At 38.5% G+C, this 121896-nt stretch overlaps 1 protein-coding gene and 1 long non-coding RNA gene across 5 annotated transcripts; one reads left to right on the forward strand and one right to left on the reverse strand.

Annotated features, from left to right (window-relative positions):
* The first annotated feature begins 36846 nt into the window (after positions 1 to 36846).
* On the forward strand, positions 36847 to 120371 carry ZFR (zinc finger RNA binding protein). Of its 4 annotated transcripts, XM_061393789.1 has the most exons (21): positions 36855 to 37003; positions 37295 to 37394; positions 60101 to 60124; positions 61583 to 61865; positions 63493 to 63637; positions 66645 to 66863; positions 75404 to 75651; positions 79100 to 79291; positions 79806 to 80097; positions 83765 to 83958; positions 85634 to 85753; positions 86838 to 86983; positions 90605 to 90767; positions 91848 to 92053; positions 92744 to 92894; positions 95481 to 95622; positions 100206 to 100303; positions 101172 to 101267; positions 113363 to 113474; positions 113589 to 113686; positions 118838 to 120371. In XM_061393789.1, exons 1-21 carry the CDS (start codon positions 36967 to 36969, stop codon positions 119015 to 119017), a joined length of 3246 nt encoding a protein of 1081 aa, XP_061249773.1. In that variant the 5' UTR covers positions 36855 to 36966; the 3' UTR covers positions 119018 to 120371. The 4 variants fall into 4 exon arrangements, with proteins under 4 accessions (XP_061249775.1, XP_061249777.1, XP_061249773.1 ...); XM_061393791.1 differs by lacking the exon at positions 60101 to 60124 and having other exon boundaries at positions 36847 to 37003; XM_061393792.1 differs by lacking the exons at positions 37295 to 37394; positions 60101 to 60124 and having other exon boundaries at positions 36876 to 37003.
* On the reverse strand, positions 46779 to 48127 carry LOC133233708 (uncharacterized). The gene is made up of 3 exons (XR_009731809.1): positions 48050 to 48127; positions 47074 to 47143; positions 46779 to 46874 (listed from the first exon to the last, which is right to left on the reverse strand). It is a non-coding gene; the product is annotated as an uncharacterized LOC133233708 (long non-coding RNA).
* Positions 120372 to 121896: the final 1525 nt, after the last annotated feature.

The raw sequence follows: 121896 nt of genomic DNA on the forward strand, positions 1-121896 counted from the left end.
TACCCAAAGCAGTCTATAGATGCAATGCAATCCCTATCAAGCTACCAACGGTATTTTTCACAGAACTAGAACAAATAATTTCACAATTTGTATGGAAATACAAAAAATTTCAAATAGCCAAAGCAATCTTAAGAAAGAAGAATGGAACTGAAGGAATCAACCTGCCTGACTTCAGGCTCTACTACAAAGCCACAGTCATCAAGACAGTATGGTACTGGCACAAAGACAGAAATATAGATCAATGGAATAAAATAGAAAGCCCAGAGATAAATCCACGCACCTATGAACACCTTATCTTTGACAAAGGAGGCAAGAATATACAGAAAAAAGACAATCTTTTTAACAAGTGGTGCTGGGAAAACTGGTCAACGACTTGTAAAAGAAATGAAACTAGAACACTTTCTAACACCATTCACAAAAATAAACTCAAAATGGATTAAAGATCTAAACGTAAGACCAGAACTATTAAACTCTTAGAGGGAAACATAAGCAAAACACTCTCCGACATAAATCACAGCAGAATCCTCTATGACCCACCTCCCAGAATATTGGAAATAAAAGCAAAAATAAACAAATGGGACCTAATTAAAATTAAAAAGCTTTTGCACAACAAAGGAAACTATAAGCAAGGTGAAAGGACAGCCTTCAGAATGGGAGAAAATAATAGCAAATGAAGCAACCGACAAACAACTAATCTCAAAAATATACAAGCAACTCTTGCAGCTCAATTCCAGAAAAATAAAATGACCCAATCAAAAAATGGGCCAAAGAACTAAATAGACATTTCTCCAAAGAAGACATACAGATGGCTAACAAACACATGAAAAGATGCTCAACATCACTCATTATCAGAGAAATGCAAATCAAAACCACAATGAGGTACCATTTCACGCCAGTCAGAATGGCTGGGATCCAAAAGTCTACAAGCAATAAATGCTGGAGAGGGTGTGGAGAAAAGGGAACCCTCTTACACTGTTGGTGGGAATGCAAACTAGTACAGCCACTATGGAGAACAGTGTGGAGATTCCTTAAAAAACTGGAAATAGAACTGCCTTATGACCCAGCAATCCCACTGCTGTGCATACACACCGAGGAAACCAGAACTGAGAGAGACACGTGTACCCCAATGTTCATCGCAGCACTGTTTATAATAGCCAGGACATGGAAGCAACCTAAATGTCCATCAGCAGATGAATGGATAAGAAAGCTGTGGTACATATACACAATGGAGTATTACTCAGCCATTAAAAAGAATACATTTGAATCAGTTCTAATGAGGTGGATGAAACTGGAGCCTATTATACAGAGTGAAGTAAGCCAGAAAGAAAAACACCAATACAGTATACTAACGCATATATATGGAATTTAGAAAGATGGTAACAATAACCCTGTATGCGAGACAGCAAAAGAGACATAGATGTATAGAACAGTCTTTTGGACTCTGTGAGAGAAGGTGAGGGTGGGATGATTTGGGAGAATGGTATTGAAACATGTATATTATCATACGTGAAATGGATCGCCAGTCCAGGTTCAATGCATGATACAGGATGCTCGGGCTGGTGCACTGGGATGACCCAGAGGGATGGGATGGGGAGGGATGTGGGAGGGGGATTCAGGATGGGGGACACACGTATACCCATGGTGGATTCATGTCAATGTATGACTAATAGAATATGACTAATACAATAAAGTAATTAACCTCCAAAAAAAATAAATAAAGTGGGGGAAAAAAAACTTATAATGATGAATACAATTTAAATCCTATGTAAATAGCTGTGTGTGTGCAGTAAATTGAAGTTTTGCTTTGGGAATCTTTTTTCTCATATTAGATCAAATGTTTAATAAAATGGTTCTGTTGATCAGTTTTTAATCAGATTGTTTTCTGATATGGAACTATCTGAATATCTTCTACCCATAGTTAATTGAATCTGTGGACTTGAAACTGGCAGCTACAGAGGGCTGGCTGTACACAAACAAAAGGTAATAATAGAAAAGAACCAAAAAGAAAGTACAATTTATTCAAAGTTTACCACTTTTAAGCCTCTTTTTTTTTTTGGCCACACCCCTCAGTGTGTGGGGTCTTAGTTCCCCAACCAGGGATTGAACTTATGCCCGCTACATTGGAAGGCAGAGTCTTAACTACTGGATCATCGGGGAAGTCCCTAAACTTCTTTTTCAATAGTAAAGAGTAAAAATGAAAGTTCTCCCTTCCCATCCTAGAATCCCATCCCTCAAGAGTAATCCCAGGTAACAATGTGGGGCTTGAAGGGCATCAGATCAGATCAGATCAGATCAGATCAGTCGCTCAGTCGTGTCCGACTCTTTGCGACTCCATGAATCGCAGTGCACCAGGCCTCCCTGTCCATCACCACCTCCCGGAGTTCACTCAGACTCACGTCCATCGAGTCAGTGATGCCATCCAGCCATCTCATCCTCTGTCGTCCCCTTCTCCTCCTGCCCCCAATCCCTCCCAACATCAGTCTTTTCCAATGAGTCAACTCTTCGCATGAGGTGGCCAAAGGACTGGAGTTTCAGCTTTAGCATCATTCCTTCCAAAGAAATCCCAGGGCTGATCTCCTTCAGAATGGACTGGTTGGATCTCCTTGCAGTCCAAGGGACTCCCAAGAGTCTTCTCCAACACCACAGTTCAAAAGCATCAATTCTTCGGTGCTCAGACTTCTTGACAGTCCGACTCTCACATCCATACATGACCACAGGAAAAACCATAGCCTTGACTAGACAAACCTTTGTTGGCAAAGTAATGTCTCTGCTTTTGAATATGCTGTCTAGGTTGGTCAAAACTTTCCTTCCAAGGAGTAAGCGTCTTTTAATTTCATGGCTGCAGTCACCATCTGCAGTGATTTTGGAGCCCCCAAAAATAAAGTCTGACACTGTTTCCACTGTTTCCCCATCTATTTCTCATAAAGTGATGGGACCAGATGCCATGATCTTCATTTTCTGAATGTTGAGCTTTAAGCCAACTTTTTCACTCTCCACTTTCACTTTCATCAAGAGGCTTTTTAGTTCCTCTTCACTTTCTGCCATAAGGGTGGTGTCATCTGCATATCTGAGGTTATTGATATTTCTCCTGGCAATCTTGATTCCAGCTTGTGTTTCTTCCAGCCCAGCATTTCTCATGATGTACTCTGCATATAAGTTAAATAAACAGGGTGACAATATACAGCCTTGATGTACTCCTTTTCCTATTTGGAACCAGTCTGTTGTTCCATGTCCAGTTCTAACTGTTGCTTCCTGACCTGCATACAGGTTTCTCAAGAGGCAGGTTAGGTGATCTGGTATTCCCATCACTTGAAGAATTTTCCACAGTTGATTGTGATCCACACAGTCAAAGGCTTTGGCATAGTCAATAAAGCAGAAATACATGTTTTTCTGGAACTCTCTTGCTTTTTCCATGATCCAGTGGATGTTGGCAATTTCATCTCTGGTTCCTCTGCATTTTCTAAAACCAGCTTGCACATCAGGAAGTTCACGGTTCACATATTGCTGAAGCCTGGCTTGGAGAATTTTCAGCATTACTTTACTAGTGTGTGAGATGAGTGCAATTGTGCAGTAGTTTGAGCATTCTTTGGCATTGCCTTTCTTTGGGATTGGAATGAAAACTGACCTTTTCCAGTCCTGTGGCCACTGCTGAGTTTTCCAAATTTGCTGGCATATTGAGTGCAGCACTTTCACAGCATCATCTTTCAGGATTTGGAATAGCTCAGCTGGAATTCTATCACCTCCACTAGCTTTGTTTGTAGTAATGTTTTCTAAGGCCCACTTGACTTCACATTCCAGGATGTCTGGCTCTAGGTCAGTGATCACACCATCGTGATTATCTGGGTCGTGAAGATCTTTTTGTACAGTTCTTCTGTGTATTCTTGCCATCTCTTCTTAATATCTTTTGCTTCTGTTAGGTCCATACCATTTCTGTCCTTTATTGAGCCCATCTTTGCATGAAATGTTCCTTTGGTATCTCTGATTTTCTTGAAGAGATCTCTAGTCTTTCCCATTCTGTTGTTTTCCTCTATTTCATTGCATTGATCACTGAAGAAGGCTTTCTTATCTCTTGCTGTTCTTTGGAACTCTGCATTCAGATGTTTATATCTTTCCTTTTCTCCTTTGCTTTTCACTTCTCTTCTTTTCACAGCTATTTGTAAGGCCTCCCCAGACAGCCATTTTGCTTTCTTGCATTTCTTTTCCATGGAGATGGTCTTGATCCCTGTCTCCTGTACAATGTCACGAACCTCATTCCATAGTGCATCAGGCACTCTATCAGATCTAGGCCCTTAAATCTATTTCTCACTTCCACTGTATACTCATAAGGGATTTGATTTAGGTCATACCTGAATGGTCTAGTGGTTTTCCCTACTTTCTTCAATTTCAGTCTGACTTTTGCAATAAGGAGTTCATGATCTGAGCCACAGTCAGCTCCTGCTCTTGTTTTTGCTGACTGTATAGAGCTTCTCCATCTTTGGCTGCAAAGAATATAATCAATCTGATTTCAGTGTTGACCATCTGGTGATGTCCATGTGTAGAGTCTTCTCTTGTGTTGTTGGAAGAGGGTGTTTGTTATGACCAGTGCATTTTCTTGGCAAAACTCTATTAGTCTTTGCCCTGCTTCATTCCATATTCCAAGGCCAAATTTGCCTGTTACTCCAGGTGTTTCTTGACTTCCTACTTTTGCATTCCAGTCCCCTATAATGAAAAGGATATCTTTTTTGGGTGTTAGTTCTAAAAGGTCTTGTAGGTCTTCATAGAACCATTCAACTTCAGCTTCTTCAGCGTTACTGGTTGGGGCATAGACTTGGATTACTGTGATATTGAATGGTTTGCCTTGGAAACGAACAGAGATCATTCTGTCATTTTTGAGATTGCATCCAAGTACTGCATTTCGGACTCTTTTGTTGACCATGATGGCTACTCCATTTCTTCTGAGGGATTCCTGCCTGCAGTAGTAGATATAATGGTCATCTGAGTTAAATTTACCCATTCCAGTCCATTTCAGTTCGCTGATTCCTAGAATGTCGACATTCATTCTTGCCATCTCTTGTTTGACCACTTCCAATTTGCCTTGATTCGTGGACTTGACATTCCAGGTTCCTATGTAATATTGCTCTTTACAGCATTGGACCTTTCAAATTAAAAAATGAAAATTTTTAAAATGTGTTGGTTAATGTATGGGTCAACTTGACTGGGCCATTGGGTGCCCAGATATTTGGTCAAAAGTTTTTCTGTGGACTTCCCTGGTGGTCCAATGGCCAAGACTCCACAATCCCAATGAAAGGGGCCTAGATTTCATTCCTAGTCAGGGAACTAGATCCCACTTGCCACAGCTAAGAATTCGCATGCCACAACTAAAAATCTTGCATGCCGCAATAAAAAAGGAAGATCCTGAATACTGTAACTAAAACCCGGAGCAGCCAAATAAGTTTTTAAAAATAAAAATAAAAATTTTTTTTAATTGTTCTGGGTCTGTCTGCAATGGTGTTTTTGGATGAGATTAACAATTCAGTCTATGGACTGAGTGAAGTAGCTTGCCTTCCATAATGTGGGTGGGGCTCATCCTATCAGTCTTGAATAGAACAAAAAGATTGGCCCACTCTGGAGTGAAAGGTTACTCCTCTTGCCTGATGGCTTGCTGGGTCATTAGTCTTTCCAACCTTTGGACCCAAATGAAACATTGGCCCCCTCCTGGGTCCTAAACTTGCCAACTTTTGGACTAGAACTTACACCATCAGCTCTCCTGGTTCCCAAGCTTTTGGACCTGGCCAGGAGCTACACGTCAGCTCTTCTAGGCCCCTAGGTTGTTGACTACAGGTCTTGGGACTTCTTACCTTCCCAACTGCATAAGTCAATTCCTCATACATATATAATATATAGAATATTAATATATAATGTATACCTATTATATGAGCTTCCCTGGTAGCTCAGCTGATAAAGAATCTGCCTGCAATGCAGGAGACCCTGGTTCAATTCCTGGGTCAGGAAGATCTGCTGGATAAGGGATAGGCTACCCACTCCAGTATTCTTGGGCTTCCCTTGTGGCTCAGACAGTGAAGAATCAGCCTGAAATGAAGGAGACCTGGGTTCAATCCCTGGGTTGGGAAGATTCCCTGGAGGAGGAAACAGCTACCCACTCCAGTATTCTGGCATGGAGAATTTCATGGACAGAGAAGCATGGCAGGCTACAGTCCATGGGGTCACAAAGAGTCAGACATGACTGAGTGACTTTCACTCACATATTATATACATGTATTCTGTTTTTATATTCTAGTTCTAGCTCTCTGGAGCCCTAACACAGAAGGCTAAGTGGAGGTGATAGAATGTGAGTTAGGCCATGAAGGGTAGCTGACATTTAAATGCTTAAAGACAAGGGGAAGGGATAACAAAGTGGAAACATCTAGAATGTGTATCTGTTAAATGGGTCTTGGTGGGGAGATAGGACAGACTGCAGCTGAGACTTGGGGTTGTTGAGTTATGCAGAGTTTTGGAGGCCAGGGTAAGAAATAAGTACACAGTCCTACAGGCAAGCAAGAACTGTACTCCAAGATATGAGGCAAGTGTTGAAGAAATTTGATGTGTACAAAAAACAGTTGAAAGCAGCAGGAGTTGCTGGACAAGCTCCATTGTGGAATTCTGAAAGAACTCAAGATTCTCTTTATCAACCTCGTGTCAAAACTTGGTGCTGAAACCATTTACCTCAGATTGGGACTCAAACCCATGTGTTGGGACCGAACCCAGCCAAAACCCTGCTTGGGACTTGAACCCACATGGCTGGGACTCAAACCCAGCCAAAACCCACAGTACCTGGCTTCAGGATCTAATGAAGCTCAGGTTCTTGATGTCTTATCGCAGAAAGAATTCAGTAAGAGACAAAGTGAGAGGTAAGAAGTGCATTTATTCAGATACAGAGAGAAGCACACACCACAGAAAGAGTGTGGGCCACTGCAGAGGGTGAATGCACAGTGAAATTTGTGGTTATAGGCTGGGTAATGTCATATGTTAATGAGAGGGAGGATTATTCCAACTATTTTGAGGAAGGGGCAGAGATTTCCAGGATTCGGCCACTGCCCACTCCTTGGTCTTTTAACAGGCCTTGGAACCTTCATGGTACCTCTGTGTGTCATTTCACTTGCTGATTGAGGATCAAGGTCTAGTCTTGTCTCCTCTCTTGGTCCCATTTGATTTCAATCAATTCATGTTGCGTCCTTGGGCTATGTCATTCTTTCAAATGTTGTGCCCTGCCCCTTTCCCTCCTGTTACAATACCTTTGAAAACCGAACTGGGGAGCCCTCCAAAAGAGAGGTGCAGAGTGTACAACGTTTACCTCAACACAGTCACACCCTGACTTTCTCACACTCTCCTGCTCACCATCCCGTTTGGCTCTCTGGTTCTCATCCTTGAAATGTACCTGTGTGCATGTCTCCTTGACTACTAATGCATTTTCATTGCTGCCCTTGCTCAAAGAGTTGGCTTCAGGTCTATATTTATCTGCCTGGCTTATGTAAGAGGCAATATGAGGTGTAGAATGTATTTCTGTGTCCAATTCTTTGTGACCCCGTGACTGTCCTTCACTGCCTCCCAAAATTTGCTCAAATTCATGTCCACTGAGTTGGTGATGGTACCCAATCATCTCATCTTCTGCTGCCCTTCTTCTACCCTCAATCTTTCCCAGCATTAGGGTCTTTCCCAATGAGTTGGCTCTTCGCATCAGGTAGCCAAAGTACTGGAACTTCAGCTTCAGCATCAGTCCTTCCAATGAATATTCAGGATTGATTTTCTTTAGGACTGACTGGAGCCATATTGGCAACACTTAAAACCCAGATTTGCCTCTTTAAATAGCTGGGTGACCTGGGTCAAGGGCCTTAAATTTCCTGAGCCTGGTTTCTTATCTGTAAAATGAATGATAGCAATTGAGGATTGAATACGATTGCACACATAAAGTGCTTAGATCTGACACAATAGTCATAGTTGGGGTTTTTTTAATTAAATTTTATTGGAGTATAGTTGATTTACAATGCTGTGTTAGCCTCTGCTGTATAGCAATGTGAGTCAGTTACACATATACATACAATATCTTTTTTAAGATTCTAACGCCATATATGTCATTACAGAGTATCGAGTAGAGTTCCCTGTGCTAAGCAGTTGTTTTTCATTAAAACATAAAACACAAGGTCTCTGTTTACATTGCTCTATCCCCTGTTGAGGTCACCAGTAGTGCCAAATTTCAGCCTCTGGACTTCAGAGCTGTGTACTGCACTCTCTTTCTGAGAATTCCCCAGGAACACTGGATTTCCATACTGCTAAACCTCTAAACTGGCTCCTCAGACTTTGTGCCCGCTAGTTAAGCTGGTTTACTGGGATAAGAGATGCATAAGCCCATACCTGTTCATGCTGCACTGTGGCCCAGGAGGGTTTCCCAGCAAACTGAGCTGGCCCTGGTCAAGAAAGGAGATGCAGTGAAAAACCTGAGCCATAAGAGAAGGGATGTGGAATCCCGCCATGGCTGCCACAGGCCTATATTTGCTCTGCTTCTCAAACCCACTGCCCACAGGGAGGCCCCATCCTCCAAGCCTCTGGGCTCTGCCTCCATTTCCCACTCCTTGTCTAGACCAAGGAATGGTCTAGAAAAGGCAAAAAGATAGGACACTGAAAGATGAACTCCCCAGGTTGATAGGTGTCCAATATGCTACTGGAGATCAGTGGAGAAATAACTCCAGAAAGAATGAAGAGATGGAGCCAAAGCAAAAGCAACACCCAGTTGTGGATATGACTGTTGATAGGAACAAGTTCCAATGCTATAAAGAGCAATATTGCATAGGAACCTGGAATGTTAGGTCCATGAATCCAGGCAAATTGAAAGTGGTCAAACAGGAGATGGCAAAAGTGAACACTGACATTTTCAGAATTAGAACTAAAATGGACTGGATGGGTGAATTAACCTCAGATGATGATTACATCTACTACTGTCAGCAAGAACCCTTAGAAGAAATGGAGTAGCCATCACAGTCAAAAATGAGTCCAAAATGCAATACTTGGAAGCAATCTCAAAAACAACAGAATGATCTCTGTTCGTTTCTGAGGCAAACCTTTCAATCCCAGTTTATGTCCCAACCAGTAACGCTGAAGAAGTTGAAGTTGAATGGTTCTATGAAGACCTACAAGACCTTTTAGAACTAACACTCAAAAAAGATGTCCTTTTCATTATGGGACTGGAGTGCAAAAGTAGGAAGTCAAGAAACACCTGGAGTAACAGGCAAACTTGGCCTTGGACTATGGAATGAAGCAGGACAAAAGCTAATAGAGTTTTGCCAAGAAAATGCACAGGTCATAGCAAACAGCCTCTCCCAACAACACAAGAGAAGACTCTACACATGGACATCACCAGATGGTCAACACTGAAATCAGATTGATTATATTCTTTGCAGCCAACAATGGAGTAGCCCTATACAGTCAGCAAAAACAAGAGCAGGAGCTGACTGTGGCTCAGATCATGAACTCCTTCTTGCCAAATTCAGACTGAAATTGAAGAAAGAAGGGAAAACCACAAGACCATTCAGGTATGACCTCAATCAAATCCCTTATGAGTATACAGTGGAAGTGACAAATAGATTCAAGGGACTAGACAGAGTGCCTGAAAAACTATGGATGGATGTTCATGACACTGTACAAGAGGCAGTGATCAAGACCATCCCCAAGAAAAAGAAATGCAAAAAGGCAAAACGGTTGTCTGAAGAGGCCTTACAAATAGCTGTGAAAAGAAGAGAAGCAAAAGGCAAAGGAGAAAAGAAAAGATATACCCATTTGAATGCAGAGTTCGGAAGAATAGCAAGGAGAGATAAGAAAGCCTTCCTCAGTGATCAATGCAAAGAAACAGAGGAAAACAATAGAATGGGAAAGACTAGTGATCTTTTCAAGAAAATTAGAGACACCAAGGGAACGTTTCATGCAAAGACGGGCACAATAAAGGACAGAAATGGTATGGACCTAACAGAAGCAGAAGATATTAAGAAGAGGTGGACAGAATACACAGAAGAACTGTACAAAAAAAGATCTTCATGACCCAGATAATCACAATAGTATGATCACTCACCCAAAGCCAGACTCCTGGAATGTGAAGTCAACTGGGCCTTAGGAAGCATCACTACCAACAAAGCTAGTGATGGAATTCCAGCTGAGCTATTTCAAATCCTGAAAGATGATGCTGTGAAAGTGCTGCACTCAATATGCCAGCAAATTTGGAAAACTCAGCAGTGGCCACAGGACTGGAAAAGGTCAGTTTTCATTCCAATCCCAAAGAAAGGCAATGCCAAAGAATGCTCAAACTATCACACAATTGCACTCATCTCACACCCTAGTAAAGTAATGCTCAAAATTCTCTAAGCCAGGATTCAGCAATACATGAGCCGTGAACTTCCTGATGTTCAAGCTGGTTTTAGAAAAGGCAGAGAAAACAGATCAAATTGCCAACATTCGCTGGATCATGGAAAAAGCAAGAGAGTTCCAGAAAAACATGTATTTCTGCTTTATTGACTATGCCAAAGCCTTTGACTGTGTGGATCACAATAAACTGTGGAAAATTCTTCAAGTGATGGGAATACCAGATCACCTAACCTGCCTCTTGAGAAACCTGTATGCAGGTCAGGAAGTAAGTTAGAACTGGACATGGAACAACAGACTGGTTCCAAATAGGAAAAGGAGTACGTCAGGGCTGTATATTGTCACCCTGCTTATTAAACATACATGCAGAGTACATCATGAGAAATGCTGGGCTGGAAGAAGCACAAGCTGGAATCAAGATTGCGGGAAGAAATATCAATAACCTCAGATATGCAGATGACACCACCTTTATGGCAGAAAGTGAAGAAGAACTAAAGAGCCTCTCGATGAAAGTGAAAGTGGAGAGTGAAAAAGTTGGCTTAAAGCTCAACATTCAGAAAACGAAGATCATGGCATCTGGTCCCATCACTTCATGGGAAATAGATGGGGAAACAGTGGAAACAGTGGCTGACTTTATTTTCTTGGGCCCCAAAATCACTGCAGATGGTGATTGCAGCCATGAAATTAAAAGATGCTTACTCCTTGGAAGGAAAATTATGATCAACCTAGACAGCATATTAAAAAGGAGAGACATTACTTTGCCAACCAAGGTCCGTCTCCTCAAAGCTATGGTTTTTCCAGGAGTCATGTATGGATGTAAGAGTTGGACTATAAAGAAAGCTGAATGCTGAAGAATTGATGCTTTTGAACTGTGGTGTTGGATAAGACTCTTGAGAGTCCCTTGGACTGCAAGGAGATCCAACCAGTCCATCCTAAAGGAGATCAGTCCTGACTGTTCATTAGAAGGACTGATGTTGAAGCTCTGGTCCAAAAGTCTGGCTCTGTTTTCTTCTAAAGCTTTTATTGATTTTTTTTCCCCTTCACATTTAAATTTGAGATCCTTCTGAAACTGATCCTGCCTCCAGTTTGAATCTTCTGCAGAGAATTAAATGGAGAACAGTCGGTTTTCATTCTTTAAGTAGTGGTACCTGCCCAGGCTGTTTCTGTGTATCCTGCTTCTTTACCCTCCAAAGCTGACTTTTTTCCTGCCCAATTCCAAGCCTGACTTTCCCAATACCAAGCCATATACTTTCATTGTAAGTATGTGAGCTTTCTAAAATCTCTTCTAAAAAGTCCCCTATTAATTGAAAGAGCAAGTACTGGTTTCTACTGCTTACAATTAAAGATCCCTAATTTTTACACTCCAGAGAAATGGATAGCTCAGGTATAGCTATCTGAGGTGAATGTGGTAGAAATGAAGACTTTTGAGAGTATCAAAGAATTACTATTGGTGAAGTAGTTCAGTTCAGTTCAGTCGCTCAGTCATGTCCGACTCTTTGTGACCCCATGAACCGCAGCACTCCAGGCCTCCCTGTCCATCACCAACGCCCAGAGTCCACCCAAACCCATGGTCCATTGTGTCGGTGATGCAATTCAACCATTTCAGCTTCTGTCATCCCCTTCTCCTCCTGCCCTCAATCTTTCCCATCATCAAGGTCTTTTCAAATGAGTCAGCTCTCCGAATCAGGTGGTCAAAGTATTGGAGTTTCAGCTTCATCATCAGTCCCTCCAATGAACACCCAGGACTGATCTCCTTTAGGATGGACTAGTTGGATCTCCTTGCAGTCCAAGGGACTCCCAAGAGTCTTCTCTAACACCACAGTTCAAAAGCATCAATTCTTCAGCCCTCAGCTTTCTTCACAGGCCAACTCTCCCATCCATACATAACCACTGGAAAAACCATAGCCTTGACTAGACAGACCTTTGTTGGCAAAGTAATGTCCCTGCTTTTGAATATGCTCTCTAGGTTGGTCATAACTTTCCTTCCAAGGAGCAAGTGTCTTTTAATTTCATGGCTGCAATCACCATCTGCAGTGATTTTGGAGCCCAGAAAAATAAAGTCAGCCACTGTTTCCACTGTTTCCCCATCTATTTCCCATGAAGTGATGGGACCGGATGCCATGATCTTCATTTTGTGAATGTTGAGCTTTAAGCCAACTTTTTCACTCTCCGCTTTCACTTTCATCAAGAGGCTCTTTAGTTCTTCTTCACTTTCTGCCATTAAGATGGTGTCATCTGCATATCTGAAGTTTGATATTTCTTCCGGGAATCTTGATTCCAGCTTGTGCTTCTTCCAGCCCAGCATTTCTCATGATGTACTCTGCATATAAGTTAAATAAACAGGGTGACAATATACAGCCTTGATGTACTCCTTTTCCTATTTGGAACCGGTCTGTTGTTCCATGTACAGTTCTAACTGTTGCTTCCTGACCTGCATACAGGTTTCTCAAGAGGCAGGTTAGGTGATCTGGTATTCCCATCACTTGAAGAATTTTCCACAGTTTATTGTGATCCACACAGTCAAAGGCTTTGGCATAGTCAATAAAGCAGAAATACATGTTTTTCTGGAACTCTCTTACTTTTTCCATGATCCAGCAGATGTTGGCAATTTGATCTCTGGTTCCTCTGCCTGTTCTAAAACCAGCTTGAACATCAAGAAGTTCATGGTTCACGTATTGTTGAATCCTGGCTTAGAGAATTTTGAGCATTACTTTACTAGGGTGTGAGATGAGTGCAATTGTGCGGTAGTTTGAGCATTCTTTGGCATTGCCTTTCTTTGGGATTGGAATGAAAACTGACCTTTTCCAGTCCTGTGGCCACTGCTGAGTTTTCCAAATTTGCTGGCATATTGAGTGCAGCACTTTCACAGCATCATCTTTCAGGATTTGAAATAGCTCAGCTGGAATTCCATCACCTCCACTAGCTTTGTTGGTAGTGATGCTTCCTAAGGCCCAGTTGACTTCACATTCCAGGAGTCTGGCTTTGGGTGAGTGATCATACTATTGTGATTATCTGGGTCATGAAGATCTTTTTTTGTACAGTTCTTCTGTGTATTCTGTCCACCTCTTCTTAATATCTTCTGCTTCTGTTAGGTCCATACCATTTCTGTCCTTTATTGTGCCCGTCTTTGCATGAAATGTTCCCTTGGTATCTATAATTTATGCCCCGACCAGTAACACTGAAGAAGCTGAAGCTGAATGGTTTTATGAAGACCTACAAGACCTTTTAGAACTAACACCCAAAAAAGGAGTCCTTTTCATTATAGGGGGCTGGAATGCAAAAGTAGGACATCAAGAGACACCTGGAGTAAAAGGCAAATTTTGCTTTGGACTACAGAATGAAGCAGGGCAAAGGCTAACAGTGTTTTGCCAAGAGAATGCACAGGTCATAGCAAACCCTCTTCCAACAACACAGGAGAAGACTCTACACATGGACATCACTAGATAGCCAACACGAAAATCAGATTGATTATATTTGCAGCCAAGGATGGAGAAGCTCTATACAGTCAGCAAAAACAAGAGCAGGAGCTGACTGTGGCTCAGATCATGAACTCCTTATTGCCAAAGTCAGACTGAAATTGAAGAAAGTAGGGAAAACCACTAGACCATTCAGGTGTGACCTAAATCAAATCCCTCATGATTATACAGTGGAAGTAACAAATAGATTTAAGGGACTAGATCTGATAGAGTGCCTAAGGAACTATGCAGGGAGGTTCATGACATTGTACAGGAGACAGGGATGAAGACCATCCTCAAGAAAAAGAAATGGAAAAAAGCAAAATGGTTGTCTGAGGAGACCTTACAAATAGCTATGAAAAGTAGAGAAGTGAAAAGCAAAGGAGAAAAGGAAAGATATACCCATTTGAATGTCGAGTTCCAAAGAATAGCAGGGAGAGATAAGAAAGGCTTCCTCAGTGACCAGCGCAAAGAATTAGAAGAAAACAATAGAATGGGAAAGATTAGAGATCTCTTCAAGAAAATTAGAGATACAAGGGAACATTATGCCATTGCCCTTACCATAGTTTGGCCTCAAGCCAAACTACAGGGACAGAACACAGCCCCACCCATCAGCAGCAAATTGGATTAAAGATTTACTGTGTATGGTCCCACCCACTAGAGCAAGACCCAGTTTATCGCACAGCAAGTCATCCCTCCCATCAGGAACCTTCTGCTGCTGCTGCTGCTAAGTTGCTTCAGTTGTCCGACTCTGTGCGACCCCATAGACGGCAGCCCACCAGGCTCCCCCGTCCCTGGGATTTTCCAGGCAAGAACACTGGAGTGGGTTGCCATTTCCTTCTCCAATGCATGAAAGTGAAAAGTGAAAGTGAAGTCACTCAGTTGTGTCTGACTCTTCACGACCCCATGGACTACAGCCCACCAGGCTCCTCCGTCCATGGGATTTTCCAGGCAAGAGTACTGGAGTAGGGTGTCATTGCCTTCCAGTCCCTCCCATCAGGAACCTTCTACAAGCCTCTTATCCTCATCCATCAGAGGGCAGATAGAATGAAAACCACAATCACAGCAGACTATGTACATCTCTATACATTCTGAACTCTTTGCAATAAACAGATCTTATCCTCACAGAAGTGATGCCCCACTCACACTCAACCCACACCTTGATGGCTAAGATGACACCTTCTGTGCATAGAGTTGTTTGACGCTCTAGATGTCTGTGAGGGAGAATGTATGAGAATGTGTCAGTGCTAAATACACATGATTTCACTTCCCTGGTGGTTCAGACGGTTAAGTGTCTGTCTACAATGCAGGAGACCTGGGTTTGATCCCTGGGTCAGGAAGATCCCCCGGAGAAGGAAATGGCAATCCACTCCAGTACTATTGCCTGGAAAATCCCATGGACAGAGGAGCCTGGTAGGCTACAGCCCATGGGGTCGCAAAGAGTCAGACACGACTGAGTGACTTCACTTCACTTCTCTTTTACTGAGAATACCCTAATCACTGAAAGTGAAAGTGAAAGTTGTTCAGTCGTGTCCAGCTCTTTGCGACCCCATGGACTATACAGCCCATAGAATTCTCCAGGCCAGAATACTGGAATGGGTAGCCTTTCCCTTCTCCATGGAATCTTTCCAACCCAGGGATTGAACCCAGGCCTCCTGCATTGCAGGCAGATTCTTTACCAGCTGAGCCACAAGGGAAGAGGGCTTTCCTAGTGTCTCAGATGGTAAACAGTCTGCCAACAATGTGGAAGTCCTGGGTTTGATTCCTGGGTTAGGAAGATCCCCTGGAGCAGGGAGTGGCACCCCACCCTAATATTCTTGCCTGGAAAATCCAAATAACTGAGGAGCTGCAGTCCATGGAGTCACAAAGAGTCAGATATAGCTGAGCGACTATCAGTCACACACTCACCATAATCACAACTTTGGTGTCCCCTGCAACCAGTGTTATCCCCAGTCTGCTACACAAGCTCAGTTCAGTTCAGTTCAGTTCAGTCGCTCAGTCGTGTCCGACTCTTTGCGACCCCATGAATCGCAGCACACCAGGCCTCCCTGTCCATCACCAACTCCCGGAGTTGACTCACATCCATCGAGTCAGTGATGCCATCCAGCCATCTCATTCTCTGTCGTCCCCTTCTCCTCCTGCCCCCAATCCCTCCCAGCATCAGAGTCTTTTCCAATGAGTCAACTCTTCGCGTGAGGTGGCCAAAGTACTGGAGTTTCAGCTTTCCCATCAGTCCTTCCAAAGAAATCCCAGGGTTGATCTCCTTCAGAACGGACTGGTTGGATCTCCTTGCAGTCCAAGGGACTCTCAAGAGTCTTCTCCAACACCACAGTTCAAAAACATCAATTCTTTGGCGCTCAGCTTTCTTGACAGTCCAACTCTCACATCCATACATGACCACAGGAAAAACCATAGCCTTGACTAGACGAACCTTTGTTGGCAAAGTAATGTCTCTGCTTTTCAACATGCAACACAAGCTGGGACCACCTAATTATCTCACAGAGAAGGAATGGCAGATGTTGTTTACTACCTACTTGGCAGCTGTTATGGGCTGAATATATGTTTCCCTTGAAAATTCCTATGTCAGAGCTCTAATCCCCAAATGTGATGGTATTTGGAGCTGAGGTCTTTTAGTAATTAGGGTTAGGTGAGTTCAGAAGGGTGGGACCCTTATGATGGAATTAGTGCCCTTATGAGAAGAGTCTCTCTCTTTCTACCAGCACACACCTCAGGAAAGGCGGCATGAACACACAGAAAGATGGTAGCCATGTCCAAACAGAAAGCAAATTGAACCCTGCTGGGCTGTGATATTGGCCTTATCAGCCTCCAATTTTGTGTTGTTTAAGTCACCCAGACTGTGGAATTTTCTTATGGTAGCCCTAGATGACTACAGCAATTCCCTTTCTTTCCTAACAGAAGCCTTATTTTAATGAGTGGAAACCTCTGGTAACAGAATTCTAGTGGATAAATAATGATTTGTCTAAGGTGATTATTATAATACCATCCCCCTTTTCCAATAATGGGTTTAAGAGTGGGCATGTCAATCAGCCAATGAGAATCAAAAGAAAATTGGGATTAAAAGCCATAAAAAATTGTTTTTATTAGGACATTAGCCATGCAAGTCAGAATCTGCTAAGGAGTGTGTAACAATTCACCTGTCAAATCAACTAGCCCTGAAAATGGATGGTGCTAAAGCATCAGGGCCATACCTGGTCATCGCTGCTAACAAGCACATGAAAAGATGCTCAACATCGCTCATTATTAGAGAAATGCAAATCAAAACTACACACTGAGATATCACCTCACATCGGTCAGAATGGCCATCATCAAAAAGAAACCAAAACAAAACAATAAAGGCTGGAGAGGGTGTGGAGAAAAGGGAACCGTCTTGCACTGTTGGTGGGATGTAAATTGATACAGCCACTATGGAAGACAGGATGGTGAGTCCTTAAAAAAAAAACTAGGAATAAAACCACCATATGACCCAGGAATCTCACTACTAGACATATACCCTGAGGAAACCAAAACTGAAAAAGACTCATGTACCCCAATGTTCATTGCAGCACTGTTTACAGTATCTAGAACATGGAAGAAACCTAGATGGTAATTGACAGATGAGTGGTTAAAGAAGCTGTGGTTCATATATACAATGAAATATTACTCGGCCATTGAAAGGAACACATTTGAGTCAGTTCTAATAAGGTGGATGAACCTAGAGCCTATCATACAGATTGAAGTAAGTCAAAAAGAGAAAAAGAAGTATCATATACTAATACATCTAGGAAAATGGTACTGATGCAATTATCTGCAGGACAACAATGGAGACACAGAGAACAGACTTATGAACACAGTGGGAGTGGAGGACGGAGACGGCTGGATGTACGGAGAGAGTAATATGGAAACTTACATTACCATATGTAAAATAGATAGCCAATGGGAATTTGCTGTGTGACTCAGGGAACTCAAACTGGGGCTCTGTAACAACCTAGAGGGGTGGGATGAGAAGGAAGATGGGAAGGAAGTTCAGGAGAGAGGGGACATATGTATACCTATGGCTGATTCATGTTGATGTTTGGCAGAAACCAACACAATTTTGTAAGGCAATTATCCTTCAATTAAAAAATAAATAAATTTTAAAAAATAATAAAAAATAAACAGGAAAAAAATAAATTTAATTTAAAAAATATCCTTTTCATTCTGCCCCTTCCTTTCTCTAGTGTGGTTGGAGCAGAAGGATCCATCTTGTAACCAGGAGATAAGATACATGAGGAAGAAAAGCTAATACCCTGATGATGGTGAGGCCAAGGGTGCTTGAAGATTTTACTGAGCCATTTAATCAGCCCTGGGACTTCATGTTCAGTAAGGAATAAATGTCCTTATCATTCACACTCATCTGTCAGCTTTCTGTTATTTGAAGCTGAATGGAATAATCTCGTTGATAAAGGAGGAAGTCACCAGACTCCTCCCCAGGCAAGCTGAATTCCAAAAGGCATTTAGCCAATGGAAGCCTGTACCATTTCTAGATACCCAGGGTATGCTTGGCAAAAGTGTATTCTCCCCCTTTGAGGGGAGAATACCAGTAAAGTTAAGAGCTCTAGCTTTAGAATCAGATGCATGTGTTCAAACCCTAGCTTTTAAGCTGATTAACTATGTGACCCTAAGAATGTTCCTCAACTGCTCTATGCCTCAGTTTTATCCCCATCAAAACCTAGGAATAATAATAGTGATTACCTCATAGGGTTGTTGTGAGAATATAATGAGATGATACCTGTGAAGTGCTTAGCACAAGGTATATAGCATGGCATATAATAATCACTCAAATATTTACTATGCTCCATGACAGAAGATGAAGTGTAAGGTTTCAGGATTTAGTGGACAAGAATGTCCAACACGGATTTGTGCAACTCTTGATCATGCAGGCTGACAAATCAAGAAGACCTTTTGATTTGGGATGTCTGAGGGGTTTTAAGTTATAAAGGGACTGAGGCTCTTGGGCAGAGGTAGGGATATAGCTTAAAATATTCCAGCCTAATTTTCATCTGGTTGTTTACGAACGTTAAACTATCTGTGTGCTTGCTCAGTCATGTACGACTCTTCTTGACCCCATGGACTGTAGCCAGTGTCCTCTGTCCAAGGAATTCTCCAGGCAAGAATTCTGGAGGGGGTTGCCCTGCCTTCCTCCAGGGGATCTTCCCCACCTAGGGACTGAACCTGCACCTCCTGCATTGGCAGGCAGATTCTTTACCACTGAGCCACCTGGGAAGTCCTTAGGAACATTACTCATTACTCATCTCCTTATTGGTTCTTAACCTCAGGCATCAACACTCAAACTGTCATTAAGCAAAGACCCTAGGGAGCCTAATTTGGGATGGATCAGCAGTGCAATGAGTAGAGAAGCTTTAAAAAGAGTTTAAATAAACTGAGAGTTTATTTAAATTATTATACCCATCAGATAACTTTGATGCTGGTAGATCTTTGAAGGCTTCATGAATAAGAACATTAATGGCTTATGGCCTACAAGTTGCCCTCTACACAGATGGTTCTCCACCAAAGTGACCCTGTCCTGGGGGGATATTAGAAGTTTGTGGTTGTTGCAATGACACCCCTGGCATTTAATGGTCAGGGGGCACGGATATTAAACATCTTGCTATACACAAGACAGTTCTATAGGGCAATGGATTATCTCAGTATCAAATTGGACATTCCTGTACATGAAAAGTGTGTTTATAAGAAGCCTAAAATCTAAGTTGCCTTTGATATTAAGAACAAAGTATTTTTGCACAGTTTTAACATGCTCTAGATTTGAAAGGAACGTCATTATTGTGGAGATGGAAGGATGGTTGGGCTGTGTTCTATTTAAAATGTTAACACAGATTGTTTACCATTTCAGAAAACTCCATCCCCAGCATCCTAGTAATTAGCTAGTATATTACCTGATGCCGTCGGCACTTGCAGATATTGCACTCATGGAGATTTCCATTCTAGGTGCGAGCACCTTTTGTACTCAGTGTCTTCCAGAGCTGTCCTGACCAAATATCAACACACTGAAATACATATTATCTTATTTAAAAGTTTCTCCCTCTTCTTTTTTCTTTATATCCCTACTAAGGTACTGCTGCTGCTGCTACTGCTGCTAAGTCGCTGCATTCGTGTCCGACTCTGTGCGACCTCATAGACGGCAGCCCACCAGTCTCCCCTGTCCCTGGGATTCTCCAGGCAAGAACACTGGAGTGGATTGCCATTTCCTTCTCCAATGCATGAAAGGGAAAAGTGAAAGGGAAGTCTCTCAGTCATGTCCGACTCAGCGACCCCATGGACTGCAGCCTACCAGGCTCCTCCGTCCATGGGATTTTCCAGGCAAGAGTACTGGAGTGGGGTGACATTGCCTTCTCCACGTTAACTTATTTTTAATTATAAAATTAAAATTTTATCTTAAAAAGAAAAAAAATAATTATACAAGTAGTATATACAATTATCTACAACTTTCATTCCAGGAGAGGACAGAGGATGTCACAAAACATTTGTTATAAAGGAGGGGGATTTGGGTTTGATAAAATGGAGAACCACTACTCTATGGGAACTTTTTTTTTAAGTAACCTGTACATTGAAGTAAACATACATGCAGAAAAATGTAATTTAATTTATAAATTAAATTTTTAAAAGCTACCCATCTCCTCGGATGGATCCTAATATTACCAGTTCCATAGAACTCCGCTTCATTCTCCTCCTGGTCACTTCTCACTCACTATCCTAACTTATCACACCAGAGATTAATACTGCTTATTTTTTGTCTTGGAGGGTTTTTTTTTGCCACACTGCTTGGTCTGTCGGATCTGTTTCCTGATCAGGGGTTGAACCTGCACCACAGCATTGAAAGCCATGAATCCTAACCACTATGCCACCAGGGAACTCCCAATGTTGCCAAGTTTTCATTAAAATTTCATGTAAAGGATTATAACTATGTGAGGCAATGGCTGTGTTAACTAACTTTATTATATCCATAATTTCACAATATATATAATATTCAATAAGTATATAAAGTCATATCATTGTACACCTTAAACTTGCACAGCATATTTCAATTATATCTCAATAAAACTGAAAAAAACTTCATATAAATGACATCACAAACTTCTGTACTTATGCATGTGTGACGTTTTTTGATCAACATCATATTTGTGAGAACCATCTATGCTGCTGCACATATTGGTAATTCATTCTCATTGCTGATACTGTTCTTTTGTACAAATGTAATGGAATTTATTTTACCCATTTGACTGTTGATGAATATCCGGGTAGTTTCCAATTTTGGACTATAAGAATAGTTGCTTCTCGAAGTATTCCTGTAAATATTTTTGTTAAACATATATATATATATATATATATATTTCCATAAGTATACCTAGAAAGTAGTACTGCTGAATCATAAATGTGTGTTTGTTGAGCTTTAATGGATTCTGCCAGTTTTCCAAAGTGGTTGAAATGATTTGCCCTCCCTGTGCAGCTATGAGAGTTCCATTTGCTCTACACTCTCAGGTTTAGACAATTAAATGCATTCTTCCACCCCCACCTGATACCGAATCTTTCCCTCTAGGCTTTTAGAAACTATCAAGGATGGAGGGTGATCCCCTCAGCACAGAATGCTCTCTGAATGTGCTCAAGGCTGAGTGTTGCTGGGGAGTGTAGCTGGTGAGTGCTGTGAGCAAGGCCTTGGCTGAGTGACAGCCACGCGCAGCCATCTCTGGGGCTCTGGAGCTCCCACTGCATCTCAGGAGGAGGATGACTCAACACCAAGGCCCTTCAAGCAGAGAAGGAATTGTTCAAATGTGCCTGGCCTCCAGCCTAGGCTCCAGCCTCCTGCACAGGTGGAGCGTGAAGTAAGAAGAGCGGGCTATCAGCCAGAGAGCAGACTCCAGGTAGGTGGGAGTGGGAAAATCAGGGTGTGTGTGTGTGTGTGTGTGTGTGTGTTAGTTGCTCAGTCATGTCCTACTCTTTGTGACCCCATGAACTATAGCCTGCCAGGCTCTTCTTGTCTGGAATTCTCCAGGCAAGAAAGTCAGAGAAATATAGCCATTTATGTAGCCAAAGTCGGGGTATAAATGGTTATATAGTTCCAATATGTTTGCAAATCTGATATAGAACTGTTGTTTTTTTTAAATTAAGGTTATTATTTCTTTTTTCTTTTTTTTTTTTTAATAATTTTGTTTATTTACTTATTTTGGTTGTACTGGGTCTTCCTTGCTGCATGGGTTTTCTTCTAGTTGTGGAGAGCGGGGTCTACCCCTTATTGCAATGCACGGGCTTCTCATTGTGGAGGCTTCTCTTGTGGAGCACAAGCTCTAGGGCACACAGGCTTCAGAAGTTGTGGTTCCCGAGCTCTAGAGCACAGGCTGAACAGCTGTGGCACACGGGCTTATTTGCTCCCTGGCATGTGGGATCCTTCTGGACCAAGGATCGAACCCGTGTCTCCTGCATTGCCAGGCGGATTCTTTACCTGGGCCACCAGGGAAGCACTAGAACTAGGTTTTTAATCGAAAATTTAATTCATTATACAGGGAAAACTTTTCCCCAACCACCACAAATGTTTCTTCATACCATGAAAAAATAAAACCTCTTTGCCTCTTAGGTTGCCAATCCTCCAGGATCCTTTCCCCAAGAAAGGCTTCAGTTCTCTGTCAAAATTGTCTATTTTGTCATTTAACTTTTGATCAGGTAATTAAAGTTAATTTCCAGTCCATATTTGATAAACTGTATATCTTTCTTACTTATATATTCATTATTTTATTGAATTCTGATGTGATGCATGAAAATTTGTACAAATAATTTAAAATTCTTGATGTTTTCTTTCTCTAGAGATTTACTTTTGTTCCAACAGTACCTCAATCAATTTTAATTGACCTTCTGAAGCCGTGCTTTAGACCTGTGAAAGCTATTTTTTTTTTTTAATTACTTCATGAGTATATAGCCCTTCTTACTATGTTTATCATGGCTGGTTGAAAACTTCAATTTTTGCTTTGCTAACTGAACAAAACTCTAAGACAAAAGCTATGTTCAGTGTTTGGTTCATGGTCCTTCCAGGAGCAGCCTGTGCCTACCCAAGAGCAGACATAGAGCTATGGCTCAGATGGTAAGAATCCACTGTACTGCAGGAGACCTGGGTTCAATGCGGGAGACCTGGGTTTGATCCCTGGGTTCAGAAGATCCCCTGGAGGAGGGCATGGCAACCCATTCCCGTATTATTGCCTGGAGAATCCCCAGAGGACAGCGGAGCCTGGCTGGCTACAGTCCATGGGGTTGCAAAGGGTCAGGCACAACTGAGCAACTAAGCATACATCTTCAATGAATTATTAAGCTTCTCTGGGCTTCATCACTTTATCCTTAAAATGAGGGGACTGGGCATAGTCCAACTTCCTTGTTGATAAGAAGCACCTGAGGAAACTTGTTCAAGGTATGGTTTCCCAGGCCACAGGGTCTAAGATTCCAACTTAGTGGGACTGCAATTGCAGTTAAGAATTTTTATTATTGACAGACTCCTTAGGTGATTCTTGGGTTTCCCTGGTGGCTCAAACAGTAAAGAATCTGCCTGCAATGTGGAAGACCTTGGTTCAGTCCCTGGGTTGGGAAGATTTCCTGGAGAAGGGAATAGCTACCCACTCCAGTATTTTTCAGAGAAGGCAATGGCACCCTACTCCAGTACTCTTGCGTGGAGAATCCCAGGGATGGGGGAGCCTGGTAGGCTGCCGTCTATGGGGTTGCACAGAGTTGGACATGACTGAAGCGACTTAGCAGCAGCAGCAGCAGCCAGTATTTTTGCCTGGAGAATTCCACAGACAGAGGAACCTGGCAGGCTACAGTCCATGAGCCAGTCCATGAGCTACATGACTAAATGACTAAACTAACAAGGTGGTTCTTATTATCAGAAAGTTGAAGGGAATACTGGGATTAAAATAATTTTATTATTATTTTATTTGGTTTTGCCCCAGGCAAACAGGTGGTGGGTATGAGGGGTACAGACCATAAAGTTTGTTGTTGTTTAGACCCTAAGTCGTGTCCGACTCTTCCCAACCCAGGGATCTAACCCAGGTCTGCTGCAAGTCTCCTGCATTGGCAAGTAGATTCTTTACTGCTGAGACACCAAAGAGGCTTACAGACCCTAAAGATCCAGACTCTATTTTTCCTGGTATATCTGACATAAAGCAGAATAAGGGAACTGAAAACATTTATTTTGCAAAGTTGGGTTTTTAGTTTTCATACAAATCATAAATAATAAATTTATATTTATTATTTAATATAAATAAATAATGAGGCTGGCTTTGGGCTGAAAGTCAGATGTGTCTGGCTATGGCACTGCCACTAAGGATCTGTGTGACCTTGGAAAAGTCACTTACCTCTCTAGACCTGTTTCCTTATGCATACAATGGAAGGGTGGAACAGGCAGTACCTTATTTTGATGATTCTATTTGTTTGTTTCACATTGATACATCTCTGAACTTGGAATGCATCTCATAATCAATGTAATCAATATTGTAATCAATATTACAAATATTATAGTTTTTTTCTTTGCTTTTACAATCTATAGCAGATTAGAATCAGTTAAGTACCATACTGAGAAATTTACCTCTAGCCTGGGAGGCTTCTGGGCCCTGGACAAGATGGGACACCAGTTGACTATGAGAACTGTCTATCATAAACTAGGTACTATCTTACCCTCCAAATTATAAAACTAAACCTATACAGTAGCCTTTCAAAGTAGAAGCAATACATATATATGCTGCTGCTGCTGCTGCTAAGTCACTTCAGTTATGTCCGACTCTGTGCGACCCCATAGATGGCAGGCCACCAGGCTCCCCCGTCCCTGGGATTCTCCAAGCAAGAACACTGGAGTGGGTTGCCATTTCCTTCTCCAATGCATGAAAGTGAAAAGTGAAAGTGAAATCTCTCAGTCGTGTCTGACTCTTCGTGACCCCATGGACTGCAGCCTACCAGGCTCCTCCATCCATGGGATTTTCCAGGCAAGGGTACTGGAGTGGGGTGCCATCGCCTTCTCTGACGTATGTGTGGGCTTATATATTTTATATATAAGCCCATATATATATATATATATATATATATATATATATATATATATGGGCTTCCCTGGTAGCTCAGACAGTAAACAATCTGCCTTCAATGAAGGAGACCTGGGTTCAATCCCTGGGTCAGGAAGATCCCCTGAAGAAGGAAATGGCAATCCACTCCAGTATTCTTGCCTGGGGAATCTCATGGACAGAGGAGCCTACCGGGCTATAATCCATGGGGTCACAAAGAGTAGGACACGACTGAGTGACTAACATATTTACATACATAAAATGAGGCTGGAGCAGTCTGAAGGTACAGGTAAACTATCACAAGCTGGTGGCCCAGAATCCCATGGTACCTGCTCCTATTGCCTTGCACTCTCTTCCTCTAGTCATTCTTACAGTCTCATGGGAATTCCCCACGACCAGTTACTGAAGGAGGCAAACAAGGGGAATCAAGCTCCTGAATCACTGATACATCTGCATGGTCTGCCATTCCAGTTGAAATTGGACAGCTACTGCTCTCCCACTCAGGTGACCCTGAAGTACAGTGGAAAAAAAAAAGTCCTCTGAGAGGGCAGGATTTGGGGTGTGTGCACTTTATTCTTTACTTCATATGTAAGTAAAGATAGACTGAGTACAGATCTATACTTATATTTATTTATTTATTTGACTGTGCTGGATCTTAGCTGTGGCATGCAGGAAACAATTCCCCGGCCAGGGATTGAACACAGCCCAGCCCCACCTCCCACCAGCTTTGGATTGGAAGCAGAGTCTTAACCACTGGACCACCAGGGAAGTTCCCAGATCTATGCTTATTAATAAGCCATCACAGCTGATCAGGGACTGGGAAAGAACAAACAAGGCTAGGAAATGTGACATGAACGTCTGGGGGAGAGGTACACGGATAGATCTTCCAGAATGGCCACTGAATGTGAAAATGTTCATATCTCATGAAGAGTGGGCAGAAGAATGACCCTCAAACCTAATATATGTTCTCTTACATGACTTTATTTTGGGGGACTCCAAAATCACTGCAGATGATGACTGCAGCCATGAAATTAAAAGATGCTTACTGCTTGGAAGGAAAGTTATGACCAACCTAGACAGCATATTAAAAAGCAGAGACATTAATTTGCCAACAAAGGTCCATCTAGTCAAAAGTATGGTTTTTCCAGTAGTCATGTATGGATGTGAGAGTTGGACTATAAAGAAAGCTGAGCACCGAAGAATTGATGCTTTTGAACTATGGTGTTGGAGTAGGCTCTTGAGAGTCCCTTGGACTGCAAGGAGATCCAACCAGTCCATCCTGAAGATCAGTCCTGGGTGTTCATTGGAGGGACTGATGTTGAAGCTGAAACTCCAATACTTTGGCCACCTGATGCGGAGAGCTGACTCATTTGAAAAGACCCTGATGCTGGGAAAGATTGAGGGCAGGAGAAGAAGGGGACGACAGAGGATGAGATGGTTGGATGGCATTACTGACTCAATGGACATGAGTTTGAGTAAACCCCAGGAGTTGGTAATGGATGGGGAGGCCTGGTGTGCTGCAGTCCATGGGGTCACAAAGAGTCGGACACAACTGAGCGACTGAACTGAACTAAACATGGCAAAAAGAACTTTGCAGATATGATTAAGTTCAGGATCTTGAGATAGGGAGATTATCCTGGATTTTCTGGGTAGATCTAATGTAACCACAAGGGTTCTTATAAAAGGAGGACAGCAATGTCTGACAGAAGGAGATTTGAAAATGCTTTGTTGGTAGCTGTGAAGAAAGGAAAGGGCCATGACCCAAGGAAAGCAGGCAAACTCTAGAAGCTGGGAAAGGCAAGGATGGATTCTCCTCTAGAACCTGCGGAAGGAATGTGGCCCTGTTAACACTTTGATTTCAGCCCAGTGAGATTTCTGGACTACAGAAAAATAATGTGTAAATGTGTTGTTTTAAACCAGGAAGTCTGTGGCAATTTGCTGTATGATGTGAATGTTCACCACAGGGTGTTCTCAGAGGACAGGGCACTCTGTTAATCAGAGGGCAAGATGACCCATTTATGGATGTGGGTTAACCACTTTCCCCAGCCACCCTAGTACTAACTTGATGGACCCATGTACAAAGCGTATGTTTAGTCATTTTATGCTCACATCTGATTTGTCAGATTAGCACTACTATTATTCTTTCTATTTTTTAAATGAGCAGACCAAGACGTGAATAAATCGGCCAAAGTCATATAGTCAGTGAATAGTGGAGCCAGGATTTGAACCTAGATCATGGGCTTCCCAGGCGGTGCTAGTAGTAAAGAAACTGCCTGCCAATGCAGAAGATGTAAGAGAAGTGAGTTCGATCCCTGGGTCAGGAAGATCCCCTGGAGGAGCGCACGTCAACTCACTCCCGTATTCTTGCCTGGAGAATCCCATGGAGAGAGGAGCCTGGCGGGCTACAGTTCATAGGGTTGGAAAGAGTCAGACATGACTGAAACGACTTAGCATGCATGCGTCTGACTCCAGTACCTTACTATCCAATATGACAGTCACCAGCCATATACAGGTATTTAGATTTAAATTAAGTAAAAAGTTTAGTTTCTGTCACAGTAGCCACATTTCAAGTGCTCAACAGACACATGTGGCTAGTGGCTGCCATTTGGAGAGTACAGATATAGAACATTTCTATCTTTGAAGAAAATTCTGTTGGGCAGTGTTGCTCTAGAGTGTGGGCTCTAAACCAATATAACCTTCAGCATCTCTCATTAACAATTATATCAAGTTCTAAATCAGGTTGCAATATGGATCAGACTCTTCTCCAGTTCCCTAAATAGCTGTTCTCTGTGCCTTGAGTTCTGCAGGTTGCTCAGATTCCAAAGAACGTTATTGACACAAAGAAACCCTTACAGTACTGGTGTTGGGTGTTGAGACTTTGCAGCAGGTTATACATGCTAGAGTGTCAAAGTTGCACAGATGACTAAAATAAGTTGGCATTTGCTTATGTGTCTGGTACTGTGTCAGCTGGAAGTTGGAGGAGGGTGGAGGAAGATACCAAAGATATATATAATAACACCATTGTTCTCAGGAAATAAAGTATACAGGATTAAGCTCATCTATCCCACAAACACTTATTTAGTGCCTACTATGTTCCTTCCAGGATCCTAGGCATTGGGAATTTAGAGGCAAATAAAACAGACATAGGTTCCAACCCTGTGGAACTTCTGTTCTTTGCTTGGGGAAAGAAAGTCACTGAGTAAGAAATAGTAAGTCTGTTGTGTATCAGGAAATGCAAAGTGTGGCATACTTTGGGATAAAATAACTAAAGAGCTGATAATATAAGTGCTCTGGTGGTTTATAAATAAGAAATAGCCATGTAAACTAATAGGACATGTTCTTACTTTAGACCAGTGGGAATCTGTGTAAGATTTTCAGCAGGATAGAACATGTTGCATGGAGGTGTTCTAGGGAGGTGGTATGTCATAGAGGTTTGGAGAAGGCAATGGCACCCCACTCCAGTACTCTTGCCTGGAAAACCCCATGGATGGAGGAGCCTGGTAGGCTGCAGTCCATGGGGTTGCTAAGAGTCGGACACGACTGAGCGACTTCACTTTGACTTTTCACTTTCATGCATTGGAGAAGGTAATGGCAACCCACTCCAGTGTTCTTGCCTGGAGAATCCCATGGACAGAGGAGCCTGGTGGGCTGCAGTCTATGGGGTGGCACAGAGTCGGACACGACTGAAGTGACTTAGCAGCATGTCATAGAGGTTTGGCATCCTGGAGTCATGTTGGTCAAGATACAAATCCTGCCTCTACCACTGATGAACTTCATGAACTGTTTTATTATCTTCAAATGGCATGAGCATAATAGTCCCTACCTCTTAGTTGTTTTTTTTTCTCATAGGTTTTTATAAAAAATAAATGTTTGCAATGTACCTTGATGTTTTTCTTACAATTACTACTATCTTTTCTTTTTTGCTGCTCGAGGTCTTCATTGCAGCACAAGGGCTTTCTCTCATTGCTGTGCAGGTTTCTTTAGTTGTGGCACATGGGCTTAGTTGACCTGAAGCATGTAGGATATTAGCTCCCCAGTGTTAGTGTTAGTCGCTCAGTTGTATTGGACTTTTTGTGACCTGTCAGGCTCCTCTGTCCATGGGGTTTCCCAGGCAAAAATACTGGAGCTGCCATTTCCTTCTCCAGAGGAAGAATCAAACTCCAATCTCCTGCATTGCAAGTGGATTCTTTACCATCTGAGCCACCAGGAAAGCCCCCAACCAAGGATCAAACCCAAGTCCCTGTATTAGAAGGCAAATTCTCAACCACTGGACCATCAGAGAAGTCCCACAATTACTACTATTTAAAAAATTTTATATCCTTTGATAATTATGGGGAAGATGAGTTTGAGAGAGTTAGATCCTTAGGAAGAGAGATCAATTAGTGAGCTGCTGAAATGGTCTTGGTCAAGAGGCTGTGAAGAGGAAGAGAATTTGAGACATTTAGAACTTTTTTTTTTAAGGCAGTTGAGGGGGTGGCTGGTACTTAGCAGCAATCCCACTTAGGAGAAATGATAATATATATCCACACAGAAACTTTTACCAATCAGGCTTCTCCAGAGAAAAGAACTAATAAGATATACAGTGATATGTATAACAGATTACTATAGGAAGTGGCTCATTCTGTCATGCAGGCTGAGAAGCCCCTTGATATGCAAGTTGGAGAACCAGGAAAACAGGTGATGAAATTCAGCCCAAGAGCAAAGGCCTAAGAATCAGAACCAAAAGTGTTAAGTCCCTGTTGGAGCCAAAAGGCTCAAGAACCAGGAACTTCAAGTCCAAGGTTAGGAGAAGATGGATGTCTCAGCTCAGGCAGAAAGTGAATTCGCCCAGCCTCTGCCTTTTTGTTCTATTCAGGGTTTCTGCGTATTGGATGTTGGCCACTCACATTGGTAAGGCCATCTTCTGATTCAAATGCTAATCTCTTCCAGAGATACCCCTCACAGACACACCCAGAAAAAAAAATGTTTAACCAGTTATTTTAGCATCTGTTAGCTCAGTCAAGTTGACACATGTGAACAAATATTCATAGTAGCATTATTCTTAATAGCCAGATAGTGCAAACAACTCAAACATCCATCAACTTATGAATGATAAACAAGATGTGGAATATCCAAACAATGGAATATTGTGTTCAGTCACCCAGTTGTGTCTGACTCTTTGCGACCCCACGGACTGCAGCACACCAGGCCTCTCTGTCCCTCACCATCTCCCGAAGTTTGCCTAAGTTCATGTCCATTGCATTGGTGATGCCATCTGGCCATCTCATCCTCTGACACCTTCTTCTCCTTCTGCCCTCAATCCCTCCCTGCATCGGGGACTTTTCCAATGAGTCAGCTTTAGCATCAGACGACCAAAATACTGGAGTTTCAGCTTCAGCATCAGTCCTTTCAATGAGTATTCAGGGTTGATTTCCTTGAAGATTAACTGGTTTGATCTCCTTGCTCTCGGGAGTCTGCTCCAGGACCACAATTTGAAGGCATCAATTCTTCAGCACTCCACCTTCTTTATAGTCCAGTTCTCACAATCATATGTGACCACTGAGAAGACCATAGCCTTGACTATACAGACCTCGTCGGCAGAGTAATGTCTCTGCTTTTCAACACACTGTCCAGGAATATTATTCACTCATAAAAAGGAAAGAAGTACTGATGCCTGCTACAACATACATGAAACTTAAAAATGTAAGACTAAATGAAAGAAGCCAGATAAAAAAAAGGCACATATTGTATAATTCCTTTTATATTAAATGTCCAGTACAGACAAATCCACAAAGACAGAAAGTAGATTTGTGGTTTCTAGGGACTGAGAGGAGGAGTATGGAAAGTGACTACTAATGGATACAGGATTTATTACTGGTGTGATGAAAATGTTCTGAAATCAGATAGTGTTGAGAGTTGCACAATTTTGTAAATGTGCTAAAAACTACTGAACTGAATATTTTAAAACCATGGATCTTACGGTACATGAATTAAATATCATATGTCAAAAAAATTTTTTAAATAGTATAATAGGGTGACAAATCAGAGAGTGTCTATGCCTAGAGATTCTTTAATATCTATTCTGTCTTGGTGGCAACCAAAAGGATAGAACTGAACACTTCCTGTGTGCCAAGCAATGTTCCAAGGATTTTACAGGACTTAATTCATATAATAACCACAACAATTATATAAACTAGATATCATTAGTTCCTGGAGAAACTGAGATCCAACTTGCCCTAGATCTACACAACTAGTAAGTGGTGTGAGTAGGATAGGAACCCACCAAACCTGGCCCTAGAACAAACTACTATATCATAAACTCTCTTCCTGAGATAAATAACATTATCTTCTGCACTAAATTTCCTTTCACTCCAGCATCTGTCACTGTATTTATCAGATCAGATCAGATCAGATCAGTCGCTCAGTCGTGTCCAACTCTTTGCGACCCCATGAATCAAAGCACGCCAGGCCTCCCTGTCCATCACCAACTCCCGGAGTTCACTCAGACTCACGTCCATCGAGTCAGTGATGCCATCCAGCCATCTCATCCTCTGTCATCCCCTTCTCCTCCTGCCCCCAATCCCTCCCAGCATCAGTCTTTTCCAATGAGTCAACTCTTTGCATGAGGTGGCCAAAGTACTGGAGTTTCAGCTTTAGCATCATTCCTTCCAAAGAAATCCCAGGGCTGATCTCCTTCAGAATGGACTGGTTGGATCTCCTTGCAGTCCAAGGGACTCTCAAGAGTCTTCTCCAACACCACAGTTCAAAAGCATCAATTCTTCGGCGCTCAGCCTTCTTGACAGTCCAACTCTCACATCCATACATGACCACAGGAAAAACCATAGCCTTGACTAGACTAACCTTTGTTGGCAAAGTAATGTCTCTGCTTTTGAATATGCTATCTAGGTTGGTCATAACTTTCCTTCCAAGGAGTAAGCATCTTTTAATTTCATGGCTGCAGTCACCATCTGCAGAGATTTTGGAGCCCAGAAAAATAAAGTCTGACACTGTTTCCACTGTTGCCCTATCTATTTCCCATGGAGCGATGTACCGGATGCCATGATCTTTGTTTTCTGAATGTTGAGCTTTAAGCCAACTTTTTCACTCTCCACTTTCACTTTCATCAAGAGGCTTTTGAGTTCCTCTTCACTTTCTGCCATAAGGGTGGTGTCATCTGCATATCTGAGATTATTGATATTTCTCCCGGCAAAGGATACATTTAATCTCTGTGGATTACCCTATTATCTGATTCTGGATTACAGTTCTCAGGTTGTTCCTTAACTATTTCAAAAGTCCTGACATATCAATCCGTTTATCCGCCATCCACCATCCATTGGCCAAAACTCAAGAAAAAATTTTAACTGGCTTCTAAAGAATATCTTTTCACTCAACATATCTTCTAGACAACAGTTATTCCTCCAAAGGAGGTGAGGAGAGCAGAGGGGAAGGGAGGGCAGAGGAGAGAAGGCGTGGGGAAGTAAGATTTTAGATGGGCCTGCTTCCTGGTCTTTTACCGTCACACTGTCTAGGTACCTCCCATTTTATGCCATGCGTGGCTTGGTCTCCCTCCCCACTTGCCATAAAAATACATTCCCATCCTTTGGCTCATTTTTTATTGTAACAAGAGAGGGTGGTGGTTGGAATAATAGCCAACACTCACAAAGTGCTTGCAGTGGCCAGGCATCTAGGACACCGTGAAACTCTACCAACAACCCCCTGCTGTAGGTAGTACTTTCATCATCTCTATTTACAGAGGAGAAAAACGAGGCACAAAGAGGTTGTGGCTAAGGTGAGTTACGGCAGTGACAGAGCTGAGATCTGAAGCCAGATGGGCCCAGCATCAGAGTCTTATTCATTATGCCATACTCCTCTTGGTATCCCTGTCAGTGTGGTCAGTTGTGTCCGACTCTCTGCAACCCTATGGACTGTAGCCTGCCAGGCTCCTCTGTCCATGGAATTTTCCAGGCAAGAATACTGGGTTGCCATTTCCTCCTCCAGGGGATCTTCCAGACCCAGGGATTGAATCCGTGCCTCTTGCATCTCCTGCATTGGCAGGCAAATTCTTTACCACTGCGCCACCTGGGAAGCCCTGTCTTGTTATAGAGTTATTTGTATATTATCTTTTCTGGCTGACATGTTTGTATTGTAAGAAACCCTTTTAGGATACAGTTCTTGACTGAAAGGTATGAGGAAAGGCAATTAGATATATTTCGGTAGAGTTTAGGGGCAGTCCTCCTAGCTCCACCTTGTCTGCCAATTGACATTTCCTTCTTTGACCTCAGATGCTATTTAAGGTTTCTCATGATGACCCTGAGGTGCTACAGGTTCCTGAACTGCCTTCTGAATCATCCAAGGAAGATTAAGCTCTGCACAGCTGGTTCATTGACTAAATAAGTTCTACCACCAGGCACCCAGTATTGGCACCCCACCTTCAACAAACTGCAGTCTGATGGGAAGAAGTACCTATTAATCAAATAATTCTGTGACAAGGGCAACTAAGTGCTGAAAGCATAAGGGTCTGACCCAGCCGGGGGATCATGGAAGACTGAGGAGGGTTTGGCTGACTGGACACCTTGAAGCATGAGGATTAACTGGGTGAAGCGAGGTGGGGAGAACATTCTAGGCAAGAACATGATAGTCCTGGGGTGGGAATGCTGCTGCTACTGTTGCTAAGTCACTTCAGCCGTGTCCGACTCTGTGCGACCCCATAGACGGCAGCCCACCAGGCTCCCCTGTCTCTGGGATTCTCCAGGCAAGAACACTGGAGTGGGTTGCCATTTCCTTCTTCAATGCAGGAAAGTGAAAAGTGAAAGTGAAAGTCGCTCAGTTGTATCCGACTCTTAGCGACCCCATGGACTGCAGCCCACCAGGCTCTTCCATCCATGGGATTTTCCAGGCAAGAGTACTGGAGTGGGGTGGGACAGAGCATGTGAAATAGCAGGCTAAGGAAGCTGGAATGGAGATAATCAGGAGTAAAATGGGGCGGGGCCCTATAGTCCTTCCAATCCACCCCTCCACCCATGTCCTCTGCCTGCCTTTTGTCTGTGGAAAACTTTAGTCAAAAAATAAGTTTAATCAGAGAAGTGAGACATACTAAAACAAAGTAAGACAGTCAAAGGAGATTAAATAATAATAATGTAGTCATTAAGCATAGCCAAGAAACTTTAACTTTTTCTCAAGGGCTAGAGATAATATTCTCAGCCATATCCTGTGAGCTGTTTTATAGATACCAAAACACCAGGTGGAGAAGTTAACTACATGATGACCAGACTGTCCCCAGGACAAGAGCTTCCACAATACCAAGAACTAGCCACAAAGAAATGGGAACAAATGGACCCTGGAACTGAAGATTAACTGTATACCTAAAACAACCAAGATGATGCTGGTCAGACCACTGATGACCAATTTGTAGAGGACTGTCAGAGAAGACTGTGCTGTTTCTGCATGTAGCACCCTCCGCCCCCGCAATGTGTCTATAAAAGTTCTCACCCCCTGCTCATCAGGGTTGGGGGAGTCAGCCTTTGGACATATGCCCTTGCTCCCCACACCACCCACCAGTTGCCAGCATCTGAAATAAAGCAAACTTTCCTTTCCACCAAGCTGACCTGTTTATTGGCTTTTGAGTAACAAGCAGCCAGACCCACACACTATTTTGGTTAACAGAAAGAAGATGCTGAAGAGGTGGCAAGGTCAGACCACACAGGGCTTGTAAGCCATGTGGAACTTTTGATTTATCCTAAGAGGGAGGTGAAGCACAGAGGGCTTTGATCACATTTGCATTTTGAACCCATCAGTCTGTCTGAAGTGTGAAGGACTGTTGTTTTATAGAAATGCTACTTCATTGAAACCCCACCAGAATCCTGTGAGGGTTATTGTTATTCTAGTCATATAGGTTCAGAAAGGCTTAACAATGTGCTCAGGTCATTCCACTACTAAATGCCCCGGAAAAGAACCTGAGTCTTCTTGATTCCCAGCTGCTTCCAAAACTGCTTCCTTAAATAAACCCAAGTCGGGGACAAGTCGAGGCCTTTCCTGGTGCCACACATACCATGATCTCTAGGAATAGTTACCAAAGAGAAAAGGCATGCCCCTCTCTTTCCAGTTACCTGCCTGCTCATTGGGGTGTGCCCACAGTCCTCTTCTATCCTCAAATGCCTGCCAAGCAACCAAGGACAAAACTGGCCAAAAAAGAACCTTCTTGGTCAGGTGATTAACACCTGTCTTTTCTCTGCCAGTTTTATTCAAGTAGCTTAGCAACTAATAGTGCAAATTTATCAAAGCAGTTACAGTCAGCACCTTGAAGGCTTGATTGCTTCCTGAAGTTCAAGGCAAATTACTTTTAAAACGCAATATCCCTAGTGAAGGAGATTTTCCCCCCCTAGCAACACACTTGGAGCACAAATAACTTTTGCCTGGGGAAACATCTGCATTCTCAAAAACAATGACATTGACTTATCTCACATATACTACATTTCTGTTTTTTGAAAAGAGTAAGAGGATAATGCAGACAGGATTTCAGAACCTGTGCCTTTGTAGGAGGTATGGGGGTGGGGGGGGCAGAAGGATTGGCACAAATAAGAACTGAGGTATTATCTCTGCTCTGGCAGGAGACGGCTTCCCAGGTGGCCTAGTGGTAAAGAATCCGATTGCCAATGCAGGAGACCCAAGAGACGCAGGTACGATCCCTTAGGTCGGGAAGATTCCCCAGCGGCAACCCACTCCAGTAACCTTGCTTGGAAAATCCTGTGGACAGAGGGGCCACAGTCCAGAGTCGGGACGGGACTGAACAGACACCAAGCAGAGGGTCTGGGGGATGGGCGTGAACACCGTGAAGAAGAGGTGAAGTGCAGCACCTAGGCACTGACGGAAGGCAGGAAACGAGATCAGGTGGGAGAAATAGAAACAATCCGACGAGGGATTGCAAGAGGAAAGAGAATGGTTGGAAAAAAAAAAAAAAAAAACAGTGAGAAAGCAGAGGGAACAAAGACACGCCTGCACGGGGGGAAGAGTACCCTCCTGTCCTGACCCTGACAGATTAGGCTCTCTTAGCAGACCGTTATGATCCCGACTCCCTGTCACTCGACTCCAGCCAGACTAACTTCCTTGCTGCTCTTGAGCACTCCTGCCTTAGGGCTCTACAATTGCTGTTCTTCCCGCAACCATCTACACCAGGTTTATCTCCTCACTTCCTGGAGCTCTACTCGACGGCGTCTCTAACCACACCCTCGCTCTCTCCCTCGCTCTCTAACTCCTATCCTGCTTTATTCTTTAAGCTGCAATCAACCAGCCGACAGACTATTTGGCTATTGTCTGAATTTCACCACCACCCCTCTCCCGTTTCCCAGAAGGTAAATTCCGTATGAACGAGGACTTTGTTTTGCTCACTGCTCTATCTCCGGTACCCAGAACGGGACCTGACGCTTTGTGGAGGCTTCATACACGTCCTCGGAATCAAGGGAGTGGGCGCGAGTGGAGAAAGGCGACCGGAAGAGATTACTTCGGAAGGGGTAGCCAACGCAATAGCACACCTGCCATTCTTTTTCTCTTTCTCCCCTCCCCGTCTCTCCCTCTCCACTTCAAAGGCTAAGGACAAGAAGCGGGAATGAGAGAAATACAGAGAAAAAGAATCCAGATTAGTCCAGTTCAAATCCTGAAGAAAAGTGCAAGGGTTGGAGAAGGGCTGAAAGGGAGAAAAACAAATGCACACGCAACTGTAAAAAGAAGTGAAAAGTAAGAAGAAAAGACTGGTAGACGTCACTCTCTCCAGTCACTCTCTCTGACTCCTCCTCTCGACTGGCCCGAGGCAATTCGCCCGGTCACCACCGCGGAGGAAGCCAGACCCGCCTCTCTCGGAGGAAGCCCCTGGCCCGCCTCGGCTGAGGCCCGGCACGCGCCCGCCCGAGCCGCGAAGGCGGCGGGACTACAGCTCCCAGGGTGCCGCGCGCGGGCGCGCCTGCGCAGTGCAGCGGGAGGCGGCGGTCTGTTCTCCGCTGAGGAGGAGCGGGGCTGAGGAGGGAGGCAGCGGGTGAGAGTTCAGAGTTCAGCAGCAGCAGCCCGAGCCCATGATTCCCATATGCCCTGTAGTTTCTTTCACCTATGGTGAGTATAATGTGCCCCTCAGGGGTCCCCGCCCGGCCTCTTCCCCGGCCCGGGGCGGCGGGGAGGCGCGGGGGTTGGGGCAGGCTCCGGGGAGGAGGCGGCGGCCGCCGCCACCCGGGCGTGCGAGTGAGTGAGGGAGTGCGAGGCGGGAGGGGGAGGCGGCGCGGCCGCGGCCCGGCGAGGGCGGCTTCTCACGGCGCCTCTCTCTCTCTCCCCTTCCCTCCCTCGGCGTCTCTGCCCCTCGGCGCCTCTTCTCCCGCCATGGGACCCGACTCTCCTTGCCCGCCGCAGTGCCCAGCCGGCTGGGGGAAGATGCCAAAATGGCGACCGGCAACTACTTTGGATTCACCCACAGCGGGGCGGCGGCGGCGGCGGCTGCGGCCCAGTATAGGTAACGGCTCCCCGCTCTTTTCCTCCTCTCCCCCTGCCCGCCCCTCCGCCGGGATCCCGCCGACGCGACACCCCCGCGCCCGCCCCCACTCCCCACCCCTCGGAGTCCCGGCCCGTGGCAGGCCAGGCCCGCGGCCTCTCCCGGCCCGGGGCGGGAGCGAGGGGACGGCGAGGCTGGGGGCCGCGGAGGGCGGCCCCGCAGCTAAAATGGCCTCCCGCGGCTTCGGAGCCGCGCCGCCGCCCCCGCCCGGCGGGCTGAGGGAGGGAGCGGAGGCCGAGGCCCCTGCGGTCCCCCCGCCCCGCGGGCCGGTCCCCACCTCCGCTCCCCCTCCCACTTGGGGATGGAGAGAGTGGGCGAGGGCTTCTCTGAGGGAGTGGGGGTCGCCCCGGCCCGCGCGCTGCCTCTGCTCGCCGGGTGTTCGGGTCCCCGAGCCCAGATAACGTGTCGTTTTCTCGGCGCCTTCTGCGTCCCGTGATCTCACCTGGCCCTCCACCCGAGCCCCGCAAAACCAACTGCGGGTGTCATCGCATTCATTAGGTTGATTTAGTTTTCCCCGTGAGGAGAGAGGTAAACACACCAACCACCTGTGAATTGTGTAGCTGGTAGACTGGAAAAGATGCGCGAAGTTTCTAGTGCTGACAAATGAGTCCACTGCCTTGTTGCAGCTATTGCGATTAGGCTCCAGGTGGGCCGGTAATTCCCCTGGGCGGATCTTTCTCCTCCGGAGAAATGAAAAGGGCTAGTGAGGTACAGAGTTAGTGAAATGCCCCATATGAAATCTCTACCTTAAGGGAAGCTCTAATTTCTGAAATGTCAGTAGTTCGTTATGTATCTTCTCAAAAGAAAGAAAAAAACTAGATTTTGTTACTTTTGAGTCACTCTGAGAGGCTCTAGATTCAGGCTATAAGCATACAGGGCTCCTAAGTGACCAACTTTTTATATATAGAAAGATTATATTAGATATCTGTGTAGTAGGCAATTTAAAACCTAGATAGTTTTCTCACGTCATTCACTTCAGAAGGTGGGTGCTCTAATGGAAAGGACATCACTGGGAACTGGAAGACCTGAGTTCCAGTCTATTTTGCTCCTGATTTTATGACAGTGGGAGTATCTCTTAATTGAGCTGTCATTTTCCTCATCTGTAAAATAAAGTGTCTTTTGTGGTTAAAACTTGTAATTCTGAAACACAATTGCCATATTTCATGGAATAATAAGATGCTGTGCCTTGCAAGCACTTCTCTGGTGGCTAGGCGGTAAAGAATCCGCCTGCCAATACCGGAGATTCGGTTCGACCCCTGGGTAGGGAAGATCCCCTGGAGAAGGAAATGGCAACCCACTCCAGTATTCTTGTTGGGAAATGCCATGGAGAGAGGAGCCTGGCGGGCTACGGGCTACAGTCCACGGGGTTGTAAATGAGGCAGGCAGGAGTAGCAACTAAACACCACCATATATTGTAAAGGAAAGGGTGTCATTATTTTATGTATCACTTAAAAAAAAACCCACTGCTGATTAAAATCACTCAATGTTTAAGACACCATTGATTTTTAAGAGATGTATAAATATTTTATTGATGAAATTGATATTTTACTAGTTGTTGAATGCCTTGAACGCATGTGGCGTCTTTTACAAGTCCTTTTACCTTGAAGCTTACTTGCAGAAAAAGGATTGAGATGACAGATTATTGGAGGAAAAACGTTAAAAAAAAAAAAAAAGTTTTTGCTTAAAAGTTGTGATCGTTAAACACTGGCGAAGTTTCAGCTACTTTAAACAGCTGATAATATCGTGAAGAGAGAAAAATCAAGCCATTTTTCTTTCTCTGGGAAATAAGAGATAACTAATGAGCATCTGTGTCCTAAATCTACTGGTACCAAGTACTATGTGTTCTAGACAAGACTATTTAACCACTTAAATTTTAATTAACACTATTTTTCTGTTATACTGTTTCCAGAGTGATAGATTTGTTGGATTATTTATTAACTGTTTACTGAAAACGTAGTGAGTTCTTTGTGGCAGTTTGAAGTTTTTTTTCTAATGTAAACCTATAGATAGAAATGAGGGGAGGAAATGCCAATTTAAAGGTACTTAATCACTCTTTGATGAAAATATTTGCATATATGTATTTTATCCCATTATAGGAAGCTATTACAGAATTTCTATATCTAGTTTTTTTTTGTTGTTTTTTACTTTGAATCTTAATAGTTTTAGTGAACTGTTATGTCAATCCAAAATATTAAACTGGTTGTTATATATTTATGTGTGTCTAATATTGAAGACCCAGGTTCCACCCCTGGGTCAGAAAGATCTCCTGGAGAAGGAAATGGCAATCCACTCCATTATTCTTGCCTGGAGAATACCATGGACTGAGGAGCGTGGTAGGCTACAGTCTATGGGGTTGCAAAGAGTCTGACACGCCTGAGCGACTAACACTTTAATGAGAAAAGACTAGTCTTTTGACGTTACTTATTTATGCATATATTGGCAAAACTAATTTTTTTTTTTTTTTGGTTCCTGTTCTTTTTTTTTTTTAACTTACAGTATTGTATTGGTTTTGCCATATATCAACATGAATCTGCCACAGGTATACACATGTTCCCCACCCTGAACCCTCCTCCCTCCTCTCTCCCCATACCATCCCAGGTCTGGGTCTTCCCAGTGCACCAGCCCCAAGCATCCAGTATCGTGCATAGAACCTGGATTTTTAAGATACTTTATCCTTGTACATAACATAGTACATGGAATTGTTTGTTTTTAATGGAAAGAAATCAGATTCAATAATGCTAACACTTGTTCAAGGAGGATCAACAAATAATAGTAAAAGCGTATGCAAAAAATGCAGTGATGATGTTCATCTTTCTTCCTGTCTAGAAATCATTAAAATACAACTTTCAGACATGGAAGACCACGGATTACTTTTCAAAAATATACTTTTTTTTTTTTTAATTTAAAGGATGTAAACTCAAGGAAATCTTAAACATTTACCTGTTGGATTACATGAATAATTGGCTTCACCTGTCGTAGAGTACAGATAACTGAAAGTAACTATTTCTTAAGTCTAGGTTTAATTGTGGTTCTTAGTTTTCTTGGTTACAGCTATGTAAGGTATTTGATTAAATTTATTTTAAGTTTAAGCTTTCTTTTTGCTTGTTAGTATTTGAGATTTATAATGGTATACTAAATAGCAAAGTTCTTTAAGAGATGTTATAAGAATATAAGTCCTGCTACTAATAATTTTTAGGTAAACCAAGTTTTTCTTTTGTATAATGCATATTAGATATTTTGTGATAAGCATTTACTCAGTCTTTATGCTACATGTTCCATCAGCTACTGAATTATTTTTCCTCCTGCTTTCTGTATTTCTTTTTTTTTTCTTTTTGTATTTCTTCTAACGCTACTAAATAAACCTATTGTGCCATTTGGCCACTATTGTAAATGTAATCTTTTCGTTTTCTTACCATTCATGTGCTTTTTTCCCCCTTGGAAATTACAAAATCAAAAAAATTATTAATTATTGTGTTTATATGTATATGTTTCTGGTAGAATGTTTATTTGGGGTGTGCAGGACAAAGCAGATTTCAGGCATGGTGAAAAAAATTGGAATGACTTCATGGCAGAAAGAGAACTTGGTTGGATAGGTACCTACTTCAGTGCAGTACTTGTTTTTGTTTGAGAAGATATACTTTAAAACTTTTAGACATAATTTTATAATAAATTAGGGAGAAAACAATTTTAACAGTTGTAAGGACTTACCGTAGCAAAGAATGTGAGGAAGATAATTCTCAGTGGAAAAAACTTGCTAAAAATTAATGTTTCATAGGATCAAATCAGTTTTTTCCTCTCTTACTGGGAGTTATATAGAAGTTCTCATAGAAGTTCTTCAGTTTTTTAAGGAATTTTGTGGCATAAACAAATACACTATAATACAAACTAACGTAATCTCATTATAGTTTACTATTAATAGGACATAATCTTTTCTTTGAGAGTTTTAAACAGCCAGTTTCTCTTATTCCTTAGAAAAGCCGTGGATGTTTCAGTTCTTGTCACCTTTCTATCTACTCAAGATACTTGTCTGTTTCCTGCATAACCTGCATCTTTAGCTTGTGCTTAAACTTTCTTTGTTCTGTGTATAATTCTTACCTGAATGTTATTCTACCTTCAATAAAGTTAGCTATTTAAAATAATCATTTGGCAACATTTTTTACCCTTTTAATATCTAGAATTTATTGAGTTCAAAAACTTGAGTAATGATTGTATAATGATCCAAGATATTGCCCCCATATCTTAGAATAATAATATTCTTAAATAATAAATGTTTAGGTGGATTTTGACTGTTGTCTGGATATTAGCTTAAATATCTGCTAGTCATCTCATCTAGTGATTCTTGAGATGTCTTTAGGACATCTGTTCCTAAAGGATGAGTATCTCTTCACATCACTAAGGTAACTTGAATAGACTGATTAGCCAGTGAATTTTCTTTTTTTTTTTTCTTCTCTTTTTTCCTTTTTATTGGAATGTAGAGTTAAGAATATTGTATCTTGGAGGAAAGAATAAAAGTAACACCAGTAAGGTCACTAACTGAGACTGTGAAAAAACCAGATGAACAGGTTTTTGAAACCAATGTTAGTGATGGAAATTTACTGGCTCTACCGAAAAAATTTTACTGCAGCTGCTAATTATATTAACTCTTCCATTGTTGAATTAGAGATCTTAGGGTTCATATTGCATGAATGAATTTGAAATAATGAACATTTTCTTTCCAAAAGGATTAGTGCTATTACAGGGATGTGTCCTGTATGTGTTATTAATAGCCTTAAGGGCAGTGTGAGCCAAAATAGCACTCTATAGAATGCTTAAAGTGTATTCTTGACTGTGCTTTTGCTTTTGTAACCTGCTTCACAGTATACTATAAAGAAAAGGGAATCAGCTAGTCACACTTTGGATTTGAATCTCTTGTCTCTTTAGGCACTTGTCCAAGTCCCTTAATTTTTCTACGACTTGGTTTCTTCAGCTGACTTGCCTTGAGGTGAAGATTAAATATAAAACTTCCTGGCCTAGTGCCTGATTTTCAATAGGTACTTTACCCATGCTAGTTTTCAGCAGAGATTTGCATAATAATATTAAAAGGGTTCTAAAAGCTATCCTTAGTTGATATCTATCCTACATTTGATATATGGAGTTTCATCATCTCAATGTAGAAGAAAATGGCAACCCACTCCAGTGTTCTTGCCTGGAGAATCCCAGGGACGGAGGAGCCTAGTAGGCTGCTGTCTATGGGGTCACACAGAATCAGACAGGACTGAAGCAACTCAGCAGCAGCAGGAGCAGCATCTCAATGTTAAAAGTAGATACTTGAGTATCAGTTGGCAGCCTCAGTTTCAGTGTCAGTTTAATAGAGACCTCCAAATTTTTAATTACTTGCAAGTAACATGATTATAATTAACAGACAAATATGAGAAATAATAAGAATTCAGATTTCCTGAATCTAAGATCAGGGAAATATTGGTAACAGTCATGTTTCATCAATGTCAGATTAGGTAATTATATTTCAAATAAGTTCTTTGTACATAGCCATAAAATCTATTAAGTAGATCTAAAACTAATGAGATAATGCAGAACATTTTAAGGAAAAAATAAAATAGGCTATAAAGAACATAAAAGAAGACATACATGAAGATGGGCTGTGTTCATGGAGTGAAAAAAAATCAATACTATCAAGTTAATCAGTTTTCTTCTGAGTAGTCCATATATTTAATGTAACTCCAATAAAAACCAGCAGACTTTTTGGGTTAACTTGATAAAGAAATTCTTATGTTGACAGTGAAGAGAGTATTTGTCCAAAAGTAGTCAAGACAGTCTTGTCATGATATCATGCATATTAGCAGGGACCAAAAGATGTTATTAAACAGGAAAATGTGGTATTGGTAGAGGGACAGACAGATCGTTGGCTTATAGTAGAGATCCCAGAAATAGATGTGTGCTTACAGGCAGTGGATTAGAATATATGGCTGTTGAAGTAGAGATACTTGTCAAAAAAGGCAAATCAACCAAATTGTTATTCAGAAGTAAATAATCAGGATAATCAGAAAACAGTCCTTCAGCTTGTAAATGTAGTAACTGACAAAGTATGTTAGAATTACTAGAAAGAGATGAAAGGTGGGGAGTGTGCCTACGGTACTTATCCATACATTGTCCTTGGCATCACTCTATCATAATTGGGGTCGTCGTTCTAAGAACAACATTGCTTAGTGTTTTCTGAAAGCTGTGTACAGTGCAGCTCTTAATTCACCCTTACACAGGGCAAATTATTGAAATGAACGTTTGACTTTGTTTTTTTAATATTAGTCTCCTCATGTAATAAGTACATTAAAATGCATTTGTAGGGAGTAACTTGCAGTACGCATAGTCCCTGCTCTCAAGGAGTTTACTCTGCTGGAAAATGAGAGTAGGGGCAGGTATACCTACAGGTAACTCTGCCATGGTAACGATCGTACTGATTTTTAATAAAATGCTTAAATGGGGAATTGAAGTATTTCAACTATGGGGTTTGAGGTAGTCTTCACGGTATTCTGAAAATCGAGGCAGGGTAATTTTAGACACAATGTGTTGGCCAAGGCAAGAAGGAATTAAATTCTTTTTTGGTTTGTGTAGGTTTTTTTGGACACACCATGTGGCATGTAGGGACTTAGTTCCCCAGGGATTGAACATGTGCCCTCAGCAATGAAAACACAGAGTCCTAACCACTGGACTGCCAGAAAATTCTTGAATTAAATTCTTAATATGGTTGGTAGTTGGTTGGTTCTGAAGTCCTGGCTCCCTCTACTAGTTTCCATGTGACATTGGGCAAACAGTCCTTTGGTACTTGAGTTTCTTCATCTATAAATTAGATATAATACTAATAATTATCTCATAGGATTGGAATTTTTTGAAAAATTCTCCCTTGAAGTGTGATATATATGAAAAGAACACATATAATAAGAGTATAGCTTGATGAAATGTCAGAAGCTGGGCACCACTGTATAATCAGCACCCAGACCAAGAAACAACATTATCAGCATCCCAGGAGGCCTCTACATTCTCCATTATGGTTTGAGAATTCAAAGAGATAACATTTGTAAGGTGCTCAGAATATTTAGTAGGCATTTGGAAATGGAGCTCAGAGTTGGGATACGGGTCATAGTGTAAATGTGAATATTAGCCATATATGGTGGTGAATCCACCATTGTAGCTGTGAGTATGGATGAACCAGAGGAACTACTTGTCATGCATCAAACATTTAAACATTTAGTAAACTTTTTTTGAATGAGTGGGGGAAAAAAATAGAGTCAGGATTACAAACTTGGGGAACTTCGGTGTTGAAAGTAGAGCCAGAGAAAGAAACAAATAACTGGGCCAGGGTGGTGGTGAACAGAGAGCTAGGAGAATGTAGTGTTCATAAAAACCTAAAGAAGATAAAGTAGTCAGCAATATCAAGGCTTTAGAGAGGCCAAGTAAAGAATTGACAGTTATCAAAAGCATTGCTTTAATTTTCATGGGCAGCCATTATAGAAAAACTAGAATCTGACTTTTTTTGGAGCTACAGAAAGACAAGCATAAAATTTTGCATAAAATAGGTTTTGCAGTTTAACTTAGTACTCAAATAATTTTTTTTAAAAAATTTGTTGAAGTATGGTTGATTTACAATGCTGTATTTCTGCTGTACTGCAAAGTGGCTCAGTTATACAAACATACTTTTTTATGGTCTTTTCCATTATAGTTTATCCCAGGATATTGAACATAGGTCCCTGTGCTATACAGTAGGACTTTGTTGTTTATCCACAAATAAATTCTTGAGGGTCCAAGAGGTTAAATGGGCTTAAAATATTGGGAGGCACTGTGTTTAAAGATAAAAGAAGTGAAAATAAAATTTTGAATTAATTTTTTATTTCTTGAAAAAGATAATGTATAATTGCATTGTACTGGTATAGTAGTCTGCATTAAATGGGCAGAGAACTTGAAATTTGAAGAATAATTCTTTTTGATAGAAAAAACAATGAGCCTTTTAAAAATACATATGTGTGTGAAGTCGCTCAGTCGTGTCTGACTCTTTGCGACCCCATGGACTGTAGCCTACCAGGCTCCTCCGTCCATGGGATTTTCCAGGCAAGAGTCCTGGAGTAGGTTGCCATTTCCTTCTCCAGAGGATCTTCCCCACCCAGGGATCAAACCCGGGTCTCCCGCATTGTAGGCATTTACCCTCTGAGCCACCAGGGAAGTAGGGCAAAGAGTGATACGGTTTATGAAGATGATTTTATTGCTACTCTCACTACCCCAGTTCTACCCATCACAAACCATTTTTTACTATAAGCAGACATAGTTACTATAAATTTAATCAAAATACCCTTATGCTTAAAATCCTTCATTTGCTAACCCTTACTTTCAGAATATCTGGTTATCCTAGCTTCACATTTAGAGGATTTGGGGGTCTTATTGTATAGACTTACAGTTCATTATTCAGATGATACCCAAAAAATTCTGAAAACAATACTAGTTAAAAAAAAAAAAGAAAAACTGACATGAAGAGTAGGGTGTTGCTCATTGTTCAGTTGCTCAGTTGTGTCGGATTCTTTGCCACCCCATGGACTGCAGCACGCCAGGCCTCCCTGACCACCATCTCCTGGAGCTTGCTCAGACTGATGTCCACCGAGTCTGTGATGCCATCCAACCATCTTGTCCTCTGTCGTCCCCCTCTCCTCCTGCCTTCAGTCTTTCCCAGCATCAGGGTCTTTTCTAATGAGCGGCTCTTCGCATCAGGTGGCGAAAGTATTGGAGCTTCAGTATCAGTCCTTCTAACGAATATTCAAGGTTGATTTCCTTTAGAATTGACTGGTTTGATCTCCTTGCAGTCCAAGGGACTCTGAATTCAGAGTCTTCTACAACACCACAGTTCAAAAGCACCAATTCTTCGGCACTCAGCCTTCTTTATTGTCCAACTCTTTACATCTATACATGATAACTGGAAAAACCATAGCTTTGACTAGATGGACTTTTGTTGGCAAAGTAAATGTCTCTGCTTTTTAATTTGCTGTCTATGTTGGTCATAGCTTTTCTTGCAAGGAGCAAGTGTCTTTTAATTTCATGGCTGCAGTCACCATCTGCAGTGATTTTGGAGCCCAAGAAAATAAAGTCTGTCACTGTTTCCATTGTTTCTCCATCTATTTTCCATTAAGTGATGGAACCGGATGCCATGAAATTAGGTTTTTGAATATTGAGTTTTAAGCCAGCTTTTCCACTCTCCTCTTTCACCTTCATCCAGCATTGCATGACTTTCTTTTAGATGTCTTCCAAAGAAAACTGTTCGCTTATTTTCAAAATGGAATAAAATTTATTTTATCTCAATTACTATATGGATCCACTAGATCTTTTTTTATAAGTTTAAGATTTAGAGTATGGAATCTTAGTGATCTTGTTTTTCTGTTTCTTGAAACATTTTGCTATTTCGTGATCCTAAAAAAAAGAGGAAAAAGATTATTCCCTCTTTACTCATCACTCATTTCCAGCTATGCTAAAACAAAAAGTAACGCAATAGCAAAATGGTTTTGGAAGCACCTCGAAGGATGGTACGGTAGTGAAATAAGTGGAAGATATTGCATTGCCCAACATTTTGCATCTTTCAAGATGGTATGAAAGAAGAGAGAGACGCTACCTTTAATTGTTGGCTTTTAGTTTTCCTTCAACACAATTGAGGAATCAGAATTAGTCATTCTCTGTTCATGCTGTCAAAAGATAAGAAAGTTAACACAAGAAAATATTTGACAGTTTTTACATAAATAAGATGAATGCAAGAACAAAAGGACACTACTCAAGACAAATGATAATGGTGAAATTGATTGCATGAGCAAAATCTCAGCATAAGGGTCTTTAGATACCATATCCTCGATCAGGAATCCCCATCCCCCAGGCCACAGACCCTTAGGAATCAGCCACACAGGAGGTGAGTGGCAGGCCAGTAAGGGAAGCTTCTGTCTGTGGGTAACAGAGGCTCCCATCACTCCCTTTAAACCTGAGCCCCACCTGCTGTCAGACCTGCAGAAGTATTAGATTCTCATAGGAGCTGCAAAGCTCCTCCTGTGAGAATCTAATGCCTGATGATCTGAGGAGGGGCTGAGGTGATGCTAGTGCCGGTGAGCCACTGCAAATACACATTATTATTAGTGGAGAGATTTGACTACACAGGGACCACAATCAGTTGCTGGACTGCACAGAGACCACAATCAATTGCGTGCAGACTCCTGTCAGAACCCTGTCAGTGAATGACAATTGTATATGTACATGCTAAGTCACTTCAGTTGTGTCCGACTCTTTGTGACCCTGTGGACTGTAGCCTGCCAGGATCCTCTGTCCATGGGATTCCACAGGCAAGAATACTAGAGTGGGTTGTGTTTCCTCCTCCAGGGGATCTTCCCAACCCAGAAATCGAACCTGCATCTCTTCCATCTCCTGCATTGGCAGGCAAGTTCTTTACCACTAGTGCCACCTGGGAAGCCCAGGTGGCAATTGTATAATTAATTCATTATATATTACAATGTAATAATAATAGAAATAAAGTGCACAATAAATGTAATGCACTTGAATCATCCCAAAACCATTCCCTCCCCCCATTTGTGGAAAAATTGTCTTACATGAAACTGGTCCCTGGTGCCAAAAAGGTTGGGGACCACTGTCTGAGATGAGTTTCTTCACACTGAAGAATCAGTAAATGAACAGTATATTTCTAAGGATAAAGAAAAGAAAGTATTCTCATCTAATTAAGAAGAAGGACTCATTATGTAATATTCTGTGACAATATTAGGAACATCCCATTTTGCTAGAAGTATATGTGGCAGAAATCTTTCTTGTTTTGTGATGTTTGTGAACTAAAATTTACTCGGTATGGTGCATTAGTGAACAAATCTTCAAGGCAGATATGTATACAAAGGTAGTTGGAAGGAAATAGATGGTGTAGAAATTAAAAGATTTATTAGATAATTCCAGAACAAAAAATTGATAATGTTTTGCAGTTATGAATCAAATATCATCATCATCTCTCTCTCTCTCCAGAAAAATATGAGCCATAAAACATATTAAAACTTTTTAAAGCATTGTATGTTGACGATTCAAATGTAGAAAGAACCAGAAGTAATGAAGAGTTGGAACTCATTAGACAAATACTTAAAATGTGGAACTAGCATTTACAGATGGACATGTTTCACGTTCATGCATTAAAATTGATGAGCAGTTATGTTTAGAAAACATGGTCCATTTTATCTATATGTGGATAAGAATTTTAATTCGTATTGAAAGTTTTCTAATAGTTTTCCATTATCCCTTATTCTTATGTAAATGGTCAAATAACCTCAAAAATACTGAAAAGGAGAGAATGAGATTCAGTGGATCCAAATGACATTTCTCCTGGTGGAACCTCAGCTGGTAAAGAGTCCAGTTGTAATGCAAGAGAGACCCTGGTTGATTCCTCGGTCAGGAAGATCATTGGAGAAAGGATAGGCTACCCACTTCAGTATTCTTGGGCTTTCTTGGTGGCTCAGATGGTAAAGAATCCACCTGCAATATGGGAGACCTAGGTTTGATCCCTCAGTTGGAAAGATCCCCTGGAGGAGGGCATGGCAACCCACTCCTGTGTTCTTGTCTGAAGAATCCCCAAGGGTAGAAGAACCTGCAGTCTGTAGTTGATGGGGTTCCTAAGAGTCAGACATGACTGAGCGACTAAACACAGAACACTACAATATTGAGAGTTAAAAGATCTCAAGAAAACTGTTAACAGTTCATATGCTATTTAACCATCCCTCTTGGACCTTGTAGTCTACAAATCTGATGAGTTGGTAGAAATGGTAGAATTGGTTATTTTATTTGTTCTAGTTTTTAAGAAGAAAATAGAGCCTGAATTTATTCAGTATTTAGTTCAGTCGCTCAGTCATGTTTGACTCTTTGTGACCCCATGGACTGCAGCACATCAGGCTTCCCTGTCTGTCACCAACTCCCGGAGCTTACTCTAACTCATGTCCATAGAGTTGGTGATGCCATCCAACCATCTCATCCTCTGTTGTCCCCTTCTCCTCCTGCCTTTGATCTTTCCCAGCCTCAGGGTCTTTTCCAAGGAGTCAGTTCTTCACATCAGGTAGCCAAAGTATTGGAGTTTCAGCTTCAGCGTCAGTCCTTCCAATGAATATTCAGGACTGATTTCCTTTAGGATGAACGGGCTGGATCTCCTTGCAGTCCAAGGGACTCTCAAGAGACTTCTTGAACACCACAGTTCAGATGCATCAATTCTTTGGTGCTCAGCTTTCTTTATAGTCCAACTCTCACATCCATACATGACTCCTGGAAAAACCATAGCTTTGATTAGACTGACCTTTGTTGGCAAAGTAATGTCTCTGCTTTTGAATATGCTATCTAGATTGGTCATAATTTTCCTTCCAAGGAGTAAGCATCTTTTAATTTCATGGCTGCTGTCACCATCTGCAATGATTTTGGAGCCCAGAAAAATAAAGTCTGACACTATTTCCACTGTTTCCCCATCTATTTGCCATGAAGGGATGGGACCAGATGCCATGATCTTAGTTTCCTAAATGTTGAGTTTTAAGCCAAGTTTTTCACTCTCCTCTTTCACTCTCATCAAGAGGCTCTGTAGTTCTTTGCTTTCTGCCATAAGGGTGGTGTCATCTCTCCCAGCAATCTTGATTCCAGCTTGTGCTTCATCCAGCCCAATATTTCTCATGATGTACTCTGCATATAAGTTAAGTAAGCAGGGTGACAATATACAGCCATGACTTACTCCTTTCCCTATTTGGAACCAGTTTGTTGTTCCATGTCCAGTTCTAACTGTTTCTTGACCTGCATACAGATTTCTTAGGAAACAGATCAGGTGGTCTGGTATTCCCATGTTTTTAAGAATTTTCCACAGTTTGTTGTAATCCACACAGTCAAAGGCTTCAGCGTAGTCAGTAAACCAGAAGTAGATGTTTTTCTGGAACTCTCTTCCTTTTTAAGTGATTTAGCGGATATTTGCAATTTGATCTCTGGTTCCTCTGCCTTCTCTAAATCCAGCTTGAACATCTGGAAGTTCACGGTTCACGTACTGTTGAAGCCTGGCTTGGAGAATTTTGAGCATTACCTTTCTAGCATGTGAGATGAGTGCAGTTGTATGGTAGTTTGAACATTCTTTGGCATTGCCTTTCTTTGGGATTGGAATGAAAACTGACCTTTTCCAGTCCTATGGCCACTGTTGAGTTTTCCAAATTTGCTGACATATTGACTGCAGCACTTTCACAGCATCATCTTTTAGGATTTGAAATAGCTCAACTGGAATTCCATCACCTCCACTAGCTTTGTTCGTAGTGTAGCTTCCTAAGGCCCACTTGACTGCGAACTCCAGGATGTCTGGCTCTAGGTGAGTGATCACGCCATCGTGGTTACCTGGGTTATGAAGATTTTTTTTTAATATAGTTTTTCTGTGTATTCTTGCCACAGAATATATTCTATATTCTTCTTAATATCTTCTACTTCTGTTAGGTCTGTAACATTTCTGTCCTTTATTGTGCCTATCTTTGCATGAAATTTCCCTTGGTATCTCCAGTTTTCTTGAAGAGATCTCTAGTCTTTCCCATTCTAGTGTTTTCCTCTATTTCTTTGCATTGATCACCAAGGAAGGCTTTCTTATGTCCCCTTGCTATTCTTTGGAACTCTGCATTCAAAGGGATATATTGTTCCTTTTCTCCTTTGCCTTTAGCTTCTCTTCTTTCCTTAGCTATTTGTAAGGCTTCCTCAGACAACAGTTTTGCCTTTTTGCATTTCTTTTTCTTGCGGATGGTCTTGATTCCTGCCTCCTTTACAATATCCTGAACCTCTGTGCATAGTTCTTCAGGCACTCTGCCTATCAGATCTAATCCCTTCAATCTATTTGTCCCTTCCACTGTATAATCGTAAGGGATTTAATTTAGGTCAAACCTGAATGGTCTAGTAGGGAACTACTTCCTTCAGTTTAAGTCTGAATTTGGCAACAAGGAGTTCATGATCTGAGCCACAGTCATCTGCTCTTGTTTTTGCTGACTGTATAGAGCTTCTCCATCTTTGGCTGCAAAGAATATAATCAGTCTGATTTCTATATTGACCATCTGGTGATGTCCATGTGTAGTCTTCTCTTGTGTTGGAGGGTGTTTGCTGTGACCGGTGCATTCTTTTAGCAATGCTGTTAGCCTTTGACCTGCTTTGTTTTGTACTCCAAGGCCAAATTTGCCTGTTACTCCAGGTATCTCTTGACTTCCTACTTTTGCATTTCAGTCCCCTATAATGAAAAGGACATCTTTTTTGGGTGTGTGTTCTAGAAGGTCTTGTAGGTCTTCATAGAACCATTCAACTTCAGTTTCTTCAGCATTACTGGTCACGGCATAGACTTGGATTACTGTGATACTGAATGGTTTGCCTTAGGAACGAACAGAGATCATTCTGTCATTTTTGAGATTGCAGCCAAGTACTGCATTTCAGACTCTCTTGTTGACTCTGATGGCTACTCCATTTCTTCTAAGGGATTCTTGCCCACAGTGGTAGATACAATGGTCATCTGAGTTAAATTCACGCATTCCAGTCCATTTTAGTTCGCTGATTCCTAAGATGTCGATGTTTGCTCTTGCCATCTCCTGTTTGACCACTTCAAATTTGCCTTGATTCATGAACCTAACCGTCCATCTTCATATTCAGTATTGTTCTTTACAGCATCAGTCACTGACTTCCATCACCAGTCACATCCACAACTGGGATATTTAATCATCCTTCTCCCTTGTAGTCTACAAATCTAATGAGTTGGTAGAAATTGCAGGATTCATTATTTTTTTGGTTCTTGTTTTTAAGAAGAAAATAGAGCCTGAATTTTAAGTTTCTTCCAAAATTCTGCAGTGATGCAGTTATTGTTTTAATAGCATTGTAAAGGTAATAGAGCATGACATAGCAAGTTTAAGGAATACCTAAAGGTAGTATGTCTTTTTTCATCATTCTCAGCATTATAAAATATTAAATATAAAGAAGATAAATTTGACAGTTTTGTAGACATAGAAAATCCTATAATTTGACCTAGAAGAGTCCAACAGTGCTGAACATTAAATTTGGGCTAATGGAAAGGTTGTGTTTTGTGTGCCAAGAGAAGGGGGAAAATGTTTTATCAGTTACTTTACTGTGTTATCCAAAGCTGAAACAGATACACTCAACAGTAGTTTCCAGAGGGAAAAAAAAGCACATTTAATAATATAAGTGACAGAAGCTACCTACATTTTCTTGAGATTATTTTTCTCCTCATTGCCTTTCAAGGTCAGAAATTAAACATTCCGCATCTTTACTATGGTGGTTCCTCTAGAAATTTCACAATTTTTAATTTAAAGTTAATTAATTTCCTGGTGGCTCAGACGGTAAAGCGTCTGCTTACAGTGCAGGAGACCCGGGTTCAATCCCTGGGTTGGGAAGATCTCCTGGAGAAGGGAATGGCAACCCACTCCAGTATTCTTGCCCCCCGCCACCTGCAAAAAAACGTGGGGGCTCAAAGAAATATTACTGGAGAAGGCAATGGCACCCCACTCCAGTACTCTTACCTAGAGAATCCCATGGATGGAGGAGCCTGGTAGGCTGCAGTCCATGGGGTCGCTAAGAGTCAGACACGACTAAGCGACTTCACTTCACTTCAAAGTTAATCCTTACCTTTACCTGTTTAGGAAGGTACCTTAACAGTACCTCCTAAACAGAACAAGGACTTAAAATGCTTTAACTTTGATCAATTGCCTCCTCATTTTGTGCTTCTGTTGTTTTTAGATTTTCTAAACCCTGTGACAATTTTTGGACAAAATTGTCTTATATAGCCAGTGACTATTTAAATTTGCCTTCAAATTTACTTTTTTTTTTTTTAACTTAACGTTCATTCATCCTGAGATCATTTTCTTTCTTCCTAAAGTATATCTTTGAGAATGTCCTTTAATATGGGTTTACTAAGAACAGATTTTTTTGTTTTGTTTTTTTAATCTCAAAATATCTTCATTTCTCCCTTCTCATTCTTGAGAAGGCATCACTTAATCTCTAGGGAATTTTTTTCCCCTCAGATTAGTTGTGCTTTTCGCTCTTTGGTGTTTACAGTTTCACTCAGATGGATTTTGGTGAGAATTCCTTATTTAATCTTACTTTGGAGTAGTTGGGACTCCTGGATATGAGGATTGTTATATCAAACATTCTATTTAGATGTTTCCTCTCTCCCATTCTTTTTCTTCATTTGTAACTCCAGTGAGTTGCAAGTTAACATTTTTTATTCTTTGCTCCTGGTCTTTTAACCTCTTTAATATCTTTCATCTCTGTGTGCATTCTGGGTAAGTTTTATAGATTTATTTATTTTTTTTGCCAGCTATGTCTAATCAGTTATGTGATGCCTTTCTAAGATTCTAATTTTTATGCACTGTATTTCATTTCTGGAAATTGTTTCCATTCATCTGGTTGTTTTTGATTGACCTCTTGGTCTTGGTTTTGACTATCTCTTTAGTGTGCTTATTTTCTGTTTTGTATCCAATAATTCTAATAATTATAGTTTTCTCAGTTTTTTAATTATTTTGCAAGCTCTTGCTCATAGTATCTTATTTCCTTATGGGTTTCATTTTTGATTGAGATCTCCTTCTTGCAGGACTGTAGCATTAGAGAGAAATCTGGATCCTGTGGCACCTGGAAGCATTGTCAGCACAGAGATAAACTAACTACTTGGTTTGGTGTTTTCCCTGGTCAGATAATGTGAATTCGAGAGCCCAAGCTAAGGAGAGTGCTCACTTGTTAAGAATTATCAAAGAGCCTTATCTCCTTTACCTAGAGCCAAGGCTCAGACAAGAACGTTTCCCATACAGTTCTCCCTTAAAGGGGGAAGTGGGCTTTTTCCTAATTTACTTTCTGTTAGTTTCTTGTGGGGGTGCCAAAGTTCTGAGCCTTTACTTCGCAATGCCTTTGATGTCTCTGTTAACACAGAAATTGATATGTATAGCAGTTAACCAAGAGGAGATTTGGAGCCCTAGATAAGACTATTATAGGTTTAGGCAACAGACCTCTGGCCACTCATGCACTCTTTGTTTTAACAGACAACAAATACTGTTTCTCTGTCATAAGATAGAAGGAAGCATTTTGCTTAAAGAGGTTATAAGTAAAGAGCAGGAAAATGAATGATGAATACCATCACAGATCTTAAGTTAATGTTCTGTATCATAAAATGGTGATTCTCAAACTTTCTGGTTCTGGGACCCTTCTAAAGTATTTATAAAATTGTTTTAAAATAATAGTAAAGCCACTACATGTTAACCAAGAATATCTTTATGAAAAGTAACTAACTATTCCAACCACAAAAAAAGTAGTGAGATGAGAAGCATTGTTTTTCATTTTTACAAATCTTTTTAATATCTGCTTGGATAGATAAGATGGTTGGTTCACTAAGATGGTTGGATTCTCATATCTGCTTTTGCATTTAGTGTGTTGCAGTAAGTTGTTTGGATTAAAATATATGAAGGCAATTTGTAATTGAAAAGAGAGAACCAACCTTGTGGACCTTCTGTACTAATCTTAGGGACCCTTAGCTGTCCTTGGATCACATTTTGAGAACAGCTCAGTTTTGAGAACTGAGATATAGGAATGTTTTCCCTGTTACTAGATGCCATTTATGTGGACAAGCCATATGTACACATAACTTACTGTGATTTCAGTAGTGACTGTAAATTTAGTAGTGTAATATAAAGCCAGGTCATATTAATGGAATTTGAAAGATGGGCCCAGAGTCAGGTATAGATTCAGGTTGAGGCCAGAAATGTAGAGTTGTATTGGAATAACTAGAAGGGAGTATTTAAATTTAGGGCTGGTTTGTTAGTCATTAAAGTTGCCTGTCTGAGAATTCTGTTATAATATCTTACGCTTCCCTTTTCCCAGAATAATGCATTAACTAATTAAACATAGATAGAAGAACTTAATGATAACAAGTCCCTTATTTTCCTTCTCCCTTCCTCCTAATTCCACTTCCCAGGGACCCTCACCTTTAATATATCTTGGTTTTATTTCTAACCTCCTTATCACTAAATAGTATGCTGCATTTTTATATCTTAATTTATCAACTATACATTATTTTGACTTCTTAAAATCATGGTTAGGAGTTCATATATACTCTCTCATGCTTCTCATGTTTCTCCTCCCAAATTCAGTGATATGGCTGTCTTCTTCAACAGTACTGTCAGTTCTGTTGTAGTTCCATCACAAGCTGATAGTATCTTGGTACTATTAGGAATCTTTAAATTCTTCTGCTTCACTTTCCCTCTTTTTCCACTCCATCCATCTACTGAGCTGTAGTTTTCCTTGTGATAGCATTTACATTGTGTTCTGTGATAGTTTATCTTCCATGATTCAGGTTTACTCTAAAACTTGAAAGCAAAAACCATTTCATTTTTCTGACTGTAAATAGTATATACTGTGGTGCCAAGTACTGATCTATGATTAGAATTCCTAGTGTATTCCATTATAACCCTGTATCACTTAATAATCTTTCTAGGTTCAAGTTCAAATGGGTTTTCCTTTTTTGACACACTACTAGTTGCTCAGCTATGATCATTTTTCTTGACCAGTTTCATATTTCCTGAAGTCCTTCATTATCCTGTTTTTCACCCAAATCTTCTTGGTGCCTTGATTATATCATGAGATTTCCCCAGGCTCCTGATCTGCTGTCTATTGTCCAGTCATCTGTTTTCCTGAACATCTTTCTCCTGGAGGCTTCTGCCCTTCCTTTGTTTGCAGTCTCATCTGGGCCTTTGTATTATTGCTGACCTGGGCTTTTATCACTCTCGTGGTTTGAATCCACTGTTTGTGGAATTCCATGGTATTTTTCTTGTTTTATTTTTTGCTGAAGTACATTTTCATGTAGCTTCCTAAGAAAAGGCATATAGGAGGTAAACTTCAGACCTTAAATGTCAGAATCTATATTCTGTGTTAATAGTTTAGCTGGGTGCAGAACTCCACATTGATAACCATTTTCCCTTGAATTTTCAAGACATTACCATATTGTCTTCCAGCCACTAGTGTTAAAAATAAGTCTGATTTTCATTTAGTTGTGTGTAGGTAACCTATTTTGTTTGTGTCTGGAGAGTTAAAGGATTTTTCTCTTTGTCTTGAGGTGTTATGAAATGCTAAATGTCAGTGTTGTCCTTTCTTTCTGTTCTGCACTCTGTAGACCTCTGAATTTGAAAATACATTCCTCCCTTCAAGGGTGGGAAATTTTATTTCTTAATTTCTTCCATCTGCTTTTTTTCTTTTCTCTAGAAATTCCTTCTTGTTAGAATTTTAGACCTGCTATATTTATCCTTTCTCTTTAATCATTTTCTTTACCTTGTTCATGTCCTTCATTTTTATCTTCTAACAAGTGTAAAGTTCTTATTTTGTAGATACAAATTGGAGATTTTGAAAATTCTTACCTGTTGCTTTGAGTTATCCATTTCCCATGGAATCATTCTTGTTTCTTTTTCAGTTTGTAGTAATATCTGGTCATTTTGGCTGGCTGTTTATTTTGATAAGGCTTCTGTCTTCACTTTCAGCTTTGTTGTTGTTCAGTTGCCAAGACGTGTCTGATTCTTTGTGACCCTATGGACTGCAGCACACCAGGCCTTCACTATCTCCAGGAGTTTACTCAGACTCATGTCCATTGAGTTGATGATGCCATCCAGCCATCTCATCCTCTGTTGTCCCCTTCTCCTCCTGCCCTCAACCTTTCCCAGCATCAGGGTCTTTTCCAATGAGTCAGCCCTTCACATCAGGTGGCCAAAGTATTGGAGCTTCAGCATCAATCCTTCAATGAATATTCAGAGTTTATTTCCTTTAGGATTGACTGGTTTGATCTTCTTGCTGTTCAAGTAACTCTCGTTGTCTTCTCCAGCACCACAATTTGAAAGCGTAATTTTTTGTCACTTAGCCTTCTTTATGGTCCAACTCTCAACATTTGTACATGACTACTGGAAAAATCATAGCTTTGACTCTACGGACCTTTGTCAGCAAAGTGATGTCTTTGCTTTTTAATATGCTGTCTAGGTTTGTCATAGCTTTCCTTCCAAGGGCAAGCATCTTAATTTCATGGCTGTAGTCACAATCCGGAATGATTTTGGAGCCCAAGAAAATAAAATCTGCCATTGTTTCCACTTTTTCTCCATCTATTTGCTATGAAGTGATAGGGCCAGATGCCATGATCTTAGTTTTCTTGATGAGTTTTAAGCCAGCTTTTTCACTCTCTCTTTTCACCTTCATCAAGAGACTCTTTAGTTACTCTTTGCTTTCTGCCATTAGGGTAGTATAAGCTGTGTTTCTGATGTAGTTGCTGTTTCTCCCAGCAGTCTTGATTACAGCTTCTGCTTCATCAAGCCCAGCATTTTGCATGATGTACTCGGCATAGAAGTTAAATAAGCAGGGTAACAGTATACAAACTTGATGTACTCCTTTCCCAATTTTGAACCAGTCTGTTGTTCCATGTCTGGTTCTAACTGTGGCTTCCTAGTCTGCAGACAGATTTCTCGGGAGACAAGTAAGGTGGTCTGGTATTCCCATTTCTTTAAGAATTTACCACAGTTTATTGTGATCCACACAGTCAAAGACTTTAACATAGTCAATGAAGCAGAAGTAGATACTTTGCTGAAATTCTCTTGCTTTTCCTATGATTCAGTGAATGTTGGCAATTTGATCTCTGGTTTCTCTGCCTTTTCTCAATCCAGCTTATATATCTGCAAATTCTTGGTTCACATGCTATTGAAGTCTAGCTTAAAGAATTTTGAGCATTACCTTGCATGTGAAATGAGTGCAGTTGTGTGGTGGTTTGAACATCTTTAGCTGAAGGTAAACAGTTCAGGAATATGAAATATTTATTTTTTACTTTAATATCAATAATATCCTAAATGCTCCCCCCTCAAGAGAAATACCATTCCTATTTTATGTCTGATTATTTCTTAAGCTTTCTTACCCATGTTGGTTTCCTATGTTTTTTTCATAATTTGTTTTTTAGTTTGTTAAACTTTAAAACTGACCGAAACTGATTAAATTTATTCACAAAGGATATTATCATCTAAATAAAAGCTTCTGCTCTCCTGGTTGTTTGGTAAATGAAAATCTCATTTCACAGATTATTTCTGTGGCATAGGATGTGGGTTTTTATTTTATGTCCTGGTTTATTTAAGATTGGTGGAGGGGAGCACATGACTTGTGGGATTTTAGTTTCCAACCAGGGATTGAACTGGGGCCATTGGCAGTGAGAGTTCAGAGTCCTAACCACTGGACTGCCAGGGAGTTCCCTATTTAAGAAACAACTTAAAGACAGTTGTGCGTGTGTACTCAGTTGTGTCCGATTTTATGCGACCTCATGGACTGTAGCCCACCAGGCTCCTCTGACCTTGGGATTTGCCAGGCAAGAATACTGGAGTGGTTTGCCATTTTCTTCTCCATAAAGATGGTTAAGTCTTAAATTTTATATAGAGGTATAACTTACCTTTTATTCTAACACTCGAGACTAGGCAAAAACCTTGATTTGAACTGTTTCAACTTAAGACTAATTTTACATAAACTAATTTGAACTTGGCCTGAATTCTTAAAAATTGTTTAGACTTAGCTACTTGATACTTCACTGAGTTAGTGTAGTCCAGTGTGGTCATCTGTGTCATGTAAAAGACCGTTTTTCTAAAGGTATTTGAAATTGAAAAAGAATTTCCCAGATGGATCTAAGATAACAGATCAGAGAATATTTATTCTTAACTGCTATCAGCTGCCCTAGCTCTTGACTACCTGGGAACTGAGAGTGGATCATCATCCTTCATGATGCTTTGGTGGAGGCTGTGGTTCCAGTTAGGGACCTGGTTGTACAGAGCAAGTTAGATTAGTTAACCTTAAGAATGTAAATATATGGTAATTGCTAAATGCACTGGCATCTTTTTTATATGGCTGCTGGGAAGGGTGACTATAAAATTTATTGTTCAAATTGGGACACAGGAGAGTGAGAATACTATTAATAAATATGTGCGGCAATAGGCATAAACCAGAACACAAGGTCATCCGTCCCCAAGCTGTGTGGACTTCTAAAGATCAGAGGCAGTATACATCAAATTGCCTTGGAATAGGAATATTTGATATTCCTATTCTACTCCAACTTTTGCTTTTTGTCCTATAGGACACATTTTGGGGAGCACAAAACGTGAACAGATGCTCGATGAAGAGCAGTGAGATGAATGGAAACAGTATAGGAATTCAAGACTCTGGATTTTTATGTAGCCGTATAGCCTGTATGTGCGAAATCTTACCAGTAAATGTTAAATACAAGTTCCACAGAACTGGCGCATTTATATTTTAAACATGATTCTTTTTCTCGGTTCTAGGAATTTTGAAGAAGTATACGTTACTGGAATTTTTCTTAACAATGTGGAATTATCCATAGAAAATGTCAATGCCCATCTAATTTCCCACTATTGGCAGTTTAAACTTCCTTTTTCTTGTCTTATAATTGGCATATATGTAGAAAATGTTAGCTAATTTTTAGTGTCAAAATGTGGAAAACCTCATCCAAATAGAAATTATAAGAGTTTCTTTGGACTCTGTTCTAAGTTTTTGTTTTTTTTTCTTTTTCATATTGGGCTGAAATCTGCCACCCTTCCATCCATTGGTTCTAGTTCTGTTCTCTGGAGCAGCATGGAGTAAGTCTCTTCTATTAGAAGGCAGCTATCATAAATTCCAAGGTCACCTTTTCTAGACTGAATGTCCCCAGGTCCTCTACTTTTTATGTAAAATAATACCCATATTTATAAACTTCATACTGATTCTTTTTGAATACATTCTAATTGTCAGTGTTTTCCATAATACAGTTAAAATATGATGGTCCCAGATTTTAATTCTATGCCATATTTTTTTGGTATTGTGCATACCAGTGAAGAATATCCTGTACTGTAACCCATGAATCAGGCACACTAGTTTATTAGTGCAGCTTCAGCTATGTCAGGTATTTTTTTCTTAGCTGTACTTAACTTTTGACTCGTATTAAAACGTATGGTCAACTAAAACCTGTCAGCTAAACAACTGTTGGGGCTATCCTTTTTTTTTAAGAAGGCATTTCTGCCTTGGTAATAGAGCTTTAGCAGGTGTGATTGTGAATGTATTACTTAACAGAGAACCTAAAACAACAAAAATGTTTTTATATGCTAACATCTGTGGGCCTTGTTTTATGTGACATAGGCTCTCAAATTAAAAATTAAAGTAAATGTTATTTTAAGAACTTTACCTGAAGATTCATTTACTTTAGAGTTTTGGAAAATGGTTTTGTCTCTTTGAGGTCTAAATGGTTATGATTGCAAAGCATCTGACTTAGGTCTCCTTTTGCAGCATGTGCTACATTTTTAAGAGAGAAAGAAATGTGTATAATGATTGCTGCCTATAACCTGGAAAATGTATCTAATATAACAGATACTGCATTGTAAAATCTGTACTCTAGAGAAGGATTTCTCAACCTCAGCACTGTTGGCATTCTTTGGATAATTCTTTGTTGTGGATAGCTGTCCTTTATAGGATATATAATAGCATCACTTACCTCTACCCACTAAATACAAGTAGCACACATCACCACCTTCTCCTCTGCAGTTTGATCATCAAAAATATCTCCAGACATGACCAGGTATCTCCAGGAGGGCATAGTCTCCCCTAGTTGAGAACCACTGCCTTAGAGCATCAGAAGTATTTCTTAAGTCATGTCAGTAACAGTTTCTACCTTAAATGTTTTCCTTAATTGGAGCTAGAATACAGTATTTTAAAACTATAGAACATAATAAAGAACTTTACATACAGCAGATACTTTTTTAAGCTCCTGATTTGATTAGTTTTTCTTCCTAATACTGCTTCTTATCTCAGTTTGTCCTCCCTGCTTTGTGATAATGATCTTTTGATCTGAAACAATAAGTGTGACTGTCTTAATTTATTCAGATTAAGGGATGAAAATTACACAAACAATAACAAATAGGATATTTGATTAGGTGGTTTATTAAGTTCATACCTGTTCTTTTGTAGTCCATGATTAAATTACTGGGAAATGTGCTTTTAAGTTGATTGAATTCCTAGATTTTAAAAATTAAATTGTATTTTGTTTATTCTACTCCACAATATAGCCAGCAGCCAGCTTCGGGTGTAGCCTACTCTCATCCAACCACCGTTGCTAGCTACACTGTCCATCAGGCTCCAGTAGCTGCTCACACAGTTACTGCTGCCTATGCACCAGCAGCCGCCACAGTTGCAGTTGCCAGGCCTGCTCCAGTCGCTGTTGCAGCTGCTGCAACAGCTGCTGCTTATGGAGGTTACCCCACTGCACACACAGCGACTGACTATGGTTATACACAGAGGCAACAAGAAGCACCTCCACCACCACCCCCAGCTACTACACAGAACTACCAGGTAAGAAAGCTTCTGCTTTCATTAACCTTAACATACAGGTTCACTGACATCAGTGTTTAATGTAATGTCTAAGCCAATACTTTTCAAACTTGAGTCTTGCAAAATATACCTCTAATGATAGAGAAAAGTGAGTGTCTATTCCTAGGTAATCTGGGGGCATACTCCAGGGATTAAGCTTCCTTGCAGTGAGTTTTATATTAATAATCTCCCAGTCCATTTCACTTCACTCTATATATATGTTTGCTTTAATTTAAAAAAAATTAATTACTGGCTAAATATTTTAATCTTATAACAAGTTTTTGAGAAAAATTAAGACATATAAGGTCTTCTGCCCCTTGTTGGTACTGTGGAATTATTTATCCACTTGGGACACCCCTATGTCTATTTTGAGAACCATGAGCTTCAGCTATGTGGGACAAACAAATTGCATAGTGTCAGGACTTCCCTGGCAGTGCAGTGGTTACCTGCCAGTCCCTGGCACTTCCACTGCACGGAGCGTGGGTTCAGCCTCTGGTGTGGGAACCCACATGCTGGAATGCCATTAAAGCAAATTACATAATGTCTTCCTGAAACACTGTGGAAAGTCTATTGCCTATGTGTACTTCTTCCCCTCGAGATACTGTTTATCTATAACAGAAATTGATCCTGCCCTTAAGTCATCTAATTGCTTCTCGTTAGGTTTATGGGAACATAAAGCTCTTAATTCTCTTTATAAAAATATGGTCTCTTATGTCTAGTATGGCACTAAATTACTACTTGCTTATTTAATAAATTTGGTCCTAATTCTTTTAACCCATTTTTTGTTTGTTTACTTTTAAGATCTGGTTTTTAAACTTTGGAGCTTCTGATTTTTTAATATTCTTTCTAAAATAGATTTATTTTGTTATCTAAGAAATTGACATATGGATCAGCATTATTAGCATTTGCTATTGATATTTAGCAGATTTCTAAACTCAGAATTACTTTGACGTGTGATTGTTTTCCTTATGTCCAAAGACAATATAATAAATTTTATTATTTTTAATAGGGTGTATGAAGCCCATCATTTTCTGGGTCCTGCCTGCTTCTTCAGTCTTTCTACCTGTGTGCATCCCAAGCCCTCCTCACTATATACAGTGCTAGAATTCACCAGCTCACCTTGATCTTCATTGCTTTGGAGATTTGTAAATAATACTCCTTTCCCTTAGAACCTCTGTTTACCTTCCCTCCACCTGGAAGCTCTTACTCATCATTATGTTAATAAATAGTGGTAAATAAGGACGAACAAAAAGAAAGCTGAAACAAGTCACAAAGCTTAGAACGTCCAGGTGTTCTTTACTCTGGAATCCATCTTTAAGGCAGATCTACCATGCAATTTTTAAATAAAATTAATTTTTAAATAATGTTTATTTTTAAATTTTTTGATGATTTTTTTCAATTGTAAAAGTTAAGCATGCTGCCTAAAATGATTTTGACCTTATTTGATGAAGTCCCAAATGAATCCCCTTTGTATTGAATTTGAATCTGCTGTTTATATTCATACATATTTAGGTTTCTGTTTTCCTTTGTTAGATTTTTAATGTGGCAAAGATGAGGTTTTTTCCCTCTGCCACTTCACTGATAGCAAGATTTCATTCTCTTTCTTTAGGATTCATACTCATATGTAAGATCCACAGCTCCTGCTGTAGCTTATGATAGTAAGCAGTACTACCAACAACCAACAGCAACTGCTGCTGCTGTAGCTGCCGCCGCCCAGCCTCAGCCTTCCGTTGCTGAGACCTACTATCAGACAGGTGAGTTTATTAACATACCACCCTTTCATTGTACACTGTTGAAACATATTATTCAAGGTGTTATTTAATGAAGATAGGCTTTTGAATCCATCTAAACTTCTTGTGTTATATTACCTTGAGAGGCAGGTTCTAGCCATGTCCTCTTTCTGTATAAAAATGCCTTTGAGTCCCAAAGAGAGAAGGCCCTGGAGGTAGTTCATAATCATGTCCTTCTCTCTTGGAAGTGTGTTTCATGTCTGATCTTCAGCTTACAGTTCTTTTTCTGCTGAAATAAGCTGTACAAAAGAAGTTGTGGCAGTAATTTCTGGCTGCCTGCTTTTTGCCCAGAAATGCCCAGACATACCTTCCTTTGTAATTAGTGGAGGCCCTGATGGTGGTTTCTATTTTGTGGACCCATATTTTTAATTCATCTTTCTCTGATCTGTAATGACAGTTGGTATTGTTATCAGCCACTGATAGTACAATATATATTAATGGTTTGAATGCAGGAACTGTTTTGTTTGCAAAGAAGCCTACATATCTGTAGTCTTTAAAAGATGGATTTTTTTCATAGAAATTTAACTGAGCACCTTTAAGGCCAAAGCTCTCCAAGTTCTGAAAAGTTAGTCAGTTCAGTTGCTCAGTGTGTGCAGCTCTTTATGATCCCATGGACTGCAGCATGCCAGGCCTCCCTGTCCATCACCAACTGCCAGAGCCTGCTCAAACTCATGTCCATCGAGTCAGTGATGCCATCCAGACATCTCATGCTCTATCATCCCCTTCTCCTCCCGCCTTCAATCTTTCCCAGCATCAAGGTCTTTTCCAAGGAGTCAGTTCTTCACATCAGGTGGCTAGAGTATTGGAGCTTCAGCATCAGTCCTTCCAATGAATATTCAGGACTGATTTCCTTTAGTATTGACTGGTTTGATCTCCTTGTAGTCCAAGGGACTCTCAAGAGACTTCTCCAACACCAACAGTTCAAAAGCATCAATTCTTCGGCACTCAGCTTTCTTCATAGTCCAACTCTCACATCCATACAAGACGACTGGAAAAACCATAGCTTTGACTAGGTGGACCTTTGCCAGCAAAGTAATGACTGCTTTTTAATATGCTATGTTGGTCATAGCTTTTCATCCAAGGAGCGAGCATTTTTTAATTTCATGGCTGCAGTCACCATCTGCAGTGATTTTGGAGCCCAAGAAAATAAAGTCTGTCACTGTTTCCATTGTTTCCCCATTTATTTGCCATAAAATGATGGGACTGGATGCCATAATCTTAGCTTTTTTAATGTTGAGTTTTAAGCCAGCTTTTTCACTCTCCTTTTTCGCTTTCATCAAGAGGCTCTTTTAGTTCTTCACTTTCTGCCATAAGGGTGGTATCATCTGCATATCTGAGTTTATTGGTTTTTCTCCCGGCAATCTTGATTCCAGCTTCATGCAGCCCATCATCTCACATGACATACTCTGCATATAAGTTAAATAAACAGAGTGACAATACAGCTTGAAAAGTAGGCGACTCTTTTATTTTTAAAGGACCATGAGAGTGTGGGTAGAGCCTTGAATTAGAAAAGAGTAGAATTGGTTTCCAGCCCTGGTGTTACCAGTATCATGGGCAAGTGATTTCTTACCTCATTTCATCTCTTATTTGTGACAGGGTGGTTGACTCAGCTCTTTCTAGGATACTTTTAGATCTAAGATTGATTCTATGAGTCCCTTAGAAAGTGGGTTAAAAGTGTTTTGAATTATAATGATCCTGACTTATTCTTAAGTCTCCTTTCTAATGATTTGTGGGTACAATGAGCTTTAATAAACTTCCTGATTAATTACCAAGGTTTGATGGATTATGCTGAAGAGTACTGAATTAATATTGAGTCACATTACCATGGTATAGTCTAAAATCTGACATGACCATGTGACTTTTGTAAATTATTTAGCTCTTGCACATCAGGGTTTTCTTGTAAAATGTTGTACTCATCTGTATGTCACGTGGATCAGATTTCATACTATGTGTAGAAAAAGTTTTATAAACTGTTAAGTGCTGTTTATTTAAAGTACATTTACTTAACTAAACGTAAATGAGTTTGGCCCCTGATATATTTGGGCCTTTCTCAGAAAATTACATTTGTATGCTTTAATGATCCTTAATAAGGGATTAATTATTAATTTAGTGATGATAAGTTTCATAAGATTCTTAAGATATTCAAGTGTGTGTGTGTGCGCTTAGTCATATCCGACTCTTTGTGACCCCATTGACTGTAGCCCACCCACCAGGTTCCTCTGTCCGTGGGATTTTCCAGGCAAGAATACTGGAGTGGGTTGCCATTTCCTACTCCAGGGGATCTTCCCTACCCACGGATCAAACTTGAGTCTCCTGCATCAATAGGCAGATTCTTTTAACATTGCACCCTGGGTATACATTGGTTTTAATGTGTTCAAAGACAGCAGAAAGTTCAGGCGAGACTTTAATGACAGCCGTTTAAGAACAGCTGCACTCGAGCTATTGACATTTGAAGAATTAAATAAGTAGCTCCTTGTGGGTTGTAATTAGCTTGAAGTTCACTATGGACAAATCAGTAAAATTCTTTTAAATGGTGTTTGAACAAGTTCCATATAATCAAGCATTGAAAATTTTACTGTGACTTAAACTATACTTTGAGGCAATCTCTGTTTTGTTCCCAGTATTAAGCATAACTCTCAAGTATACTGACTAGCCCAAATACACACACAAACATTCTTTCCTTAAAACTTTATTTGTTAATGACATGGTTTAAGTAGTGCTGGTATTTCAATTAGTGGCAAATCTTGACAAAATGTCATTTTGAAAATACACAGAAAGCATCTGGGGAAGAATAGTAATTTATATAGATGTTGTATTTTATGAAGTTGGTAATAAGAATTTTACTCCTTTTATCAAGGAGAAATTGCTAGCATAAAATTTCCAGTTAATGATGTTTATGTTTGTTTTTTCTAGGATATTGAGTAACTAAGGTTCACCTTTCTAATTTTCTTATGTCTCTTTCCCAATTTAGCCCCTAAAGCAGGTTATAGCCAAGGTGCAACTCAGTATACACAAGCCCAGCAAACTCGACAAGTGACAGCCATAAAACCAGCCACACCAAGTCCAGCTACCACTACTTTCTCCATTTATCCTGTATCCTCCACCGTACAGCCAGTAGCAGCTGCAGCTACTGTGGTGCCATCCTATACCCAGAGTGCTACTTATAGTACCACGGCAGTTACCTATTCTGGTAAGACTGATAAAGTGTGTTTAAATGAGTAAGCGAATTAGACTCACTAAGAAACTATCTTGGTTTTCTGTGGGATGATCTTACTCCCAGTAAAGCAAGAATGGAATTAATTGATAGGTGTTAATACAAATATTTGTACATAGTGTGACAGATGAACCATACTCTTAATATTTTTTTTTTTTAATGCCAGGAAATTTTAGCAGAATGTAAAAATGCCCTCTGGGCTTTTAAAACCTTGGGCCTAGCATTACAGTTAGAGAAAATAACATCTAGTATTCTACAGGGTCATTTCCTGTCTGACTTTTCCAAATGAATTTGAAAGTTCAAGGTTAACTTCAGGAAGTACCACTGACAGATTATTTACATTGTTTTTTCAGCTTGCAAGGAGTTATATCTTCATATTTACCATCAGGAATAAGTAATTTGAAAATATTGGGGGCCTTTATAAACATCCATAGATGATGGTTATGTAACACATCTCTTGGAAGAACAGAGTAGATTTATTTTCTTTAGTAATCATATATTTTTCCTGGCCGAGAATAATCACTAAAACCTTGCTGTGCCCACTGTTCTTCCTCATTTTCCACAGAGGTACTTTGTAGTATTGGAGTGCTTAAAGTCACACATGGCTTTTTTGAAGACACTTAGTGTTGTACTAATGTATAGTTTGTTGTTGGTTTTGCATTTTACTTATTCCTTAGTATGCTGTCTTGTTCCATTTAGGATTTAAGGTGGCATAGGTAATTTCATTTTTCATCTCTTGATGTTTTTTGGTAGTTGAGGTGTTAGAAGTAGCTGCTGAATTTTTACACTTTTTTTTTTTCTCAAAGATTATTTTTAATCTCTTACTCTATGTCGAACTCTGTGCATGGTGTTAGGGATACAAATTAGGCATGATATGTTTGGGATCAAGAGTTCATTGTGGCAGAAATACAGGATACACAGGATAACAGGAAATTGAGGCTGGAAATGTCAGTGTGGAAAGCCTTGTATGGTCTGCTGTGTTGTCTTGTCTTTATCTTGTGGGCAGACAGAATGCCAAAGAGAGCTCGAGAAGGGGAGCAATGGGGACATATTTGTAAGTTAATTAAGACAGCTGTGTGGAAATGAACTGACATAAGGAGATATTATTATTCTTTGTTACTCATGATACAACTTTTCTGCCTTTCTCTGGTTAACTGGTTATAACTGTAAATGGAGTTATTTAAGTGAAATCTATTTGGACACTTAAGGAAAAAAACCCACATCAGCTTTAATAAATAAGGAATGTGATAGTATCCTTTCCTATTCCTTGTTTTTCCCTTTCATCTATTCTTCCCTTTTTCTCTCTGCCTCTCTCAGCCTTTGTCTTTCTCAGTTGCTTGAATATACCTTACACAGCATGAAGATAATTATTTCTGTTTACTGCTTTAGTATGTAAGTAATATATCATTTTAAAACTCAAAGCTATGGATTTAAAAAGGAGGAAAAATTAAGTTACTAGGCATCTATCCCTAGACACTAATTACCATTAACTTTTTAGTGCATGTCTTTCTATACTTTTTTCCATGGGATTATGCATATATAAACATCATGGTTTCTTTATAAAAAGTGAATTTTGTCTTATATGTACTACAGTGTAAACTGCTTTCCTTGTTGTGAATGCCCTAAGTATAGAGATACACCATTCCCTGGTTCATGTTTTTTCCCCAATTTTAGAAAATTTTCCTTCTGCAGAAAATTGGAAAAAAAAAAAAAAAAACAGACAACAAATGCCCATACAACATTTACGTAGATTCACCAAATATTATTTTGTTACATTTGCTTAACTCTCTTCTGTTTAAACACATTTTCAAACGATTTAGCAATGTTTCCTTGTTTTCTAAGTTGCCAGTGACATGGTGCCTTGCCTGGAATTCTTCCACATGTATTTCCTAAGAATAGGAGCATTCTTTTATATAACAAAATGCAGATAAGAAATTGGACATGGATATTATCCAATAAATTTTCCTCAGTTGTCCACAAATGTCTTTTATGGCTAGACTTTCTCCATAGTTGATGTATTTGTACTTTGTCTTAAATTCAGGGACCAGTCAAGGATTATAGATTGTATTTGGTTGTTAGTTTCATTTTCTTTTGATGTAGAATTACCCCTGGGGCTTCCCTGGTGGCTTAACAGTAAAGAATCCACCTGCAATGCAAGAGACTCAGGTTCAATCCCTGAGTTGGAAAGATTCCCTGGAGAAGTAAATGGCAACCCACTCCAGTATACATGTCTAGGAGATCCCATGGACAGAGGAGCTGGGGGGTGCTGCAGTTCACAGGATCACAAGAATTGGGCATGACTTAGCGACTACACCACCACCACAGAATAACTTCTATTTTTATATTATCTCTCATGACCTTGATTTTTTTTTTAATTTATATTATTTATTTACTGTTTGGTTGCGTCAGATCTTAGTTGCGGCATACCAGGCCTTCATTGTGGCAAGCAGGTATCTCTCTGCTTGCCACAGACTCGAGAGAGTACAGGCTGAGGCTCAGTACAAGCATGGGCTCCGGAGAGTACAGGCTCAGTAGTTGTGGTGTGCAGGCCCTGTGGCATGTGAGATCTTAGTTCCAACAGGGATTGAACCGTGTCCCCTGCATTGGAGGGTGTATTCTTAACCATTGGACCACCAGGAAGATCCCAGCCTTGATGTTTTTGAAGAGTTCAGACAAGTTGTCTTGTAGACTATCCCACAATCTGGATTTATCTGATTTCTTTATGTTTAGATTCTGGCAGTTTTTTAGTCAGTAAAACTACTTATGTCAGCATTTCATTTCAGCACATCAGGTACATGTAATAAAGTGAAAGTCGCTCTTACATGTCCGACCCTTTACAATCCCATGGACAGTCCATGGAATTCTCCAGGCCAGAATACTGGAGTAGGTAGCCTTTCCCTTTTCCAGGGGATCTTCCCAACCCAGGGATGAACCCAGGTCTCCCCACATTGCAGGCAGATTCTTTAATAGCTGAGCCATAAGGGACGCTCAGGAGTACTGGGGTGGGTACCCTATCCCTTCCCAACCCAGGAATCAAACTGTGGTCTCCTGCATTGCAGGTGGATTCTTCACCAACTGAGCTATCATAGAAGCCAGCCATGTAATAAATAATGTCAGTTTATTCCTTATTAATGGTGTCAGTATAATCACTGATTGAAGTGGTGACTACCAGATCTTTCCTTTTTAAAGATATCTTTTTCCATTTTGTAATGAACCAAGTTATCTATGGGCCTATTAGCCCAGCTATCTTTCTAAGGTGTTACGTCCTTTGAAAATCAGTAACTGAATCAAACTCTCCATTGGTGAATGAAAAATCCTTTTACTAAGAATCAGTGTGAAATGAGTTGGATTCTTAGAAATTCTTCCCTGAAGAAGAGTCCCGTCACCCCTTCTTTTTTTAGTGTTACTATAGGCTTCTTTTTTATTCAGTTTAGTGTAATCCATTGCTTTCATTTTTCTTTTTGAGGCACACAGTGTCCCAAATTTGGATAGTAAAGGATCCTTTTCAAACCAATTCTGAGTCTTTTGAAGTTGGCATCATTAGTCTTTGAGCATTTCTTTCTTTTCTGGCACAGTAAGACGTTACTCTGCCTGATTCACCATTGCGTCCCTAATATCCAGCATAGCACTTGACAAAGGGTAGGAGATAAAATCTCTGAGGAATTAAAAAAAAATATTTTAAAAATTCAGTATCTAGGCTTCCCACACTCAAGCTCTATAACAAAAACATCAAGAGGTAAGAACTGAAATGGCCCTTACCACCTTATAACCTATGCAGAACAAGACAGAGTATTAAGGAATAAATAAAAATGCAAAACAACAATAAACTTTGAGCCTTTCCTGCCATAGACTCACAATTAGCCATTTCACAAAGAAACCTTGGTTTCTTGTATGGCAATGGTATTTAGAAACCAAGATCTACGCTTAGAAAAACATAGTTTTTAATGACTAACACTGTTTTATTGTATGCCTGTGCTACATTTTAAAGTTTTTGTTGGGAACATTTAGTTTAATATTAAGGAAAAGCTTGAAACAGCACTGGGTAAAATAATCATTTTATGTACAGATTTGTGTGTTTGCCAATTGTTTTCCTCATATAAATTCCTGGATTTGTAACTGTTACATCAGAGTATACACATTTTAAAGAACATATGTATGATACACAATGTGAAATTGCCATCCAAAGAGATCATTATTAGGGCTTCTGAATTCTGTGTCTGCAATTTTATATCTGCTACAGCTTAGGTCAGCTATTCTTTTTATCTCTTATTGAAAATGAATTCTAGTGTTGGTACCTACTAAATGATGGGTTGTGATACAATGTATTTACTGCTGAGGTAGTAGTCTTTGTTTCTGATACTGTACCTTTAAAAATTATATTCTGTTATAATTATGCAACTTATTTGATAAGTATTTATAATAAGGTGCTTTTTAGGTGAAATTGTTTTAGCTTTTCAGAATTGAGCTTTTACTTAATTTAGAGGCATAGCATTATATTTATTTTCCCATAATGCTTTATGAGAAATGTATGTGTGTTTGCTAGTAGTTATAGGAAATTTAAAGGACATCCCTTAGCAGAGTTCCAGAACCTTCAGCATACCTTTCAGTTTATGCTTTGTTTTTTTTTAAAAACGCTAAATAGTAAGCTATAATTAAGCTTACCTTTTATTAGTTTTAGACTACATGTGTGCAAATGAAGGAGGTTATTTTGTAAATATTATGCTTAGTGATTTTTGTTGTTTAAATAATACAAAGGACCTTAAAAGCTGGTCAGTTCAGTTGCTCAGTCGTATCCTACTCTTTGCAACCCCATGAACCTCATATGCCAGACCTCCCTGTCCATCACCAACTGCCAGAGTCTACCCAAACCCATGTCCATTGAGTTGGTGATGCCATCCAACCATCTCATCCTCAGTCGTCCCCTTTTCCTCCTGCTCTCAATCTTTCCCAGCATCAGGGTCTTTTCAAATGAGTCAGCTCTCCGCATCAGGTGACCAAAGTATTGGAGTTTCAACATCACTCCTTCCAATGAACACGTAGGACTGATCTCCTTTCGAATGGACTGGTTGGATCTCCTTGCAGTCCAAGGGAGTCTCAAGAGTCTTCTCCAACACCACAGTTCAAAATCATCAATTCTTTGGTGCTCAGCTTTCTTTATAGTCCAACTCTCACATCCATACATGACTACTGGAAAAACCATAGCCTTGACTAGACAGACCTTTGTTGACAAAGTAACGTCTCTCCTTTTTAATATGCTGTCTAGGTTGGTCATAACTTTCCTTCCAAGGAGTAAGCGTCTTTTAATTTCATGGCTACAATCACCATCTGCAGTGATTTTGGAGCCCCCAAGAATAAAGTCAGCCACTGTTTCCCCATCTATTTCCCATGAAGTGATGGGACCGGATGCCATGATCTTCATTTTCTGAATGTTGAGCTTTAAGCCAACTTTTTCACTTACTCTTTCACTTTCAAGAGGCTCTTTAGCTCTTCTTCACTTTCTGCCATAAGGGTGGTGTCATCTGCATATCTGAGGTTATTGATATTTCTCCCAGCAATCTTGATTCCAGCTTGTGCTTCTTCCAGCCCAGTGTTTCTCATGATGTACTCTGCATATAAGTTAAATAAGCAGGGTGATGATATACAGCCTTGACGTACTCTTTTTCCTATTTAGAACCAGTCTGTTCCATGTCCAGTTTTAACTGTTGCTTCCTGACCTGCATACAGGTTTCTCAAGAGGCAGGTCAGGTGGTCTGGTATTCCCATCTCTTGAAGAATTTTCCACAGTTTATTGTGTTCCACCCAGTCAAAGGCTTTGGCATAGTCAATAAAGCAGAAATAGATGTTTTTCTGGAACTCTCTTGCTTTTTCCATGATCCAGCGGATGTTGGCAATTTGATCTCTGGTTCCTCTGCCTTTTCTAAAATCAGCTTGAACATCTGGAAGTTCACGGTTCACGTATTGCTGAAGCCTGATTTGGAGAATTTTGTGCATTACTTTACTAGCATGTGAGATGAATGCAATTGTGTGGTAGTTTGGACATTCTTTGGCATTGCCTTTCTTTGGGATCGGAATGAAAACTGACCTTTTCCAGTCCTGTGGCCACTGCTGAGTTTTCCAAATTTGCTGACATATTGAGTGCAGCACTTTCACAGCATCATCTTTTAGGATTTGAAATAGCTCAACTGGAATTTATCAGTTCCACTAGCTTTGTTCATAGTGATGCTTTCTAAGGCCCACTTGACTTCACATTCTAGGATGTCTGGCTCTAGGTGAGTGTGAGTGATCACACCATCATGATTATGAGTCGTGAAGATCTTTTTTGTACAGTTCTTCTGTGTATTCTTGCCACCTCTTCTTAATATCTTCTGCTTCTGTTAGGTCCATACCATTTCTGTCCTTCATTGAGCCATCTTTACATGAAATGTTCCCTTGGTATCTCTGATTTTCTTGAAGAGATCTCTAGTCTTTCCCATTCTATTGTTTTCCTCTATTTCTTTGCACGGATCACTGAGGCAGGCTATCTTATCTCTCCTTGCTAATCTTTGGAACTCTATGTTCAAATGAGTATATCTTTTCTTTTCTCCTTTGCTTTTTGCTTCTCTTCTTTTCACAGCTATTTGTAAGGCCTCAGGCAGCCATTTTGCTTTTTTTGCATTTCTTTTTCTTGGGGATAGTCTTGATTCCTGTCTCCTGTACAATGTCATGAACCTCCATCCATAGTTCATCAGGCACTCTATCAGATCTAGTCCCTTAAATCTATTTCTCACTTATACTGTATAGTCATAAGGGATTTGATTTAGGTCATACCTAAATGGTCTAGTGACATTAGTGAGTGGTCTAGTTTTCCTCACTTTCTTCAATTTAAGTCTGAATTTTGGCAATAAGGAGTTCATGATCTGAGCCACAGCCTCAGTTTTCTCATCTATAAAGTACGTATAGTATTACGTACCTGTAGTTCTGCTCTGAGATATCACTGTGTCTGGAACACTGCCTCTTATAGTATGGATTCTCAGTTTTCAAAAAACCTAGGGAATTCCCTGATAGTCCAGTGATTAGTACCTGACCACTTCATTGTTATAGGCCCAGGTTCAGTCCCCAATCAGAGAACTAAGATCCTGCAAGCCACGCAGCATGGCCAGAAAAAAACTCAGAGCCTAGAAGTTCTGATCATCCAGTATTGTAGGATGCTGCTGATCTTATTCACCTTTTTATTTTCTTGATACATAATTCATGAAGCTGCATTTTAAGTAGCATGTTTACAGTTCCTGCACACAACTAGTCATTTGGAAATTTTCTATTAATAAAAATTTCAGAGTCTTATGATTCTGATTTCCCATGCATCTTAACCTTCACCTTTCCAATTCGTGTTTTCTTCCCTGTGTAAAATATATTAAAGTGAGTGGGTCATAAATCTTTACTTCTCAGTATAGCAGTTTGCATTTGAAATATCAAAAAGTTCAGTTTAAATAGTTCTTCTATGCTGTCATAGCAACTAGGAATCTCTCTTGAGCCTTAACTTTTGACCTACTCATTTCCTCTTCAGGGGAAAGGATGACAATTAGGGAATCCAACAGATTTCCAGGGATCTTAGTTTAAGAAACAGTAAGTTTTCCAGTTTTAACACAGGGTTATAAATAAAATCAGCAACTTTGTCACATGTAAAGCCTTTATAGATTTTTAAATCTATAAATCCCTGCACACAAACAGCTTGTAAATATTATATATGTAGCTAGCTTAATGTGCTTATTCATCAAAGACTTTGAACAATGGAAGGATAGAATTGATACATTTAACCAGAAAATTCAGTGCTTTTTCACCTTTTGGAAGATGAGAACCAATGTCTTTGGTTCTTTATTTCAAATCTTGTCTTTTGTTGTCCTGATACTCATTAGAACTACAATTCCATATTGCAGACTTTGGCCAAGCTTTAGTCACCTTACCTCTCCAAACCAGTTTCTATCAGCTCCTTACTTTTATTGACTGTACAACCCCTTCAGTCAGTCACTGGGATTCAAAATCTTGGTGTCATCTTTGTGTAATTTCCTCTTTCATATCTTTTATCCTCTAAACCACCAAGCACGTATAGTCTTACTTTCATGACTTTGTTTTTTTTCCTTTCTGTATTCTACTTCAGACTTTTCCTCAAACCCAGCACTTTCTTAATTGTATTCAGGGGAATTCTGCTTGGGGAAAATACTGTATAACAGTTCCATAACCACGTAAGTTTATCAGACATTCTATCACAGCCTTCCAGCAGTACTATAAGCCTTCTTGAAAGCAGTGACCAAATCTTATCCTAACACCTGGCATGTATTGTGTAAATACTTGGTTGGTTGACTTACATTAAAAGAAGGATAAGTAACATTTTTCTTAGGTTTTGTGAGATACAATTTATTCGTAAATACGCACATGTAAACCTATCTTTTTAAGCAGAATTTATTGGGATTAAATTCCCATCATCTTTCTTGGCCTTTTACAGGTATGTAACATAATCTTTGTTTGATTTTATTTGTAAGGTACATCTTATTCAGGTTATGAAGCAGCAGTGTATTCAGCTGCATCCTCCTACTACCAACAGCAGCAGCAGCAACAGAAGCAGGCAGCGGCAGCGGCGGCGGCGGCTGCTGCAACAGCTGCCTGGACAGGGACCACCTTTACTAAAAAAGCACCATTCCAAAATAAACAACTGAAACCAAAACAGCCTCCCAAACCACCCCAGATTCACTATTGTGATGTCTGTAAGATCAGCTGTGCTGGACCACAGGTGTGTATGTTGTATGCTTCACCGTAAATCTTCAGTGGTTGTCCTTGATAGTTAAGTATGATTGATTATTATAATTCTTATGCCTACAAAGAAAGTTTATGTTTTTCTTTCCTGCTAGCTTTTAGTTAACATGTACATATTTCATCAAATGGCCATTTTTTTTTTAAAGGTTTTTGTATTGACATACAAGAATTCTAAGAAAAATACAGTAAAAATAATTATGAATGTTATTAAAAAGTGGAAAAATTGAGCTTTTCTTTAGGAAGGATATTTCTCTTTAAATAAAATTTTTAATTTAGCTTAAAAGTTTTATATTCAGATTAGTTGGGATTTGGGAGTAAGATTGTATTTTTATTTCTTTTTTGGCATTTATGACTTATTTTTTAAGCCTTTTATGCAAAATTCTTGAACTTAAGACAATTGGATATTGATTTTCTTAGTTCTTCAAGGTCCATATTGAGTGTATGAGTAGAATTTTGTAGTTGAAAAAGGATGACCATAGAGATAGTTAAGTTTTATACACTGACATGATGAGATGAGAAGAGAAGACTTTGTCAGATATAAAGAGCAGAAGTTGCCTTTCTCTAGTATTAAAAATCCTTAAGCTATTTTAATAATCTATAATTTTAGGATAACATTTTTCATGAGACTGACTTTTGTATATGCTTTATAGAATGTTACTTGTTTCTATATACTTATTTCCTCCATGAGGCTGTAGGGACTTTGGGAATAAGAAAGCTGTAGGAAAGTGTCTTTTTCAAAAATATCAGCTAAAGAAGCATGCAGAACCTTTATTCCTTTATTCTGTTTTTTTTTGTTGTTGTTTTTTGTTATTTTCTTGCTGTTGCTAAACATGAAATAAGTGATTTAGGGAAGAATCTGTTTATGAAGTCCAGTGAGTTCAACTCCCTTCCCAACTTTATTTGTTACTACTTTCTTTAAGAGTGTCTAGTGTTTATCTAAAAATTTGGTAAGCATTTTGGCACAAAAGGCATAGTATTTGAAAAGATCAGATTTTGAGTCTTCAGTGGTTTCTTCCAGTTACATCATATATCACCCTTTCCCAACCTGTGTACATTCTTTTAAATTTACTAGATCAGTTCTGTCTGCTTTTCAGTATAGAATTTGGGAGTTATTTTCAATTGTCAGCATTCTCTGAGTTATACCAAATTAGAGACTAGTTTAATATATGTGGCTGTTAAGATAAGACCTTTTTTTTTCCTATTTTAAGTTTGGTAGAAAACAGTTTCATTGTGATAACATGCTTGGGGGAGAGGAGACATGGGGAATGTTTGCAGCAACCCAGCACTAAACATGAAAGGGAACAAGAATATTGGCTTTAGTATTGAGGAGTGTATCCTACTCAGTAATGACTGTTTAGGGTGAATGATGATGTGGTGGCAATTACAAATGTTAAGAGACTTGACTATGTGGTAACATATAAAAGGTTAGCACATAGCTTTAGGGTGATAAGTTAATAGCATTTAGAATCAGCATATATATGCAAGGCTGACCATTGATTTGGGGGAGCTGGATGGTTACACAAGAAAACAGGCCAAGAGTACCTCTGTTAAGTCAGAGGCAGTGCCATAAGGGGTTAATGAACCTATGGAGAAAAATACTGTATGAATGAGATGGTGAGTTAGAGACTAGTGTAGATATAAGAAAGGAGACTAAATTGGTTCCAGTATGAGAGGCCATTGTTTCAATCCTGTGTGGGGATTTTCTCCCTGGGACTTGGAAACGATGAACCTGAAAGAATGACACTTGGACAGTCTCTTGCAAGGACTGACAAGTTTATTTCTGCAGTTAAGCCTTTTTATAGAAGCAGGAACAAAGAGCTTAGAGTATACGGCCAGCAGAGCACGTATGGGGTTAAGACATAATCAGTATACAATATTTCAAGGGCAGCGTGTTCTAAGTGACCCATGTGTTTAGCCCATAACCCGTTTTCTCAAGCAACATCTTTAATGTTTATTATTAAATCTTGGTGCTGAGCATAGCTAAAGGCAGGAGATGTTTTTCAGCCAGCAGCACGCAAAGCTGGGGTACTTCTGGCCCTCCGCCATTTTCCCAAGAACCTTCTCCTACATGGCTATTTTGCACTGCGCTTCCCAACAGTCCTGTGTCTGTGACTTAATTTGTGGTCTTGGGCAAGTTGGAGACTAAGTCAATTGTCTGGGCTTTTGTTTCCTCACTTCTGTAATAGGCACTTGTCCCTAAATAATTGAGGTTCACACTGCTTCACGAAGCCACTTTAGACTGCTGCAGATGGTGAGAAGAGAATCAGATGGCTAGGTCTTAGGTCTTCCTCTTTTGTTTGAAAAACAGTAACTTTCCTTACTTTCCTTACTTGTGCATAAGATTTCATTTTGAGAAAGGATTTTCTTGTTTCAAACTTAGAAAATCATTTTAGGTGACCTCTAGAGTCCCATTCAACTCTGATATTCTATGCTATCTATGCAATTTTATGCTCATCATATGTGTGTATAAATTTTTTTAAAATAGGAAATAATAAACTGGCCCCACTCAAGGTCCTTATTGACCTCCTTGCATTTTTATAAAACTGCCTTCCTCAGTCATTGACATTGAAGACAATTTTTAATATATACTTGCACTATTTTGGTGGCTAGTATTACAATATTATTATTTTTCCTTCAAAAGGGATACAATTCTGGCAGTTAATATACTTTTGTTCAGGGTGGAATGGATTCTAACACAAATTGTGAAAATGCATTCTTGAATTTTCTCAGATCCAACTGACTTCTAAGCCAGTTTTATAAGTAAAATCATACCTGTTTATAAAGAGTCTTGTTACCATGTAGTAACATTGTTTTTTCTTCTCATGTGGCAGATACATTTTTCCTCCCTCCTCATAATCCTGTAATTAAATAATTTCTTTTGGAATGATCCCTCTTATTAGTCTCTACCAAACATTATACATAAGCACTAAAAGATTCAAATTCTTTCAAACTGAGAGCAGTTAACTTATATTGATATTTTGGCTATGTGTGAAAGTCCTTTGTTAATTAAAGTGTTAGGTAAGTGTGTTCTTGGTAAACAAGGTACAAGAGAGACTATTTGCTCAGTTGTGTCCAACTCTTTGCGACCCCATGGACTGTAGCCCACCAGGCTCCTCCATCCATGGGATTCTCCAGGCAAGAACACTGGAGTGGGTTGCCATTTCCTTCTCCAGGGGATCTTCCCGACCCAGGGATAGAACCCAGGTCTCCTGCATTGCAGGCAGATGCTTTAACCTCTGAGCCACCAGGGTACAGAGAACCACAAATACATCCTGTATGTAGGGAAGCCACATGCTCCTGGTTCCGTTGCTTTTAAAATGGTGTAGTGCTGAGATTGTAATGAGTATTAGAGATTGGAATGAATCATTGCAAATAATGTAGATAGAAAAGTAGTGAAGCAAAATTATTCTTTTTGTTTGAGACAGACTTATAAAGAACATTTAGAAGGGCAGAAACATAAAAAAAAAGAAGCCGCATTGAAAGCCTCACAGAATACCAGCAGCAGCAACAGCTCTACTCGTGGGACTCAAAATCAGCTACGTTGTGAGCTCTGTGATGTGTCTTGTACAGGAGCAGATGCATATGCTGCCCACATTCGTGGTGCTAAGCATCAGAAAGTAGGTGTTTTTTTTCCCACACATCCTTATGTCTTAACTCTCTTTTCTTTTCCATTTTTGGTGGGGGTTGGGGGTAAAGTAAAGGAGGTTTCAAAATTTGAAAATTTTTGAGGGTATTACATGCCTAATGTATGTATAAAGGTGACGTCAAATAGTCATTGCTTAAGGAAGGAAAGACTGGTGACCCGTCTTAAAATTGAACTCGGTCGTTTTTCTCCCACCAACTGAAATTGAATCATGTAGTTGTTTTCTGCCTTCTGTTATGCTTAAGTATAGGTTGGTATGCATGTCATTTCCTCACCAAGTGATAGCTGTAATATGTATCTGAATCTGTTTCACACAGATTGTTTTGAAAGTAATGAGTTTTTATTTAAAAATGTATAAGAGAAAAAAATACAACAAAGAAAAATATGGTTAAGATTTTCATTTTATAGGGTCTTTTAGGCAAACTTTTTTAAAAAAAATCTACATTCTCTTGAGTTTTCTGACAGATAAATACGCTTTTATTTTGTAGGTGGTTAAATTACACACAAAACTTGGTAAACCCATTCCTTCAACAGAACCAAACGTTGTTAGCCAAGCTACTTCTTCAACAGCTGTATCTGCTTCAAAGCCAACTGCCTCTCCTTCAAGCATTGCAGCAAGCAATTGTACTGTGAATACTTCATCAATTGCAACTTCTTCAGTGAAAGGTCTTACAACTACAGGAAACTCGTCTCTTAATAGCACAGCCAACACTAAAGTATCAGCAGTGCCTGCAAATATGGCTGCCAAGAAAACATCTACACCCAAAATAAACTTTGTTGGCAAGTACTGAAGATTTTGTGTTCCTTCTAACTCTGTTCAAGTGGTATTTTTCCTCCACTCCAGGACTAGCTGTTCTACTTACACAGTTGTCTTCTTTTCTGGGACCTTATTTAATTACATATCTGTATTTTTTTTCTTGAAATTTTTTTAGTTCCGTTTTCTTCAGCCATAGACTTAAATATGTAAAAAAAAAAAAAATATATATATATATATATATGTAGTTATTTTACTATTCCTCAGGCTGTTAACCTAATTCTTACTTTCTCTACTTCCTATCCAGTCCTCAATCTCTTATAGTATTTCAACTCTACCCTTTTCTGAAATCACCAAAAACCTACTTGCCACATTGAATGGCCAGTTTTATGTTATCCTGTTGACCTCTCTAACACTTGAAACAGTTGACTGCTATACCTTAAAGCTTTAGTTATGTCTCTATCTCTCTATTTTGGGTCCACTGACTCCTTCCTCAGATCTCTTTATTGGTTCTCTGGCTCTCATGTTCATTAGCTGGTAGTATTGCTAAGATTCTGATTCTGACTCTCATCTCACTCACTTAGTATTCATGAGTGGTCTTATCTGTTCCACTGTGTATGCAGTAACTTTAAAATCGTTTGGGCAAATTCAGAACGCCCACCTGAGTTCTAGAACCATATTTTAGGTATTTCCTGGTCATTATCTGTATGGTTCTGTTGATGCCTGTTAATGTCTATTTCTAACATTTTATCTCATCACAAGAGTACTGTGAATAATCTCATAAAACTGCTGCTTTTTCACATGAAAAAGTCCACTGACATTTTTTCTTACTTATTGCCTCTTCCAGTTGTTTCTAATCGTTTGGTTCTGTCACAATATTCTCCAAAAAGTGTCTTTTTCTCTTCATAGCCTCTGCTTTGTTTTTAGGCCTTCAAAGCTTCTTCAGTGCTTTGTCTCTTACTGCATCCAGTTTCTGTAACACTTTTATTTTATAAAAAAATATTTATCAAATTGTGTTACTTTCCCATTTAAAAAATTTCTGTGGCCTTCCCCTTGCATATAAGAAAAATGTCTGTATTCCTTAATGATGTCATTCAAGTCCTTTCACAAATTAACCTCTACCTCGGTTATCATTACCTCTACCTCAGTACTGTGCTTAAGTCATCACTTAGTTGTGTCAGACTCTTTGTGACCTCATGGACTGTAGCCTGCCAGGCTCCTCTGTCCGTGGGATTCTCCAGGCAAGAATACTGGAGAGGGTTGCCATTCCCTCCTCCAGTGGATCTTCCCAACCCAGGGATTGAACCCAGGCCTCCTCATTGCAGGCAGATTCTTCACCATCTGAGCCACCAGGGAAGCCCTGTACCTTGGTGATAAGTCCTATTGAATTACCAAGTCTTTTTTTAATTTACCACTGTCTTTTTTATTATTTTTATTTGTTTATTTTAATTGGAGGCTAATTACTTTACAATATTGTGGTGATTTTTGCCATACATTGACATGAATCAACCATGGGTGTACATGTGTCCCCCATCCTGAATTCCCCCTCCCACCTTCCTCCCCATCCCATTCCTTCCCTCAGGGTTGTCCCAGTGTACCAGCTTTGAGTGCCCTGTTTCATGCATCAAACTTGGACTGGTGATCTGTTTCACATATGGTAATATACTTGTTTCAATGCTGTTCTCGCAAATCGTCCCACCCTCACTTTCTCCCACAGAGTCCAAAAGTCTGATCTTTATATCTGTGTCTCTTTTGCTCTCTTGCATATAGGGGCATCGTTACCATCTTTCTAAATTCCATATATATGCGTTAATATGCTGTATTGGTGTTTTTCTTTCTGACGTACTTCACTCTGCATAATAGGCTCCAATTTCATCCATGTCATTAGAACGGATTCAAATGTTTTCTTTTTAATAGCTGAGTAATACTCCATTGTGTATATATACTACAGCTTTCTTATCCATTCGTCTGCCAGTGGACATCTAGGTTGCTTCCATGTCCTAGCTATTGTAAACAGTGCTGCAGTGAACATTGAGGTACACATTGTCTCTTTCAGTTCTGTTACCATAATCTTTTTAACTCCATGTTTTTGTATTTTACGTGTGCATACTGTTCTTTCTGTTTAGATATGGTTCTCTTTTTTTCTGCCTGACCAGTTCATACTTAGCACTCTTAAGCCCAGCCCTGGTGTCATACTTGCTGAAGCTATTCCTAACTGGATCAGGTTAAAGGGTAGTGGCTCCTTTCATTTACATTCCCAAAATACTCTGTTAACACATTGTACTATAATAATGTGTCAGTCAGTTCAGTCGCTCAGTCATGTCCGACTCTGCGACCCCATGAACTGCAGCACGCCAGGCCCCCCTGTCCATCACCAACTCCCAGAGTCCACCCAAACCCATGTCCATTGAGTCAGTGATGCCCTCCAACCATCTTATCCTCCGTCGTCCCCTTTTCCTCCTGCCCTCAATCTTTCCCAGCATCAGGGTCTTTTCAAATGAGTCAACTCTTCTCATCAGGTGGCCAAAGTATTGGAGTTTCAGCTTCAACATCAGTCCTTCCATGAACACCCAGGACTGAACTCCTTTAGGATGGACTGGTTGGATCTCCTTGCAGTCCAAGGGAGTCTCAAGAGTTTTCTCCAACACCACAGTTCAAAAGCATCAATTCTTTGGTGCTCAGCTTTCTTTATAGTCCAACTCTCACATCCATACCTGACCTTAAATTATTGACACCTCAAAGACAACCACACTGTATTATTATGTTACTAGAACTTAGGATGGTGCCCAGTTCCATGGCAAAGGGATATTTAAGCATGATTTAGGCTTCAGTTCAGTCGCTCAGTCGTGTCTGACTCTGCAACCCCATGAATCGCAGCACGCCAGGCCTCCCTGTCCATCACCAACTCCTGGAGTTCACTCAAACTCATGTCCATTGAGTCAGTGATGCCATCTAGCCATCTCATCCTCTGTCGTCCCCTTCTCCTCTTGCCTCCAATCCTTCCCAGCATCAGGGTCTTTTCCAATGAGTCAATTCTTCACATGAGGTGGCCAAAATACTGGCGTTTCAGCTTCAGCATCACCCAGGACTGATCTCCTTTAGGATGGACGGGTTGGACCTCTTTGCAGTCCAAGGGACTCTGAAGAGTCTTCTCCAGCACAATGGTTCAAAAGCGTCAATTCTTTGACACTCAGCTTTCTTCACAGTCCAACTCTTACATCCATACATGACCACTGGAAAAACCATAGCCTTGACTAGATAGACCTTTTTTGGCAAAGTAACATCTCTGCTTTTTAATATGCTGTCTAGGTTGGTCATAACTTTTCCTTTCAAGGAGTAAGTGTCTTTTAATTTCATGGCTGCAATCACCATCTGCAGTGATTTAGGCTTAGACACTACTATTTCAGGTACTTGCTCTTTACTTTTTAGGTACTTGATGTTATAAGAGCCATGGTGAGGACAGAGAGGACCACTGAATATTATGAGAGAAAGAATGGGGAGATTGAGACATGTATTTCATTAATAGCATAAAAAAACCAAATGGTTTCTATGGTTCTTCAAAATTCTCATCTATTGTATGTCAAGCAGGAGTTTGTTGGTAGGAAAGATCAGAACTTGATCTAGAGATCTAGTATCAGTTCATACATTATACAAGAAGAATATTAAAATTACTGTAATTCTTTTATGTTCTAGGTGGTAATAAGCTGCAGTCAACAGGAAGTAAAACAGAAGACTTAAAAGGAACTGAATGTGTTAAAAACACCCCTGTCACTTCTGTACCAATTCCAGAAGTAAAGCCAGACACAGTGTCAGAACCAGTCACACCTGCGTCTCTTGCTGCTTTGCAGAGCGACGTGCAGCCAGTGGGCCATGATTATGTGGAGGAGGTATTGATTTGAGAATACTCCTGTTGTGAGATTAGATAGGAAAGACGTGTGTCACTTTGTCACAAGTGTGCTTTACATGTAAAATTTAATTATATTTTAGGTTTAGATTACTTATAAAGGGATATTGAAGGGATCTTTGTTGAAGGTTTTGTGTTGTTTTTTTTTAAGCCTACCCTTTGAGCTTGCCTAAGTGACATCACAATTTTTTTGTTAACTTTTCTCTTTCCCTGCTGACACCATCACTGTAGTATGTAAAGTAACTTTCTGTTCATTTGGCAGGCCTTCTTTTAACATAACCCTTCTACTGTGCTGAACATAAAAAGTAAAAAAAAAAAATGTGAACAGCAGAAATGACAAAGAAAGCAAATACTTCTTTCTGAACAGTTTTGTGTGTAAAATTTAGATTGCTGATTTAACAGATGACTATTTATTTGATTTCTCAAGCTGATTAGAAAACTATTCCTGTTTTACAAAATAACTTAGTAAATGGAGGATAAGGAAGTATCAGAAGGGACTTGATAGATATTTGCTGTTAGTGGAAAGACAAACATACAGTGGTGTAGCCCTATTCTGCTTTTGCTGTATTATAGAACAGTTGAACAGAACAAGTTCTCTAAATTTCCGTGTCTACATCTGTAAAATTTGGGTATCTCCCAGTGAAGATGTGAAGCTTAGATCAAATAAAGTACCTAAGCACAGTGCCTAGCATATTGTGGATTTTTGGCAAATATTTATTTGTTCCTTCATCCTTTTCCATCAAGAAAAATTACTTCTTGAATTCTTTGTTTACAAGATGGAAAACTGGGCTGTGTAGTTTATAAGTCATTCGCATGCAGTTTTAATTTAAAGTTACAGGTCTTGGGAATTTCCTGGCAGTCCAGTGGTTAGGGCTCCTTGCTTCCACTTCATTGGGCTTGGGTTTCATCCCTGGTCAGGGAACTAAGATTCCACAATGCCAGGATTTTTTTTGCCAGGCAAAAAAAAAAAGACATTCAAAGGTTAATAAACTTCTAAATAAATAATAAACCTTTAGCTGTTATTAAGACTTGGTTGTCTCAAAAAAAAGTACAGCCAGAACATCTGGCCAGAATACTTAATCACCAGTAATACTGGTTAGGTAATCTTAACTTCAGAGGATTGTGTTTAGAACCAATCTTTAAAACTTGCTGAAGTTTTAATAGCTTTTAATAGCATTCTAGTCTACTTGTCTTCCTAACTGGTTGTGCAGTTAGAAAAAAATCGACATTGGTTTTCAATAAAGTTGTACATGTATAAAGTCTTGGGCTTTGTAGAAATAAATGAGAATAATGCCTTTAATCATCTTTAGCTCCATTTCCAAGAACAGTACCTGGCAGGAGCAGGTATTCAATAAATATTTTTTCAATAATTGAAGGTGTCTATTGCATTAAAATCTAAATGTTTACATATAGAGGAAGTTTAACTATAAGAGCCAAATACATAGTAACACATCTTGCATTGTACAGTTAAAAATTCTAACCCTGTTCATTTCTGTAGATTATCCTCTTTAAAAAGTATAGACATTGCTCCTTCCCCCTTTTCTAACTTCAAATTCTGAAAGTTATTTACAACTCATGAGATGGGTTTATAATTGAAATCTTCACCTGTGACATTCCTGTTGTGATTTCTTGACTTTTTTTTTTCCCCTGACATCAAGGTACGAAATGATGAAGGAAAAGTGATTAGATTCCATTGCAAATTATGCGAGTGCAGCTTTAATGATCCCAATGCTAAGGAGATGCATTTAAAAGGACGAAGACACAGACTTCAATATAAAGTGAGGAAAATTTCAGCTATTTTTCTCTTTCTCTTTTTATATAGCTTGGAACATTCTAGATGCAAAAATAAAGCATCTAAATATAACTCCCTAAGTCCATGAACTCCCACTCTAAGATTGGCATGTCATGTCTCACTTAGAGAGTCAGATGTTTAGTTTTTATTGATTAGTTATACTTAGGGCTTTCCCTGGTGCCTCAGATGGTAAAGAATCTGCCTACAATGCAGGAGACCCAAGTCCGATCCCTGGGTCTGAAAGATTTCCTGGAGAAGGGCATGGCAGCCTACTCCATTGTTCTTGCCAAAGAATTCCATGGACAGAGGAGCCTTATGGGCTACAGTCCTTGGGGTCACAGAATTGGACACAACTGAGTACCTATCACTTTTGTTATACTTAAGAAGAAGCAGTGTAGTCATTTTTCATTATTTCTAGTGGCAAAATAAAACTGACATTACTTGGATCAAGTAATCATGTAAAAATAGTTGCTTCAAAGGAAGTGTTTGAAAGAAATGTCAGGTCTCCAATTTCCTTTATCTTGGCAGAATTTGCATTAAAGTGAATTTTGAGATGAGGAATTCTTCATTGAAAACACTTCCAAGTAATAAGTTAAATCTAAATACTGTATTTAAAGTTTTTAATTAGATTGGACTTAGGCACTAGATTCATGTTTTCTAAACACAGAAGTGGTGGAGATTAAAAATAATTTGTTAAGGGGCAGTAATACTTCTATATGAAAAAAAGTTTTTAACCCCACACTCAGATATCTAGAAACATTTATATACAAACAAACAAAGGAATACTAAATACCCATCAGTCTCCTAAGGCTTTCTTTTATTGGTTAACACTAAATTAAGTACTTTTTGCATACTAGAAGAACAAAGAATTTTGGGGATGGGAAGGAAGAAAGAATGTTTATGAATGTATTTTGAGTTTTTCTCTGATTCAACTTATTTTACTACATTTACTCTTATAATTTGCAAATAAAAGCCTCTGATGAAAGAATATATGGGATTGTATGATTTAAGATATGTGTAGATTGTTGGAAGGATTGCTGGTTTTTCAGACATCTTATCTATGTTAACAGAAAAAAGTAAATCCAGATTTGCAAGTAGAAGTAAAGCCCAGTATTAGAGCAAGAAAGATTCAAGAAGAGAAAATGAGAAAGCAAATGCAGAAAGAGGAGTACTGGCGAAGAAGAGAAGAGGAAGAACGCTGGAGAATGGAAATGAGGTAGTATTTTTAACTTTTAGTACCATCATAGGTGGTTTAGACTTTCTAAGAAACTTAGCTGTTCTGAGTATGAGAGTCCCATTCAGAGCAATCCAATTTATTTGAAATATTTTTAGTTTTCACTTGTGAGGGAGACAACTAGGTCTAGGAAAGAAATGCATTAAAGTTAAGTTACTGGCTATTCCGATATTTGACCATGTCCTTGGTATTAGGACTTATTTTGGAAATAATATCTTTTATATATTTAAATACATAAATAGTTTAATATCATAAATAAATGCCTCAATTTAAAATAAGCAAAATAGAGCATTTGGTTACATGATAAAAAATATCCTAAATATAAGATTGAGTAGATTCTAGACATTAATAATGTGTGGAGTTTGTTTTAAAAACTTTGGAGGCTACAGGAAAGGATAAATGAGAAAATATGTTCAATAGATACAAAAATGTTTAGTTTTATTGATATAAAACTGACATATCTTTAAGTGGCACAATTCGTTGGTTTTATTCACAGAGTTGTGCAGTTACCAGCACAGTCAATTTTATAACATTTTTATGACCCACAAAAGAAACCACAAACCCATTTAGCAATCAATATCTATTTCCCCACCAACTCCTCCCTCTACTCCTGGGCAACCACTAATAAACATCTTATTAGATTGCCTGTACTGGAGATTTCATATAAATGGAATCATAAAACATATTGACTTTTGTGTCTGGCTACTTTTCACTTAGCATGATGTTTTCAAGGTTCATGCATGTTATTGCATATATCAGTACTTTATTTTTTATGCATGCATAATATTTCATTACATAAATGTGTCACATTTTATTTGTTTGTTTATCAATTGATGGACATTTGTGTTATTTCCACTTTTGGGTTATGAATACTGCTGCCATAAGTGTTTGTGTACAAGTTTTTGTAACACACTTTTTTTCCTTTACATACCAATTTGTTTAAAAAGCTAAAATTATTTTCCATGGGTATGTAATACTTTTTTGTGAAGATGTAGTATTTTCTTTATAACCTGTTGCATATATTTTTAGGTATTTAGAGTTTTTTTAATAGTATTTCCCTATTGTTATTATTACATTGACCAACCTTGAGGCAATATTATTGCATAAATCACTATCAGTTGACATTAATCAAATCCCAGAAGCAAAAATGTTTGACAGATACCTGTACTTTTGCCTGTGCTAGATAGTTTAACTTAGTGATCCTCAAACCTTTTGGTCTCAGGATCTTTTATAACTCAATAATTATTTTTTAATATAAATTTATTTATTTTAATTGGAGGCTGATTATTTTACAATATTGTAATAACTCAATAATTATTGAAGATTCTGAAGAGTTCTTGTGTATGTAGGTTATAGGCTGTCAACATTGTATTAGAAATGAAAACTGAGAAGTTTTAGTATTTATGAACTTATTTTTATATAACTTTGTATTTGTTTAAATGTAGTTAAATATTAATAATTATATTAAATCAGGTGTATTTATTAATATAATAATGGTAAATATAATATGCTAACTATAAATAATTGTTTTTCCTCCATAAAAATGACATTGTTTTACATTTTTGCAGATCTCTTTAATGTCTAGCTTAAGGCAGCCTGATTCTCTTTCTGCTTCTGTACTCAACAGGTTGTGATAACACGTTTTGCCTCTGGATAACTCCACTGTAGACTCATAGGAGAAAGAGAATAGAGAAGGCAAATATTATTTTGAGAGTAACTTTGATATTATGATGGAGAAAGAAATGGCAACCCACTCCAGTGTTCTTGCCTGGAGAATCCCAGGGACGGTGGAGCCTGGTGGGCTGCCGTCTATGGGGTCACACAGAGTCGGGCACAACTGAAGCGACTTAGCAGCAGTAGCAGTTGATATTATGAATCCCCCTGAAGGTGTCTCAAGGACTACCTAGACTACCCAGGCCACACTTTGAGGGATGCTCCTATAATTTATTAAAATATCTGCCTGTGAAAAATAGAAACATGAAAGCCAGTTTTATTTCAAGTTTGTATTGCTGGCAAATTAAATTTTTATTTCATGCTTAATCACTTAAATTTCTTTTGTGGTGAATTGCCTATTCATTTGTTAACTTACCTGTTAACAGATTTGTACAGACACTTCTTATAGCTATTAACCCATTAACATGTTGTCTTTAATCTTTACTGTTGTTTATGTATCAATTTTTATTTTTTATGTATTTAAATTTAACTTTGTTCTTATGAAATTTCTGTCTTTGTAATGCACTGGCAATTTTTCTCTATACTTAGATTATGCAGTTATTTTCTCTTTTACTGCTATATCAAATATTTATTAAGGACTTACTGTATGCCAGGAAGTAGCATATAGTGTGTTAGGCACTATAGTATACTATGTTTACCCAGTATGAATTGGTAAAGAATCAGTATTTAAATATGCCCTTATGTAAGCTAAACATCATTAGTAATAATAGAATATTCAAAACTAGAATGAACATGGTTTTCCAGAGCCTTCAAGCTGTTGTTATTCATTTTCTCTCATGACCTGAATAAAATTAGAAGTATGATTCTATCTGTCCTAAATTGGATGACCCAGAAAGCACTGCTTATTCCTGACCTGAAGAAATTGATGGTTTCTACAGTACTACTTGAGAAGCATACTTCTTTCTTACATTTTGTATTAAATGAATTTGTCTAGTAAAAATTTATTGTTAACAAAAATTTGCTATAAAGACACGACTGCCTGGGGAATTATTAGTATCCTAGTTTGAAGCTGAAGGCAAAGATAGAACTGAGAGGGGGAGAGTCATGTGGTGAAAAATTAGATTCCAAAAATATTGACCATTAAAACAGGCTACATGCTAACTGCCCACCAAGTTCAGCCCGTGGGTGTTTTATTTGGTGCCCATAGTATTTTTTGGACACCAACATGAATCAGCATTTAAAGACCATGAGATTTCACAAAAGTCCTAGTTGACCTTAGGATAACCATCTGGTATTCCCTTGTGACAGTAATTAATAGCTGTGTGGCCCTCTTGTCTAGCCAGAGCATGTGCTTTCCTTCTTTACCATACTTCCCATCATCCTTAGCATGTCCCCAAAAGTGAGATGGGATGTGACTTGCCATTTATCCCTGTTATTTTTCCTCATTGTAGAAAAATGTCTTTGTCTCTCTCTGTATCAGATGAGATTAAAGGTTGTCTTAAGAAGTTCTCTCACAAAAAAAATAGCACATTTCTTTGAAGACATGAGGAAAATTACTGAATGTATCCTTTGGGTCTTTCACACACACACTATTAGTCGGGCCACATGAGGTAGGCGTTTAAGTTTACAGTCTCTACTGTAAAGAGGGAGAAGTTGGAATGAACTGTGAGGTTTCTCGTGTTTGTTTTTTCAACTCTGTCTTCAGACTGTGAAATTTTGTTTTGCTTTTATCTTTGTTTTCTCATCTGTTCACTGGGATTCACTTTCATTCACTAATTGATGAAAGCAAATGTAATCCGATACAGAGGGGGAAAGAAAGGTGTTAGCTAGACTGATTGGGATTTTTTATTGCTTTCTATATAATTATTGATGTAAATTCTGGGGGTATATTTTTCGAAGTGGCTTACAGTATCATTCTTTATGTTTCAGACGTTACGAAGAGGACATGTACTGGAGAAGAATGGAGGAAGAACAGCATCATTGGGATGATCGCCGCCGAATGCCTGATGGAGGCTATCCTCATGGTCCCCCGGGCCCACTAGGCCTTCTGGGAGTCCGACCAGGCATGCCTCCTCAGCCACAGGGGCCTGCAGTGAGTGTCCACTTTGTTTACATAGACAGTGAAAGTGTAAGACTGGTTTAGCATTAGAAAATAACAGTTTGAAGAGCTAATTTTTAGACTTAATAATATCCAAATCTCAGTGTTTTTCATCTGATTTAGAATTTTCTCTCCTTTTATTATACTTTCTCAACTCGTGTCCTTATGTATAAGGACATTGTAGAATTTCCATGAATCTTTCTTATTTTCAGTATAAACTAAGGAAGCAGATCTTAAGAGTTTTTTTTACCTTTGTTCTTTAGATTATCAAGAACAACTAATTTTGAAGTCTGTTGCTTTGGCTTCAGAATTATTTCTCTCTTCCCATTATGTATGGTTTAGAGTCCTTTTTTCAAATCTTTAGCCTTCAAAACCTACCACTATTTCTAAATTTAAGTGCGCGATAAGGGTAGGTAGAATCCACGGGGTCACAGAGTTGGACACAACTGAGCAACTAACACATAAGGGGTAGGTAAATGGTTGGAGATAACACGCAGTGGATGTATTAGGAGAACTGTAGAAAAGAGGTGCATCTTGAGAGTCTGCGTTCTGTAGAAGCTAGATAAAAGATACCTGGCTTATGAGGAGCATTTCATATAAGTTCAGACTATAGAAGATAAGATTATTTTTTTTCTTTGTTCTGGTTTTCCAGAGAACACTTAGAAGGAAACAGTCTAAATTCCTGCTCTTTAACCTATTCTTTCTCATTTGTCTTTCCATAGAATAAGCGTTTGTAAAATCTGTTTTGTTAAAAGCAAAACATTTGAGAACTGGTTTTAAAGTTGTATAAAATATATTTTCATAATTTTAAATGGTACGTATTATAACTTGTTTTGAGTGCATAACATACATACTTACATACTCGCTTTCGATACTGTACCTTTCTACAGTTGACATTTTTGTTTTTACCAAAATGGGAAAAAAAAAGGGAAGATAGCTTTAAATGGACATTCAGTGTAACTGGCTTTCTTATTGAAAAATGCAACAAGCGTATGTGTAGTTGAAAAATAATAGTTTACTTTTGCTTGGAAAACATTTTTTTAACAGAGTTATCTTTTTTTCCCCCATCTCCAGCCCTTACGTCGTCCTGACTCATCTGATGACCGTTATGTAATGACAAAGCATGCTACCATTTATCCAACTGAAGAGGAATTACAGGCGGTTCAGAAAATTGTTTCAATCACTGAACGTGCTTTAAAACTTGTTTCAGACAGCTTGTCTGAACACGAGAAGAGCAAGAGCAAAGAGGGAGATGATAAGAAAGAGGGAGGTAAAGACAGGTGTGTTTACAGAGTTTTTTTACTTTTGTATAGTTTTGTTTTCCTTATGTAGACTTACACTTGAAATAAAAGTTACAAGGACTAAAAATTCTCTGGTGTTAGTCTACATGTGTTATGCTTGTATTAGATTTTAAATGTATTCAGCTGCTTTCTGCTGAAATGAAAAATAATTTCATACAGTCTCTAACCTTGTAATTTATTCATTGTATTTAAACTTATATAAAACTATTTCAAGTCTGTTTTCAAAGCAGCCATTGTAGTTTTTCAATTGCTTTCAGCTATTCAGTGTTTATTCATTTGTTGCATCTGTTGCATGTTCATTCTTTCTTTTAACAGCTTATTTTATCTTTAACACATTGACCCATAAGCATGAATAAGCTCAAACTTTAGCAACGTCTTTATATCTGTGTATATTAAACATGACTTTTGTTATTCTAATTTATGAGACAGAAAAGCATTAATGGCCTTTGCTTTTCAGTTGTTCCTGAGAACTTATCTCTTGATTTATTAATTTTTTCTTATTTCTTATCTAAATAAAGGGTATTTCTAAGAATATTAAATGTTCTTATACTGTAATTGATGCAAATTTTAATGATGTAAAAATTATTTCATTTACTACTGTGTGTTGAGAGATTATCATGGTTGTGGTTAAGAAGGGAAATGTCATAATATAACTTGATTTCACCACAGAGCTTTAAAAGGAGTTTTGCGAGTGGGAGTATTGGCGAAAGGATTACTTCTCCGAGGAGATAGAAATGTCAACCTTGTTTTGCTGTGCTCAGAGAAACCTTCAAAGACATTATTAAGCCGTATTGCAGAAAACCTACCCAAGCAGCTTGCTGTAAGTATTATGGAAATGTTCATTTTTACCCCTTGTCTAGTTCAGAAGTTTTTGGCAGGACTAACTGTGCTTCAGCTTAAACCTAAGCCAGCCTTTAAAGTTTTGGCTTGACTTTCCAAATTGCTTGATTGTACAAATTGGTAGCACAGTTTTCTGCTTTGTTTTTTTAGGTTTTATAGTGCTTCTCTTCAACATGAAGCCATCTTGCTAATTTATTTTAAAATGTAAAACTGCAGCACATGTCCTCTTCCTATTCTTTTTTCAAGATTTGAATCATAAGAGAGAAGACAGTTCGGGGAAAATTTTCATTTTTTGATTTTTTTTTTTTTTTTAAACAAAGCCCATGTATGTATAGTAAGCTTAAAATTTTAGAATTCATGAACTTCTTGCCTATTTAGTTGAATACATGTTTTTAATAAAATATAGTAACTAAAATAGAGACTTTCTGATTTGAATTTTCCCAGCTTTATTATGATTACTTTCCATTTTGTACATGTTATAATGGTAACAATGACTTGTTGCTGTCTTTATACAGGAAGTTGTGGCAAATTCAATTAATAGAATATCCCTTTTTGGTCCTACAAAAACAAAACTTGTTTTTAAGTTTGAATTAAAAAAATTTTTATTATAGTATCTTGTCAGAATCACAGACTGGAATTTAAAACAAAGGTTCCTTGAATAATTTGATGTATAAAACTTATTTAGGTATTTGAAATTAAAGAATTGGCATTTCGTTGGTAGTGGAGAAGGCAATGGCACCCCACTCCAGTACTCTTGCCTGGAAAATCCCATGGACGGAGGAGCCTGGTAGGCTGCAGTCCATGGGGTCGCGAAGAGTCAGACATGCCTGAGCGACTTCACTTTCACTTTTCACTTTCATGCATTGGAGAAGGAAATGGCAACCCACTCCAGTGTTCTTGCTTGGAAAATCCCAGGGATGGGGGAGCCTGGTGGGCTGCCGTCTATGGGGTCGTACAGAGTCAGACACGACTGAAGCAACTTAACAGCAGCAGCAGCATGTGTTCTACGGTAATGTTAGAATAAATAGTACCTGACCACAGCAGACCAGCTGATACCAAAATGGATAGTGAAGCATGCTATTAAACTTGAGCTCTGATGACTCTGGCACTTATTGTTGTTTGCTTTATATTACCATTGTTCCAGATGTGAGATTTTTTAAAATTGTGGATGAGTCTTTTTAAGCATAGGAGCCAGGAGAATTGTCATTATGTGTCTACTTGTTACCTTTCCTTGAGGCTGCTAGGGCAGTGAAAGGGAGGAAAAGAAGCTTGAGAACTTTGAAAAAAGTATGTAATTTGCAAAAAAAAAAAAATCTTAAATTGTGTTTTGTAAAACTACGAAGGAGAAAATGTTATATTCTAACTGAACGATGAGTAGTTAAGCTAATGCTTTACAGCACATTCTTTACCATCTGAGCCATCAGGGAAGCCCAAAAACAAAATACAGTTTCCAGATCAATCTGTACTTGTACAGTGGATAAGCAGGAGAGAGAGAATTATCATCATCACTATCATAGTTAACGTCTATATGATACTGTGTGCCAGGCACTGTTTTCAATTTTTTGTGTAGTTCATTCATTCATTCTTCCTACAGTCTTACAGGTTAGATAAATTTTACTGTTACCATTTTATAAAAACAGGTATAGGGGAGTTAAATATTTGCCCAGCTTCACATCATTAGTAAAGTAGCAGAGCTGGGATTTGAACCTAGATTGTTGTTGCTGTTCAGTCGCTAAGTCACGTCCGACTCTGCGACCCCATGGACTACAGCACACCACGCTTCCCTGTCACTATCTCCTGAAGTTTGCTCCAACTCATATCCATTGAATATGATGCCTTCCAACCATCTCATCCTCTGTCGCCCCTTCTCCTCCCCTCAGTCTTCCCCAGCATCAAGGTCTTTTCCAATGAGTTGGATCGTCACATCAAGTGGCCGAACTATTGGAGCTTCAGCATCAGTCCTTCAGTGAATTGAGATTCTATACTGGGAACACTCCGAGTAATTTCTAGAGTCTTCCTTTGTTCATGCATACTGAAGCTTATTACATGTATACTAAATTGCAGTGAATCCTATTGTTGGTTTTTTTCTGTTGAGCCAGACTTTCTGCTCCCTGATTTAAAATGTAGATCTGTTGATTTCACAGACAAGGTGCACTGGGTATGGTTGAATTACGGCTCCTGTTAGTTTCAGGTATCTTTTTTAGTCTCATTCATATTCTGCAAATATTGCAATACTAGCTACCCGGATGCTATTTTAGGAAGGTATGGTAATAACTATAGCACTGTTTTCTTTCATCCAAAAATTCATCATCTAAAAGGTGCATACACACATACAGATAACTCATATAATACAAATAATGGTAAATATTAGTTCAACAAAGAATTCTAAAAGGAAGAAGGAGCGAGAGACTATAATCTGCATGTTTTGCAAGGCTTGGAGGGAAATAGTATATGATCTAGTCCTTACAAAATGGTTAAAGTAGTGTGAGAAAGTGAAAGAGCCATAATGAAACTGCTTTGATAATGTAAGAGGGCCAGCTAATTTCTTGTACTCTTCATTATATAGGTTATAAGTCCTGAGAAGTATGACATAAAATGTGCTGTTTCTGAAGCGGCAATAATTTTGAACTCATGTGTGGAACCCAAAATGCAAGTCACTATCACCCTGACATCTCCAATTATTCGAGAAGAGAACATGAGGGAAGGAGGTTGGAAAGCCATTAAACATTCTACTTTTTATTAACTTCTTTTTTTTCCATTTACCTACTCTTTAAGATGGCATTAAGCCCTAGAAGGCAACATGCTGGCATTACATATGAATCTGATAGATTTGACTTACATAGCAACTAGTTTTGCTTAAGATTATTTCCCAGATCTTTTATTAGTGTCTTTTTAGTAATGTACTTTTATATAAAACACCATGGTATTATTCATTTTCTTGATTTTTTTTTCTTTTCTTGCTAACCTCAGATTTCTGGAAAAAGTTTAAATTATTCTTAGTCATAAACATAGTTGACTTATGAAAAATTAAATCTTGCTAGTAAAGGGCCACAAATTTAACTTCTCTTAAGTCCTTGTTCTTGTCTTTAAAAAAGACAAGGGAGCTTCATAAGTAAAATTGGTTGAATACTCATAACAGTTTAAGAGACATTGTTATATATGTAATCATGGATTTGGCTTGTCCTGAGGTAAATATTTCTGGTTCTCTGAGGTTGCTCTTTGGTTTGGAGCGCTTTCATAAATGCAGAGCATCCTAATGCACTTAGATTTGGGCATCTGACCCCCGCTTTTCTACCAGAGATTTGAAAAATAAATGATGGTAGGCGTAGTTAATGAGTTACAGCACAATTAGAGGTTTTTAACTTACTTTACAATTGTAGACTATGAAATCCTGCTGGTGCCAGCAATGTTGCTTTAGGGACTGTCCTATAACATTTTCAAAGCTTCAAAAGCTTTTAAGCCAAAAAGCATGGTCAGTGTCTGCGGTATGTTGGTTCTGTTGTTTTATGGGTCAGATAAAATTTACTTTGTTTCCTTTCATGTTGTTTTTGTACATCTTAATTGGTTGAATATGGAGTTATATAGTCTACACTAATATTTGTGATACAGAGGAGAAAAGAATACTTAAAATTAATTTGTCTAAAATAGCATGAGTAGACTCTCAATTACTATTCCTTTAAATTTGTTTTCTTACAGCAAACCAGTTTTTCTTTTTTTTTAAAGGCACTGGGCTTTACACGACCCAGGAAAAGAACATTTTTACTAAAAATGCTATTATTAAGAGACTTGTTTAACTTTGCATACATAATATAGATATACCACATATCAGGACTTGTATGTTGTATAAGCTTTTATCTTAAAAATAAGTTGGTTTTGTGTGAAGGTTCTTTTATATTAGCATGAATTTCCACTCAAGGTCTGGCTGTGGATATTGCTGGAAAAACAGTTCCTGAGTCAATCTGGTCAATTCGGATGCAGCATACGACTCTTAGAATTTGAAAAGGAAATCTTTGATTATGTTATAGATAAAAGTTACTGTATTTAGTATGAAATTATACTCATATAACCACTTACCTTTATTTCAGAGCACATTTTGTCCCGTTATATTTAGGTTTATTTAAATTTGTGCAGTATCAAGTCATTTTGTTGCAGAAGTCTGAAATTAATAATTATCATATTTGTAGTCATCTTTAATAACCTATCCCTTCTAAAGGAAACAAAATTATACTTTTGTCTGACCCAGACTTGAGATAGAATTATTGTTCTGAATTTCATAAGTATTACGGTGAAAGAAATGATCAGTCCAAAATTGAAAGATTTTCTTCAAGACACTGAGCTGAAAAAGTTGGATGTGCAAAAAGTGTAGAAACATTGATAGTGTTCCTTGCTGCAGATAACTGCAGTAAACCATGTCTTTAGCCTCATTATGAAGATTGCTGCAGAAAAACGGTATGTATTCTCCCTCACTGCAGCTCTGAATGCTCTGTGTCTTAAAATCATTTAAAGCCTCTAGCTTGCTTTGGGGAGTTAGTTCAAGGGTAAGGAAGGCTTTGCCGGAAGAGTACTTGTAAACCGTGAGACTGGTGACTTGCACATAGTTGTGGTAGGCTGTTAAATGCGTAATGGTCCTGTTTAATACCAAAAATTATTTAAAGGATATGATTACATTTCCCAAATAACTGTTAAACACATGACAGATCTATTTTACAGTATTGTGTTTGACAGTTAAATATTAAGTAAACCTTTAATTGACGTGAAGCTTAAAATGTTCAAATGTTCTAACCCTTGCTACAGCGTCTCTTCTGTAGCAAGTCAAGTATTGTGTGTGTTTTTTTCCACCTTTAGCTTATCAGGCCCGGTCCAAAGCCTTCTAGCAGAGGGAATTGATTCCTGTCAGGGGTTGCTGCCAAGACATCGGAAGGATTTTTGACCAAGGTTTTCAAAAGCTCAGTGTCACACCTGCCATTTGATTTAAAGAGGGATATTGGATGCAGAGTCTGGCATTTATTGTCCTTTGTGTGGCTGTTCTGTTTGTCTTTGTCTCTTCTAAAATTGAGCAGTGTTCACACTAGTTTTTAAATTGTTGGGTGGATTATATATTTTACATAACCATGTTTAATTTAAATTAATATATTCCCATTAACTTTTAATCATAAAATAGTGTGGACACAGCGTGTCTTCTAACTGGTGATTAACCCCTTAAAATTCATAAAATACCTCTCGTAGGGTAAGAATTTGCTTTTTTTTTTTTTTTTAATTAATTTTTGTTTTGTTAACTGGGTATTAGGAAGCAAGTATGATTTTAGTACAATATATCTAAGGGGTTAATCCACTTGAAATATAGAATGGGTGCAAAAATCCACACTCTAAATTTGACAGACATTTCCTACTTATAGCTCTTAATTTGTTTTTAAATTGCAATAGGTGTCTTGGCATCTTTGAAATTGTATCATTAATTTAAATTTCCAAAGTTACAAATGTTTGTGTGCAAAAAGATAACTTTTCTTATATTGGAAGAAATTAAAACATGAATTAACATTAAAATTCAGAAACTTCTTTAGAGATTGCACATTATCACCTATTTGCATTTTAGCTTTAGCAAATAACATAAATAAATAAGGGACATGGAAAGGGTTCTTCAGCCTGTTCTATAACCTTGCTTTGGGGAGTGGTTTTTTGTTGTTGTTTCTTTTTTTAGTTCTTCAATTAGCTCTGCTTCCCGGTGTCCTTTTTCCTTCTTTCAGAATAGCCCATTTCTTAACTATGTTCACTATATTTTTGGATTCAGTAGTTGATCTTGCAGATTTTGAGGTTATTTATTGGTTTTTTAAAAATTACTAGTATTTCTGACTTGCTACTCTCTTTTTAGTGCCCAAGTTCCTCTTTCAGTGGCATTTTCAGAATGCCACACAGTGTTTTTTGAGTATCTGTAAATCTCCCTTCTAATATGTTCTCTGAAAATCCATGCCATCTGATTATTTAAGGAGTAAGAACTAAGCAAAGAAAAGCCCAGACAAGGGATATAATTTTTTTATCACTTTAAAAATATGCTTTTTAATATATCTTCTACTCAAAATAAGGACAAGTATCTCTTAAGATTTCTTAATGTTCATATAAAAATATACCATTAAATAACTTGCCCAGAGTTGCAGTGGTACTCTTAAAACTATCCTTCATGTGTTCTTTTATCATATATTTCATTGTTTGTCTCATATTCATTTGGTACCCTCAAGGATTTATTAAATCTTATACTAAATGTGCTTTAATTTGGGTGCTTTCTATCTAGAAGGCTGCTAAATTCAATAAATTACTTGCCTAGCATGTTATTTTCCTATATTTAGAAAATTTTTAAATATCACCAAGAATTGTGAATTAGATTGGTTTAGTTATGAATAGTTTGATTAGCAACTTTTATATACATTTTACCTATATGTTTAGATGAATGTAAGCTGGCCCTCCAACTAGTTTTATTAATATAAAGTTAACTTTTTGCCCTGATTTAGGTTCAGATTTTCTTCTTAAGTTTTATATAACTCATTTATATTTTAATATAATAATTGATTAAAATCAGTTATTATAAACTCTATAACTTAAGATTCTGCATATTTATCATCAAACCATTCTGCTTACTGTATCTGTTCTATTTCTATACTTACTCTGTTTAACCATGCTAGTTCCTGTTGCCCTTCTCTACTTCACTCATTGTTTCTCTCCAATTATTCTTTCTTTGGAATACTTTATGGGAACTGAATTTTAAAGGGCATTTCGTATTCCTTTACAACTGAAGTTCTCTTGTGGAAGAGAAATCATTGAACTCCTAGAAATGCCTGTTTTTGACTCCTTATTTTTTCTGTGATTATTACTGCATTGATCATCCCATATTTATCATTAGTTCTTTGACATTTTAGTCCCAAAATAACCTGTGACCATTTAAAATACTGAACAAAAGGATAGTTTACTGTACATTCTCATTTATTAAGGTGGATTTTTGTGTTCCCTCTTGTTGTCTTTGTGCTGGTGCGCTGTATCCAGTAATCCTTCCTTTTGATTTTCTTTTGGTGGGGTAGGGTTTATATTTGTAGAAATTACTTATTATATTTCTAAATTAAAGAATTCTTGATCTTCATATTAGATTTATGTAAATTTGTTAAATAACTTCCTGGGTTACATTAAAGTGCTGACAAAACCCTCAAATGGCTCGTGTGACACTGATGCTACTTTAAGGAAGTGTCTTGCTCACCTGGTCAAACACCCATTCCTCACTGCATTTTGCCAATTCAATCCATTTTAGATGTAACCTCGGGTATGGTGAAAGACCCACCGGACGTCTTGGACAGGCAAAAATGCCTTGACGCTCTGGCTGCTCTACGCCACGCTAAGTGGTTCCAGGTTCGGAACATCATTTTACTTTTTTCTTGTAGCCTTATGAGAGAGTAGTTCAGTACAACATGTTTAACTGTGTTTAAACATTTCAAAAGATTGCCCAAGCAATACTATTTTAAATTAAATATCAGAAAATATGTTAACATAGAAAGCTGGGTATGAAGATCTGCATATTGCAGTTACTATTAATTTGACAATAAACTAGGATTTGGGGGGTGTTTTGTAGTTTGGGTTTTTTTATTTTTATTTTTAGTGGCCATATTTGAAGCTGACTTGTTCAGGAACATCACATGTTTGTGTATATATATTATATTCCATAAGGCTGCAGATTAACTTTGCTTTAAATAATGGAATATGTGTTTAAAGCTTTGTGTATAGTTTTAAGATTTTTTCCCCTCTTTCTCTTAAGTTAATAAGTGTAGGGAATGAAAGGTGAGGAAGCAGCTGTTTGGTTTAGTGACTTTGCAGTTATGCAAAGGCACAGAAAGGAAACCAAACAGATTTCCTTAATCTTTCAGTCCCTAGACAAACTTTTTAGCTCTTTACTTTTTCTTTAATTTCTAATGTAGGCAGACTTTTTTTTTTTAAGTTTACTGATTTAAATGAACACAGGTCAAGGTTCACAGGGGATCAAGAACAATTATTCTTGTATAATCTGTTTACTTTGACCTAAAATATCAGCTTTTAAATACTAATCCTGGCATAAAATATTGCTGTAAATGGCAGCTCATTGAATCCAATTTTAAGTGTGGTTATTTTTGTTTTATTTTTATCTGAGCTTCCATTGAACAGTGGTATTTTAACTTTTTTTTCATCAAGGGATATTTTTAATATTTCTAAGATTAATTCAGTTGATTTTTGTGTTGCTCTCAAGGCTAGAGCTAATGGTCTACAGTCCTGTGTGATTATCATACGTATTCTCCGGGACCTCTGTCAACGAGTTCCAACTTGGTCTGATTTTCCAAGCTGGGTAAGTAATATGTAACTGTATGTGAAAAATAAATGTCTCAGAAATACTTCTGCAGTTTTTTATAGCCTCATCTTACATCTAATTATCAACTTTATTTCCATTTCCTAAATGGAGTTTTTTTCTTTTTCTCATGAGAAATTCTAGGGTCTTATCAGACTGTTTAACTTGCTGAGAATTATACTTGATTTTCTTTTTGAATTTTCCTTCTTTTTTTTTTTACTCTTCACACAGTGTTTATTATTTTTATAGGTGCAATTATTAGTTGTACATACATAAAGATACAAAGAAAATTTTAAATGAGCCATTAATCTCCCTATGCAGGATTTTGTTGATATTTTAACAATGTATAAGTAATTTTTAACATTTAAAAATATGTATTATCCAAAAAAATGCATAAAATTAGGAAATTCAAATAATGCAGAAAGGCACAAAATAAGAAGTGAAAGCCTTCTCATCATTTAAAGGCCAGTTATCATGGCACAATTTGTTGTGATTTTTTTCCAGGGAGGAGAAATGCATATATGCACGTCGTGTATATTCCTATTGTTTTATTTATGTACAGATATCTCTTTGATGTTGAAATATTTGAGTTCCTAAATAGCAAAAATTCAGATACAGAAGGATTCATTCAAAAGTATAACTGAACCTACAGATTCTAGAGTTGGGTTAGGGAGAATTGACTAGCCAGGGTTATCTTAATTCTGGGAGCTCTTTGAGAACGATATTGACTACTCGGTGTTTCCTTTGTATGGACATGCCATATTTTATTTAACTGGTATCCGTTTGATGGACAGTTGCATTGTTTGCAGTCTTCTGCTATTAAATTTTCATTGTATGGTAGTCACGCTTTTATGAGTATTATATACATGTGATGGCTAGGGTCAATTGCTATAGAATTCCAAGGTCAAAGAACATGTTTTGATTGTAACCAGGAAAGGTGGATCATTTAAAATTACCAAAAATTGTTGAACTTAGCATTTTCTTCACATCCTCACTAACTTTGGGTAAGATCACACTTCTTAACACATGTTAGGTAAAAAATGGAGTCTCATTTTTTATTTAAATTTTAAGTGATTATTGGCATTTATAATTATTTTTCTCTTAACTGGTAGTTCCTGTTATTCATATTTCACATAATTTATAATTACTTTCTATAAGAAATTAGCACTTACCTATATTAAAATATTTTTTCCAGTTTTCATTTGCTTTTCAACTTAATAATTTTTGCTGTTTTATAAAAGGTTTAAAATTTTTACAAATTCTAATCCATTAGTGTTTTATGACTTAACAACTTTGTATTCTGTCTACAAAATACTCTCTCATGTTTTAGATTATAGATTATTCACACATGCCTTCTTCTAGAGCTTTTTTCCCCCAATCAAGTTATGTTTATTACAGATGTTTGCTTACTTATTCCTGGAAGGATATATTCTGTATTACAACAGGAGTTGTCTCTCAGTAGTGAGAAGTGGGCTTAGGTTAGAGATCTGTAATGTTTGGATTTTACTAGGATAAAATATACATACATTACTTGTATAATTATAAGTTAATTTGAAAATCATAAATGGACTAGAGGTAGATCCAGCAATATGTCTTTACAGACCAATTATCAATTATTCCAATACCATTTAGCATTTTATTTAGTAGTGATGTTCATTCTCCCAACCTCCATTTTGAAATATCACCATTATCATAAACCAGTGGTTCTCAACCACATTTCAGTTTTGCCCCCAGGGGACATTTGGTAATGTTTGGAGATATTTTTGGATGTCGATACTAGTTATCGATAGCACTGAGGAAGAGAAACCCTTTGTTAAACCAAAGTTCCTTTGTTGCAGGCCTGTTTCTACAGTAGTCTTTCATTCCTCAATCTTCTCTATTAAACTCTTTTTTCTATTTATTTTTTACATATTTCTTTAACTGGTTGCATCAAGTCTAGTCATGGCACATGGAATCTGCCTTGTGTCCTGTGGGATCTTTCCTTGCGGTACATGGACTCTAGTGGTGATGCACAGGCTCCAGAGTGCTTGAGCTTCGATAGTTGCAGTTCGTGGGCTTAGTTCTCCCGCAGCATGTGGCATCTTAGTTCCCTAACCAGAGATTGGACCAATGTCCCCTGCATTGCAAAGTGGATTCTTAACCTCTAGACCACCAAAGAAGTCCTTAATCTCTTTTAATTTTTAAAACTTCATAGTGTGTTTTAAAATTCTGATGTCCTTTTCATCAGAGTTTCCCCCTCTCCGTTCTCTGCTGCTCATTATAAAGACCATCTTGCACTGTTTGGGGGTTTTGTTTTTGGTTTTGTTTTGTTTTGTTTTAAGTGTGTTTTGTTTTGTTTTGGTTTTCTCATGTTCTTTTTCCAAAAGAACTTGACTGCCATTTTGTTCAGTTTATTGAACTCCAGGGTTCTTTTAATTATTTTTAAGTAGTACTGTATTGAATTAATAGATAATTGATAGAATATCATCACTTTTGCAGTGACAATAAAGAAAGTTTTGTGTTTTATTTTTGTCTTCTTATTAGATTTGCACTAACTCTATAAAAATTAATTAAGAACTTTTGTTCTTTAAACTCTGAAACAGTTTTTAGGATCATCAAAAATACTGTTTTTTGAACATTTGTAAAATTCATTTGACATTATCAGTTCCCAGTCCCTTATAAAGAGGGTAGCGCTTTCTTGATTTCTTTTATTGTGAGTAACTGTTTTGTTTAATTTTTCCTTCTCCTGGAGTTAATTTTGGCAACTTTTCCTAGAAAAATTGACCCATTCAACCAGATACTCAAAACTTTTATGTAATAGAGTTCTGTGCCCTTAAAGTTTTAAAAATGCCTATTATAGCATCTTTATTGTTTTAATTCTCTGATTGATTAGTCAGTAATAGCAGGTGCAGTATTGGAGCAAAATAACCAATGGGTGTTTCAGTATTTACTTGTGATGAAAATTCAATGAATTATTGATAGATTTTTAATATACAAATGTATGTGCATTATATAACTTAAACTTTTTTTAATATATAAAAATACAAGCATTCTATATTATCATTTTACTTCCTGCTTCTTTCAGCTTCAGTCCGTGCAATCCAGGTGTCCTTGAGACTCTTTCTGTTATAGTATGTCTAAGCTTCAGTACTTTTGAGACTGGACTCTCAGGCCACTTCTCAGCTATTCTTGAAGTCTGAAAGTCTCACTGCAGATGGCCCTTTACCCTACACCTTGCTTTTTCTCTTCATCAGAGAGAGCCATAAACTTCAAGGGACCCTCTCTGCTTTGAGGGTGCAGAGCTTTAAGAACTGAGTGGAAAGAGAGGATGCACAGGTCAAAGGAACTGGGGGAACATGGGCCATGGCAGAGTGATGATGGACGAATCAGGGAGGGCAAAGAAAGCTGCTGGCCAGTCTTTGAAATCATGTACATATAACATAAAATACCAGTATTTTGGTAGTTTAAAGCACACCAAAATGTCAGTACTTTGACATTTAAATAGCTCTCAACGTTATATCCTTTCAGTTCAGTTCAGTCGCTCAGTCGTGTCCGACTCTTTGCAAGCCCATGAATCGCAGCACGCCAGGCCTCCCTGTCCATCACCAACTCCTGGAGTTCACTCAGACTCACGTCCATCAAGTCAGTGATGCCATCCAGCCATCTCATCCTCTGTCGTCCCCTTCTCCTCCTGCCCCCAATCCCTCCCAGCATCAGAGTCTTTTCCAGTGAGTCAACTCTTCACATGAGGTGGCCAAAGTACTGGAGTTTCAGCTTCAGCATCATTCCTTCCAAAGAAATCCCAGGGCTCATCTCCTTCAGAATGGACTGGTTGGATCTCCTTGCAGTCCAAGAGACTCTCAAGAGTCTTCTCCAACACCACAGTTCAAAAGCATCAATTCTTCAGCACTCAGCCTTCTTCACAGTCCAACTCTCACATCCATACATGTGTACAACATAGTAATTCCATATTTTAATACATTATGAAATGATTATTGCAGTAAAACCAATTACTACAATATTGTTGATGATATTCCCTATGTGCGCTTATATATCTGTGACTTTCTTATCTAAAAGCTGGAAGCTTAATGTCTAAATCCCCTTAATATATTTCAGCTATACTGCACCCTCCTAAACTCATTTTTATTAGCATTTATCTGGTATGTTTCTGGTATTTTTCTATCCTTTGCCATAATTCTTATCCTTTTCTTGTTCTTTTTTATGTGTGAATATGTTTCTCTTCTGATTATTTAGACAATTAGTTGTTGACCTTATAGTTTTATATGGTATTTTCATTGCATCTGTTTAACAATTTTAGATAATGTCTGTTAACCTCTCATCTGTAAAAGCTGAGAAAATAATCACTTCCTCCTCCTCCTCCTCCTCCTCCTCCTATCCTCTTGGGTTTTTGTTAGTATTTTCTTTTTTTTTTCATTTGTTTCATTCATTCATTTATTTTAATGTGTCAAAACCTGTTTCTTGATTTATCTGTTTTACTCAGTGAATGCTGATTCCACTTAGAAAACAGGAAAGTTTACACTTAATGCTTTTTTAAATCTTAAAGGTTTAAAAATAACTACATTTACCTTATGTGTCAGTATATTCCCTTTGATTATTTAATGGTCTCTATTTAAATGCTTTGGTGCCAGCCACTAGGGCTTTACTGGGGTTTCCTCTTTTTATTTCTTGGTTGACTGCATTTTATCATCATGTAGTTTTTATCAAAAAGTGTTTTAAGTTTTTAAAATTTCTTTCATGTTTGAGAATCTTTGCCAATTACCATTACTTTATTGAAAAATGTATTGTTAGGTCGCAATTTTTTCTCTTCCCTTTATTGGTATTGCTCCATTATCTTTCAGCATTGAGTATTGCTAAATCTAGTTTATGTTAATCACTTAGTCATGGGGTCACCAACTCTGTGACCCCATGGACTGTAGCCCTCCTAGCTCCTCTGCCCATGGAATTCCCTAGTCAAGAATCCTCAAGTGGTTAACCATTCTCTTCTCCAGGGGATCTTCCTGATCCAGGGATTGAACCTAGGTCTCCTGCATTTTGTGCAGATTCTTCACCATCTGAGCCACCATAAGTCCAGCCTATTTTTCTTGCCTTTACCTTTTCTGCAGGTTGCTAAAAAATTCTGTCTTTATCCTTGAATTTTAGTAACTTAACCAAATTATGTCCTGGAATTTGTTGTTAGTGTCATCATTTCATTGGAATCTTTGTCTGTACATTTGACAAATGATTAATATGATCCTCTATTTTCAGTTCACTTCAGTTGCTCAGTCGTGTATGACTCTTTGCGACCCCATGAATTGCAGCACGCCAGGCCTCCCTGTCCATCACCAACTCCCGGAGCTTACTCTAACTCATGTCCATAGAGTTGGTGATGCCATCCAACCATCTCATCCTCTGTTGTCCACTTCTCCTCCTGCCCCCAATCCCTCCCAGCATCAGAGTCTTTTCCAGTGAGTCAACTCTTCGGCATGAGGTAGCCAAAGTATTGGAGTTTCAGCTTCAGCATCAGTCCTTCCAGTGAATACCCAGGACTGATTTCCTTTAGGATGGACTGGTTGGATCTCCTTGCAGTCCAAGGGACTCTCAAGAGTCTTCTCCAACTCCACAGTTCAAAAGCATCAGTTCTTCAGCGCTCAGCTTTCTTCACAGTCCAACTTTCACATCCATACATGACCACTGGAAAAACCATAGCCTTGACTAGACAGACTTTTGTTGGCAAAGTAATGTCTCTGCTTTTGAATATGCTATCTAGCACCACTTACCCTTATATTGGATTCCCTTTGTCCCATATATTTATTATCTTTGTGATTGTTTTAATCTTTGTTCTCTTTCCTCTTTTGTCCCCTGTTACTGTTTTTTTGGTGATAATTTAGTTTTCACCCATGTCCCAGTATTTACTATTTATAATTCATTTATTAGTTTTATAGTAATGTTCAGTTTGCTTAATTAGCTCTGCAGTCTTCCTTTTCATCTCAACCTTGAGGTTTTAATTTTATTGGTTTTTTTATTTATCAAGTTCTCTATAACTCAAAATGTTGACAGTTGTATCTTTATTCCCTTAAATTAAGATTCTTCCAGAATAAATTATTTTCTAAGTAAATATTATTTTTTAAATAATAAAAATTTGATTCACAGCAAAACTGAGCAGAAAGTACAGAGTTCTCACATACCGTCTGTCCTTACACATACAAAATCTCCCTCTCAATATATGCACCAGATTGATACATTTATTACAAGCAATGACTTAACAGTATCATTCAAAGTCCATCAGTTCAGTTTAGTCGTTCAATTGTGTCCAACTCTTTGCAGCCCCATGGACTGCAGCACGCCAGGCCTCCCTGTCTATCACCAACTCCCAGAGTTTACTCAAACTCATGTCCATTGAGTCGGTGATGCCATCCAGCCATCTCCTCTGTCATCCCCTTCTCCTCCTGCCTTCAGTCTTTCCCAGCATCAGTGTCTTTTCCAGTGAGTCAGCTCTTTGCATCAGGTGGCCAAAGTATTGGAGGTTCAGCTACAACATCAGTCCTTCCAATGAATAATCAGGACTGATTTCCTTTAGGATGGACTAGTTGGATCTCCTTGCAGTCCAAGGGACTCTCAAAGTCCATAGGAAGTACATTTCACTCTGTGTTCCACCCAAATGCAAAGATATCATGCCTGGTTTGTTTTAGTTTTTTTCATTTCTTTAGGGCTTAGCATTGTCAGTTCCATTTCCAAGTCATCCTTTGATACTAAAATGTGCAAACAAGAACTGTCTTAGTTTATTCACACCTTTTAAAATACTTCTATTTCTTCCCGCATGAGCTCTGCTTTGAGGATTGCTTATGGAAAGGAGTAGTGTTTGGCTTTCTCTCTTGGCATGTATTCTTTTTTTTTTTTTTGGATGCCCCATGTAAAGAACTTAGTTCCTCGGCCAGGTATTTGAACCCAGGCCCCAGCAATGAAAGCACTGAGTCCTAACTACAGGACTGCCAGGGAATTTCTAGACATGGGCTTTCTCTCTTCTGTTCCCTAATTCAATGTGCTGTGGTAGTCTTTGAGGTAGATTCCCTTTAGGCTTCAGATTTCAAACCCACAGTGACCTCCTAGAGCCTTTGCCTGTGCAGAATTTTCTGTTTTTTTCCTGAAACTCTTCACCATCTCCTTTCAAAAACACCTTTCTGTTTACCTGAATCAGAAGAAGGTTTGGGGTGTGTGAAGCCACTTTGGGAAACTTCATTGAGAGTTCACAGCAGTCTTTGATATTAATTTTCCGTTTCTTACTCCTTCGAAAGAGCTTATTTTTTTTGTTGTTTGTTTTATCTGCATGTTAGTCAAGTCTCTATTTATTATTAGAGATAATTAGATGTGGATAATTGGAATTCTACTCTTCCCTACCTGTCTTCGGCAAAGAGCCTTCAAAACTGATGAATTCTGTTGCTTTTCCTTTCTCTTTTTGGATGAAAGGTGATTATTTTTAGAAAAATTTCTTTGCCTCAGGCTGCCCGCAACATGACTTGTTCTTACTTTCTGAGTTGAGAGAGTTCTGGTGAAATTTTTGGATTTTTTTTTTTCCCCACTCAACTGCCAACCCCTTCCCCATTGTCTTCTAAAGAGCCAGTTAGGGAAGTATAAATGGAGAGTTGCCCAAGGCCACTCACTTTCTTAGAAATACTCTTTCACTGGCCTTTTCCTCCATTTAATTTAAGCCATTTTATATTTATTTGGGTGGTGGTAGTGTGCTTCATACATATTTCTTTAATCATAGCCAGGTTTGGGGGGCAAGAGATCTTGAGATTTGGCTTTGTACTGTCACCTTAAGCAGAGAGTAACTTTTCTTCTTGGTTTGCATGAAAGAAATTTGAAGTTCTTGTGAACTTGATCTTCAATTTTGTTTAGCCTTCAGATTACTTATTGAATAAATCTAAGTCCTACCACCTGCCTTTAGTGTTTACCACTACAGTGAGTACAGCAAATAATATACTGCCTTCAAATTAGTTCTTCTTTTGTCCTAAATCTATAGTGATAAGAAAGTATAGGTAAAATTCTCTTGCAAGGTTGATCTGACTTAAGAATTGCTGTGTAGAATAGAAACCTCCTTTAGATTAGTATACCTTTAGAATGGTATACCTGCTGTAAATTGCAGAAAGGCATTTTTTTAGTAAAAAGTGTTTTAATGTTTATTGTATATTTTATTTTTTAAATCTATATTAAGCTAAGGAATATTTTATGAAAGAGAATCATCTGTCATGGATGAACCTCCGAAACATGCTGAGTGAAGGAAGCCAGACACAAAAAATTATACATTATATGATGGCATTTGTATAAAATATCCAGAATAGCAGATCCAGATAGATAGAATGCAGGTTGGCGGTTGCCTGAGGCTTAGAGAATGAGAGAACGAGGAGAAACTGCATGATGGGCCGGGGGTTTTACTTTGGAGTAGTAGAAATGTTTTGAACTAGATAGAGGTGGCTGTTATTCAGCATATTAGTAAGTGTACTAAATGCCATGGAAGTGTTCACGTTAAAATAGTTAACTTTATATTATATGAATTTTATCTTTCTTTATTTAAAAAAAAAAAAGAATTATCTGTGAAATGAGATAGTCCCCAAAGAAGAGGCTGAGAGGCCATAATTGTTCTTTTTGTTCATACAGCAGTTAAAATATGTGCTCCACATATCTTTTCACGTATTTTTTTTTTCACGTGTTAGTCGCTTTGTTGTGTCCAAGTCTTTGCAACCCCATGGACTGTAACTCCCAGGCCTCTCTGTTCATGGAATTCTCTAGGCAGGAATACTGGAGTGGGTGGCCATTCCCTTTGCCAAGTGATCTTCCTGACCCAGAGATCAAACCCACTCTCCTGTATTGCAGCCAGATTCTTTACCATCTGAACCACCTGGAAAACCCTATATATATATATATATTTTTTTTTTTTTTGGAAGAGTGTATTAGATTTTAGTGATGATGACTTGTAGTGAGAGAGCTCCTGTCAGTTTTAGAACCAGTGAGGAGATTCTAAATGATAAATGGTAGAACACTGACATCACAGGGCAAATAACTTTCTTTTCGCTTGCAGGAGTAAGTTACTACTGTTAAAGATGGGAAGGAAGAATATATACCACATGAATGTTTCCCTAAAGCAAATATTGCAATCCTGGATTTCATGTCACTTAACATATAATATTTAAGAGAGCGTTTCTTTTTTAAGTAACTTTTGCCATCAGAATTCTTTATATTATTGCCTAAGTAATCATTTCCCTTGTTTGATTCTGTTTGTCTTTGATGTTGTCCTTTTACTTTTTTTTGTCCTTTTACTTTTGAATGCATGCATTTAAGAGTATATAAACCTCCTGTGTTCTACTTTTGTTGCTTGCCTAACCGTGGACATCTGCTTGGAGACCAGCCATGTTCCATAGAAAATTAACATTTTTAAATTGCTTGCTTCACAGCAAATGATCTCAGAAGGCAGACAGTTGACTTAGTTTTACTGTGATTCAATATATGGACTTTGTGTTCCATAAATACTCATTTCTTTCTTGGTTCTTATTTAGTTTCTACTTTAATACATAAGTATAAATTATATATTCCCACTAGAGGTCAGTCAATAAGCAGGTTTTTAAAAAGCATTGAATTACCTTTAATATTTTTGTATCTTGACATAGCTATATTCTGGGGCTTCCCAGGTGGTGCTAGTAGTTAAAAAAGCCCACCTGCCAATGCAGGAGACTTAAGAGACTCAGGTTCAGTCCCTGGGTCAGAAAGATCCCCTGGAGGAGGGCATGACAACCCACTCCAGTAATCTTGACTGGAGAATCCCATGGACAGAGGAGCCTGGCAGGCTACAGTCCTTTAGGGTTGCAGAGTTGGACATGACTGAGCACTTAGTATGCATGCACCTGTATTATAGCTGATTATTGAATATTTGTTTTTCCCTTAACATTCTCTAAAAGTACTTATATAAATTTGAGGTGTTTTTGGAAAGGAACATATTTTAAGACATCAATTTTGTATTTTAGTAACTTGTTAATTACAACCCTTGATTTCTTTAATTAACAGGATTATTTTCACATTTCTTTCCAAAAGTATTCTGATCATAGGTACTTACTAAGTATTTTCTATATGCCAGCCATTTATGCTAGGCAAAGGGATTCCATAAATGACAATTGACAATCCTTATTTTCAAAGATTCCAGTCTTTTGGACATCTTGAAATAATACTTGTCTGGACAGGAAAAGTGTTTAATATGCATTCATAGAGTTGCCTAGATAACTGAAGCTGATGCCTTAAAATACTAAAATTTTTAAATGAAGACCCTTTAAGGGTCTTGTGTCTTGAACAATTTTAAATGTCTTGAACAACTTCCTACGTTCTTCAGCTTAATTAGACTGAACCATCTTAATTTTTTTTGTTGCAATTTACATTTATCGTTATTGACACCTGTTTTTCTCAGATTTTTTTAAACTTCATGCTCCTTCTAGCTGTCATCTTTTTTTTTTTTTTTTTTGCTTTTTATGTGTACTCTCTCTTCAGATTCGTATCTCTCTTACAACTTATTCCTAATTTGTTTGGAACTAAAACCTCCACATGTCCAATCTTTTAAGAATTATTCTTACTTAAAAGATGCGAGTAATGGCCTTGGGGTGAGTAGGTGGATGTGGTTTTTACCTCTAATTAAATCTATGAGTTTTTTAAGTACACAACTAAAAATGGATCCTCAGTGTTTTAAACTTCATTATCATTTTAAGGGTTTCATTCTAGTTTCAATCTGTTTAGTTTCTTTGAATTGTTACTGGTGATTTTATTTAAAATTTGAGTAAAAGCTGCAATGTGGATAAACCTTAAACATAATGCTAAGTAAAAGAAACCAGACACATAAAGTGACTTATTATATGGCTCCATTTGTATGAAATGTTTAGAAAATGCAAATCTATAGAAATAGAAAGTGGTTTATTGGTTGCCAGGGGCTGAGGAAAGAGAATGGAGAATGGCTACTAGTAGGTGTGGAGTTTCTTTGGAGGTGATAAAATGTTCTGGAATTAGAGAATGGTTATGGTTGAACAACTTTGTAAATGTACTAAAACCCACTGAATTGTACATTATATCTTAATTTTTAGAATCTAAATGGAAGCAGATCTTTCTAATAAACTCTTCAAAATGCTTTCTGGATCTAAATCCATACTTCTTTTTTTTCTTCATTGGTTTTAACTGATTTTGAGTCTCAAATGTAATTTACTGTGAAAGTATAATTTATATTTTCTTTAAGGATAATAGAAGTACAGTTGTATGTTAAATGAAAATTTAGATAATTGTTCTTAAAGGAAAAATAAAAGTCATCTTGGTAGAATATGGTCTTGCTATAACTCTTCAGTATTATCGGTATGTAGGCATTAAAGAACAAGTATATGTGAGCCCTACATATCTAAAGAATTTTAAGGACTGTCATATTTTAATAGAAAAGGATAGCAGTAACTGAAAATCCAAAACAACCCATTAATCTATTTTTCTTCATTAAGCACACATTACAAAATAATTTTTAAGATATAAATTATATATTGCCTTATTTTGTTTTCGTTATTTTTAATTTTATATTACATGTAATTTTTATTTTCTGATTTTGTGACTTGTTCAGTGTGATTTTTTTCAATCTTTAAAATGTTTTTTGTTAATAATTTTACTTATTTTTGGCTCTACTGGATCTTCATTGCTGTGCAGACTTTGCTCTAGTTGAGGCGAGCGGGGGCTTCTCTTCAGTTGTGATGCACAGGCTTCTTCTCATTGTGATGGCTTCTCCTGTTGCAGAGCACAGGCTCCAGGGCACTCAGGCTTGAGCAGTTGTGGCACTTGGGCTCAGTAGTTGAAGCTCCCAGACTCTAGAGCACAGTCTCAATAGTGTGGCACACAGGCTTAGTTGCTCTGCAGCGTGAGGGATCCTCCTGGACCAGGGATCAACCCATGTTCCCTACATTGGCAGGTGGATTCTTCACCACCAAGCGATCAGGGAAGCCCCAACCTCTAAAAGTTTTAATGACAGTTTCATAATTATTTTGTCATTCTGAAAATGAATAATTCCTTTGGGCTGTAAGCTGTCAAACACATTTTTATGTTTTTGTTTTTAGGCAATGGAGTTACTAGTAGAGAAAGCAATCAGTAGTGCTTCTAGTCCTCAAAGCCCTGGAGATGCTCTGAGAAGAGTTTTTGAGTGCATTTCTTCAGGGATTATTCTTAAAGGTAAGTTTTACTTCATTTTTAATGTTTGTGTGTTTGATAGTTGAATGAGAATTATTCATTCTTCTACAAATGGATGATGATAATGCTTTATTCTGCCTATGGTGATTGCTGTAGGTAGTCCTGGACTTCTGGATCCTTGTGAGAAGGATCCCTTCGATACCTTGGCGACAATGACTGACCAGCAGCGTGAAGACATCACATCCAGTGCACAGGTACCATTGTGTTCCTAATCCCAGGGCTTTGTTTTATCACTTCCCTTACAGTTTTGGTTTTTTATAGTTGTCCTCTAGAAGAAATTACCGTGTAGTATTCATTATTTCTGCTTCTTTAGTAAGTAAGCCCTTAGAGAGGATATAATTTAAACTAGATTTCATTAATCTTCAATTTTATTATATTAACTCTGTGTGTGTCCTGTATAAATATAAAAATACTGCAGTATTTTCAGTATCATTAAATCTAGTTGTTATATTATATGTCAGGATCAGTAGAGCAACTATTCATGTCCTCTGGGTATACAGAAGTGATGTGCTGTTTGGTTTATGGAAATTTTTATAATGATTTAGCCTTTCCTGCCACTGAAAAGGCCAGCTAATATAGTAATTAAAAGTGTGGGCTCTGAAGTCTAGACTCCTGAGTTTAAATACCAGCTCTGCGTTTCATCTATAAGGGATAAGAGCAGTATCTGTCTCAAAGAAGATTGTTGGGAAGATTAAATAAATTAATCTTTCATTCAGTCTAAAACTTAAACAACTTTCCTTTTTTGACTCCAGAAGTGTACTAAGAGGAGAAATGTCTACCAACTATAAACAATAACAATCTAGTCTAAGGCAGTTACACTGGTTGGACTTAAGATTTTGTTCTGTTGTCTCTTCTGGCAAGGATAATTTGAGAGGTCAGGATTAAAATAAATTGTTAGATTAAAAGTAATTTGAGGAAGAGTCAGTAATAATAGAACATTATGAATATCTTACAGACTCACAAGATTTCCAATTTGTGTGTATTAAACAAGTTTTGTTTTAATTTCTTTGGGTTTAATTTTCTAGGGAAGATGACAGTTTACCATAAGTGGCTTTTTTTTCTTCATTGGTACTTAAGAAATTATTTTTTGGGTAAGAAGTAGGGCATTTGAAAACTAATAAGAGAATTCTTAGTTGGAAGGAAGGAAAGCTTTAATGTGACTTTGAAGAAAGTGGTCTGATTTTAGGAGGTAGTTAGAAGTGTCCTTGTTAAAAGTGAAGAAGTGAAAAGTCAGTGGAAAAAAAGGGAACCTCATACACTGTTGGTAGGAATATAAGTTAGTGCAGCCACTGTGGAGAACAGTATGGAGGTTTTTTCAGAAAAACTAGAGCTGCTGCTGCTGCTGCTAAGTCGCTTCAGTCGTGTCCGACTCTGTGCGACCCCATAGACGGCAGCCCACCAGGCTCCCCCGTCCCTGGGATTCTCCAGGCAAGAACACTGGAGTGGGTTGCCATTTCCTTCTCCAGTGCGTGAAAGTGAAGTCGCTAAGTTTTCCAGGCAAGAGTACTAGAGTGGGGTGCTATTGCCTTCTCCGAAAACTAGAGCTACATGACCCAAAAATTTCTCCTAGGTGTATGGCCAGAAAACAAAACAAAAAACTTTAATTTGAAAAGATATACATACCCCAGTATTCATAGCAGTGTTATTTACAATGCCAAGATAAGGAAGCAACCTTAGTGTCCATCAGCAGATAAATGGATAAAGAAGATGTGGTGTATATACAGAATGGAATACTACTCAGCCATAAAAAAGAATAGAATTTTTGCTATTTCCAGTACTATGGATAGACTTGGAGGGCATTGTGCTAAGTGAAGTTAAGTCAGAGAAAGACAGATACTGTGTATCACTTACGCTAAGTCACTTAAATTGTGTCTGACTCTTTGTAACCCCATGAACCATAAGCCCACCAGGCTCCTCTGTCCATGGGATTCTCCAGAGAAGAATACTGTAATAGGTTGCCACACCCTCCTCCAGGGTATCTTCCCGACCCAGGGATCAAACTCACATCTCTTTATGTTTCCTGCTTTGGCAGGCAGGTTCTTTACCACTAGTACCACCTAGAAAGCCCATCACATTTATTTGAAATGTAGAAAATACAGCAAACTAGTGAATATAACAAAAATGAAGCAGACTCACAGAACAAACTAGTGGTTACCATTGGGGAGAGGGGAGTGGGAAGGAGCAGTATTGGGGTAGGGAATTAAAAGGTACAAACCATTGCATATAAAATAAGCTATGAGAAACACTGGACTGGAAGAAACACAAGCTGGAATCAAGATTGCTGGGAGAAATATCAATAACCTCAGATACACAGATGACACCACCCTTATGGCAGAAAGTGAAGAGGAACTCAAAAGCCTCTTGATGAAAGTGAAAGTGGAGAGTGAAAAAGTTGGCTTAAAGTTCAACATTCAGAAAACGAAGATCATGGCATCTGGTCCCACCACTTCATGGGAAATAGATGGGGAAACAGTGGAAACAGTGTCAGAGTTTATTCTTCTGGGCTCCAAAATCACTGCAGATGGTGACTGCAGCCATGAAATTAAAAGACGCTTACTCCTTGGAAGGAAAGTTATGACCAACCTAGATAGCATATTCAAAAGCAGAGACATTACTTTGCCAACAAAGGTTCGTCTAGTCAAGGCTATGGTTTTTCCTGTGGTCATGTATGGATGTGAGAGTTGGACTGTCAAGAAGGCTGAGCGCCGAAGAATTGATGCTTTTGAACTGTGGTGTTGGAGAAGAGTCTTGAGAGTCCCTTGGACTGCAAGGAGATCCAACCAGTCCATTCTGAAGGAGATGAGCCCTGGGATTTCTTTGGAAGGAATGATGCTAAAGCTGAAACTCCAGTACTTTGGCCACCTGATGCGAAGAGTTGACTCACTGGAAAAGACTCTGATGCTGGGAGGGACTGCGGGCAGGAGGAGAAGGGGACGACAGAGGATGAGATGGCTGGATGGCATCACGGACTCAATGGACATGAGGCTGGGTGAACTCCGGGAGTTGGTGATGGACAGGGAGGCCTGGCATGCTGCAATTCATGGGGTCGCAAAGAGTTGGACACGACTGAGCAACTGAACTGAAGAATATATTTACAGCATAGGGAAATAGTATATTAATAATAACTAAATGTGTATAACCTTTAAAAATTATGAGTCACTGTATTGGACACCTGTTAATTATTTAATAATTGTACATCAACTATACTTCGATAAATAAAAGTGAGGAAGTTACGTATACTGCATCATTCCATCTATATAACATTAATGAACTAACAGAACAGATGAGTGATTCCCGGAGTTAGGGATAGGGGCGAGGATAGATGTGGCTAGTGAGAGTCTTGTGGTGATAGTATAGTGCCTTGTGATGGTGGTTAATGCAAACCTGCACATTTGGTAAAGTTACATAGATCTGTATACATCACACATAAACCAAGTGTGTATATAACTGGTGAAATCTGAATAAGCTCTATGGATTGGACCTAGGTCAATTTCAGTTTCTTTCTTGATGGGCCATAGTGCCCATATTAATAATTCACTTTTTTCCTTTGTCTGGGACTTTTCTTCTTTTCCTTCCATAATATTTACCTTTGTTTTTGTATCTGTATTCTCTAGTGATCTTTTTTGAGTTGCTTCTGCAAGATGTAGCTTTTGTCATTTATTCTGATGCCTTCCTGTAAGTGTCCAATAGAGCAGCATATCTTTGAAAGGGCACATTTTAAGGTTATCTTCCCTCTCAAAAAAGGATTAAGTAAACTTTACATCTTCTTTGATGTTGTTTTTAAAAATTTCAAGATGAATTTGGGAATAATTTTAGTATCATCAAATTTCATTTGCTTTTAAATCATTTCCAATTATACATTAGAAATGTCTCTTGTTAGAATTTAGAGGTACATGCAAATCACATGCAGAGGAAGAGCTTACAGAGTGCTCACTCCAGCCTCAGATGCTACTGTGGTTTTCCTTACTGAACTACTCTTCTATTTTGAAACCCCTAGTATGAGAATAGGCTGATGATCAGTAGCAATATTTCTGTAGTAAAAGTGTGTTACTATTCATTATTATGCAGCAGATAACTTTGGATATTTTCTTTAAATGTAGAAGAAAACCTTATTCTGTTTTATCTTTGGGAAATACCTTTTTTTAAGTAACTCTAAATAAATACTGTCCTATTATGATAAATAATCCCTAGTTTCACCTCATAAATAGTAACATTATGCATAATTGCCAGAAAGTGGAAACATCCCAAGTGTCTATCACTTGATGGATGGGTAGGTAAACACATGTGATATATTCATACAGTGGAAAATTACTCGCCATTAAAAGGAATGAAGTGCTGATATGTACAAGGTAGATGAATCTTGAAAACCTTATGCTAAGTGGAAGAAGCCAGACACAAAAAGTCATATTGTGTGATTTTGTTTATATGAAATGTCCATAGTAGGCAAATCTATCTAGTTACAAAAGTAGATTAATAGTTGCAAGGGCCTCAGGGTAAAGGGATTGAGGAATGACTGCTATTGGGCCTTGGGGTTTTGGGGGGTGAGGGGAGGTTGGAACATTGAGAAGGTGATGAAAATGTTCTGGGATTAGAGAGTAGTTAATGTTGAAAAATTGTAAGTATACTAAAAAAAAAAAGCAACAACTGAATTGTACACTTTACAAAAACAAATCTTATATGGAATTATATCTCAAGAAGTAGTCTAAACAATTCTATTGAAGATTTAACCACATAGTGAAAGTTGCGTTTTAATCAAATGACTGTAGAATCTCCTTAAATATCCCTCAGAATATTGGGAAACTATGTCTCAAAATATCTTATGACACATGAGGTCTTGTGACATTGATGCCTAATGTATTCCTATATATATACATAGCCACAGTAGTGAAAAATCTTTTTTTAGTTCACTAACAAGTTGAAGAAGTATAATCCTCATTTTGTAAACCTGGGGAGGTGTGTGTTGGGAGGCACATGTGCCTGAGGATGAGCACGTGGGCATCCATAGAAAAAGTTGCAAGATATGTGAATATGAACCAAAGAGAGGTTCATTTGATGAGTGAGATGCTTTTTTTCTTTGCTGTATACTGTCTTAGGATTTTTTTAATGAGCATAATAATTTTGTTGAATATTTTTTTAACTTACATTAAAAAAAAAAATAGCATGCACACAGAAAAGCCTGAAAATAAAAACTTCAGAACATACAGAGTCTTTCATTTATGAACCTTAATATTGTTTAAGGTGTTTCTTTCATTAAACATGCTTTTTTATATTGTTATGTTGGGCTATAAACCTAATAAGAATTAATATTGGTTCTTTAATTTGACTAAATACTCTTTTTGTTGCAGTTTGCATTGCGACTCCTTGCATTCCGCCAGATACACAAAGTTCTAGGCATGGATCCACTACCACAGATGAACCAGCGTTTTAACATCCACAACAACAGAAAACGAAGAAGGGATAGTGATGGAGTTGATGGATTTGAGGCTGAGGGGAAAAAAGACAAAAAAGATTATGATAACTTTTAAAAAGTTTCTGTAAATCTGCAGTGTTAAAAAACAACAGGTGCCCATTCGTTGGCTGTTTTTCATTCACAATGATGTCTACTTCGAAAAAATTATCGAGAATTTAAAGAATTTCATGGAAGAACCAAGTTTTTCTATGATACTAAAATCTTAATGTACAGTGTTAGGTATTATATGAATGGAAAGACACCCCCACCCCCACCCCGCAAAATTGTGTTCCAGCTTGGGGAATTACAATGGTTCTGATTTTTTCCCCGTTATTTTGGTTTTTATTTACTGGTTGCCCTAGCTCCCCCTATATTTGTGTCTTTTATTACCTAGTCCTATTAAATCTTTACTGTATTTAATGCAGTATTTGTGCTTCAGTTACTATGTGTATTTTGATATTTTTATTTAGAGTTTTGTTTGCTGTTTGATACTAGTTGTTACTTTGTGTTACAGATAACCTTTTCGCCTTCTTAATATTTTACAGCAGTACGTTTTTTTGTAACGTGAGACTGCAGAATTTTTTCCTTTTGTTATTCTTTATGTGATGGATTACAACACAAAAAGTTATCCTGCCATCTAAGTGCTCAGAACTAAATGTTTCTGCAGATCTTGTGGCATTTGTCTCTCTAGTGTGATATATAAAGGTGTAATTAAGACAGATTTCTGTTAATCTAATCAAGTTTGCTGTTAGTTGTGCATTAGCAGTATAAAAGCTAATATATAATATATGGTCTTGCAACAGTTTTAAAGCCTCTGCATAATTGATAATAAAAATGCATGACATTTTTGTTTTTAATAGACTTTTAAAATTTTAATTTTAGGTTTGACACGTAGATCTTTGTACAGTTGACTTTTTGACATAGCAAGGCCAAAAATAACTTTCTGAATATTTTTTTCTTCTGCATAAGTGGAAAGGGCATTTTTCATATATAAGTGGGCTAACCAATATTTTCAAAGAACTTTATCATTGTGCAACTAACAACAATAACTAGCCCTTAATTATGAAGACAGTTCCTTATTGGTGTGTGTGTGAGATTACTCTAGCAACTATTACAGTATAACAGTTGAATGATCCCTCTCCCTGCCCCTACATCCCATCACCCAGATAATTTACAGTTCTATTAACAGTGAGGTTGATAAAGTATTACTGGAAAAAAAAACTTAAGATTATCTAAGAAAAAAACCAGAAAATTATTTGGTGTGGCCATCTTACATGCTTATGTGTCCTACAAAAAGCTAAATATTCTAGCAGTGGTGTAATGAAAAGTTACATCTTACTGTTAATATATGTATGCTCTGGTATACAGATGTCATTTTGTTGTCACAGCACTACAGTGAAATACACAAATAAAAACTTAAATTCATATAATGGCTTAAATGTATTATATGTTAGAATTGACATAAGTACTTCTGCTTTGAAATGACTTAATGTTTCCATAAAACCGTATTCAAATTTATTGGGTACTTAAATCTTGTTATTCCTGACAAATGATACTTCCTGGGCACATAATTTCCAGAAAAGTGTATAATTCAGTACCATATTGGTTCAGTTTCTTTCTTGGGCACAATCTTCCCCCAGACTCTTAGAGGAACAAGAGACTTGGGCTTTTCTTCCAAATTTGTGATACACTATCTTTGATCTTGGGCAAGTGTCTTTTTTTTTAATCTTTCCAGGTCTCATTTTACTCTTGAATACTTAGTCACCCAGTGAAAATTTTGGAATTATGTTTCTCACAGTTCTCTTACTTAGAAGGAAAAAACTGATATTTATCATGCACTAAGGATAATTATTGTGCTAGATCTTTCATATGTTTTCCTGTTTAAAACTATCATAACAATAAGTGAAGGTACTGTATTACTTATTTTCCAGATGAGGAAACTGAAGCCCAGAGTGACAAACCAAAGCTACTACATTAATTTAGTAACAGAGTTGAAATTGATAGATATCAAAAGTTTATGCTCAGGAAAGTTGAGGCTGTTCCTTTCATCTTGCAATTAATTATCTTCTAAAAATGTTTTCAACCCAAATTCCTAAATTTTGCATTTAGTTTTGGGTGTCTTCATCCAGATACACAAGTGATACCACTTAAATTTTTTTCAGTATTATTTATTTTTTGCATGGCTTAATTGTTTTCATAGCTCTGGCTAAATCTGCATTAACTATCTTATATGAAATAAGGCTGACTTCAGTATCTGTTAGTATCTTTTCTTCTGCTTTGACAATTTTTAAAACTGTAAACACTCTAGTCAAGCATTGGTTCTCACCATGCTAATGCGTCCTTGAGCCAATTGTTTTGGCAGCTGATTTATTCTGTGCATCTCAGACTAGCTCTCCCTGTTATTACAGTGCATGCTTATGTTCCAGTAATGATAACCCAGATAAACTGATTTCTGTCACCCACTCCCTAGTTACATGATATACATTCCAAATTAGATTTATGTCTTCACCACTATTGTTTCTTTGATGTCTTTGAATAAGCTAGTATCAAAAATGCAAACTTGCTATAGGAGAGGATCTCTGATTTTTTTGTTAATGGTATTTTAAGTCATTTTTTTCCTGCTTATTGACAAAAGAGCATAATGAGCCTTTTGTTTGGTCATGCTGTTACATTGTCAGTATCAGTTGTGAATTTAAGTTATAAACAGTTACCTTAATGCATTCACCATTTTTTTAACTGAATTTGGCAGAGCTAACTTAAATTTTTCCCAATAAAGGGCAAATTTTATAGTGTAGATAATAAAGCAGTGATCTCAAATTTGTTCATGAGAGTCATCTGGGGACCATTCTAAACATTAACATTTGTAGGTCCTAGTTCCAAAGATTCTGACTGAGGAGGGCCAGAATAAGCCTGAGAATGTGCATTTTAAGATGACTTTCTCTTAGTTATTTGTTT

The sequence above is a fragment of the Bos javanicus genome, chromosome 20 (genome assembly GCF_032452875.1).
Source record: "Bos javanicus breed banteng chromosome 20, ARS-OSU_banteng_1.0, whole genome shotgun sequence".
Classification (NCBI taxonomy): domain Eukaryota; kingdom Metazoa; phylum Chordata; class Mammalia; order Artiodactyla; family Bovidae; genus Bos; species Bos javanicus.

Coding starts and splice junctions, on each gene's coding strand:
- ZFR (XM_061393789.1), top strand. CDS start 36,967: ATGATTCCCATATGCCCTGTAGTTTCTTTCACCTATG. Junction 86,984..90,604: donor CGCTGGAGAATGGAAATGAG/GTAGTATTTTTA, acceptor TTTATGTTTCAG/ACGTTACGAAGAGGACATGT. Junction 92,054..92,743: donor AAAGAGGGAGGTAAAGACAG/GTGTGTTTACAG, acceptor ATTTCACCACAG/AGCTTTAAAAGGAGTTTTGC.